The sequence below is a fragment of the Nycticebus coucang genome, chromosome 10 (assembly GCF_027406575.1).
Source record: "Nycticebus coucang isolate mNycCou1 chromosome 10, mNycCou1.pri, whole genome shotgun sequence".
NCBI lineage: Eukaryota > Metazoa > Chordata > Mammalia > Primates > Lorisidae > Nycticebus > Nycticebus coucang.
This window is the reverse complement of record NC_069789.1, coordinates 101851153-101988380: the sequence shown is the minus strand read 5'-3', so window position 1 is coordinate 101988380 and position 137228 is coordinate 101851153. Positions and strand designations below refer to the sequence as shown.

General features: G+C 39.3%; 2 protein-coding genes across 4 annotated transcripts; both read left to right on the top strand.

Moving 5' to 3' along the window:
- The first annotated feature begins 16728 nt into the window (after nucleotides 1-16728).
- On the top strand, nucleotides 16729-38866 carry LOC128596038 (gamma-interferon-inducible protein 16-like). The gene is made up of 5 exons (XM_053605380.1): nucleotides 16729-16880; nucleotides 19624-19818; nucleotides 27322-27723; nucleotides 32091-32282; nucleotides 34989-38866. Exons 2-5 carry the CDS (start codon nucleotides 19669-19671, stop codon nucleotides 34995-34997), a joined length of 753 nt encoding a protein of 250 aa, XP_053461355.1. The 5' UTR covers nucleotides 16729-16880; nucleotides 19624-19668; the 3' UTR covers nucleotides 34998-38866.
- A 5550-nt stretch (nucleotides 38867-44416) lies between these two features.
- On the top strand, nucleotides 44417-78275 carry LOC128596035 (mucin-3A-like). Of its 3 annotated transcripts, XM_053605378.1 has the most exons (9): nucleotides 44417-45368; nucleotides 51720-51774; nucleotides 52596-52650; nucleotides 68007-68273; nucleotides 69412-69554; nucleotides 70108-70272; nucleotides 72635-73057; nucleotides 74519-74707; nucleotides 75616-78275. In XM_053605378.1, exons 4-9 carry the CDS (start codon nucleotides 68009-68011, stop codon nucleotides 78007-78009), a joined length of 3579 nt encoding a protein of 1192 aa, XP_053461353.1. In that variant the 5' UTR covers nucleotides 44417-45368; nucleotides 51720-51774; nucleotides 52596-52650; nucleotides 68007-68008; the 3' UTR covers nucleotides 78010-78275. The 3 variants fall into 3 exon arrangements, with proteins under 3 accessions (XP_053461353.1, XP_053461351.1, XP_053461352.1); XM_053605376.1 differs by lacking the exon at nucleotides 52596-52650; XM_053605377.1 differs by lacking the exons at nucleotides 51720-51774; nucleotides 52596-52650.
- Nucleotides 78276-137228: the final 58953 nt, after the last annotated feature.

The window sequence follows — 137228 nt, the reverse complement described above, 5'->3', positions numbered from 1 at the left end:
ACAGGAGATTCCCCTTTCATAAAGATAATTTTTCTAGATCTATGCAAATAAATAAACAGTGGTATCTTAATATTGGGATCTTCAGAACTTCACTGACAGGGCTGGACAGATCACTGAAGTAAAAAATTAAAAAAAAAAATAAAGAGAGAGAGAGAGCACTCTGGAACAAATGCACCTAACTTATACAGAACGTTCTACCAAAAAGTGACTTAGTATAAATTTTTTTTCATCAGCACATGAAATGTTTTGCAAGACTGGTCCTGCAATAGGTGACAATACAAGTTTCAGCAAATTAAAAAAAATTCAAATCATACCATGTGTCTTCATAGACCACATGGACTAAAACTAGAAATGAATTTCAAGAGAAATATTCAAATGCACACACAATCATGGAATTTCAACCACCTGGAATGATTCATAGGTCAAAGATGAAGTTAAGATGGAAATCAAAAGATTCCTTTAAGCGGATGTCAAGGGAAACATAAGCTTTGAAAACATATAGGACTCAGGAACGCAACTCCAAGAGGAAAGTTCATAGCCTTAAATGCCTACCTTTAAAAGTTAAAAAAGAAGTTACAAATTAATGACTTCATGTGCCTCAAATGCCACAGGAACCATATGGGAAGACTGGGCAACTGTCATAGTGGGTTCTAGGTCTGTGGGGAGAACCTTGGCTGACCAGAAACTATGGCCCACCGAGGTATACCCTGCTGAGACAAATCTCTGGCTGTGTGACTGAGCATCAGCATTCAGCACAGTGGTACAGCAGCCTTCCTGCCCCAATATGGGTAGCTCTGCCTCTGATATCCCCAGAGTCAGCTCTGAAGCTCTTCCTATGCCAAAGTCTGAGTCCAAAACCCCTTCTGGGCCTGTGATTCCATGCCTACAACTCTTGAGTTGTGCCTGGACATCAAGACCCTACAGGTGAGGCCCAGCAGAAATGGGCCAGCCAGCAGAAATTCCCAAAGGTCCAACAGTTCACTCAGAACAACCCTAGCCTGAGAAACCATCACTTCTAAACCTAGTTTGAAAGACTCCCCAGGAAAGGAGAATAGGTACCTTGCAATTCTATTAGCCTAGAGCCAAGAGAAGAGGAGACAAATAAGAAGAATCAGAATCAGGAGCCAAATAAGAACTGGGGAAACATGAGAAAAAAAAATAGTTTGATACTCATAAGAGAACATGATGAGCTGTAGCAATTTACTCCACCCAGAAGAAACTTGGTGAAATAACAGAAATGGAGTTCAGAATATGGATGGCAAATAAAATGAATGGGATTGAAAAGAAAGTTGAGGAGTAGCTGCGGCAGCCGCGCCAGCATCCAGCGGCGGAGCCAGCACTTACAGCACGTTGCTTTACTTTTTGCTGCACCAACACAGTCATTATCCAAAGAGAAAGTCCACAGGCACAAGAACTTAAAGAGCAAGAGGAAGTGAAAGGAAAATTAGGGCAAGCAAACAGATAAAAGAAATCACTCATGAGGAAGAATCAGCAGAAAACTCCAGGCAACATGAAGAACCAGTCAAGAACAACCCCACCAAGGGACCATGAGGTAGCTACTGCAGATGATTCCACCAGTATAGAAATGTTAGGAATGACAGAAAGGGAATTTAGAATACACATGTTGAAAACAATGAAAGAAATGATGGAAACAATGAAGGAAATTGCTAATAAAGTGGAAAATAACCAAAAGGAAATCCAAAAACAGAATCAAATAAGAGATGAACGATATGAAGAATATAAAAAGGATATAGCAGACCTGAAGGAACTGAAACAGTCAATTAGGGAACTTAAAGATGCAATGGAAAGTATCAGCAACAGGTTAGACCATGCAGAAGAAAGAATTTCAGAGGTAGAAGACAAAGTTCTTGAGATAACTCAGACAGTAAAAGAGGCAGAAAAGAAGAGAGAGAAAGCAGAACGTTCACTGTCAGAATTATGGGACTTTACGAAGCGTTCCAACATACGAGTTATAGGAATTCCAGAAGGGGAAGAAGAATGCCCCAGAGGAATGGAAGCCATACTAGAGAATATTATAAAAGAAAATTTCCCAAACATCACCAAAGATTCTGACACACTGCTTTCAGAGGGATATCGGACCCCGGGTCGCCTCAATTCTAACCGAACATCTCCAAGACACATTGTGATGAACCTGTCCAAAGTCAAGACAAAAGAAAAGATTCTGCAAGCTGCCAGGAGTAAGCGCCAGTTGACATACAGGGGCAAATCCATCAGAGTTACCACAGACTTCTCTAATGAAACTTTCCAAGCAAGAAGACAATGGTCATCTACCTTTAATCTACTTAAACAGAACAATTTTCAGCCCAGAATTCTGTACCCTGCTAAGCTAAGCTTCAAAATTGACGGAGAAATCAAATCATTTACGGATATACAAACATTGAGGAAATTCGCCACAACAAGACCAGCTCAACAGGAAATACTTCAACCTGTTCTGCACACTTACCACCACAATGGATCAGCAGCAAAGTAAGAACTCAGAAATCAAAGGACAGAACCTAACCTCCACACTGATGCAAAAGATAAAACTAAGCAATGGACTCTCACCAAATAAGACGAATAGAATACTACCACACTTATCCATTATCTCAATAAATGTTAATGGCTTGAATTCCCCACTGAAGAGACATAGATTGGCTGACTGGATTAAAAAACACAAGCCATCCATTTGCTGTCTGCAAGAAACACACCTGGCTTCAAAAGACAAATTAAAGCTCCGAGTCAAGGGTTGGAAGACAATTTTTCAGGCAAATGGAATTCAGAAGAAAAGAGGAGTTGCAATCTTATTTTCAGATATATGTGGATTTAAAGCAACTAAAGTCAAAAAAGACAAAGATGGTCACTTTATATTGGTCAAGGGAAAACTACAACAAGAAGACATTTCAATTCTAAATATTTATGCACCCAATTTAAATGCTCCCAGATTCTTGAAGCAGACCTTACTCAGTCTGAGCAATATGATATCTGATAATACCATCATAACAGGGGACTTTAACACACCTCTTACAGAGCTGGACAGATCCTCTAAACAGAAATTAAACAAAGATGTAAGAGATTTAAATGAGACCCTAGACCAACTATGCTTGATAGACGTATATAGAACACTCCACCCCAAAGATAAAGAATATACATTCTTCTCATCACCCCATGGAACATTCTCCAAAATTGATCATATCCTGGGACACAAAACAAATATCAACAGAATCAAAAGAATTGAAATTTTACCTTGTATCTTTTCAGACCATAAGGCACTAAAGATGGAACTCAACTCTAACAAAAATACTCAACCCCACCCAAAGGCATGGAAATTAAACAATCTTCTGTTGAATAACAGATGGGTGAAGGAAGAAATAAAACAGGAAATCGTTAACTTCCTTGAGCATAACAACAATGAAGACACAAGCTACCAAAACCTGTGGGATACTGCAAAAGCAGTTTTGAGAAGAAAATTCATCGCTTTAGATGCCTACATTCGAAAAACAGAAAGAGAGCACATCAACAATCTCACAAGAGATCTTATGGAATTGGAAAAAGAAGAACAATCTAAGCCTAAACCCAGTAGAAGAAAAGAAATATCCAAAATCAAATCAGAGATCAATGAAATTGAAAACAAAAGAATCATTCAGAAAATTAATGAAACAAGGAGTTGGTTTTTTGAAAAAATAAATAAAATAGATAAACCATTGGCCAGACTAACTAGAAATAGAAAAGTAAAATCTCTAATAACCTCAATCAGAAACGATAAAGGGGAAATAACAACTGATCCCACAGAGATACAAGAGATCATCTCTGAATACTACCAGAAACTCTATGCCCAGAAATTTGACAATGTGAAGGAAATGGATCAATATTTGGAATCACACCCTCTCCCTAGACTTAGCCAGGAAGAAATAGACCTCCTGAACAGACCAATTTCAAGCACTGAGATCAAAGAAACAATAAAAAAGCTTCCAACCATAAAATGCCCTGGTCCAGATGGCTTCACTCCAGAATTCTATCAAACCTTCAAGGAAGAGCTTATTCCTGTACTGCAGAAATTATTCCAAAAAATTGAGGAAGAAGGAATCTTCCCCAACACATTCTATGAAGCAAACATCACCCTGATACCAAAACCAGGAAAAGACCCAAGCAAAAAGGAGAATTTCAGACCAATCTCACTCATGAATATAGATGGAAAAATTCTCAACAAAATCCTAGCCAATAGATTACAGCTTATCATCAAAAAAGTCATTCATCATGATCAAGTAGGCTTCATCCCAGGGATGCAAGGCTGGTTTAACATACGCAAGTCCATAAACGTTATCCACCATATTAACAGAGGCAAAAATAAAGATCACATGATCCTCTCAATAGATGCAGAAAAAGCATTTGATAAAATCCAGCATCCTTTTCTAATTAGAACACTGAAGAGTATAGGCATAGGTGGCACATTTCTAAAACTGATGGAAGCTATCTATGACAAACCCACAGCCAATATTTTACTGAATGGAGTAAAACTCAAAGCTTTTCCTCTTAGAACTGGAACCAGACAAGGTTGTCCTCTGTCACCTTTACTATTCAACATAGTGCTGGAAGTTCTAGCCAATACAATTAGGCAAGACAAGGAAATAAAGGGAATCCAAATGGGAGCAGAGGAGGTCAAACTCTCCCTCTTTGCTGACGACATGATCTTATACTTAGAGAACCCCAAAGACTCAACCACAAGACTCCTAGAAGTCATCAGAAAATACAGTAATGTTTCAGGATATAAAATCAATGTCCACAAGTCAGTAGCCTTTGTATACACCAATAACAGTCAAGATGAGAAGCTAATTAAGGACACAACTCCCTTCACCATAGTTTCAAAGAAAATGAAATACCTAGGAATATACCTAACGAAGGAGGTGAAGGACCTCTATAAAGAAAACTATGAAATCCTCAGAAAGGAAATAGCAGAGGATATTAACAAATGGAAGAACATACCATGCTCATGGATGGGAAGAATCAACATTGTTAAAATGACTATACTTCCCAAAGCAATCTACCTATTCAATGCCATTCCTATCAAAGTACCTACATCGTACTTTCAAGATTTGGAAAAAATGATTCTGCGTTTTGTATGGAACCGGAAAAAACCCCGTATAGCTAAGGCAGTTCTTAGTAACAAAAATAAAGCTGGGGGCATCAGCATACCAGATTTTAGTCTGTACTACAAAGCCATAGTGCTCAAGACAGCATGGTACTGGCACAAAAACAGAGACATAGACACTTGGAATCGAATTGAACACCAAGAAATGAAACTAACATCTTACAACCACCTAATCTTTGATAAACCAAACAAGAACTTACCTTGGGGGAAAGACTCCCTATTCAATAAATGGTGTTGGGTGAACTGGATGTCTACATGTAAAAGACTGAAACTGGACCCACACCTTTCCCCACTCACAAAAATTGATTCAAGATGGATAAAGGACTTAAATTTAAGGTATGAAACAATAAAAATCCTCAAAGAAAGCATAGGAAAAACACTGGAAGATATTGGCCTGGGGGAAGACTTCATGAAGAAGACTGCCATGACAATGGCAACAACAACAAAAATAAACAAATGGGACTTCATTAAACTGAAAAGCTTCTGTACAGCTAAGGAGACAATAACCAAAGCAAAGAGACAACCTACACAATGGGAAAGGATATTTGCATATTTTCAATCAGACAAAAGCTTGATAACCAGGATCTATAGAGAACTCAAATTAATCCACATGAAAAAAGCCAACAATCCCTTATATCAATGGGCAAGAGACATGAATAGAACTTTCTCTAAAGACGACAGACGAATGGCTAACAAACACATGAAAAAATGTTCATCATCTCTATATATTAGAGAAATGCAAATCAAAACAACCCTGAGATATCATCTAACCCCAGTGAGAATGGCCCACATCACAAAATCTCAAAACTGCAGATGCTGGCGTGGATGTGGAGAGAAGGGAACACTTTTACACTGCTGGTGGGACTGCAAACTAGTACAACCTTTCTGGAAGGAAGTATGGAGAAACCTCAAAGCACTCAACCTAGACCTCCTATTCGATCCTGCAATCTCATTAATGGGCATCTACCCAGAAGGAAAAAAATCCTTTTATCATAAGGACACTTGTACTAGACTGTTTATTGCAGCTCAATTTACCATTGCCAAAATGTGGAAACAGCCTAAATGCCCACCAACCCAGGAATGGATTAACAAGCTGTGGTATATGTATACCATGGAATACTATTCAGCCATTAAAAAAAATGGAGACTTTACATCCTTTGTATTAACCTGGATGGAAGTGGAAGACATTATTCTTAGTAAAGCATCACAAAAATGGAGAAGCATGAATCCCATGTACTCAATCTTGATATGAGGACAATTAATGACAATTAAGGTTATGGGGGGGAAGCAGAAAGAGGGATGGAAGGAGGAGGGTGGGGCCTTAGTGTGTGTCACATTTTATGGGGGCAAGACATGATTGCAAGAGGGACTTTACCTAACAATTGCAATCAGTGTAACTGGCTTATTGTACCCTCAATGAATCCCCAACAATAAAAAAAAAAAAAAAAAAAAAAAAAGAAAAGAAAGTTGAAAATCAACAAAAAGAAGCCAAAATATATTTCAGGGAATTAAAAAAAAAAAAAAAGGAAAAGTCACTAAAGAGATAGACAACATAAAAAAGGAGATAATAGGACTTAAGTAAATGATGGAGTCATTTAAGGAATTTCAACACACAGCAGAAATCTTTAGCAATGGACTAAGTCAAGGAGAAGAAATAATCTCCCAGCTTGAAGATAAGGCTCTTAAGATAGCCAAATCATTCAAAGAAGCAGAGAAGACTATAAAAATGGCCAAGAAATCAATCAGATAGATACCAGACTTTGTGAAGCAAAATAACATTGTAATTATAGTCATCTCTGAGAGGAAAGAAAAAAATAAAGGCATGGAAAACCATTTTGAGGAAATTCTTGAAGAAAACATCTCCAGCATCGCCAAAATTCGATGGCAATGAATTTTGTAGAGATGAGGTCTTGCTCAGTATGAACTCAAACTTCTGGCCTCAAAGGATCCTCCTTCTCTGCCTCCCAAAGTCCTAGTACTATAGTTGTGAGCCACCATGCCCAGCCCATTTGCGGGTCTTGCTTGCAGTCATCTACTAGACATAATAGTATATAGGCTGTTGCTATTTGTTTATTTTTTAATTGGCAGTCTACTGAAATAGAAGTGCCTTATAGGCACAAACTTTGTCTTCTGTTCATTGCTACATTCCTACCACTTAGAATGGTATCGGGGACACAGCAGGTATTTAATAAACACTTGTTTAAATAAACACTTGTTGAATCAACTGTCCAGGCTCCCCACTCTAAAGATTCTGCGCTGGGCATCTGCATTTACTAGATCCCTTTGATTTACTTGGTTTGATTAATCAAGGGCTAGAGTTACTTGGAGATGGATTGAGTAAAAGTTCTTACTGTATAATTTCAAAGAGAGATTTTGCAAGCCAGAAATAGCATAGATGAAACACAGAACAAGTCACTGTAATCAAATTGCAGTTCTACTGGTGGAATAATTTCAAAATGCAGAAAGGTTAAGAGGGCTTTTCAAAGTTTAAGATGCCATATATGTAACACCATGATATCTGGGAAGTGGGAGGATTGATAGAGCTCAGAAGTTTGGAGACCAGCAGAGGTAAGAGCAAACCCTGTCTGTACAAAAATTAGAAAACTTAGCTAAGCACGCTAGTATGTTCCAGCTACTTCAGAGACTGAGGTAAGAGGATTGCTTGAGCTCAGGAATTTCAGGTTGCTGTGAGCTATGATGCCACTGCACTCCAGCCAGTGTGACAGAGTGAGACTCTGTCTCAACAAAAAATAAACAAAAAAGGATTTGCTCTGTTAAAATTGGATTCAGTCAAAAGGCCACACTCAGGGATCCAGAAGACTGCATGTGGCCCCAAGGCCACAGGTTCCCCAACCTCAGATGAATGAATCAGGTTTTGGTTGTGTTAGCCTGAGAAGCTTTGGCCGTTTGTCATTGGCTAGGGAATAAGAAAGACCACAGTAGTGGGCATTTGTCCATCAACTTCCTATAATTTTTATGTCCATAATTCTATATATATTTTTTATTTTCTTTCTTACTCTCACACACTGATATCTTAAACATCCAAGAATACAGAAAAATTTATTTGGTTTCCTAGGAGTTTCTTTCCTTGGAGCAAAGGTTCTCAAGCCCTGATCTAAAATATCAAAGGGAATAAAATTAAAACACCGTTTCTCCATCACTTGCAAATTATTTTTCTTTTCTAAATATATTGACACCCCATATCAAGAAAAAATATTAAGAAATATAAGTCCCAATTCTTTTTGTTCTTTTTACTAAGTGAATCTGAATAAATTATAAATTTTAATAATGTGAGGTAAAAATTCCCAAAAGTAGATATTTAAGGTATAGATTTTTACTACTGTCAACAGTAGAGATTCTCAAATCCTATTTTAGGGTGAAATGATATCTGCAGAAAACTTAAGAGCCAAAAAGGAAATATGGAAATAAAGCACAGTAAAGGAATTATCAATCTAGTAAAGAGTCTCAATGAATGCTTCCTAGAGAATGGTCTCTCTTAGATGAAATAAGCAAATAGAACATGGAGATAGCAGAGATAAAGCCAGAGTAGATTCTATGGTTTGAAAGCTCTCTGTTCCCTCAAAAATTGCCATTGAAAGTTAATTCCCGATGCAACTGTTGGGGGAGATGCCTAGATCCTGAGGGCCCTAAACTCACAAATGGACTAATGCTACTTTCACAAGAGCTAAAGGGACTGAATTAGCTTTTGTGTTGTTATTGTTCCATCATGTGAAGGTACGGAAAGAAGACCTTACCAGATAATAGTGCCTTGATCTTGAATGTTCCAGCTTCCAGAACTGTGACAAATAAATTTGCATTCTGTATAAATGGCCCAGTCTGCTATTCTATTACAGCAGCACAAAACAGACTGAAATGGTAGGAAAGTAGGCATAGTCCAGTACATGAAGGGTCAGAGAACAGCAGCTTGGATGTTCCAGAAGTGTCACTCAGTTGTATACTCTCTACTTGCCATGTGATGAAGATGCTATCAATGGTACCAACTCCATTCTATCTTAGGCCAGAATTGATCCACACCACCCCTGATGTTTACATGCAAATTCACCCTTCTCTCCCTCCCAACATTGAGTCTTTCACCTCACTCCAAAGTGCAGAGCTCATCCCCAGAACTACAGAAACCATTGCTACTACTAAAATTGTCTGGAGTTTATATTATTATTTATGCAAAAGTAAAAGTGAAAGAAGACAAAACTTCAATACAGGCTTCAAAATTACAAAAAAAAACGTCCAGTTGGGAGAAGCATTCAAGTTGAAAAGGAAGAAAGGTCCCACATCGTGAAAATGTGTTCTGGGAACTGACCTCATTAGGAGCTGTAGGAGGCTGCAGTCCATCCTGAAAAATGCTTACTGATGCCAAGTTAACCATGATGTCTCTAAACACTTTTCTTCCCCTTAAGATTGTGGGAAATTCAAACAATCCCCTTAAGCAGGAAGTAAGCAGATTAAGAGAGCACCAGGTGGTTGAACACATCAGTGACTCAGGCACTGCCAGCCCTCACACCCGGCTTTCCCCATTCTTCTCACAGTATAAAAGATGAGACAGGCGTGCATTACAAACAGGGAAATCCACCTTCTCTTTCTCCCATTTAAGACTACCAAATATGGAAGTTTCTCCAGAATAAATCATTGACTAACTTACCAAACTGGAGTGGTCTGCCTGTTTCTTTGGCCTGAGCTTTCCTTGTGCTTGTGTAGGGTGGGTCTTGGCCCTATGGAAAGGCTTCCCATCAGCCAACTTACTACTTACATACACTCACACTTGGTATGGGTGCTCCACCTTCCTTATATTTTATCTGTAGAATGGAATCATACTATAACTCTATCATATAATAAGATAATTTAATCTCAAAATACATATGTTAGAAAGAATATAATCTATAAAATACAAGAAAATATAGAAGCCATAATTCAGTGGTGAAAATAGCACAGCATCAAGAGTGAGCAAGGGGGCAGCGCCTGTGTTTCAAAGGAGTAGGGTGCTGGCCCCGTATGCCGGAGGTGGCAGGTTCAAACCCAGCCCCCGCCAAAAACTGCAAAAAAAAAAAAAATAGAGTGAGGAAGGAGATAAGTTTTGACACCGGCTTTCAACTGAGATCAATGATCCAAAGATTGAAGCTGATATCTGAAATTCATACTTTCAGTAAGATGGGAATTAGATAAGGGCTAATTGTCCAAAAGATGAAACATGGTTTAGGCTTGGTAAATACTCTGATTCTTGTGGTTGAACCCCAAAAGTCTAGCCCCAACAGGAAGCATGAGAATCCAAGCAATGCCCTTGTGCTAATAATCTAAGTCAGTGGTTCTCAGCCTTCCTAATGCCTCCTAATGCCGTGACCCTTTAATACAGTTCTTCCTGTTGTGGTGACCCCCCAACCATAAAGTTATTTTTGTTGTTACTTCATAACTGTAATTTTGCTACTGTTATGAATCGTAATGTAAATATCTGATATGCAGGATGTATTTTCATTGTCACACAGGGGTCAAGACCCACAGGTTGAGAACAGCTGATCTAAGTAGAAAATTTTGTTAAGAGACAATGAGGGGGGGTGGCGCCTGTGGCTCAGTGGGTAGGGCTCCAGCCACCTATACTGAGGGTAGAGGGTTGAAAACCAGCCCCGGCCAAACTGCAACAATAAAATAGCCGGGCGTTGTGGCAGGCATGTGTGGTCCCAGCTACTTGGGAGACTGAAGCAAGAGAACCACGTAAGCCCAAGAGCTGGAGGTTGCTGTGAGCTGTGACACCATGGCACTCTACTGAGGGGGACAAAGTGAGACTCTGTCTCTAAAAAAAAAAGAGAGAGAGAGAGACAATGAGGGAACTGGCATTCATGTAAGCTTAAAAGGGTATGAATGCTGTGCTAAATGGTAAAAGTAAAGCAGGGAAGTAATTTTGGTTAGTAGTCAAGAGTGTGGACTTTGGAATAAGGTAGACCTGGTTTGAATCTGGCTCCAATGTTCACTAGTCAGATACTATTGGAAAAACAGCTTAAATGAACAGGATTCTGTCCCCCAAATACATATGGTAAAGCCCTAACACCAAAAGTGGTGATATTTAAAAATACAGAGGCTGGGGTGAATTAGCTTAGGAGGGTGGGCTTATTATAATGAAATTAGTGCCCGTATAAGAAGCAGTATCAAGTTCTCTCTCTCATTCCTTTCCCTCTTTTTTCCTACAAGGTAAGGACCCAGAGAAAATATGGTTATCTGCAAGGCTGGAAGAGAGCCTACACCAGAAAACAACCAATGAACTGGCTGTCACCTTGGCTTTAGAGCCCCCAGCATCAAAACCAGGAGAAATGCCTGTCATTTAAGCCACATAATCTGTGATATTTTTTATATCAGTCCAAATGGAGTAAGACAATAATTGTCTTCTCATGATGGGAAAACTTTGCCTTATAGGGTTGATTTGAAAATCAAATGACTTAATGTGTGTACTTTTAATACACTCCTCATACATCACAAGAGGTCAATATTCAGTAGATGCTACCGCTCTTAGTGAGGTGAAGACACTGAAGCTACTGATAGAGGGAATGTCACCTACAAATACTCAGAAGTTTGAAACAACATAAACAGCTCTACAAAACGGATGATGTATGTGCAACAGTATGGAAAATGAGGCCAGAAGGTAAAGTAGCTGCCTTTTGTCATAAAAAGAGACATGGAAGATTATTGTAAAAAAAGCATATAATTAAAAGTTACTCTGCAGAAGAATGCCTGATCAATTTAACATTTTACTTATATATTCTGACAATTATCCTGAAGACTGCATCAGAAAGAGAGACAGACAGACAGACAGACAGACGCTATGTTTGGGGAAAGAAAGAATTGAAGGCAGTGGTGTTCTGGAGCCTAATCATTCCCAAGCTGGAAGGTAGAAAGAACTGATTGGTAAATATTGAGGACATACTGAGCTGACTGTAAAACATTTGGCATAATTAAATCAGCAGAGGTGATGCTACTAATCTAATGGAAATTTGCAAATGCTACAAATCAGGGCTCTTCTGCAGTAACTGCTGCAGTTAGATTACTATCTATAACGTTCTTAACTGAATTCTACTTGTTGCATTTGTTCTTTGTTTCTTTGTACCCTCTTTTTCTGCCTTTCATGGTTTCAATGGAGCATTTTATGATTCCTTTTTATTTCGCCTCATAGTATGTGAATTATGCTTCTTTTTAAAATTCTTTTATAGTTGCCTGAGAGTTTCCAAAATATATTTTTAAGTAACCTAACTCTAACTTCAAATAACGCTGTGATTATTTCAGATATAATACAGGTAACTAACTTATAACAGAGAATTTCCAATTCCTCCATCTCTTCCCCTATGACAATTGTGTCATTTATTTCATTTATCTGTATGCTAATAATTACTAAATATGTTTTTATTATTATCACTTTAAAGAAACAGTTATCTGTTAAGTTGACTAAGAAAGAAAATTTAAATTATATTTTGTCTCAGAAAATCAAATACTGCATGTGATCACTTATGAGTGGGACCTAAATAATGCAGGCACATGGACGTAGAAGGTGAAATAATAGATACTGGGACCTGGAAGTGTGGAAGGGATGTGAGGGAAGAGAAACTGCTTCATCGGTATTACACATAGGATGGGGATGATGCTACACTAAAAGCCTGGAGTTCACAGCTATGCAATATATCCACATAACAAAACTACATTTGTACCCCCTAAATCTATAAAAAGTAAAAAAAAAAAAAAGCAAAAAATAAAAAAAGAACTGAAATGATATCTAGAACTTCAGTATGAAATTGTTAATCTGGTGAGGTGTTAGAACATCGTTTAAAAATTGTTCCAGCTATAGGTGCCAAAGGCTTCAAATTTCATCAATGTTCTCCTATCTTTCCTCTTGACTCTGGCTTTCCCTAAGCATCCTCCTGGGAGAGAGCCTACCTGCTCACATTAGTCGAAAAAAATAAAATAAAATAAAATAAGGAGCAAGAATAAAAATGACCAATACCAGAAATATAAAGAAATGACACTACAGGTAATACACATATTAAAAAGATAATAAAAGAATATTACAAATAAGATTATGCCAACTAGTTTGGTTACTTAGATCTACGAAACAAAATTCCTCTAAAGCACAACTTACCAAAAGTGTTTCATAAAAAAATGAAACACACAAATGTTCCTAGGTTGATTACAGAAAAAGGAAGCCAAACCAAAAGTCTTTCTATGAAGAAAGTTTTTGGAATAGACGTTTGGTAATTTCTATCAAATATTTGAGGAGAAAATATTAATAATCCTAAACACATTCTTTTAGAAATACCAGTGCTACCATCATACCAAGATGAAATAAATACAGCAGAACCTCCGTAAATGGACCAGCCAACGGACGGTGACAAACTGGCCAGCATGCGGATGAGGTGGACAAATAAGGAGATGCACTGTACTGGTAAGTACATGTGGTGCATTTATGGTCTACGAAAATTAGGTCAACTTAAGGAAGTAGTCAATGTAGGAAGGTGGTCAGCTCTGGAGGTTCTACTATATATTATCCAAAAGGAAAAAGGACTATTTCCCTCACCGAAATAAATAAATATTAAAAATTAAAACTATCAGGTTGGGCACTGTGGTTCACACCTGTAATCCTAACACTATGGCTGGCTGAGGCAGGTGGATTGCCTGAGCTCAGCAGTTGAAGACCAGCCTGAGCAAGAGTGAATCCCTGTCCTTAAAAAAATAGCTGGGCGTTGTGGCAGGCGCCTGTAGTCCCAGCTACTTGGGAGGCTGAGGCAAGAGGATCACTTGAGCCCAAGAGTTTAAGGTTGCTGTGAGCTATGACACCATGGCCCTCTACCCAGGCCACAGAGTGAGACTCTGTCTCAAGAAACAAAAATCCTATCAATATTAAATAAATCATAATGGGTTATGAAAGTGTTCTAAGGAGTTTAAGGATGTTGCAACATTTATCACTCTATCACTGTTTCCTGAGAAGGAAACGCCTATTTCCTTGTGAAGGCAACTTAGTCAGCTGGCTGATGACCTCCGAATATGTCAATCAGTTTTGCTGAGCTCCTATTTTAATAGGTTTCAGTCTGCCCTTTATAGATAATCAGTTGAAGAAGGGCTTTGACACTCTTCATTTTCATTTTCTGCTTGGAGACCTCAAGCCATATCATAAGCTTTGGCCCATGGGCCTACAATGGACCTTAAAAGCTCTGACCATGGTTTCCTGATATGATTGCTCATCTATTAAAACTACTCTCACTTTTCTCCTTAGAGTCTTTCTGCTATTTCCTAGAATGATGCCTGAGTACAGGTTGACAAACATTTTCTAGGAAATGTAAAATCTTTAGGCTCTGCAGCCAGATGAACTCTCCTGAAGGTTCCACAGCTGCACCATGGCACAGACACTGACAATGCATAAATGAGTAAGCTTTGTTTACATAAAACTTTATTTACAAAAGCATCTGGTGTGTTGGTATTGTGCCACAGACAAAATATACAACACCTTGGTAGGGCATCAACCTGGAGGGAAATACCCCTGAGGTCTGAATGACCTAGGATTTAGTACTTCAGATGAGAAGTCATTCAAGTTCATGCAGACATTTTTCTGCATATCAGGTATTCTTTTATGTTCTATTAGTGAACTTCCTCTGTGATGACACAAATGACTAACTGTTCAGCTACTGTCTCAGAGGCAGAAAAACTGCACACTTTTTAGCATTTGTTTCTCTCATCTATCAAAATTTCCTCTGCACAATATGGATTATGGAGCATTTTTCTGAGTTCTCTTTATTGGTGGCAGTAACTTCTGTGTTATATCCCAGAGTCTCAAATGAAGACATTGCCCCAAATGAAATAATGACAGGGAAAGAGACATAAAAATGTCCTGAAACATGGTTATTCCTACCAGGTGTCCTCTGTCCCCTAAGCCCTGGATTAGGTCCTCTCTGACATCTTTACTATCCCTTTCTAGGACACACCAAGAACAGCTCAATGCATCCACCTGACGGCAACCTGAAGCCTGTGAAAGACAGTCAGGAACCTCAAAAGGTGTTTGTGTCTCTCTCTCCTGCTTTAGAAAAGGTACAGATGTGCTTTCACATCTAAACCTCACCTATCCTCCCCATGACCCTAGTTGACATTAGGACAATCAGCTTCTTTCTCAGGCGTAGACAGCCTGACATCATTTGTCTGTGTGAGCTGTCTTTGAGGTTCCTTGTGCCACACCTAGCCACATCCTGCTTGCAGATCAGATGGAGGGTTAACATGACACCATCAGCTAGATGGTGTATTTCGGTGACATGTGGGGTTACAGTAGTTCCAAGGGTACCCACTGTCCTTAGCTGAAGAAACAGTGGTGAACAGACAGTTTAACAGGTCCCTTACTGTACCAGAAGGTCACTGCACTACTACAATGTTTAAGACTTCACCATCAGCCGGTCATGGTGACTCACGCCTATAATCCCAGCACTCTGGGAGGCTGAGGCAGGTGTATTTCCTGAGCAGGAGTCTGAGACCAGCCTGAGCAAGAGCAGCACCCCATCTCTACTAAAAATAGAAAAATTATCCAGGTACCTGCAGCCTCAGCTACTTGGGAGGCTATGGCTAGCATATCTCTTGAACCCAAGACTTTGAGGCTGCTGTGAGCTATGGCACTGTAGCCTGGGCAATAGAGACTCTTGTCTGAAAACAAACAAAACAAAAAGAAGACTTCACTGCTGTCCCCATATGCCCCCACCATCCACTTATTTTTCTAGGAATAATGAGAAATAAGTAACCATGAATCATTGAGGAGAAGGAGCCTAGTCACAATCAGGAGGACAGCTCATGATAAACTCTTTCATATATATAAGTAGAGGAAGAGTTCTGAATAGTCATCAAGATTTTCTGATCTGGCAAGACCCAGCGTTGTTAACTGCTAATAACGGGGTGGGATTGGGGGCAGGGTGGTGGTTGTGTCAGGCCAGTAGTGATTCCATAGCAGACACGCCCCATTCAGATGTTCCATAGCAGACATGCCCCATTCAGGAGATGCAGGAAGTACTGATGATGGCACTTGATGCTTCTACCAAGATCTCCTCCTGCCACTGCCACTCAGTGTGCAGGAAGAAGGGACACCTGTCTGGGTGGCTCACTTTGTTTCTCCACCCTTGAGCATCATTCAAGAGAATTTAGGTCTCTAATGACTCCCAGATGAGACTGCTAGATATGAAGGTTACAATGTAGAAATGCTTTCAGATATTAACATTTGTGATAAAGAATATTTAAATAAATATATTTTATTTATTTTAATAAGTATTTAGTCGACAGGTGTAATTTTCTCACGTGGCTATATTATGTCAGTGGTAAAGTCAGGGGTTTTACAAATAATGTACATTGTGTCCACTAAGTAATTTCTTCTCATCCACTTCCCTCTCTGCCCTATCCCTTTTTATTTGGGCAAAGATATTTATAGGAAGGAAACTGTTTTCTCTGACTCACAGAATGGAAGACTAAGACTCTGATGGGAGGAGTCTCTGCCTGGGGCGATTGCACAACACCAGACAGTTATAAAGGGATCTCACTGAGCCTTTTCTGCTTGCAGTCTTTGGAAATACTTCATTGGGTTAGCATTTGAGGAGATTATAACACCATCTGGTTCCATTCCTGAGAACTTTTCTGACTTATCTCTCTACTCAAAACAAGTATTGATTTGTGTATTTCTAAATATCTCAAGTTCTGGACTACTGTCAAAGAAGTTTCCAGTGAGGTAAGCTGGGGGGGTATTACTGGTAGAGAAGTTCTGGCTACCTTCAAATGCATAAGGTCACAAGGAGAAAATCAGTATTTGATTTTTCAGGTTGGGGGGTGGGTGAGGAGAGCAGGGCTGATGTCAACCACCCCCAGGAAAGTGATAATTGAAGTTGCTACCTTCTAATCTTTCACTTATTTAAAAAGATAATAGACATTTTTTTTTTCTATCACAACTGAGACCTGAAAAGGGGAAATATGCATTTTGGCCATTGCAGCCTCTAAAAGATAATTTTCCAAGTGTCTAATAACATAAGTTGTAACCTGGAAAATGGCTTTGGTACTCTCGGCTGGGTGTGGTCAGGAACTCAGGGGCTGTGGGAGGGACTGGGGAAAAGAGGAGTGGTGACTCATACCATGAAATAATATTAAGTAAAAATCACATCTGGACTTGAGGCTGTACCTTGTGTTAGTCCAAGTTCACAAACAAGAACAAATGCGCACAGAATAGAAAACTTCTGTTTCATACAGACTTTCCGATAAGTGGTGCCTTACTATTTTCATAAGTGTGTGCAACTTTTACTCTTGCTTCAACTGTGCCAGGTATTCAGGCAGTTTCAGTCATTTGGGGATTACTTTACGCTCTCCTGAAAGTGAACGTGATTTTTGTCTGCAGGCAAAGTGACGTAGTCAATAGAAAAAGGATGCTCTTGGCAGGTTTTACAATTTTTTTATTTTTTATTTTTTTACTGTTTTTGACACAGAGTCCCACTCTGTGCCCTGGGTAGGGTGCTATGGTGTTGTAGCTCACAGCAATGTCAAACTCCTGGGCTCAAGAGATTCTCCTGCCTTATCCTGATGAGTACCTGGGAGCACAGGTGCCAGCCACAGGCCCAGCTAGTTTTTCTATTTTCAGTAGAGGCAGGGTCTTGCTCTTGTTCAGGCTGGTCTCAAACTGCTGAGCTCAGGCAACCCACTGGCCTCAGCCTCCCAGAGTGCTGGGATTACAGGTGTGAGCCACTGTGTCCCGCTTAGAAAAATTGAGAGTTTTTACATAGCCTGGTACAATATTTATTTCATGTGTGCTTGAATAAATGTAAGATTTTAAATGTTGATTTTTGTCTTTTATAACTGTTAGATAAACCTTGTTATTTTATCAATTGTGCTGCTCAAATGTTTTTATATCTTTATAATTTTTACCTTGTTCATTTAGTAATTGAGAGAGATACCTAATATTGTGTTATTCTTTGTAGTTCTGTCAAATTCGTATATAGTGTACAGATCTACTCACACATACAGAATGTATCTTATGTATATACGTAACATGTACATGTGTGCAAGCCTGTATACACATATATATGTGTGTGTAATAGTAACTGCATATGTCTGTGCGTATGTCAAAGGAAATATATAAGAGTAATTATAATATAATGGAATGTAAATCAATAACAAATAATATATTTATTACCATTAGATAAGTTCATAACCAAAAGTTATATTTTCTTAAGAATCTAACCTTTTATCATTATTTGGTATCTGAAATTATTCTTTGTCTTAAAGTCTATATAGAGTTATGCTGACATAGATAAACTGGCTTTTCTTCAGTTATTATTTGAAAAATAATCTTTTTTATTAAGTCATATACACATAGATCATGTATACATTAATGCATTTATGGGGTACAATGTGCTGATTTTATATACAATTTGGAATGCTTAGATCGAATTAGTTAATATAGGGTTTCACCTCAGTTCCTTAATTATTGTGTTAAGACATTTATACTCTATACTTAGTAGATTTGACATGTACCCTTGCAATATGCCCCATAGGTGTGGTCCCACCATAATTTTTCAAATATTTTCACCTTTAAGTGATTGTTTTTAAACAACACGTATGTCAGTTTCTTAAATTAAATTCTACAAAAGTTGTCACTTAACTGGTTAGGCCTTTTAATATATGTTCAAGTTAGCCATCTGGTCTCATCAATTTATGACACTTCTATATCTCTGAAACTATTTCACCCTCTAAGAAATTAACTAGTACATCGTCATAACTTTTTTCCTTCCTCCTTCCACCATATCAGTATACTCTGTGTTTCTCTTCTCTTCAATCAGGGTTTTCTTTCTAAGACACAGGCACACATAATCAAGTTGATTTTTTCCACTTACATATCTTTTGGTCTGTAGTGTGTGTTAATCTTATTGATTTTTTTTCTTGTTGGATGTTACTTCCAATGTGTTCCTGTAGGTCTTTGTCTCACAATGATGCTGAGGTGTTCAGGGTCAGAGAAGTGTTACTGAGCTTCTTCTGTTTAAATGTCATTTTCTCTAGATGACAATTTGAGTTTCAGTGTTACTTTCTCCTCAAACCAGTGGAGAACACCTTTCCCATGCCTGTGGGATTAGACATGCTTTGAAACACAGAATTTGGAGTCTTCAGAAACACTATTTAATATGTATATTCTAAATACTGTAAAGTCGGGGTTTTTATCTCTGTCTATCCCCCAAATAATATACATTGACTCACTCTGCAATTTCTTCCCGTCCACTTCCCTCTCTGCCCTTCCCCTTTTCATTTTGACAAAGATATGCACTCTGACTCACAGAATGGAAAACTAAGAATGTTGATGGGAGGAGCCTCAACATTGCTTCACAACTCCTCTCTCCCTTCCCTGTGGCAATTGCATGGCTTGGGACAGTTATAAAGAGACTCTAACTGGGACTGTTTCTCATTTTTGTCTTTGAAATATTTCATTTTCCTAGCGTTCCTGACGTTCTTAGTGGCCAATAAGCTAAACCTCACTGAAAATGCAAGAAGGAAGCACCAGAGATCAGCTCGCCACCTTTTTCTCAAGGATGTCCCTAAATGAAGCTGAATCAAACCAACTTAGAGAATTCTGTCAGAATTTACCAAGACTTCGACCCCTTGCAGAGATTCTACAAAGAAACAGAAGACAGGTAAAGGGAACAGGGAACAGCCTTCTCCCACCTCGCGCCACCGTCCTTTCTCAAGCTGGATTTGGACATAGGTGACATATCCCTGTTACAATCTGTGAGTAAGCAGCCTTCATTATTATTGCTGCAAACACCAACAAGTTAACAGCTAAGAGCATTCCAGTTCGAATGCAGAGGGTATGTTTGGGATGTAATGAAAGAACTAAAGTGAGAGGGAGTTGATGAGAGACTTATGAGAGACAGTGGCTTCCTGTACTTTTGAAAGGTGAGATAATTACAAAGTGAAATATTAAAATTTGCTGTTTGGCTTGGTGCCCATAGGTAAGTGGTTAGGACCCCAGCCACTTTACCAGGGCTGGTTGGTTCGAACCCAGCCAGGGACTGCTAAAACAACAATCACAGTAACAACCTAAGAATGAATAGCCAGGTGTTATGGTGGGCACCTGTAGTCCCAGCTACTTGGGAGGCTGAGGCAAGAGAATAACTTAAGCCCAAGAGTTTGAGGTTGCTGTGAGCTGTAATGCCACAGCACTCTACCAAAGTGTGACATGTGAGACTCTGTGTCAAAAAATAAATAAATAAATAAATAAAAATAAAAATAAAAATTGCTGTTAATAGTAACCAATTTTCATTTCATGTCTCTGTCCCACTGAGATTATTTAAACCATCATTACCCCTTATAATAAAATATATATATCGTAGTTAAATATAAGGCTACCTTTAAGAAGGGTGAAGGTTATCCAGTCATAAAATCAATGAGTTATTATTATATGGATATATGTCAATATATAATTAAAAGTCAAGGTCTCAAATGACCATACTTTACCTCAGAAACCAACATCACATTTCTATGCACTGGTTTCTGTAACTAAATAGATTATCTGCAGAACATGACCAGGCAATCAGTATCATGAGAATCTTTGATTTTAGAAAGGAAATGACCCCATCTCTACTAAAAATAGAAGAGTTACCTGGGCGTAGTGGTGGGCACCTATATGGCCAGCTACTTGGGAGGATGAGGCAAGAGTTTGCTCAAGCCCAAGAGTTTGAGGTTGTTGTGATTTATGATGATGTCACAGCACTCTGCCAGGGTGACAGAATGAGACTCTGTCTCAAAGAAAAAAAGAAAAGAAAAGAAAGAGGAACCAAAAGAAGATAGAACTGGGAAAACATTTGACTGATCACTTGCAATTCATAGGATGGGAAGGATAGCCTCCCACAATTTTTCTTATTGACCAAACAACTTTCCCTTCTTTTAAAGTGGTCTGCAATTTAAGAAGATCAGAATGTTATAGAGAAAGGATATGAAAGGCAAATCCACCTGATCTCAGGTTCTTGACAGTGAGTTGGAGTCATGACATTGGGAAATGCTGTGGTGGTGGAAATGGCAGTCCCCAGAGTGTGTCTCTACCCTGCACCTGCTGGCGCTGGGGTGTTAGAAGGTTTCAGGCCTCATGCGTTCCCACCTGCTATGACACTACCAAATGTTACGTTGAGGAACCATGAGTTATACACTCAAAATTGCCCAGTCCACACTGGTGTTAACTGAAAATCCCTCATGTCTGTGGTTCCCAGTTGGCACCATTTTCCATTTTCAGGGTTATTTAATTTTGTTTGTTGATTCTTATGCACTTGTACTGTCAATTGGAGAGTGAAAGAATACAAAGTATTGTTGTGTCTGAAAATTTCCCTAAAACTCCTTCACGCCAATGCTCCCAGAATACACTACTCTTACGTTGTCTTATTGTTTACTTTTTTTTTTTTTTTACACTAATGATCTTTTTAATACTCCAGAGCAAAACTAACTCTCCACCACCCTCTCAGATAAAACCAGCTTCCAGCTGATGCGGATTTTTCTTTTTTTTTTTTTTTTTTTATTGTTGGGGATTCATTGAGGGTACAATAAGCCAGGTGACACTGATTGCAACTGTTCAGCAAAGTCCCTCTTGCAATCATGTCTTGCCCCCATAAAGTGTGACACACACCAAGGTCCTACCCCCTTCCCTCCATCCCTCTTTCTGCTTTTCCTCTCTCCCTGTAACCTTAATTGTCATTAATTGTCCTCATATCAAAATTGAGTACATAGGATTCATGCTTCTCCATTCTTGTGATGCTTTACTAAGAATAATGTCTTCCACTTCCATCCAGGTTAATACAAAGGATGTAAAGTCTCCATTTTTTTTTTAATAGCTGAATAGTATTCCATGGTATACATATACCACAGCTTGTTAATCCATTCCTGGGTTGGTGGGCATTTAGGCTGTTTCCACATTTTGGCGATTGTAAATTGAGCTGCAATAAACAGTCTAGTACAAGTGTCCTTATGATAAAAGGATTTTTTTCCTTCTGGATAGATGAACAGTAATGGGATTGCAGGATCAAATGGGAGGTCTAGCTTGAGTACTTTGAGGTTTCTCCATACTTCCTTCCAGAAAGGTTGTACTAGTTGGCAGTCCCACCAGCAGTGTAAAAGTGTTCCCTTCTCTCCACATCCATGCCAGCATCTGCAGTTTTGAGATTTTGTGATGTGGGCCATTCTCACTGGGGTTAGATGATATCTCAGGTTGTTTTGATTTGCGTTTCTCTAATATATAGAGATGATGAACATTTTTTCATATGTTTGTTAGCCATTCGTCTGTCATCTTTAGAGAAGGTTCTATTCATGTCTCTTGCCCATTGATATATGAGATTGTTGGCTTTTTTCATGTGGATTAATTTGAGTTCTCTATAGATCCTAGTTATCAAACTTTTGTCTGATTGAAAATATGCAGATATCCTTTCCCATTGTGTAGGTTGTCTCTTTGCTTTGGTTGTTGTCTCCTTAGTTGTACAGAAGCTTTTCAGTTTAAAGAAGTCCCATTTATTTATTTTTGTTGTTGCAATTGCCATGGCAGTCTTCTTCATGAAGTCTTTCCCCAGGCCAATATCTTCTAGTGTTTTTCCTATGCTTTCTTTGAGGACTTTTATTGTTTCATGCCTTAAATTTAAGTCCTTTATCCATCTTGAATCAATTTTTGTGAGTGGGGAAAGGTGTGGGTCCAGTTTCAGTCTTTTACATGTAGACATCCAGTTCTCCCAACACCATTTATTGAATAGAGAGTCTTTCCCCCAAGGTATGTTCTTGTTTGGTTTATCAAAGATTAGGTGGTTGTAAGATGTTAGTTTCATTTCTTGGTTTTCATTTCGATTCCAAATGTCTATGTCTCTGTTTTTGTGCCAGTACCATGCTGTCTTGAGCACTATGGCTTTGTAGTACAGACTAAAATCTGGTATGCTGATGCCCCCAGCTTTATTTTTGTTACAGAGAACTGCCTTAGCTATACGGGGTTTTTTCCGTTTCCATACAAAACGCAGAATCATTTTTTCCAAATCTTGAAAGTACGATGTTGGTATTTTGATAGAAATGGCATTGAATAGGTAGATTGCTTTGGGAAGTATAGACATTTTAACAATGTTGATTCTTCCCATCCATGAGCATGGTATGTTCTTCCATTTGTTAATATCCTCTGCTATTTCCTTTCTGAGGATTTCATAGTTTTCTTTATAGAGGTCCTTCACCTCCTTCGTTAGGTATATGCCTAGGTATTTCATTTTCTTTGAGACTATGGTGAAGGGAGTTGTGTCCTTAATTAGCTTCTCATCTTGACTGTTATTGGTGTACACAAAGGCTACTGAGTTGTGGACATTGATTTTATATCCTGAAACATTACTGTATTTTTTGATGACTTCTAGGAGTCTTGTGGTTGAGTCTTTGGGGTTCTCTAATTATAAGATCATGTCGTCAGCAAAGAGGGAGAGTTTGACCTCCTCTGCTCCCATTTGGATTCCCTTTACTTCCTCATCTTGCCTAATTGTATTGGCTAGAACTTCCAGCACTATGTTGAACAGTAAAGGTGACAGAGGGCAACCTTGTCTGGTTCTAGTTCTAAGAGGAAAAGCTTTCAGTTTTACTCCATTCAGTAAAATATTGGCTGTGTGTTTGTCATAGATAGCTTCACTCAGTTTTAGAAATGTGCCACCTATGCCTATACTCTTCAGTGTTCTAATTAGAAAAGGATGCTGGATTTCTCAAATGCTTTTTGTGCATCTATTGAGAGGACCATATGATCTTTATTTTTGCCTCTGTTAATGTGGTAGATAACATCTATGGACTTGCATATGTTAAACCAGCCTTGCATCCCTGGGATGAAGCCTACTTGATCATGATAAATGATTTTTTTGATGATAAGCTGTAATCTATTGGCTAAGATTTTGTTGAGAATTTTTGCATCTATATTCATGAGTGAGATTGGTCTGAAATTCTCCTTTTTGTTTGGGTGTTTTCCTGGTTTAGGTATCAGGGTGATGTTTGCTTCATAGAATATGTTGGGGAAGATTCCTTCTTCCTCAATTTTTTGGAATAATTTCTGCAGTACAGGAATAAGCTCTTCCTTGAAGGTTTGATAGAATTCTGGTGTGAAGCCATCTGGACCAGGGCATTTTTTGGTTGGAAGATTTTTTATTGTTTCTTTAATCTCAGTGCTTGAAATTGGTCTGTTCAGGAGCTCTTTTACTTCCTGGCTAAGTCTAGGGAGAGGGTGTGATTCCAAATATTGATCCATTTCCTTCACATTGTCAAATTTCTGGGCATAGAGTTTCCGGTAGTATTCAGAGATGATCACTTGTATCTCTGTGGGATCAGTTGTAATCATTTATCATTTCTGATTGAGGTTACTAGAGATTTTACTTTTCTATTTCTAGTTAGTCTTGCCAATGGTTTATCTATTTTATTTATTTTTTCAAAAAACCAACTCCTGGATTCATTAATTTTCTGAATGATTCTCTTGTTTTCAATTTCATTGATCTCTGATTTGATTTTGGATATTTCTTTTCTTCTACTGAGTTTAGGCTTAGATTGTTCTTCTTTTTCCAATTCCATAAGATGGCTTGTGAGATTGTTGATGTGCTCGCTTTCTGTTTTTCAAATGTAGGCATCTAAAGCTATGAATTTTCCTCTCAAAACTGCTTTTGCAGTATCCCACAGGTTTTGGTAGCTTGTGTCTTCATTGTTGTTATGCTCAAGGAAGTTGGTGATTTCCTGTTTTATTTCTTCCTGCACTCATCTGTTATTCAAAAGAGGATTGTTTAGTTTCCATGCCTTTGTTTTGGGTCGAGGGTTTTTGTTAGAGTTGAGTTCCACCTTTATTGCCTTATGGTCTAAGATACAAGGTAAAATTTCAATTCTTTTGATTCTGTTGATATTTGTTATGTGCCCCAGGATATGATCAATTTTGGAGAATGTTCCATGGGGTGATGAGAAGAATTTACATTCTTTATCTTTGGGGTGGAGTGTTCTATATGCGTCTATCAAGCACAGTTGTTCTAGGGTCTCATTTAAATCTCTTATATCCTTGTTTAATTTCTGTTTAGAGGATCTGTCCAGCTCTGTAAGAGAAGTGTTAAAGTCCCCTGTTATGATGGTATTATCAGATATCATATTGCTCAGACTGAGTAAGGTCTGTTTCAAGAATCTGGGAGCATTTAAATTGGGTGCATAAATATTTAGAATTGAAATGTCTTCTGTTGTATTTTTCCCTTGACCAATATAAAGTGACCATCTTTGTCTTTTTTGACTTTAGTTGCTTTAAATCCACATGTATCTGAAAATAAGATTGCAACTCTTCTTTTTTTCTAAATTCCATTTGCCTGAAAAATTGTCTTCCAACCCTTGACTTGGAGTTTTAATTTGTCTTTTGAAGCCAGTTATGTTTCTTGCAGATAGCAGATGGATGGCTTGTGTTTTTTAATCCAGTCAGCCAATCTATGTCTCTTCAGTGGGGAATTCAAGCCATTAACATTTATTGAGATAATTGATAAGTGTGGTAGTATTCTATTCGTCTTATTTGGTGAGAGTCCATTGCTTAGTTTTATCTTTTGCATCAGTGTGAAGGTTAGGTTCTGTCCTTTAATATCTGAGTTCTTACTTTGCTGCTGATCCATTGTGGTGGTCAGTGTGTAGAACAGGTTGAAGTATTTCCTGTAGAGCTGGTCTTGTTGTGGCAAATTTCCTCAATGTTTGTATATCTGTAAATGATTTGATTTCTCCGTCAATTTTAAAGCTTAGCTTAGCAAGCTACAGAATTCTGGGCTAGAAATTGTTCTGTTTAAGTAGATTAAAGGTAGATGACCATTGTGTTCTTGCTTGGAAAGTTTCATTAGATAAGTCTGCCGTCACTCTGATGGATTTGCCCCTGTAGGTCAACTGGCGCTTACTCCTGGCAGCTTGCAGAATCTTTTCTTTTGTCTTGACTTTGGACAGGTTCATCACAATGTGTCTTGGAGATGTTCGGTTAGAGTTGAGGCGACCTGGGGTCCGATATCTCTCTGAAAGCAATGTGTCAGAATCTTGGTGATATTTGGGAAATTTTCTTTTATAATATTCTCTAGTATGGCTTCCATTCCTCTGGGGCATTCTTCTTCCCCTTCTGGGATTCCTATAACTCGTATGTTGGAACGCTTCATAAAGTCCCATAATTCTGACAGTGAACGTTCTGCTTTCTCTCTCTTCTTTTCTGCCTCTTTTACTATCTGAGTTATCTCAAGAACTTTGTCTTCTACCTCTGAAATTCTTTCTTCTGCATGGTCTAACCTGTTGCTGATATTTTCCATTGCATCTTTAAGTTCCATAATTGACTGTTTCAGTACCTTCAGCTCTGCTATATCCTTTCTATATACTTCATATCATTCATCACTTGTTTGATTCTGTTTTTGCATTTCCTTTTGGTTATTTTCCACTTTATTAGCAGTTTCCTTTACCGTTTCCATCATTTCTTTCAGTGTTTTCATCATGTGTATTCTAAATTCCCTTTCTGTCATTCCTAACATTTCTTTATAGGTGGAATCCTCTGTAGTAGCTACCTCATGGTCTCTTGGCGGGGTTGTTCTGGACTGGTTCTTCATGTTGCCTGGAGTTTTCTGCTGATTCTTCCTCATGAGTGATTTCTTTTATCTGTTTCCTTTCCCTAATTTTCCTTTCACTTCCTCTTGCTGTTTAAGTTCTCGTGCAATTGCTGGCGGGTTTAGAACGGATCAACACACACAACCACTTGCCCGTTTTCCACTGTTTTAGTCCTCCACTTGGGGTTCAGAAGTCTCTTGCTGACTCCCTGTATCCTCACAAAGATGGTTATAGGCAGATCCCACTAGCCAGAGATGCCCGGAGTCCTATCTCCCCAGACTCATGGTGCCCAGATGCAAGGAAGCTGCTACTCTGCCACCATCTTTCTCCAAAAGCCCTATTGTTTACTTCTTAAGGATCATTCTCTCACAAAACATTTTCCTGCTTTTCACACATGTGGACTCCTCTGTGTCTCGCCCTGGCTGGGAACTGGTTCAGGACTTGCTTTCCTGCTCTGCTTAGTGACCCTCCATCCTGGCCACAGCTCTATCCATCTGTAAATGTTGGGCTCCATGTTGCTGAAAAATGCTTCAGTATTTCCCACTCAACAATTTCCCTTTTTTCTCCAGTCTCAAGTAAACACCAGAGCAAATTATCTCCAAATGGACCCACTGACAGTGAAGGTACTGAGTGCATCAGAGCCATTTGAATATGAGTCCTCAGAAAATGAGTCCAAAAAAGTGTTTCATGCTACAGTGGCTACAGAGAATAAGTTCTTTCATGTGAAAGTCTTGGACATCAACTTGAGAAGAAATTTCACCAGAAACAGAATCATTACTATATCAGATTATGTGCAACGAGATGGTATCCTAGAAGTAAATGAAACCTCTACTGTATCTAATGCTCGTTCTAACCAAACGGTTGTGGTTCCAAACATAATCATAAATATAGCAGTGGAACCCTTGAGGATTTATATTATTGAAATGCTAGCTTCTGGAACGATTATCAATGGATCATATACGCTACATAGGGTAAGTTCTCAAAACTGTTTTATTTCATTTCTCCACCAACATGTGAAACCAGAAGCCTTTTTTGGCACTAACGATAGTTTTGCCCATTTACTCGACATTAAAACCTAGACTCTCTCAAGAGTAATAAGTAGGAAAAATCTTTTCTCAGGATTATACTGGGAGTTACCCAGAACCTATTAACATCCTCACTGTCATGTTTTCCTTTCCAAAATATTACCCTGAACTTATTAGGAAAATGTTCACTGAGAAATCTTCAGCCTTCATCAGCTATGATTATGTGGTCTGAGGAATGATTAGGAACAAGATAGGGTCTGGATTTATATACACATTCTACTAAGTTTATTTTTTAAAATTTTTTCTCGGTTTCAGGTTAATATGAGGGTACACATGATTAGGTGACATTATTTTCATTTGTATGATAAAGTCCTAATCAGAAAATAATAAATCAACAACTACAGGCCTACATTAGAGAAAAATACCATTAAATTCAAGAAGCGGGGAGATAAGTTCCCACCTTTTGGATATAATGTTGGGGTACTAAATTTATTTTTATTACCTCCACTTAGCAATAATCAGAATATTTTTATTTGGGATGAAGTATCTCCCTTTGAGGTTTGAGTCCCAATGTGTATAGCCAAAGAGCAAGAAATGAATAGACTGATCATTCCTGGAAAATGAAGGCAGTCAACCATTAAGGTCACATTCTAACCAAAGGAGACTCAATTATCAGAAAGGTATTGAACACCTCAGAAGGAGGAATTTAGGTAATACTTAGAAAGTCATGTAATCAAACTCGTCATATAGATACGTCAGCAAAACAATGAGCAGAGAGTGGTTTTACTGATATGGCAAGATCCGAATTCATGAAGCTGGTTGTCACAGGACATGTAAACCCAAGGAACCATCTAGAGCCTGCTATTTATTCAAATAGATCTAATATAATCAACAGCTCACAACACAGTATTTTTATTTTCCCAATTAACCCCTTATTTTACCTGCATTATTCTGGGTACACACTCTTTTTTTTTTTTTTTCCAGGATTCTGGCTTTTATTAACTAGTGAAACATTTGTATTTACAAGTTGACTGTCCTATACCCAAAATGCTTGAGACCAGAAGTATTTCATATTTTGTTATGTTTTTCAGATTTTGGAATATTTGCATTATACATGCTGGTTGAACATTGATGTGCATAATTCCCCAATGGGCTTTTCCTTTAAGCATCATCATATGGGTGCTCAAAATGTTTTAGACTTTGTAGCATTTCATATTTCAAATTTGGAATGCTCAATCTGTATTAACTTATGTTTTTTGTTTGGTTCTCAGTAAGGAGAGATAAATGAGTTAAACATTCTGATTATAAAAGAAAGTTTTCAGAGTAGGATGCATTATAATAAAGAGAAATTTTAATCAATTAAGAAATCCCTCCTTGGGCGGTGCCTATGGCTCAGTTGGTAGAGCGCCGGCCCCATATACCGAGGGTGGTGGGTTCATAACCCGGCCCCATCTGAACTGCAAACCAAAAAATGGCTGGGCGTTGTGGCGGGTACCTGTAGTCCCAGCTACTCGGGAGGCTGAGGCAAGAGAATCGCTTCAGCCCAGGAGTTGGAGGTTGCTGTGAGCTATGTGATGCCATGGCACTCTACCGAGGGCGATAAAGTGAGACTCTGTCTTTAAAAAAAAAAAAAAAAAAAAAGAAAGAAAGAAATCCCTCCTTACAAGTTTTCTTTTTTTTTTTTTTTTTCCTTACAAGTTTTCAAGGAGGAAATATTAATACCCTTTTCTTTTTCATACTGTTTTTTCCTTTTGGACGCAAGGTCTCACTGTGTCACCCCAGGCTGGAGTGCAGAGGCATGATAATAGCTAACTGTAACCTCAAACTCCTGGGCCCAAGAAACCTGCCCAGCTTAGCCTCCCCAGTAGCTAACATTACAGGTGTGCACCATTACAGCTGGATGATTTTTCTTAATTATTTTTATAGAGATTGGGGGAGGGGGGTGGTGTCTCACTATGTTGCCCAGGCTTATCTTGAACCCATGGGCTCAAGTGATCCTCCTGCCTTGGCCTACCAAAGTATTAGGATTAGAGACATAAGCCACCACACCCTGCCTCTTTTTTCTTTATGCATCGTTCACTGAGTGACTCCCAACTCAGCCGCCTGTATAGTTTGGACTATAGGTGTATGCCAACATACCCCACTAATTTTTAAATTTTTTGTAGTGACAGGGTCTCATGATGTTGCCCAGGCTGGTCTCGAACTCCTGGCCTGAAGTGATTCTTCCATCTCAGCCCCTCAAAGTGCTGGGATTATAGGGATGAACCACGATGCCTGGCCTATGTGATATTTTTATACACACAGACACACACACACACAGATATACACACACAGGGTATCCATAAAGTTCATGTGCAATTTAAAATTCCACACTACTTTAAAATGCACAAGAATGTGTATACACACACACATACATATATATTATATATATAAATTCCTTTCTGTAACACCCAAATTACCTTTATGAATCTCATTCCTAGAGTAATTCTAGGCTGTTGTGATATTTAAATAAACTACCTCCTGAAAACAATGTTTACAGGCTTCGTTCTCCCAGAAAAGATTCTCAGTAACAAATCCATGAATCTCCAAAGTCCTACATCATAGTAGTAACTACATTTTGGATAATAGAAATAAAAAATGTTAAGTTTCCTGAGTTTGATTATTGTGGTTAAGTGGGAGACATGCATTGAATATTTTAGACTGAAGGATTATCACTGTCTTTGCAACTAGTTCATCATCATCATCATCACAATGGTGAAAGAGAAGTTCTTGTAAATACGGAAAGATAAAGCAAATGTCACAAAATATTTATTACTCATAAAATGGGGCAATGGACGTATAGGTGTTCAGTCTACCAATTTAGTAACTATTAGTTAGGTTTGTAACTGGTTTTAACAGTGGCATACCAATGGTGGGGGAGCCAGGACACGTGGAAACAGATGGTCTCTGACTCCCGCCCCGCCCCCCACTGGTATACAACTGTTAATAAATGTTCTTGGATACACACTTTTAAAGTGATCATTATTATGAGCACAATTCTAGCATTAATGAGTAAAACGTGTAGCTGTGGTGAGCAAAGAACTGAAAGTTTGAACTTAAGGTCCTGAGCTCAGAAGGAGGACGAAGTTCCCTTAAATAGTTCTTATTGCACATCCACATAACATACTGATAAATACTTGTAGCAAATGATCATCCATTTTGCACAGGGGCAAAGGCCAAAAGAGCCTAGCAAGTGTGGCAGTGGAAAGCTCAGGAGGTGCTCATGGTATGCAGTGGAGGTACAATTTCTGCAGACAAAAATTACTATATGAGTAAAGAATTTATGTTGTATTCTTAGAAAGAGAGAGGGAATGAGACAGAAAGATAGAAAGATAATGGGGACGTGGGAGAAAAGAAAGAAGAGAGATGGCAGCATGGCAACCCAAGGAATGAAAAGGGAAAAGCCAGCAGCTGAGGCCCTGGGCTAGCTGATATTAAGGGGGCTGTAAACTGGGGGTTGTAAAATCTGCTGCATCTGCTCCTTTCCTCCTTTCTTTTTTGCTGGGGCTGGGTTTGAACACACCACCTACGGCATATGGGACCGGAACCCTACACCTTTGAGCCACAGGCACTGCCCTCCTTTCCTCCTTTTTGCAGCAGGCAGATAATAATTGAAGCTGGGTAAGGTGTCAAAGGGCAAAAGCTTGCCTCTCACCTTTCTTTGGAGGCAGGATTCATGTGGGACATAGAACTCAGCCCTGGAGATAACGCTGAAGCTGTTCTGCTGATGTTTACTCAGGATCTCTGTAAAGCAGATTCTCAAAAAAATGATTTTGAAGAGAAAGATTTACCTCACTGTTCTGTCTGTTCAGCTCTTTCCAGAAGTTATTCAAAGCAGGATTCAAGCCAACTTATGGAACTGATCATTAATTTTTAGTAGGAAACTATAGGATTAGGAGGATTAGGTGTTTTCCTGTTACTTTTGCAAATTTTAGCAATTTTTGAATCCCTTTGACCAAGGATTTCAGATTGCCCTGTATAAAGGTGCTTTGAGATTCATAGCTTGCCTGGAGGTGGAATGCAGTTGAAATTAAGAAGATGTATAACCCACTGTTCTATACACATAACTATTGGAGAAATACATAGGACTGGAAAGACTTAAAAAGGATACTAAGGAAGCGCTCACTGAGAAAACCTGGCCTAAGGCCCATGTGTGTCTACACAGTTCTAGCACTTGTCCCGAGACTTGTTTTAACTCTTCACAGGGACTTTCTCATCTGTGAGGTAGTTATTAAATATGTTCTCAGGAATCGGATATTAATTTTCTGTTGCAGAAATCACTAACAGGTCCGAGAACAATCTATGAAGTTCAAGATGATACAGGAAGCATCATTGAAGTGGTGGGGAATAAAAAATGTCATGATTTCCCCTGCGAAGAAGGAGATACACTTCAATTCTTCTTCTTTCGACTGCAAAAGAGAAGAGGCACAATCAAACTATATAGTAACACACATAGTTTTATCCAGGTGAGACTTGAATACACAAGTATTTGTTTTTCAAAAGGAAAATTATTTGGTTTATGCTTTGCAAGGACCAGATTTCACCTTCCATAGCACACAGAGTCAAGTTAAGCATGAGAGAATAGATAATGCCCTTGCACTCATATTTCAATAGAGAAACTTCTTAAAGTGTACTGAGACAAGGGTAGTCATTGTTGGCTTCAACAGGATTTGAAACCGGTGGAAAATGCTAAAACAGTTGAAATTAGGCCAGTGTGGTACTAATCTCACATAGTGGTCAAAAGCAAGGGATTTGGAGTGGGATGGACTTGGTCTGCATGGGGCCCTTTTGTTGCGTGATGTTGGGGAAGTATCTTTCGTATTCCTTATCAACTGATCTAACAAGGGGCTAGTAGACTTGTATTTTGTCTTAGAATGTACAAGACAATAAAGAGGTACTATTTATTGGTCTAAGCAAAATAAAGACAGACATAAGAAAGTCTTCTATGCAGACAAAATAGTACAAACACAAAATCAAAATTGTAAAACAGCACGTGATTTCAGTTCAGCTGTAATATGTGTTAAACGGTACGGGAAACTATTGGTAGAGAGATAAAAAACTTCCTCTATGAGGTATGTTTTGGCTTAAAGTGAGAAATTAAGTCTTCATTGTAAAAAAAAAAATAGTAAGTAAATATAAAACATTTTGTGCACAAGAATTCCTAATTATTTTATAAATTAACAAAAATATTTTGACCGTTGTCTGCAGCAATGCATTAGAGACGCTGACCCAGGCTGCAGCGTTCACCACTATCCCACACATGCTAGTTGAAGACAAGCTACCTATACATAGGGCGTTTACAGTTAATGTTTATTGCTGTTAATAGGTCCAAAAAATCCTATTTCCTCAAAAAAATCCACATATGGGTCAGAAATCCACATTGAGGGTCAAGTAGCAGCCTCTGCTTTTTAGCCATCTTGGTTTAGGTGACCCTGGATGCAATTCATCCCTCATCATTACCAGCTCAGACCCAACTTTCTCTGGTACTTCAGAAACATAAGTGGACATCCCAAGACAACATCCTGGGAAGGAACCTATTTCACCTACATTCTGGCTTAGAAGGGACTATATGGAGTTTTCGTAAGTCCCATCTTTCTATGTAGGCAACACAAATATTTCTACAGCCATAAGAGTTATTTGGCTGCACATAAACTCTGCTTGGCTTAGGAATCACATAGCTCTGAAAGAAGTCCTTGCTCATATACATCCTGGATGATCCCAAAGATTGTAATATGATTTCCATAAGTCTTCTCTTTGAAAACCAAAAGAAGGCTATTTCTCTCTCTCTCTCTCTCTCTCTCTCAATCTTTCGTCCCAACTCTCCTAAAGCAAAGAGCACAGAATGGTCAGGAAACCAGACATATTGCTAGTTTAAAATTACTATACAGGGGAAAAAGAGAGACATTATTTTTATTCCTATTCACCATTTCTTACCGGGGGACCCCACAGATAGTCAACATGAATTATGATACATCTGTAGACTTGTACAAGCCTTGCGTAGACTGTGAAATAATAACGCTAACAATGACATTTCTGCTACTTAAATATCTCGGTCTGGTAAAAGTAAAAGTCGTGTTTTCATGTACATTATTGCATTTATTCTTGAATATACCCCTATGAACACAATAGAAAGATCATGTTCCAGGAAACAAAAAATGTCTTCCTTTTTAGACAGATTAAGTTGGAGGGGTTTCCATAGGAAATTATGAATATCCATGTGATATATAGATATTGAACTTGAAAGATAATTTAGAGCAGGTCTTTGACTGAATTACATCACTATAGACATAGTTGTTAAAGTAGTGGCTGTGGCTAGTACTATCTGAACAAAATAGTTATATTAATGATATTGATGTCACTTATTTATCGAGTACTCAGGATGACTCAGCTTCTTCTAAGGGGTTTTCAATTATAATCTTAAATTAGCCTTATAAAACTCCATTGTTTTACGTATTAACTAATTTAATTATTTATGACACACAGTGTTCAGGAAAGGAAATTTAATTTGAGAGCTATCAGCAGAGCTCCTATCACACCTAAGTAATCAAGGATGCCCCTGAGCAAATCAGAACCTGCCTTAGTGAGAGACATACACTGCAGCAGACAGGGGTGGTTGGGGCTCCATGACAGAGGCCACACTGTCACAAAGACAGGGATTACAGGATTACAGGAACACTAACAAAGCCTTCTACTGGAATAAAAACAGCTCAGAGCCAAGGCTGACACATCCTAGCCCACAGTCATAGATGGGCTCTCAGATGGCTTCAGTGCAGAGGCCATAAGTCAAACATCACAAATATTTCTTGATCAGAAATACCTTTTGTACTCTCCTCTCAACTTTTTACACAAGGAGAACCTTCCCCTCAACTCCTTGCATTGGGTACCCCAGCTCCTTCCTCTTTGCTATGTTTCTCCAGCTTCTCCTACTTTTCCCCTGTCCTCATCCGTGTAGTACTGCGAACCCCATTTCATGGTCCCAACCAAGGGGAGGGGAGACATGGCTCAAAGGGCAGGAACTCATCCAAAGAGGTAGGTGGGAGTGAGAAGAGAGTCCTTTAGAGAGGAATCGAGGAGGAGCTCTGGCTGATTGGGAGGAGACAGTGTGAGTGAGGGAGAAACGAATGACCATCTGCCTTTTAACTGATTTATCCTTTATCTTTTTCTTCTTGAAGCACATCTAGGACAAGAAAAGAAAGAAAGAAACACTCAATCCAGATGAAGATATGGAAACTTCATTAGAGACTTCCTTCTAGAACCTTTTTAAAAATTTATTAGCATTAATTTATAAATTATATTTGTTAATCCATTCGATGGGCACTTGGGCTGCTTCCATGACTTGGCAATTATGAATTGGGTTGCAAAAAACATTCTTGTGTAAATGTCTTTGTTGTAAAGTGATTTTGGGTCATCTGTATATATACCTAGTAGAGAAATTACAGAATCCAATGGCAAGTCTACTTTTAGTTCCTTAAGTGTTCTCCAAACTTCTTTCCCGAAGGGACGTATTAGTTTGCATTCTTACCAACACTGCAGAAGTGTTCCCTTCTCTCCACATCCATGCCAACATCTGAAGTTTGGGGATTTTGTTATGTGGGCTAATCTTACTGGAGTTAGATGATATCTCAAAGTGGTTTTGATTTGCATTTCTCTCATGATTAAAGATTATGAGCATTTTTTCATGTGCCTGCAGGCGATGTGCCTGTCTTCTGCAGAGAAGCTTGTGTTCAAGTCTCTTGCCCACAATGAAATGGGATCACTTGTTCTTTTTTTATTAATAAGTTTGAGTTCTCTATGAATTCTGGTTATCAAACCTGTGTCAGAAACATAACCGGCAAATATCTTCTCCCATTCTGAGTGCTGTCTGCTTGCTTTACCTACTGTGTTCTTGGCTGTGCAGAAGCTTTTTAGTTTGATCAGATCCCAGAAAAGTAACATAATTCATTAATGTAATTTTGGTATTGCTTTGATTGCTCGGGGGGTTCTCCTCTTACAGTATTCTCCCAGGCCAATTTCTTCAAGTGTTTCCCCTACACTCTCTCCAAGAATCTTTATAGTCCCATGTCTTAAGTTTAAATCTTTTATCCAGCCGCAGTCAATTTTTGTTAATGGTGAAATGTGTGGGTCCAGTTTCATTCTTCTACAAATTGCTAGCCAATTCACCCAGCACCATTTGTTAAATAGGGGATCTTTCCCCTAATTCATGTTTTTGATACCATGGAATATTACGCAGCCATAAAAAAGATGAAAACTTTGCCTCTTTTACGTTTACATGTATGGAGCTTGATCATATTCTTTTTGGTAAAGTATCTCAAGAATGGGGGAAAAAATGCCCGGGTGGCACCTGTGACTTAAATGGGTAGGACGCTGGCCCCATATGCCAGAGGTGGCAGGTGCAAACCCAGCCCCAGATAAAAACTACAAAAAAAAAAAAAGGAAAAAATGCCCAATGTACTCAATAGTATTATGAAATCAATACATAATCACCCACACTTTCATATGAAAGATAAGACACAATTATAGCCCAAAAAGAAGGAGAGAAGAGGAGTACAGGTGTGGGGGGGACAGGCAGAGGAAGGGTAATCAGAAGGAGGGTAATTGGTGGACCTTACCTACTGTGCATGATGTACATGTCAAATATACGAATAATACAGTGTATGTGTCTAAACACAACAATTAAATCAGTGAGGTGAATGATATGTTAACCGGTTTGGTATAAACATTCCAAATTGTATATAAAATCAGAACATTGTACTCCATAAATGCAGTAATGTACACAATTATGATCTAATAAAAAATTAAAAATATAATATATAATGCAAAAATAAATTAATTAATTTACATTAATTTTTATAAATTTGATGGAAAAAACTACTTTTTTATTTTATTTTATTTTATTTTTTGTAGAGACAGTGTCTCACTTAATGGCCCTTGATAGAGTGCCATGTCATCACACAGCTCACAGCAACCTCCAGCTCCTGGGCTTAAGCGACTCTCTTGCCTCAGCCTCCTGAGTAGCTGGGACTAACAGGCGCCTGCCACAAGGCCCGGCTATTTTTTGGTTGCAATTTAGCCAGGGCCAGGTTTGAACCCACCACCCTTGGTATATGGGGCCGGCACCCTACTCACTGAGCCACAGGTGCCGCCCACAAACTACTTTTTCTAAAAGAGTGCTTCCGCAGCAGTCTCTTCAACCCATTTGTTGAGTTGCTCAAAAGCAAAGTGTGTGGCTTGCAAATCAAAGTGGAGCAGAAGGACCTCATATCTGGACTTCATTTTTTGGGTGTGATTTCACCAGATGAGGCCCAGGTCAAGCGTGAATAAACTGCGTCCTGCACACAGAAGCCAGGCTTGGCAGCCTGAGTGAAATATAGCCTGTAGGTCAATTGTCAAGCTCTGTGTTCTGCAGAGACATTGCTCTAGCCCAAAGCTGTGGATGTCTTTTCAGAATTGGTTTCCTATCAAGGGCACAACCAGGATTTCCTCTGCTGAGTAGGACACATTCTGTGATTCACATGAAGGTACTTGTATTTTAGAAGAATTTCTCACCCTGTCTGATGTGAAATACCTGGCTTCATTCATTTCTTCCATACCAACAGCTTCTCAACAGGTCTCAAATCTTATTTCCTGGTTCTCACATTCCACATGTAAGGAAAGACTTAGACAATAATTAATTAATTTCTTTAGAGTGGAAAAAAGAAGATATCAAAACTTAAGCTTACAACATATTTACTGATCACATATTTGATACTTGGTATTTTGCAGTTATTGTGTGTTGTTTAATCTTTGAAATAGCATCAGAGAGTTGGTCATTTTCTCCTTTTTATTTGCCTTATCTAAGGTATAAAAAGGTGAACAGAAAGATAAATTCACTCTCCTAGTGACACTTAGGTCTAGGCAAATTATAGTCTCAAATTGGAATCTAAGCCTGTTATTCTGGTTTGGAGTAGATGTCCTAATTTTGGGGACCAGGGATGAGATGAAAATGAAACAATGAATAAGACATGATTCTACCCCAGATGGAGAAAGCTGAAAAGACCCTCACTCTCACTCCCATAATAATAAAGTGAAATAATATGCCAAGTCACAACCTTATAAACCCAGATTCTATAGTGGCCTGAAGCTATTTATGACCAATTATTCTAAGGAAAAAAGGCATTTGAGTTCTACTGTTACTGTTTGGGGCCAACTATACAAAGAATAAAAGTAGTTGTTTCCCCTACACTGCTCTTTTCTGATATGTTTTTCTTGTTGTTGTTTTTTTGGCCGAAGCTGGGTTTCAACCCGCCAACTCTGGCATTTGGGGCCAGCGCCCTACTCCATTGAGCCACAGGCGCTGCCCTCTGATAGGTCTTTTATGAGAAGCCATGGTAGATATATACACCAGGGCTGAGATCTTGTAGACTTTTTCTGTTTGTTGTCAATGAAAGAAGTTTAAAAGCTACAAATCCAGTTTCCTCCTCTATTGTGGGAGGTAGATAGGTTGACTTCTCAGCAGTGTGCCCCACCTCAACCATGGGATAACCAAGGAAAATGCCTGCAGATGGCAATTCCTGGGGGTTCTTCAGAATCACAAGAGAGGAAAAGAATCCAGAGGTGCCCCACCCCTGGTCAGGACCAACTAGGCCCAGGCATTTGAGAGTCAACAGGGGAGATTAAACTCTTCTAATATGTAGTTAAAATAGAAAACCTGGTTTACTTTCCCTACCTGAACAGAACTGGCTTCTCCCTCCCCATCTATTTACGTACACTCCAGGTTGTTTACCATCCCCCTGCCCCTCACCCTGGCTTTGTCTCTGTCCAGTCATCCCAGGAACTTGGGATTCTTTCAACCCTCTCTTTTGCAAACGCACCTTTGTTAAAAACTAATAAAAACCTTCTGAAGAAGCCAGGAAGGGGCTTCTGTTATCCTGGTCTACCCAGTCTGAGTTATTGCTTCCATTTCTGTAAAAGCCTGCGGTTCTGTAAAAGCTGGAGCCTGCTTCTGCAGCTTGATTCAAACTGACCAGTGAGAAAGGTCCCTATGGGCTGGAAGTTTTTGACCGGAGATAAAAAGGAGAAGACTGAACAAGTCCTGGAGCATGGCTTTTTTGTATTTTTTTATTGTTGGGGATTCATTGAGGGTACAATAAGCCAGGTTACACTGATTGCATTTGTTAGGTAAAGTCCCTCTTGCAATCATGTCTTGCCCCCAGAAAGTGTGGCACACACCAAGGCCCCACCCGGCTCCCTCCTTCCCTCTTCCTGCTTTTCCTCCCCCCCACCCACACAACCTTAATTGTCCTTATATCAAAATTGAGTACATAGGATTCATGCTTCTCCATTCTTGTGATGCTTTACTAAGAATAATGTCTTCCACTTCCATCCAAGTTAATATGAAGGATGTAACGTCTTCATTTTTTTTAATAGCTGAATAATATTCCATGGTATACATATACCACAGCTTATTAATCCATTTCTGGGTTGGTGGGCATTTAGGATGTTTCAACATTTTGGTGATTATAAATTGAGCTGCAGTAAACAGTCTAGTACAAGTGTCCTTATGATGAAAGGATTTTTTTTTTCTTCTGGGTAGATGCCCAGTAATGGGATTGCAGGATCAAATGGGAGGTCTAGCTTGAGTGCTTTGAGGTATCTCCATATTTCCTTCCTGAAAGGTTGTACTAGTTTGCAGTCCCACCAGCAGTGTAAAAGTGTTCCTTTCTCTCAACATGCACGCCAGCATCTGCAGTTTTGAGATTTTGTAATGTGGGCCATTCTCACTGGGGTTAGATGGTATCTCAGGGTTGTTTTGATTTGCATTTCTCTAATATATAGGGATGATGAACATTTTTTCATATGTTTGTTAGCCATTTGTCTGTCTTCTTTAGAGAAGGTTTTATTCATGTCTCTTGCCCATTGATATATGGGATTGTTAGCTTTTTTCATGTGGATTAATTTGAGTTCTCTATAGATTCTAGTTATCAAGCTTTTGTCTGATTCAAAATATGCAACTATCCTTTTCTATTGTGTAGGTTGTCTCTTTGCTTTGGTTGTTGTCTCCTTAGCTGTACAGAAGCTTTTCAGTTTAATGAAGTCCCATTTGCTTACTTTTGTTGTTGTTGCAATTGCCATGGCAGTCTTCTTCATGAAGTCTTTCCCCAGGCCAATATCTTCCAGTGTTTTTCCTATACTTTTTTTGAGGATTTTTAGTGTTTCATGCCTTAAATTTAAGTCCTTTATCCATCTTGAATCAATTTTTGTGAGTGGGGAAAGGTGTGGGTCCAGTTTCAGTCTTTTACATGTAGACATCCAGTTCTCCCAACACCATTTATTGAATAGGGAGTCTTTCCCCGAAGGTATATTCTTGTTTGCTTTATTGAAGATTAGGTGGTTTTAAGATGTTAATTTCATTTCTTGGTTTCTATTCAATTCCAAGTGTCTATGTCTGTGTTATTGTGCCAGTACCATGCTGTCTTGACCACTATGGCTTTGTAGTACAGACTAAAATCTGGTATGCTGATGCCCCCAGCTTTATTTTTATTACTAAGAACTGCCTTAGCCTTATGGGTTTTTTTCTGGTTCCATACAAAACGCAGAAACATTTTTTCCAAGTCTTGAAAGTACGATGTTGGTTTTTTGATAGGAATGGCATTGAAAAGGTAAATTACTTTGGGAAGTATAGACATTTTACAATGTTGATTCTTCCCAACCATGAGCATGGTGTGTTCTTCGATTTGTTAATAACCTCTGCTATTTCCTTTCTTAGGATTTCATAATTTTCTTTATAGAGGTCCTTCACCTCCTTTGTTAGGTATATTCCTAAGTATTTCATTTTCTTTGAAACTATGGTGAAGGGAGTTGTGTCTTTAATTAGCTTCTCATCTTCACTGTTATTGGTGTATGCAAAGGCTACTGACTTGTGGACATTGATTTTATATCCTGAAACATTACAGTATTTTTTGATAACTACTAGGAGTCTTGTGGTTGAGTCTTTGGGATACTCTAAATATAAGATCATGTCATCAGCAAAGAGGGAGAGTTTGAGCTCCTCTGCTCCCACTTGGATTCCCTTTATTTCCTTGTCTTGCCTAGTTGTATTGGCACTATGTTGAATAGTAAAGGTGACAGAGGACAACCTTGTCTGGTTCCAGTTTTAAGATGAAAAGCTTTCAGTTTTACTCCATTCAGTAAAATATTAGCTGTGGGTTTGTCATAGATAGTTTCAATCAGTTTCAGAAATGTGTCACCTATGCCTATACTCTTCAGTGTTTTAATTAGAAAAGGATGCTGGATTTTATCAAATGCTTTTGCTGCATCTATTGAGAGGATCATATGATCTTTATTTTTGCCTCTGTTAATATGGTGGATAATGTTTATGGACTTATGTATGTTAAACCAGCCTTGCATCCCTGGCATGAAACCTACTTAATCATGATGTATGACTTTGTTTTTTGTTTATTTTAATGTTGTTGTTTGGTTTTTTAATTTCAACCTTTTCCATACAGATTTTTTCTTTCTCAATTTTTCTAGTTTAATTACAATTTCCCATTGCTGCTTTTTTCAATAACGAGAACTTCATTTTTGCTAGTGTTTCTTCCCCTATTATTTGGTTTTTCACCCAATTTTATCCTGTAAAGTTTTCTTTTTACTTGTTTTGATTTGATTTATAGTATTTTTGTCTTTCCTCTCTACTTGGTGGAGTTGGGGTACTGTATCTGATCAGGTTAGCAAAGAGCTGCTAACCTCAAGGGAACCACCCAACAGGGCACCCCAGAGGTTGGGGTTTTTTTAAGGTTGTGTCAAAGTACCCTACTGTATACCTATATTGCTCTGTCTCCCGCTTTCTGTGTCTCTCTTCCTTTTCTCAATATTCGTTTTACCCACCCCCTCTCCTTTCTCTATTTTTTTTTCTTTTCACTCATTTCTCCTTTATTTCATACCTTTCTTGCTCTTCAACCTTCTCATCCTTCTGGTCCTGTACCAAAAGAACTCATCAAACCCTTAGTCGATAGGCACAAGAACTTAAAGAGCAAGAGGAAGTGAAAGGAAAATTAGGGCAAGGAAACAGAAAAAAGAAATCACTCATGAGGAAGAATCAGCAGAAAACTCCAGGCAACATGAAGAACCAGTCAAGAACAACCCCTCCAAGGGACCATGAGGTAGCTACTGCAGAGGATTCCACCTATAAAGAAATGTTAGAAATGACAGAAAGGGAATTTACAATACACATGATGAAAACAATGAAAGAAATGATGGAAACAATGAAGGAAACTGCTAATAAAGTGGAAAATAACCAAAAGGAAATCCAAAAACAGAATCAAATAAGAGATGAACGATATGAAGAATATAGAAAGGTTATAGCAAGCTGAAGGAACTGAAACAGTCAATTGGGAACTTAAAGATACAATGGAAAGTATCAGCAACAGGTCAGACCATGCAGAAGAAAGAATTTCAGAGGTAGAAGACAAAGTTCTTGAGATAACTCAGATAGTAAAAGAGGCAGAAGAGAAGAGAGAGAAAGCAGAACATTCACTGTCAGACTTATGGGACTTTATGAAGCGTTCCAACATACGAGTTATAGGAATCCCAGAAGGGGAAGAAGAATGCCCTAGAGGAATGGAAGCCATACTAGGGAATATTATAAAGGAAAATTTCCCAAATATCACCAAAGATTCTGACACACTGCTTTCAGAGGGATATTGGACCCCAGGTCACCTCAACTCTAACCGAGCTTCTCCAAGACACATTGTGATGAACCTGTCCAAAGTCAAGACAAAAGAAAAGATTCTGCAAGCTGCCAGGAGTAAGCGCCAGTTGACCTACAGGGGCAAATCCATCAGAGTGACCACAGACTTCTCTAAGGAAACTTTCCAAGCAAGAAGACAATGGTCATCTACCTTTAATCTACTTAAACAGAATAATTTCCAGCCCAGAATTCTGTACCCTGCTAAGCTAACCTTTAAAATTGATGGAGAAATCAAATCATTTAGAGATATACAAACATTGAGGAAATTTGCCAAGAAAAAGACCAGCTGTACAGGATATACTTCAACCTGTTCTACACACTGACCATCACAATGGATCAGCAGCAAAGTAAGAACTCAGAAGTTGAAGGACAGAACCTAACCTCCACACTGATGCAAAAGATAAAACTAAGCAATGAACTCTCACAAAATAAGATGAGTAGAAAACTACCACACTTATCAATTATCTCAATAAATGTTAATGGCTTGAATTCCCCACTGAAGAGACACAGATTGGCTGACTGGATTAAAAAACACAAGCCATCCATTTGCTGTCTGCAAGAAATATACCTGGCTTCAATAGACAAATTAAAACTCCAAGTCAAGGGTTGGAAGACAATTTTTCAGGCAAATGGAATTTAGAAGAAAAAAGGAGTTGCAATCTTATTTTCAGGCACATGAAGATTTAAAGTGACTAAAGTCAAAAAAGACAAAGATGATCACATTATATTGGTCAAGGGAAAAATACAAGAAGAAGACATTTTAATTCTAAATATTTATGCATCCAATTTAAATGCTTCCAGATTCTTGAAACAGACCTTACTCAGTCTGAGCAATATGATATCCGATAATACCATCATAACAGGGGACTTTAACACTCCTCTTACAGAGCTGGACAGATCCTCTAAACAGAAATTAAACAAAGATATTAGAGATTTAAATGAGACCCTAAAACAACTGTGCTTGATAGACGCATATAGAACACTCCATCCCAAAGATAAAGAATATACATTCTTCTCATCATCCCATGGAACATTCTCCAAAATTGATCATATCCTGGGACACAAAACAAATATCAACAGAATCAAAAGAATTGAAATTTTACCTTGTATCTTCTCAGACCATAAGGCACGAAAGATGGAACTCAACTCCAACAAAAACATTCGACCCCACACAAAGGCATGGAAATTAAGCAATCTTCTGTTGAATAACAGATGGGTGCAGGAAGCAATAAAACAGGATATCATTAACTTCCTTGAGCATAACAACAATGAAGACACAAGCTACCAAAACCTGTGGGAGACTGCAAAAGCAGTTTTGAGAGGAAAATTTATCGCCTTAGGTGCCTATATTCAAAAAACAGAAAGAGAGTGCATCAACAAACTCACAAGCCATCTTATGAAATTAGAAAAAGAAGAACAATCTAAGCCTAAACTCAGTAGAAGAAAAGAAATATCCAAAATCAAACCAGAGATCAATGAAATTGAAAACAAAAGAATCATTCAGAAAATTAATGAAACAAGGAGTTGGTTTTTTGAAAAAATGAATAAAATAGATAAACCATTGGCAAGACTAACAAGAAACAGAAAAGTAAAATCTCTAGTAACCTCAATCAGAAATGATAAAGGGGAAATAACAACTGATCCCACAGAGATACAAGAGATCATCTCTGAATACTACCAGAAACTCTATGCCCAGAAATTTGACAATGTGAAGGAAATGGATCAATATTTGGAATCACACCCTCTCCCTAGACTTAGCCAGAAAGAAATAGTGCTCCTAAACAGACCAATTTCAAGCACTGAAATTAAAGAAACAATAAAAAATCTTCCAACCAAAAAATGCCCTGGTCCAGATGGCTTCACACCAGAATTCTATCAAACCTTCAAGGAAGAACTTATTACTGTACTGCAGAAATTATTCCAAAAAATTGAGGAAGAAGGAATCTTCCCCAACATATTCTATGAAGCAAACATCACCCTGATACCAAAACCAGGAAAAGACCCAAACAAAAAGGAGAATTTCAGACCAATTTCACTCATGAATTTAGATGCAAAATTTTTCAACAAAATTCTAGCTAATAGATTACAGCATGGCCATTTTGAGACTCTGTGTCTACTTGTCACAGGACGGATAATATAAAACCAGTCCTTCCTCTGTTAAACGTGGTGCTTGGGTGCTCTTTCTCCCCATTGGGCCTCGTCTTCCCGCATCACCACTTGTGAGACTGCTAGATGAGAAGTTTCTAATATTGGAATTCTTTTCAGCTATTGAAATTGTAAGGAAAAAAAAACACGTTATTTATTTATGTGTACAAATCTATAGGATGCAATGAAAGCTTTGTCATGTGGACATTGTGCATAGCAGCGAAGTCAGGGCTTTTATTATATCTGTCACTCAAATAATACATATTTTACACAGTGAGTAATTCTCATCCTCCACTGCTCACTCTACCCCTCCCCCTGTTATTCTGATAAAGATCCTTACTGGAAGGAAGCTGTTCATTTTCTCTGACTTACTGAGCAGAAATGAAAGCTAAGCCAGTTGACGGGAGGAGTCTCTGCACTGTTTTACAAGTGCTCTCTCCCTGGGGCAATAGCACTCTGTGAGACAGCTAGCACTCCTCCCTTATTAAGTGACTTTATCTGGGGTCTTTTCTCCTTGTTATGTTTGGAAAAAACTTCTTTTTGGAAGGACTTTAGAAGATAACATCCTGCAGCTCAGCTTCTGAGAGCTTGCCTGATTTCCCTTTCTACTCAAAACACATATTGCTTCCTGCATTTCTGAAGATCTCAAGATCTGGACTACATTGGAGAAATTTTCAGGGAGGTGAGTGCAGTGGTTTCATTTAGGTAACTAGGAAGGAATCAGTATTGGTGCTTCCTGGTGGAGGGAGGGGAGCAGGGGAGTAGGGCTGACAGGAGCTGTACTCTCGAAAGTGAAACCTGCCATTTCTTGATTCTGCTCTTTCACTTCCTCAGAAGGATGATAAACATTTTTTTTTTAATTTCATCACAACTGAGGTCTGAAAAAGTGGAAATGCATTTGAAACACAGAAACAAGAAAGGGTCCCCGCAAGCTTTAATGGCCAAAAAGACAGTAAATTTGGAGATCAGGGAGAGTAAATCTCCCAAATCTACTCTGCTTTGGTTACAAACACAGCAGTTTTTTATAGAAAGTTACAAAGAAAAAGGCATCTAGAGAATTATAACTTAATCCAAAACTTTTTCTACAGCAACATCAGAGTAACATTTACTCTAACAAGGAACACTATCTTTTCCGTCCTGGTGTTGATACTCTCTAGGACTGTTTCCTCAGTTCCTTAACATATACATCTTTATGGTCTGGGTCTGGTAGTTGGCGGGACCATGGAAAAGGAATGTTGCATATTTTTGCATCTATATTCATTAGTGATATTGGTCTATAATTTTCTTTTCTTGTTGGGTCTTTTCAAGGTTTGGGGATCAGGGTGATGTTTGCTTCATAGAATGTGTTGAATAGTCTTCCTTCTTTTTCTACATTTTGGAACAGGTTGAGTAATATAGGTACTAATTCCTCTTTAAAGGTTTGGTAGAATTCTGACGTGAAACCATCTGGTCTTGGGCTTTTCTTTTTAGGGAGGTTTTGTATTGTTGATGCTATTTCAAAACTTGATATGGGCCTGTTCAACATTTCCACTTGATTCTGACTAAGTCTTGGAAGGTGACATGCTTACAAGTATTGGTCAATTTCCTTCAAATTTTCATATTCCTGAGAATAAAGTTTCTTGTAATATTCATTAAGGATTTTTTGAATTTCTGAGGAGTCTGTTGTTATTTTGTCTTTGTTGTTTCTGATTGAGAGATTAGAGATTTTACTCTTTTTTTCCCAATTAGGTTGGACAAAGTTTTATCTATTTTATTGACCTTTTCAAAAAACCAGCTTTTTGATTTATTGATTTGTTGTATAATTCTTTTGTTTTCAATTTCATTTAATTCTGCTCTAATTTTGCTTATTTCTTTTCTTCTACTGGGTTTTGGGTTAAAATGTTCTTCCTTTTCCAGTTGCTTGAGATGTCCCATTAAGGTGTTAACCTCCTCGCTTTCCGTTCTCTTGATGAAGGCTTGCAGTGCTATAAATTTCCCTCTTAGGACTGCCTTTGCAGTATTCCAGAGGTTCTGATAATTCATGTTTTCATTGTCATTTTGTTCCAAAAATTTGGCAATTTCCTTCTTAATCTCATCTCTGACCAACCTATTATTCAGCATAAAGTTATTTAACTTCCATGTTTTTATATGACTATGCAGATTCCTGTTGCTACTGAGCTCAACTTTTATTCCTTGGTGGTCCGAGAAGATGCAAGGAATAATTTCTATTTCTTTAAATTTACTGAGGTTAGATTTGTGACCTAAGATGTGATCGATTTTGGAGTATTTTCCATGGGCTGATGAGAATTATGTGTATTCAGTTTTGTTGGGAAGAAATGTTCTGTAGATGTCTGCTAAATCCAAATGTTGGATAGTTAGGTTTAAATCTAAAATTTCTTTGCTCAGCTTCTTATTGGAGGATCAATCCAACACTGCCAAAGGAGTGTTGAAATCTCCAACTATTATGGAGCTGGAGGAAGTCAAGTTCCTCATGTCTGTTAGAGTTTCTCCAATAAATTGAGGTGCATTCTGGTTGGGTGCATAGATATTAATAATTGAAATCTCATCATATTGAGTATTACCCTTACCATTATTTGATCTTTGACAAGCCAATTAAAAACACTCAGTGGGGAAAAGATGACCTATTTAACAAATGGTGCTGGGTGAACTGGCTGGCAACCTGTAGAAGACTGAAACTCGACCCACACCTTTTACCACTAACTAAGATTGACTCTCACTAGATTAAAGATTTAAACTTAAGACATGAAACTGTAAAAATACTAGAGGAGAGTTCAGGGAAAACCCTTGAAGAAATCAGTCTGGGCGAGTATTTTATGAGGAGGACTCCCAGGGCAATTGAAGCAGCATCAAAAATACACTACTGGGACCTGATCAAACTAAAAAGCTTCTGCACAGCCAAGAACATAGTGATTAAAGCAAGCAAACAGCCCTCAGAATGGGAGAAGATATTTGCAGGTTATGTCTCCGACAAAGGTTTAATAACCAGAATCCACAGAGAACTCAAACGTATAAGCAAAAAGAGAACAAGTGATCCCATTGCAGGCTGTGCAAGGTAGTTGAAAAGAAACTTATCTGAAGAGGACAGGCACACGGCCTATAGACATATGAAAAAATGCTCATCATTCTTAATCATCAGAGAAATGCAAATCAAAACTGCTTTGAGATATCATCTAACTCCAGTAAGATTAGCCTATATCACAAAATGCAAGACCAGAGATGTTGGCGTGGTTTTGGAGAAAAGGGAACACTTCTACACAGCTGGTGAGAATCCAAATTAGTACATTTCTTTTGGAAAGATGTTTGGAGAACACATAGAGATCTAAAAATAGATCTGTCATTCAATCCTATAATTCCTCTACTAGGCATATACCCAGAAGACCAAAAATCACATCCTAACAAAGATATTTGTACCAGAATGTTTATTGCAGCACAATTCATAATTGCTAAGTCATGGAAAAAGCCCAAGTGCCCATCGATCCATGAATAGATTAATAAATTGTGGTATATGTACACCATGGAATATTATGCAGCCTTAAAGAAAGATGGAGACTTTACCTCCTTCACGTTTACATGGATGGAGCTAGAACACATTCTTCTTATTAAGTTATCTCAAGAATGGAAGAAAAAGTATCCAATGTACTCATCCCTACTATGAAACTAATTTATGGCTTTTAAATGAAAGCTCTAACCCATTTATAACCTAAGAATAGGGGGAAGATAAAAAGGGACGGGGGGGAAGGTGGGCAGAGGGAGGGTGAATGGTGGGATTACACCTGCAGTGCATCTCAAAAGGGTATATGTGAAACTTAGTAAATGTAGAATGTAAATGTCTTAACACAATAACTAAGAAAATGCCAAGAAGTCTATGCCAACCAGTCCGATGAAAATGTGTCAAACGGTCTATAAAACCAGTGTATGGTGTCTCATAATCACATTAATGTACACATCTATGATTTAATAAAAAACAGATGCTTGGGGGTGGGGAACAAAAACAAAGCAAGCACATCATCTTATCTTTAGCAGAAACAAGACCATACTGCAATTCTCAATTCTCATGAAGAAGTCTGTTTTCTTCCTTCAGTGTTCCCTTGGTCTTCTTTCCATGGTGGGCTGTGAAGCAGTCAGAATAAAAAAATACTACTGAGCCATGCAACAATTCACGAATTCTACTTCAAACAGAAACATAGCTCACTGTTGTCAAAGCTGATATGTAGGAACAGACTAGTGCCTTGGAAATTCTTCAAATAGCCTTGTGAGGTAGAAGCCCCAGTGAGGTGGGGGAAGTTAGAACTAAATCATGAGCGTAGCAGTCATTAATTTAGCCCTTGTGTCTTACGAATTGTGCTAGTCAATCTTGAAGGATTGTTTTGTTGACACTTATTTATTATTTGGTATTTGAAATACATTCATTTAAAAAATAAAAGTATAAAAGATGAACGAAGAAAAGAAAAGGAATGTTACTTAAGCAAGCTGAGGGTGGGGATCACAAGTAGTCTTCTAATTTTAAATACTCCTACTTTGTAAATAATCTAGAAATAACGATAAAAATAAAAAACAGTAAAAGTGTACTTTGGAGAATCACTTTCGTTTCCTGAGACATTTCTCTTTGATTTAGGAAATCAGTATGTTTACTTTCTTTATCCTCAAGTATCTAAAAGAGAAACTTAATATGTTTTTTACCATGATTTTATGGTTAGAATGATTTTATGTTCACTATGATCAAAATATGAAAAAGGACAAAATAAATAAATACTCCTTGCAGGAGGCTAACAAAAACTTTAGCATCAAACCTGAAAGGGGAGGCACTCCACCGGCAAAGATCTCACAGACCACCAAGGCTTGTAGAAAGTTTTTTTTTTTTAATTTTTAAAAAAATTAAAAGTTTTTTTTTTCTTTCTTTTTTATTGTTGGGGATTCATTGAGGGTACAATAAGCCAGGTTACACTGATTGCAATTGTTAGGTAAAGTCCCTCTTGCAATCATGTCTTGACCCCATAAAGTGTGACACACACCAAGGCCCCACCCCCCTCCCTCCTTCCCTCTTTCTGCTCCCCCCCCATAACCATAATTGTCATTATTGGCGAGGGAGGGATGCTGCAGAGCAGCACCAAGGAGGAGAGAAAAGAAGAGAGAGGGGGGAGAAAAGAGAGAGAGAGGAAAGGGGGGGAGAGACAGAGACTGAGAGAGACAGTGAGAGAGGAGGGGAGAGAGAGAGAGTTGTTATATAGGTTCAGTTAGGGGCAGTCTTAGAATGGTGATGGGAGGGCAGAATAGCCAATAAGGAGTTACTACCCTGGCCAGAAGAGGCGTTAGGGGCAGGCCATAGTTAATCTTGGTCTGTAGAAAGTAGGAGTGGCTTTTCTGGGGGCAATTACTTAATATTCCTCCCTTCTTGATTTATTAAAAAATAGGGGGTTGGCCTTGGGATAGGGGAGGTAGAGTTCTCTCTTCTGTAGTTTCTTCCTGCTGAGAGAAGCTCCTAGTTTCAATTGGTGAATTAAGAATTTTTCTGTTGGTAGGATGTAAGTGGTGTTTAGGAAAGTCTTGTGGTTCAGAGTAGCTTATTTCATTCATGAAAAACAGTTTCTCTTGTTGTAGGTTTGGAGTATCAACTGAGTACCTGTGGGGATAACTTTGAGAGTCGAGTTTGAATAAAACAAGTTATTGAGTAGGAAATGTTAGCTGTTTCTGTGTCTATGTTAGCTGTGATTTTCACCCTTGTTAGTAAGGGAAGTTATGGCAACTTGGGAGGTTCATGTTTCATAGGTTGTTGGATAGAGAGAAAGAGGAGGCAATAGAATGGATTTATTTTCTGTAATAATTTTAAAATTAGGTAGTAACATAACTATGGAACAGAGACTCTGAATGTGGATGGGGGAATTGGGTATAATTTTTTCCCACAGAGAAACTGGAAGGAAGGATGGCACTTTCTGTGTAACTTCTTTTTTTGGTTTGAAAGGGAAAGTTACTATATTAGAGCACTTTGATGGATTTAGGCCCGACAGGGGAGTGGTGCCAATAGGGGAGTGCTGCCGGTGAAGTTAAAGTAAAGAGGGTATGACTGGATGACTTGATTGAGGTATCAAAAGGTTTAGTTTCATGTGTGCAAGTTGTTAAATTAAGAGATGTGGGGTCTGAAAAGTTGAGAGATAAAATGTTAGGAATTATGATTGGGGCAATTTGAAGTTTAGTGTGTAAGAGACCTTGAAGATTTAATCTAACTCAGTATCCCAGTTTATATTTAGGGTGATGTTTTAAAAGCGAGTCTGTTTGTAAGATGGAATTATAGGTTAGATTAAGATTTAGTTCGATAGAGAGAAAGAGGGTGGAGAGATTGAAATTTCGGATTTTGGCTAATTTCTTCTTTTAAAATTTGACAACGAGTTTTAATGATTTTGAAAATATCTGTTAAAGGAGGGGTGATAAATTTTGGTTTTAATACTGTGACCTTCCAGGGGGCTATGGATTTTCAGCCCCAATAGGCATATCCTTTTCTACATTTTGAGTTAGGATTTTGAGTACTGCAAGCGTATATTTGGAGGGTGTAGTTTAGATAATAATGTTTGCCTAAAGAGACAAAGGTATATGAATTACCTTTAAATAATTTACATATGGTGACATTAAATAATATATTAGAGTGATTTGATTTTCTAGTTAATGTTTTGTTAATAGAGGTGTGATATGATTTCCAGGTGTTAGACCATGAGTCGATGTGTAATTTTCATGTTTCTTCCCAGTGGTTAGAGAGTGAGAGAAGTTGAGGGTTTTGTAATTGAGACCCGTAAGTATTAGGAGAGGTTATTAGGAATAAGAAAATTATGAGAGACATTTTAGGAAGGTAAAGAGAATACTTTATGAATACGCAGTAAAGTGATAGAAAGTATTTTGTTTTTGTGATTATTATGGTGGAGTAATTGTGATTGGATTAATCTTAAAGAGTAATATTAGGAGTATAGTTATTACCATGAAAATGTCTATTGGTGAGTATTAAGGGAGGTAAGGATTAAAATTTTATGAGATGTATCTTTTACAGCATTGGGACCTCAGGTGGAGGATGAATTTCAGTTTCCTGGACCTCTGGAATCCAAGTGAGTTTAAGCTTTAGGGGGCCTGTTTATTGAGTCGAGTATGAGGAAAGATTTTTTAGGTATCGTCTGTTGACCTGCAGTAATAGCTGGATTAAGGAAAGGTTTTAGTGTGAAATATGTGAAATTACCAGGAAATGAGGCTAATTTTACTGCAGTGGGTATTGATAAAATTACTCTATGAGGTCCTTGCATTTTGGCTCAAGTGGGTTTTTGGGATGATTAGGAGGAGCTACTAGAACTTGATCTCCTGGGTGAAAGGAGGTGGGTAATGAAGGTGTTGGGATAGGAAGAAGTGTGTCTGCTTGTTTCCATAAAAGGGATGGGATATACTGAAGAAGAGAGGATAAGATGGAGGGAGATAATGGGCTATCTGATGGTGTAAGTCCTGGAGGAAGAATGGGCCTACCAAACATTAATTCAAAAGGAGAGATGTTGGAGCGTTTCTTTGGAAGGGAATGTAGGTATAGAAGTGCCAGGGGGAGAACAGTGATCCCGTCTAAGTGAAGTTTAAGGGGAAGTTTGGTTAATATAGATTTTAGGGATCTGTTAGACCTTTCAATCTTCTGAAGATTGAGGATTGAAAGGAATATGGCAATGTTAGGGGATACCTAAGGCTTTGGTTAAGGTTTGAGAATTGTTGGAGGTGAATTCAGGTTCATGGTTGGACTGTAAAGAACAGGGGATTCCAAAGTAAGGAGTAATGTCTTGGAGTATGATGGAGGCAATAGTGGTAGTTCTTTTGCTTGTAGTAGGAAAGGTTTTAATTCAACCTGAGAAGGTATCAACTAATATTAAGAGGTATTTATAACGTTTTATTTTAGGTATGTGTGTGAAATCAAGTTGCCAGTCTGTTTCAGGAAGAAGTCCCCTAGCCTGGTGAGTTGGAAAGTGTGGGAGACAAGACTTTGTGGGTTGGAGTGCTGGCAGATTTTACAGGATGATGTAAGTTGATTTAGAAACTCTGAATCTATTTGTGAGAGAGGAAAGAAAGCTCTAAGAAATTGTAGTAAAGTTTGAGAGTTGGGGTGAAATAACATGTGGAGATATATGAGGAGGTCATAAATGGTAGGGTGATTTGTTTCTTCTACTGTAGCAGTGATAGAAGTAGAAATAAGTAGGAGGTGAGAGGAGGTGTCAGGAGATGATTGTTGGAGCGTAGCCGTATGTGCTGCATGGTCTGCTCGGTCATTACCCTCTGATATAGGTGAGTGGTTAGATTGATGTGAATGGCAATGGACAATGCTTATAGTCTTAGGTAATTTAGAAACTTTTAGCAGTTTGATAATAAAGTGAGACGTTTGAGGTCCTATTTGTATATTGGAGAGGCAAGGAAGAAGAGTGTCTAGTGTTTGAAGGTAACCATGAGTGGGGAACGAGTCAGAGGGAGTAGGTAAGAGGGATGTAGGATTTAATGTGGATATGTGTTAAAAGATAATGATGGGTCAGATAAGAGAGGTTTTAAGGTTAAGAATGTGGTATGGTGGGAGGGTTTGAAGATTTTTGTATGTTAAAAGATCAGATAGAGAATGAGGGGATAGGACAGTACTAGGGGAATTAAAAGTGAGTTTCTTTGATTCTTGTATTAGAGTAATTGTGCCTGCCAATGTCTTGAGATAAGGGTTTTAACTTTGAACAGTGTGATCTGTTTTGAGAGATAAGTAATTGGAGTAAAGGTGGGCTTAGTTGATGTTTAAGTACGTCGAGGGAAAATATATATATATATATTTTGTAATATATAGGAGGAAGTGGTGAGAAAGATTAGGAAGGTGGAGGGCTGGAGCTTTTAATAAAGTACACTGTAGACATTTTAAAGAAGCGGAAATGGAGGTTAGGAGAGGCTTATGAGGGTTATTTTGAGTAGTATTATATAAAGGAGTAGTTAGGAGAGAAAAGTTGAGAATTCATGCTCTGAGGTATTCAGCTAATCCTAAAAAGGGGAGGAGTTCTTATTTTGTGGTGGGTAGAGAAAAGTTGCGAAGAAAGCTTTTTGTCTATGGTAATAGTTTTGAAGTTTGGGGATAAAAGGATATTAAGATATGTGACTTTCTGTTGGAATAATTGAACTTTTGAGGGAGAGTTCTGATATCTCCTATTTGCAAGGAAATTAAGGAGGGAACAGGTGTTTTGCTTAGAGTCATGTAGGTCGGATTATAGAGTAGGAGGTTATCGACATACTGAATTAAAGTTGAAGGAGAGGGATTATAGGATTGGAGGTCTTCTGCTAAGGTTTGGCCAAATAAGTGCGGGTTGTCATGAAATCCCTGGGGGAGTATAGTTTAAGTAAGTTGGGAGGGAGTCTGAGAAGTAGGGTCAGTCTATGTGAAGGCAAATAGGTTCTGGCAATTAGGGTGTAAGGTAATGAGCGTAGAGTTAATGAGTTTTAGATTTTGTATTAAGTGATAGGTGTCATTAGGTTTTTTAATTGCTAGTATGGGAGTATTATATGGTGAGTGGGCAGGTTGTAAAAATCCTTTTTTTTTTAGGAGATCTTGTATAATAGGTTGGAGTTCCAGGAGATTAGATTGGGAAGTAGATATTGACGTTGAGAAGGAAAAATAGAGGTTTTTTTTTTTTTTTTAGTTTAGTAAGAATTGGAGAGCAGGAAGCAATTGAAGGGGTTTTAGTATCCTAAATTTTAGGAATTACTTGCTCTGGTTGAATGGGCTAGGGCAACGAGTTTTTTATAGCTTGGGAAAGGATGAGGCAGAGTGAGGCAGAGTGAGGCAGAGGGAAATGGGTCAGCATTTATCAACTTAAGATTAAAAGTTAGGATGGTACTTAATTTGGAAAGTATGTCATGTTCCAGAAGGGGAACTGGACAGGAAGGTAACATTAAAAAGGAATGGATAAATGAGAAATTGCCAATTATGCAGTATAAAAAAGGAGTTTGATGTAGATGGTGGGAAAAAACCTTTACTCCCAATAATAGAGGTGTGCAACGGAAAAGTAGGACCACTTTAAGAACTGAGATGCTAGTCTGAACTCTTTAAGAACTGAGATGCTAGTTTCTGTGTTTAATAGAAAGGCAATCATCGCACCTACCACCATCAGGGTTACTCTTAACTCCGTAGAGGTAATCTTCATCCGGTGAGAGAAGTCAGGGTCCCATTAGTCTTCAGAAGAGGTAACTTCCAGTAAGTCTGCTTGTAGGTGCTGTAGGTTGGATGGCCCCATGTCCTCTCTGAGCCAAGGGGCAGTCAGCCTTCCAGTGACCCTTTTTATTTGCAGAGAGGAAATGGCCGTGGTGGAGGTTTGCGATTGGTGCAACATATTACCCAGTGGCCTTCTCCATCACATTTGTAGTATGATTCTGTTGGTTGAATCATGAAGCTGTCTTTTGTCCCTGATTACTTAGGTAGGTTAGGAATGATGGCCTTAGAGATACTGTAATGTTTTGAGTTAGCATTTGATAATTTTGGATTTTAGATTTTTTTTTCCCCCTTTGGAAAGTATCATCCCGTCCCATGTAAACTTTAAAGGCCGTGTTTATAATTACAGCCTGGGTTGTCAGGGGTCCGTGCTCCAAGAGCTTTAGCTTAAGTTTGATGTCGGGGTAACTTTGGTTAAAGAAATAAGAAATGAGAACATTTTTCCCATTTACTATTTTAGGATTTAAGTTAGTATATTTAATAAAAGCCTCGGTAAGGCATTGGAGGAAAATTGAAGGATTTTTAGACTTACCTTGTATGATTTCCTGTAATTTATTATAATTGATAGGTTTTTGGCAGAAGCTCCAAGTCCGCAAAGAATGTAGGTAATAAAAATCATTCTATGTTTTCTTAGTATTATTATTATAATTTAAATTTGGCTGGGAATTAGGGACTGTAGTGTCACCTGTAGGATGCTTATGATATATGAAATTGATTTACTGCCTCTTTCTCCCTCTCCCACACTCGTTTGCACTTGTTAGAGGTTAGGGTATTGGTTAAAATAATAAAAACATTATGCTAGGTAAGTTGATAGGATATAGTAATACATTGTTATGTGGTGCCACTGTAGGGTTATTATATGGAGGAGCTGGAGGAAGAAAGGAGTAAAGAAGTCCGGAAGAGTTTCTTGGAGTAGTCGGAAGTGGACTGAGAGACCATACGGAAGAACTGAGTGCTAGTTGGAGGGGAGGAGTTAGGAGATGAGCTCAGATTGGTTGACAGGAAAGTAGGAGGGACAGAGGGTGGAAATAACTGTGTGGTTGAGGGAGGAGTGGAATATGGTGGGCCAGAACAAAAATGACTCCCGTTTAGGAACTGGTGGCCGCTCGTTTGCATGGTGGAGTTTTATTTGCTGGGTAGAATAGGTTTGGTTTAGGGAGATAGAGAGTAGGAGAGCCCTTTTTTATGGGAATTTTGGAACTATCTGTACATAAATTAGGCTTGGTTTTAAGATATGAGAAGCCCTGAACATAGGGGACCTCGCTCCATTTGCCAAGGTGCTTACAATAGTTATATAAGTTTTGAATTAAAGAAAAATTAAATAAAGTGGTTAAACCTGGGTAGAGAGTTTCTTAATTCCACCAGGTGGAGTAAGGAGTACCCCAGGAAGAGTTAGGTGGGCTAGAATGGCTTGGACCCATGGCGATTCGTCACAGAAATAAATCGCATGTAGAATCATGCAAGGACCAAGACAAAGAACAAACATCTTTGTTACTTTGTTACTGGCCGAGAAAATGAGTAGTCTAGGACGGTCATCACAGTACACTAGAGCAGTGTCAGGCCCTTGAGGCTATGGAGAGCTTGAGACCGAGCACCAGGAATTTTGATGCAAAGGCATGGAAGCTCTGCGCTAAGCCACACAAGGTCAAGGGGAATAGGGAACTCAAGCCTTGAGAAACGGGTGAATCACCAGGAATGTAAGCAACCCAGCTCATGATTAGGGAAAATTTACTTCCATAGGGGTACTCACCAAGTCTATATGGGGCCAGTGGTGGGTGCTGGTTAGAGTGGTTTGGTGAATGGACACAAGCTGATGCGATGGTGAGTGCCAGAGTGGGAGAGGAAGATAGGGAGCTTCCAGGAGCTAAAATCCTGTGGAAGAGGTGGGAGTTACCCTTAGGAGTGTTCTCTAATTACATCCTACTTCTGACACCAGATGAAAGGGGGAGCACTCGAATAGCAGAGATCCCACAGACCACCAAGGCTTGTACGAAAGGTTTTTATTGGTGAGTGAGGGATGCTGCAGAGAAGCACCAAGGAGGAAAGAAAAGAAGAGAGATAGGGGGGATAAAAGAGAGAGGGATGAAATGGGGGGGAGAGATGGAGACTGAGAGAGACAGAGAGAGAGAGGAGGGGAGAGAGAGAGAGCACACGTGGGAGAGAGAGAGAGTGTGTTATATAGATTTGGTTAGGGGAAGTCTTAGAATGGTGATGGGAGGGCATAATAGCCAATAAGGAGTTACTGCCCTGGCTGGAAGAGGCGTTAGGGGCAGGCCATAGTTAATCTTGGTCTGTAGAAAGTAGGAGTGGCTTTTCTGGGGCAATTACCTAAAAAAACCAACCCCATTTTCCTATTTCTCTTCACCAACATTCCCCACTTTTACTACTAATTTCATATCTATGAAATGGACTTTAAATGGAAATTATGGCTATTATTCATTGCATTAACTTTAGGATTAAATCTCCTAAAATTAAAGCAAGCAGCACAATTAGTGATCCAATCTGGGACACATTGAATGCAGCAGCAAACAATCCAGAAGAATAAGGGAACTGGCCGCAGCGATTAAGGCTCAAAGCCACCCTGTATTGGGAAGTCAAGAAAACAGTTCAAGATCTGCTGTGAAGAATCCTTCTCTCTGTTTGATACCACGAATACCTCTTTTAAAAAACTCTTTAACATATTTTCAATTAATTGGGAGTTATTAGATAGGCTAAAGTAACACATTCCTTTGAAATCGTCACAGGTATGGTTGTGTCTGAGGAAAAATTAATCTATAACAGCCCAGTCCTCTAGACCCCCTCCCTGATTTGCCCCTACTCCATACCCAGGGAACCTAGGGCCTCAGGGGTGGCATTTAATGCCTTGACCTTAGAGCAAGCCAAATGACCGATTGCACTGTTGAGGCCAACGACCCTGGCTGGCATGACAAACTCAGATGGGACAGTGTATTCAGCAGGACTGAGGAGTTGCAGGTCCCTGCTGCAGTCACCTGACAACTGAGTTCTCTGGCAACTTGAGTAAGGGTAGGCAGGAAGTCCTATACACAGGCAAAAATACAGTTAATTTTCCCAGAGCACAGGGTCCTCTTGTGGCATTTTCTGGCCACATAAGAGAAAGCCTATCTCCCACATAACAAAACCATCCCCTGGGCAGCTTGATATGCCTATTGGCATAAGAGATTGTTGTGCTTTTACTGCAATTAAGAAAAGTGAGTCATCCTGAGCAAGAGCAAGACCCTGTCTCTCCTATAAATAGAAAAGCAGCCAGACTTTGTGGCCGATGCTGTATTCTCAGCTACTGGGGAGGCTGAAGCCAGAGGATCTCTTGAACCCAAGAGTTTGAGGTGGCTTGTGAACTATAATGATGCCATAGCACTCTACTCAGGGCAACAGTGTGAGACTCTGTCTCAACAAAAAAAAAAAAAAAAAAGGAAGTTGATAAGGTTCAAACAAGAAGACAGGCATCCTGAAAACTTAACATACTCTTCACTGGGGTGACTGTTTTTTTTTTTTTTTTACAGTTGTTTTGCCCACATTTCTTTCTTTCTTTTTTTTGTTTTTTTATTGCTGGAGATTCATTGAGGGTACAATTACCCAGGTTACACTGGTTGCAATTGTTAGGTAAAGTCCTTCTTGCAATCATGTCTTGCCCCCATTAACTGTGACACACACCAAGGCCCCACCCCCCTCCCATAACCTTAATTGTCATTAATTGTCCTCATATCAAAATTGAGTCCATAGGATTCATGCTTCTCCATTCTTGTGATGCTTTACTAAGAATAATGTCTTCTACTTCCATCCAGGTTAATACGAAGGATGTAAAGTCTCCATTTTTTTTTAATAGCTGAATAGTATTCCATTGTATACATATACCACAGCTTGTTAATCCATTCCTGGGTTGGTAGGCATTTTGGCTGTTTCCACATTTTGGCGATTGTAAATTGAGCTGCAATAAACAGTCTAGTACAAGTGTCCTTATGATAAAAGGATTTTTTTCCTTCTGGGTAGATGCCCAGTAATGGGATTGCAGGATCAAATGGGAGGTCTAGCTTGAGTGCTTTGAGGTTTCTCCATACTTCCTTCCAGAAAGGTTGTACTAGTTTGCAGTCCCACCAGCAGTGTAAAAGTGTTCCCTTCTCTCCACATCCACGCCAGCATCTGCAGTTTTGAGATTTTGTGATGTGGGCCATTATCACTGGGGTTAGATGGTATCTCAGGGTTGTTTTAATTTGCATTTCTCTAATATATAGAAATAACGAACATTTTTTCATATGTTTGTTAGCCATTCATCTGTCATCTTTAGAGAAGGTTCTATTCATATCTCTTACCCATTGATATATGGAATTGTTGGCTTTTTTCCTGTGGATTAATTTGAGTTCTCTATAGATCCTAGTTATCAAGCTTTTGTCTGATTCAAAATATGCAAATATCCTTTCCCATTGTGTAGGTTCTCTCTTTGCTTTGGTTATTGTCTTCTTAGTTGTAAAGAAGCTTTTCAGTTTAATGAAGTCCCATTTGTTTATTTTTGTTGTTGCAATTGCCATGGCAGTCTTCTTCATGAAGTCTTTCCCCAGGCCAATATCTTCCAGTGTTTTTCTTATGCTTTCTTTGAGGATTTTTAGTGTTTCGTGCCTTAAATTTCAGTCCTTTATCCATCTTGAATCAATTTTTGTGAGTGGGGAAAGGTGTGGGTCCAGTTTCAGTCTTTTACATGTAGACACCCAGTTCTCCCGACACCATTTATTGAATAGGGAGTCTTTCCCCCAAGGTATGTTCTTGTTTGGTTTATCAAAGATTAGGTGGTTGTAAGATGTTAGTTTCATTTCTTGGTTTTCAATTCAATTCCAAGGGTCTATGTCTCTGTTTTTGTGCCAGTACCATGCTATCTTGACCACTATGGCTTTGTAGTACAGACTAAAATCTGGTATGCTTATGCCCCCAGCTTTATTTTTATTACTGAGAACTGCCTTGGCTATATGGGTTTTTTTCCGGTTCCATACAAAACGCAGAATCATTTTTTTCAAGTCTTGAAAGTACGATGTTGGTTTTTTGATAGGAATGGCATTGAATAGGCAGATTGCTTTGGGAAGTATAGACATTTTAACAATGTTGATTCTTCCCAGCCATGAGCATGGTATGTTCTTCCATTTGTTAATAACCTCTGCTATTTCCTTTCTTAGGATTTTATAATTTTCTTTATAGAGGTCCTTCACCTCCTTTGTTAGGTATATTCCTAGGTATTTCATTTTCTTTGAAACTATGCTGAAGGGAATTATGTCCTTAATTAGCTTCTCATCTTGACTGTTATTGGTGTATACAAAGGCTATTGACTTGTGGACATTGATTTTATATCCTGAAACATTGCTGTATTTTTTGATGACTTCTAGGACTCTTGTGGTTGAGTCTTTGGGGTTCTCTAAGTATAAGCTCATACCATCCTCAAAGAGGGAGAGTTTGACCTCCTCTGCTCCCATTTGGATTCCCTTTATTTCCTTGTCTTGCCTAATTGTATTGGCTAGAACTTCCAGCGCTATGTTGAATAGTAAAGGTGACAAAGGACAACCTTGTCTGGTTCCAGTTCTAAGAGGAAAAGCTTTCAGTTTTTCACCATTCAGTAAAATATTAGCTGAGCTGTGGGTTTGTCATAGATAGCTTCAATCCGTTTCAGAAATGTGCCACTATGCCTATACTCTTCAGTGTTCTAATTAGAAAAGGATGCTGGATTTTATCCAATTCCTTTTCTGCATCTATTGAGAGGATCATATGATCTTTATTTTTGCCTCTGTTAAAAAGGTGGATAACGTTTATGGACTTGTGTATGTTAAACCAGCCTTGCATCCCTGGAATGAAGCCTACTTGATCATGATGAATGACTTTTTTGATGATAAGCTGTAATCTATTGGCTAGGATTTTGTTGAGAATTTTTGCATCTATATTCATCAATGAAATTGGTTTGAAATTCTCTTTTTTGTTTGGGTCTTTTCCTAGTTTTGGTATTGGGGTGATGTTTGCTTCATAGAATATGTTGGGGAAGATTCCTTCTTCCTCAATTTTTTGGAATAATTTCTGCAGTACGGGAATAAGCTCTTCCTTGAAGGTTTGATAGAAGTCTGGTGTGAAGCCATCTGGACCAGGGCATTTGGGGGTTGGAAAATTTTTCATTGTTTCTTTAATCTCAGTGCTTGAAATTGGTCTGTTTAGGAGCTCTATTTCTTCCTGGCTAAGTCTAGGGAGAGGGTGTGATTCCAAATATTGATCCATTTCCTTCACATTGTCAAATTTCTGAGCATAGAGTTTCTGGTAGTATTCAGATATGACCTCTTGTATCTCTGTGGGATCAGTTGTTATTTCTCCTTTATCATTTCTGATTGAGGTCACTAGAGATTTTACTTTTCTATTTCTAGTTAGTCTGGCCAATGGTTTATCTATTTTATTTATTTTTTCGAAAAACCAACTCCTTGTTTCATTAATTTTCGGAATGATTCTTTTGTTTTCAATTTCATTGATCTCTCATTTGATATTGGATATTTCTTTTCTTGTACTGAGTTTAGGCTTAGATTGTTCTTCTTTTTCCAATTCCATAAGATGGGTTGTAAGATTGTTGATGCGCTCTCTTTCTGTTTTTCTAATGTAGGTATCAAAAGTGATAAATTTTCCTCTCAAAACTGCTTTTGCAGTATCCCACAGGTTTTGGTAGCTTGTGTGTTCATTGTTGTTATGCTCAAGGAAGTTCATAATTTCCTGTTTTATTTCTTCCTGTACCCATCTGTTTTTCAACAGAAGGTTGTTTAATTTCCATGCCTTTGTGTGGGGTCGAGCATTTTTGTTAGAGTTGAGTTCCACCTTTAGTGCCTTATGGTCTGAAAAGATACAAGGTAAAATTTCAATTCTTTTGATTCTGTTGATATTTGTTTTGTGTCCCAGGATATGATCAATTTTGGAGAATGTTCCATGGGGTGATGAGAAGAATGTATATTCTTTATCTTTGGGATGGAGTGTTCTATATGTGTCTATCAAGCATAGTTGTTCTAGGGTCTCATTTAAATCTCTTATATCTTTGTTTAATTTCTGTTTAGAGGATCTGTCCAGCTCTGTAAGAGGAGTGTTAAAGTCCTCTGTTATGATGGTATTATTAGATATCATATTGCTCAGACTGAGTAAGGTCTATTTCAAGAATCTGGGAGCATTTACATTGGGTGCATAAATATTTAGAATTGAAACGTCTTCTTGTTGTATTTTTCCCTTGACCAATATAAAGTGACCATCTTTGTCTTTTTTTACTTTAGTTACTTTAAATCCATATGTACCTGAAAATAAGATTGCAACTCCTCTTTTCTTCTGAATTCCATTTACCTGAAAAGTTGTCTTCCAACCCTTGACTCGGAGCTTTAATTTGTCTTTTGGAGCCAGGTGTGTTTCTTGCAGACAGCAAATGGATGGCTTGTGTTTTTTAATCCAGTCAGCCAATCCGTGTCTCTTCAGTGGGGAATTCAAGCCATTAACATTTATTGAGATAATTGATAAGTATGGTAGTATTCTATTCATCTTATTTTGTGAGAGTCCATTGCTTAGTTTTATCTTTTGCATCAGTGTGGAGGTTAGGTTCTGTCTTTTATTTTCTGAGTTCTTACTTTGCTGCTGATCCATTGTGATGGTCAGTGTGTAGAACAGGTTGAAGTATTTCCTGTAGAGCTGGTCTTGTGGTGGCGAATTTCCTCAATGTTTGTATATCTGTAAATGATTTGATTTCTCCGTCAATTTTTCAGGTTAGCTTAGCAGGGTACAGAATTCTAGGCTATAAATTGTTCTGTTTAAGTAGATTAAAGGTAGATGACCATTGTCTTCTTGCTTGGAAAGTTTCATTAGAGAAGTCTGCTTTCACTCTGATGGATTTGCCCCTGTAGGTCAACTGACGCTTACTCCTGGCAGCTTGCAGAATCTTTTCTTTTTTCTTGACTTTGGACAGGTTCATCACAATGTGTCTTGGAGAAGCTCGGTTAGAGTTGAGGCGACCTCAGGTCCGATAGCCCTCTGAAAGCAGTGTGTCAGAATCTTTGGTGATATATGGGAAATTTTCTTTACAATATTCCCTAGTATGGCTTCCATTCCTCTGGGGCATTCTGCTTCCCCTTCTGGAATTCCCAGAACTCGTATGTTGGAACGCTTCATAAAGTCCCATCATTCTGACAGTGAACATTCTGCTTTCTCTCTCTTCTTTTCTGCCTCTTTTACTATCTGAGTTATCTTAAGAACTTTGTCTTCTACCTCTGAAATTCTTTCTTCTGCATGGTCTAACCTGTTGCTGATACTTTCCATTGCATCTTTAAGTTCCATAATTAACTGTTTCAGTTCCTTCAGCTCTGCTATATCCTTTCTATATTCTTCATATCATTCATCTCTTATTTGATTCTGTTTTTGGATTTCCTTTTGGTTATTTTCCACTTTATTAGCAGTTTTATTCATTGTTTCCATGATTTTTTTCATTGTTTTCAACATGTGTATTCTAAATTCCCTTTCTGTCATTCCTAACAATTCTTTTTTTTTTGTTGTTGTTGGGGATTCATTAAGGGTACAATAAGCCAGGTTACACTGATTCCTAACAATTCTTTATAGGTGGAATCCTCTGCAGTAGCTACCTCATAGTCCCTTGGAGGGGTTGTTCTGGACTGGTTCTTCATGTTGCCTGGAGTTTTCTGCTGATTCTTCCTCATGAGTGATTTCTTTTATCTGTTTCCTTGCCCTAATTTTCCTTTCACTTCCTCTTGCTCTTTAAGTTCTTGTGCCTGTGGACTAAGGGTTTGATGAGTCCTTTTGGTACAGGACCAGAAGGATGAGAACGTTGAAGAGCAAGAAAGGTATTAAAGAAAGGAGAAATGAGTGAAAAGAAAAAAAAATAGAGAAAGGAGAGGGGGTGGGTAAAAGGAGTATTGCAAAAAGAAGAGAGGCACAGAAAGATGGAGACAGAGCAATATAGGTGTACAGTAGGGTACTTTGACACAACCTTAAAAAAAAAAACACCTTCTGGGGGTGCCCAGTTGGGTTGTGCCCTTGAGGTCAGCAGCTCTTTGCTAACCTGATCAGACACAGTACCCCAGCTCCACCAAGTAGAGAGGAAAGACAAAAATGCTATAAATCAAACAGAAAACTTCACAGGATAAAATTGGGTGAAAAACTAAATAATAGTGGTAGAAACACTAGCAAAAATGAAGTTCTAGTTATTGAAAAAGGCAGCAATGGGAAATTATAATTAAACTAGAATAATTGAGAAAGAAAAAAGATCTGTACAAAAAAGATCGTAATTAAAAAACAAAACATCATCAACAACATCAAAATAAACAACAACAACAACAAAAAACACAACCAAAAACAAAGAAGTATGTATATGTTGTTGAATATTGTCTGGGCAGCACATGTCTGGGGTATGAGATGTTTATCACAGTTCTGATACTACCGGAGGCTGCTGATTTCTCAAATCCCAGCAGGTAGACACCCTAAATCTCTCTTCAGCCCTCTTAAAAGGCACTTTGAACTTATAAACTTGCTGAGCAGAAGCTTTCCCAGGAAAGTGCTTGTCGCTGGAATCACTGCTGAAGTGGCTATCCACTTACCCAATGTGCCAAAACCAGTCTCATTCTGCCCCAAGTGTTAGGGCTGCAAGAAGGCTCAGACCCCACCCTTATGCTACTCAGTCGCTAGGTTACCAGCTCTCACCCGAGTCTTGCTCTGCGACCCTGAGGGCGGAGCTTGCCGGGGCAGATCACTCACAATGCCTCCCTGTGGCCCACAGCAAAACACTATTAGCTCCGTCTGGCTCAGCCGCTCAGACTGGGGCCCTAGACAATGGCCAAAGTTCTCCACATTCCCGCTCAGCCTCTCCCCAAGGCAGTTCAACTGAGTGCCAAGTCCAAAGACACCAAAACAGTTCACAGGTAAGGCCTTTCCAGTTTGCAGTCTCTCTGCTACTGAACTTAAAGTTGCAGGCGGGTTTAGACCGATTGAACACATGCGACCACTTGCTGGTTTTCCACTGTTTTAGTCCTCCTCTTGGGGTCCAGAAGTCTCTTGCTGACTCCTTGTATCCTCACAAGGATGTTGATAGGCAGATCCCACCAACCAGAGATGCCTGGAGTCCTATCTCCGCAGACTCACGGTGCCCAGATGCAAGGAAGCTGTTACTTGGCCGCCATCTTGTTCTCTCCTGGGGGTGACTGTTTTGATCTAAATGAAAAATATTTTCCTCTCTTTCTCTCTCTGCTGATGGGTCCCCAACCAGTAGATGGGTATCCAATAGACCATGGTCTTTTGGGTGTTGGCAAAAGAGTGAAATTGCTAGTCAATTCTATAGACGTACAGACTCCAGTTGAACATAAGGTAAACTCCTGTTCAACATAAGTTCCTCTGCAAGGCAGATGTCAGACACATTACATTTTGAAAAAGATTAAGTCCACATGTTTTCATTTCTCTTAAAAGGAATGATATCTTGGGAAAGTTCAAAAGTTAAACCGAGTACAAAGAAGAAGTCACTGCCAAACATCTTCTTATCTTTGATCTTAGTTTCTCTGTCACCTGAGGCTGGCCAGGTGTCTGGTCTCTCTGAAGTGTAAACTGTGGTCCTGGTGTGCTGAGTCCATGCCTTCAGTCCAGCCACTTGTCCTGCAGTGGGAGTGGTGAGCAGAATGTCTCTGGGCCTGCTTTTCTTCCAGTTGTTCCTCAGGTCCATCCCTCCAGGTTTCAGGAGGACTTTATCTCCAGGCTGGACAGGGTATATATTGCCTAAGGGAGAAGGTGAAGATCTGGGGAGGAAAAACTGATAAATTGGAGGCAAAACTTGTTGGATATACTGTACACATTTTTGAACCTTGAAATCATGTTCAACCCGTGGGGCTACCCAGACTGAGGCAGTATGGAAGGGTCTTCCATAGCCTGTTTCGTAGGAACTTAGCTCAAGCTGGCTTCTGGGGGCTACCGATCTGCAAAACCTGGTCCCAGTGTAGATGGGTCTCCTGGCATAGTTTGGCAACATGTTTCTTTAAAGTTTGGCTCATCTTTTCAAATTTACCTGACAATTGAGGTCTCCAGGCTATGTGCAATTTCCACTGGGTTCCCCCAAATTTGCTTACTCTTTGTGTTACTTCAGCCACAAATGACAGACCATTATTACTCTGTAGGCTCTTTGGAAGCCCATAATGGGGAAGGAGTGGATCATTTCTTTTAGCAGAACTTTTGCTATGTCTGGGGCCTTTTCAGTTTGGATGTGGAAAGCCTCTACCCACCCTGAAAGCGTCCACAAGTATGAGAAGTAAATACAGCCCATGGGTCAAGGCCATCTGGGTAACATCCACTTGCCAGTCCTCAAATGGTCCCATTTCTTGATGTTGTCATATGAGTTCCTTATTCTTGTTTTCAGGCCTGGGGTTGTTCTGTAGGCAGATTAAATGTTGAGAAGTCACTTCTTTAATTATTTGGGTCAGGTTCCTTCCCTTTAGCCAGGATCAGACAAACTCAGTTAAAGCCTCTTTTCCATAATAAGTCATTTCATATCATTGCCTGATGAGCTCGGAGGCCAAAGCCTCAGGCAGTAGAATCTTCCTTAGTTATCTAATAGCCAACCAGCATCTTCCTTTTATAACTTTTCCTCCTTAGCCCACTCCATTTCTGCCTTGTCATATGTTGGTTGAAAGTCTTGGCAAGTCCACTGGTGGCTTTTGTCAGTTGTAACCTTGCGGCTCGTCATGCTTAAGCATCTGCCGGCCAGGTCCCTCTGGCAGTCAAGTCCATGCCCTTTCGATGTCCCTGGCAGTGCATAACTTCTACCTTACAAGGGAACAAGACTGCTTCTAAAAGGCGGATCCTGGTTCATTTCTTTCCTTCCTATTGTCAACTGACCTCATTCCCGCCAGATGGCCCCAGGTGCATGTAAAAGTAAATAGGAAAACCTTGGGTCTGTTTAAGTATTAGCAACCTTACCATCTGAAAGTTCCAAGGTTCTGGTGAGCGCAATCAACTCAGCCATTTGTGCTGAGGTTCCAGGAGGGAGAGCCCTTCCATAGTGACCACTGCATGTCCTGCCCTCCAGGTTCCATTTTCAACATAACTACTTCCATCCACAACAAGGCCCAAAGAGGTCAGGCTGTCTGGAAAACACTTGCTCAGTAATTTCAAGACATAGATGTTATAAGGGTTCCTGACCGGGAACTTGACAGCTTTTCAGGAAGTGAGAAAGGAATTAGTAAGGTCATGAAGCACACAAATACAAGGTCTGCTATTTCCACAGCATCAGTTATAATGAATACAAAAGTACAAGAAGTAAAGAAAATGGGGATATTCAAGGTCTTCTGAGTCATTTTAGGAGTAAGAATTTTTTTGAAATGAAAATGGGGAATCACAAAGAATGTCAGTGAAATAAAAATGTGGCTTAATGAAAGAAAACTTACATAAATCCTAAAAAAATCAAGCAGCTAATGAGATCATTTCATCTAATAAATTCTGTAACCATGCACCATAGATTGCAGAGATGTTCATCAAAGTGGTGGTATTAAGGACACAGAGGACATGGTCAGCACCACAGCAGAGAGTATGTGAATGAGAGCCGCCTAGGAAAGAGATAAGGGAATTGGGTTGGTACTCCAGCTCAGAACTCAGAATGGTATTTGTTTAAGGTGGGAAGCTGCAGACCATTTACTCTTAAACCAGTTTAATGACAGTGGGAGTAGGAAGAAATAGGAACCAATAAGCAGGCATTGGGTGATGGCTCTAGCCCCAATACAGGATGAGATGAGGAACAGAAACTCTTGTGCTGTATAGCCCATGCTCAGAACTCCATAATGATTGCCCATTTCCATACCTCCTTCCACCACACACAACTCAGCTATCCTCATAAAACAGGATGAATTTCATAGATGTTCCTAATACAGCAGCTCTCAACCCTATCTTCACAGTGACCTATCTGGTCATTAAGTCCCCTTTTGTCACACACATCCATGGAGAAAACCTTGGCTCCTCAGGTCGGCACAGTCATTTAAATTGTGTACGTGTGTAATATTGTATGCCATTTTTCTCTTGTATGCTCACCTGTGTCTTCAGAGATGGCCAATGAATGCTGGAAGATTATTCTGATTAAAGGATTAGAAGAAATCAATGATGACCAGTTTAAAATGGCCAAGTTCTTACTGACAGATCCATTAAAACTGACTTCAAAAATGCAAGATGAATATGGCAAAGTTCAATTTGCTAACCTGATCGTAAAGAAGTTCCCGGAAGATGCTGGTGTGGACATACTGATAAGACTCTGCAAAGAAATAGCATCACTTCAAGCCTTTGTTGAAATTCTTAAAAGAGAAAAGGCAAAAGGTAACAGAGAACACTCCCTCCCTGCCACTGTCCCCAGCCCTTCTCAACCTCGAGTAGAGCCCCTCCTTGCACATAGGTGGCACATCCCTGTCATAATTTATGTCTCAGTGGCCTTGATAGTGTTGTTGCTTTCTGATTGCAATACATTAACAACATAGAGATTTCTAATTCTAAAGCAGTTTGCTGTGTTTTGGAGGGTGTGTTTGGAATGCAGTGAGAGGGAGTTGAAGAGAGACTGAGATTTCCCATACCTTAGAAAGATGAGACCATGCAAAATAAAAATTTAAAATTTGCTGTTTATATTTGAAATATAAAATTTTAACCAATTAATGTATTTGTCCCATTGACAAATGGGACATTTGTAATGTCCCATTACAATGCATGTTAATGATGCATTTTACTTAAAGCATCATTAACCCTCATGATAAAAGAGGCAGTAAAATTTAAGCCTACTGCTAAGAAGCATGCTCTTCCCTGTCATAAAAATCATTGAGTTACTATATGTGTATAGAATGTGTGTGTGTGTACACACAACAGAACCTCAGTCGTTGACCACCTCCCTACCATTGACCACCTCCTTAACTTGACCTAATTTTCATACTCAGAAAGGAAAGTACATGTACCTATCACTACAGTTCCTATGCTGACCAGCTTGTTATAGTCAATTCGATGATAACTTATAGAGGTATTACTGTGTATATATATTCTTTAAGTCAGGAGTCCCAAACTGCCCTATCTCACCTTGAAAATCTGTCTCGCATCTGCACTCACTGTTCTGCCATGTGAACAGGTTATCTGGAGAACAGCACTAAGCAGCACCAGGACAGTCTTTGATTTTCAAAAGGAAATGATGGAGACAGGACTGGGGAGGGGTTGCCTGATGTCTTGCAGTTCAGAGGACAGGAAGGAGGTGCTCAGGGCACAGGGGAGGGGTACAGGAAGCACCGAGCACCACGAGAAGGTGTCTGTGCCCTGTGCTGTGACTGTGGCCTCGGTTCACCTTGAGTCCAGGCTGGGCTGGTGCAGTGGAGGCACCTGAAGCACCCCTGAGCCCTCAGCAGGAGCTGAGAGGAATTAGTGGGGCTCTCTGAGACCAGCAGTGCTGGGCTTATACATGTCCTCTTGTTTTCTGCATTAGTTATGAAAAGGAGATCCACACCAGCAAAAGGAAAACCCCCCTCCAAAAAGAACAAGCAGGACGAAGACAGTCCTGCTGTACCTGCACCCAGCACAAGCAACACTGTCACGTCTGAGGGAGCAGAGGTGACTCCTGGACCTCAGGTGAGACTGAGGAAGAGCAACAGGTGTCAAGTTACACAGAGGTAACTCTGTGCTGAGCCCTTTCATTCAATCTCTCCATCAGGCAGTGATGTCTTCATGAATTTCCCATCAAGTTCAGATTAGACAAATTGCTTAATAACTGATCTTCCTCTTTGTGCAAGATAATAGGCCAAAAACTTTAGTAAGCATAATTTAAATATACATAACCTAAGTATAACTTCATCTCCAGGAAAGAGAAGTGTTAACGTGCGAATCAGATAGCAAAATGGTTGAGACGTGTTTATAAAACCCTAGTTTTTTACTTCCAAATCAGCACGTTTCTCAACAGTGGTAATTAGAGAAATGAAATTATTTCTTGATTTCCTCTTTCTTTGTTGAAAGAAACCATATACATGTATTTCCACCTCTTGAAACTGGCCAGACATGGGCAGCACCCCTTACATTTCCATGAAACACATTGATAGGTACAATAAGCCTACTAGCCAAGAAGGAAAACATGAGCTCCTTTGTGTGACACATCGAAGAAATAACACAAAAACCAAACTACTTCCAGAAAAGAAAAAAGACAGCCCCCGAAAATGATGGGTCCAAAAGGAAGAAGATGTCCAAGGAGCAGACTCAGCCTCCCTGTCTTGCAGGAGTGGACATGCCCTCAGCCATCAGCCATCCCTCACCTCCCCAGACCTCATCAGCTCCAGCCGACATGCCTTCAATTGAGGTACCCTCTTTCTGGTCTCCTTTGGTTCAATTTTTGCTACTATAATACAAAATATAGAAATTTTTTTCATCCTCTTAAAAATAACATCAATAATTAGCCAATTAATCACATGTATATATATTGAGAATTTACTACCTTTTAAGCTTTTGCTTTCACAGAGATATTGATGAACTTGGCAGTGCAGAATGTTTTCTGTTCTGAGTTGTCTGGAGGAGGGAGAGAGAGCTGGAGGGTCTGTAGCAGCAGTCCTCAATCTTTTGGCACCAGTCACCGGTTTAGTGGAGGACAATTTTTCCAAGGATTGGGCAGGAGAGTGGAGCTAGATTTAGATTCTCATGAGGAGTACAGAACCTAGATCCCTCACAAAGGAAGTTCACAGTAGGAAGCTATAAATGGTGGGAAGCTGATGCCACCACTGACGTGCCAGAAGGTGGCGCTCGGGCAGTGATGCAAAGATGAGGAGCAGCTGTAAATGCAGGCGGATCTTTGCTCTCCCACTGCTCACCCGCGGCTGCGTGGCCTGGATCCTGACAGGCCAGGAAACTGTACATGTCCACGGCCCGAGGGTTGGGGACTTCAGCACAACAGTACAGAAGGATACAGGGGTTGGTTCACTGTCCACTGCTCCCATCTCATTTACACCTTTCCCTTTGCTTCTAATCTGTTCAGGTTTTTTTCACCAACATTGTTACCGTTTACTACAGGATTTTCACGTACCATGTTACCTTCACCTAGAGAACTCTTACCTAGCCAGCCCCGCTCACTGTCTACATCCCAACATGGAAATCTGGTCCTGGGGAAATCCTCACTTAGTCCCCAGGAAGCGTGGTGAAAACTTCATGGTTTCTCCTATCGTAGAAACTTATTTTTTTTCCTTTTCCAATATTTATGACAACTGAAATTAAGCACGTTTTCTACACTCCATCAGATTTTTTTCTATGTAAGTACATCTAATTTTTCTTGAACTGGTATCACACAATGTTTTCTCTTACTCTGTCTCTCACAGTTGCTATACAATTCCCTTCCTGGGTTCTCTGCATTAATGTGACTCCTTATAAGGTTTCATATTTCTGTTACTAATATTCTAACTGGTTAACTTGCATGGGGGGAAGGACTTTACTGAGTTAGGCTACACTGGTCACGTTAATGAGAAGTCACATCCAATAAAGTCCTGTCACCTGCAGGTGATCACTGTGTGTGGCATCCCCGGCCAGAGCACCCCTGAGCCTGCTGGATTGTGTATGAGCCCCACCCAGGCCTCTCACAATTTTTCTTATTGACAAAAACAACTTTCCCTTCATTTAAAGTGTTCTTCTTCAATTTAAGAAGACAGGATGTTGTAGAGAAAGAATATTAAAGACAAATCATGCTGATCCCAGGTTTCTGACAGTGAGCTGGAGCCCTGACATTGGGAAATGCTGTGGTGGTGGAAATGGCAGTCCCCAGAGTGACTCCACCCTGCACCTGCTGACACTGGGGTGTTATAAAGGCTTCAGACCTCGTGTGTTCCCACCTGCTGTGACAGTACTAAGCATTACATTGCGGAACTATACTATGAGGAATTAGGACTTTCAAAATTGCCCAGTCCACTCTGGTGTTAACTGAAAACTTTCATGTCTGTGGTTTTCAGCCAGCACCATTTTCCATTTCAGTGCTATTTCATTTATTTGTTTATTTCTGTGCACTGACACTGCACCCTGATAAGAGTAAGACTACAATTTATGATACTGTAAATTTCTTTAAAATTACTTCATGACAATGCTCTCAAAATCCACTGCTCTTCCACTATTATTATTATTTTTTTTTTTTTTTGAGACAGACTTTCACTCAGTCACCTTGGCATTGAATGCCGTGGCATCATAACTCACAGCAACCTCAAACTCTTGGGCTCAAATGACTCACTTGCCTCAGTTTCCCGAGAAGCTAGGACTACAGACGCTGACCACAACACCCAGTTATTTTTAGAGACAGGGTCTCACTTTTGCTTTCACTGGTCTAGAACTCCTGAGCTCAAGTAGTCCTCCCACCTGGGCCTCCCAGAGTGCTGGGATTACAGCCATGAGCCACCACGCCCAGCCCAAGGTTACAGATCTATGCTTCTCTTAAAGTTTAGTTCTTAAGGATCATTCTGTCACCAAAAGTTCTCCTGCTTTTCACACATGTAGGCTCCTCTGTCTCGTGCCCTGGCTGTGACCCCGTTCAGGACTTGTTCTCCTGCTCTGCTCAGTGATTTTCAGTCCTGGCCACAGCTCTATACATCTGTAAATGTTGGACTTGGTGTTATGACTGGAGGTCAATGAATAGTGATTCAGTGTTTCCTTCTCACAAATTTCCCTTTTTTCTCATATGCTATCATACACAGAAGCCAAAACCACAGGCCAAGCCTCAAGTAAACACCAGAGCAAATCATCTCCAAAAGGGCCCAATGACAGTGATGGTACTGAGTACAACAGAGCCCTTCGAATATGAGTCCTCGGAAAAGGAGAAGAAAACGATGTTTCATGCAACAGTGGCTACAGAGAGAAAATTCTTTCATATGAAGGTTTTAAATATCAACTTAAAGAAATACATCAGCAGAGATAAAATCATTACTATATCAGATTATTTGGATTATGACCATCTCCTAGAGGTAAATGAAGCCTCTTCTGTATCTGAAGCTGGTCCTGAACAAAAGCTTGAGGTTCCAGTAAACCTCATAAACAGAGCACAGGAAACCGTGAAGATTGATGTTCTTCAAACACAAGCTTCAGGAACTGTTGTCTATGGGTTATTCATGCTATGGAAGGTAAATTATTTAGTTTCATTTCTCACTAATGCCTAAAACTAAAAGACCTTTTGGTGCTAAATGGAGTTTGCCTGTTTACTAAACATTAGGACCCAGGACTCTCACAAGACTAATGATAAGCTGTCTCCTATGATCAATAGCTCACAACACAGTATGTTTGTTTCCTAGAACAACCCCTTATTTTGCTTGCACTATCTTTATTCTCAGGATAAGGCTAGAAATTAGGGAACCTACTAATATTCTCCCTCCCATGTTTTCTTTCTCAAAATACTACCCTGTACCTTTTAGGAAAATGTTCACTGAGAAACCTTGAGACTTTCATCAGCTATGCCTGTGTATTCTAAGCCACAATGAATAAGGAAAGTATGGGCCCCAGATTCATATACACACTACTGAATTTATCTTTTATCATTACCCCAACTATGGCAATAATCAGTATATTTTCATTTTGAAGTATTTCCCTTTGAGATTTGAACTCCGGTTTTTACCATCAGAGCAAGAAGTGAATTAACTGATTAAGCCTGGAAAAACAAAGGCAGTCAGGAATTAGGATGATGATCTAACCAGTGAGACTCATTCATGAAAGAGGTATTGAGCAATTGAGAAATATCAGTGCAGGCATTACTTAGAGAATGAGGTAATCTAATCTCAATACTTACATATATAGTAAAAAAAAAAAAAAAAAAAAAAAGGAGCACAAAGTGGACTTCCAGGTATAACAGGGTCCAAAATCATGAACTTGGCTGTCATAGAACATGTAAATCCAAGAAACCATCTCTACCCTGTTATTGAGTCATATAATATCTCCTATGATCAGTAGCTCACAACACAGTATATTTGTTTTCTATAACAACCGCTTATCTTACTTGCATTACTTTCTGTCCCTACTCTTAAAGTGATCACTGTTATAAGTGAAATTCTGGAATTGATGAGCACCTTCCTTGGTGGCTATGAAACTAGAAAGTTTGAGCTCAAGGACCTGAGTTCAGGAGGGGAACGAAGACTCAATAAATGAAGAAGGTAGAAAAAGTAATTCGGAAGTTTGTAGAAGCTTGCTTTTTATTCCATATCACCCAAATCATACTGAATAAATAGTTACAGCAGATGGCCATCTAATTTTGCATAGGGGAAAAGGATTTAAAAAGCCTAACTCAGATTTCACATTTCTCTGCATAAAGGTGCTTTGGGAATCACAGCTGTCCTGGAGATGAAAATTGTAGAAATTAGGAAGATAACTTTTCATTTCATAACAGTCAGAGAAATACATAAGACATGAAAGACTTAAAAAGGATAATAAGGAAGATCTCACTGAGAAAACCTGGCAGAAGGCACCTGTGTGTCTACACATTTCTAGCACGTGCTGTCCTAAGACTTGTCTTATCCCATCGCAGGGGACTTTTCCATCTGTGTGGTCGTTATTAACTATGTTCTCTGGAATTGAATATTAATTTTCTGTTGCAGAAAACAGTGAATAAGAACAACACAGTCTATGAAATTAAAGATGATACAGGAAACATAGAAGTAGTGGGGAAAGGAAAATGTCACAATATCCCTTGTGAGAAAGGAGATAAACTGGAACTCATCTGCTTTCGACTGAGAAAAAAGAACCAGCTGTCACAACTGATTTCTGAAATACATAGTTTCATTCAGGTGAGAATTAGATAAAGAAATATTAGTTCCCAAAGAACATATTCATATGGATTAAGTTTATCAAAAACCAGATTTCTTCTTTCTTATACATAGAGTCATGTAGGAGGCATAAGAAAATAGGTGATGCCCTTACTTGTATTTCAATACAGAAATATATCAAAACATATGAAGAAAGTGGCACTACTATAGGCTTTATTGGGTTTTGAATTTAGTGCTAAATCCTGAATTTTGAAGAATTTAGGAGGATGTGATATGAATCTCACATAGGGGTGAAAAGCTAGGGATTTGGAGTAGGATGGACTTGGTCTGCATATAGCTCATTTGTTGTATGATAGTGGGAAGTATCTTAAATGTTCCTAGTCAGCTGATTTTAGAATTAATGAAATTATGGATGTGTATTTCTTATCTCAGTGCCTTGTAAATTATGAGAAACATAATTCCTCATAAACATGTAGTAGTTACTGTTAGTGTTAGCAAAGTAAAGATAAACTTTGCCAAGACATCTAGGCAGAGAAAATGTCAAATACAAAAAAAATCAAAATTGTAAAACAGCATGTGATTTCTGTACAACTCCAGTATGTGTCAAAAGGTATGGGAAATTGATGGTAGAGAGATAAAAAGCAGTCTCTGCTGAGGTGTCCTTTGTCATAAACACAGAAAAGGATTCTTTACCGTTAAAAAAAAAAAAGTAAATGTTGAAATATTTTATTCGGAAGAATGCCTAATGATTTTACATGTTAGCAAAAAATATGTTGGCAATTGCCTGCACCATCTATTAGAGACAGACTATGTTTGGAGGTAACCGACATTTATTAAAACCTAATAAAAGATGATATTCTCAGAAATGAAAAGATATTGTGCTGCTTCTGATGTTGAAAAACATTCAACAGAAAAATAAATACTTTCAGGTAAAGCCAAAAGCAAAGCAGAGGAAATATGACTCCAAGACTGTGAATCTACCCACGGTGCAGAGCACGGTTGCAAACTCTTCAGTGGCCAGCACAACCCCAGATGTCACTCAGAGTCATTCCATGACTCCTCAGATGCAGAGTGTGGTTCCCAGCCGTTCAGTGGCCAGCTCAACCCCAGCTCTCACTCACAGGAATCCCGTGACTCCTCAGATGCAGAGTGTTGTTCCCAGCCATTCATTGGCCAGCACAGCCCCAACTCTCTCTCAGAGGAATCCTGTGACTCCTCAGATGCAGAGCGTGGTTCCCAGCCATTCAGTGGCCAGCACAACCCCAACTCTCACTCAAAGAAATCCCATGAATCCTCAGATGCAGAGTGTGGTTCCCAGCCGTTCAGTGGCCAGCACAACCCCAGCTCTCACTCATAGGATTATCATGACTCCTCAGATGCAGAGTGTGGTTCCCAGCCATTCAGTGGCCAGCACAACCCCAGCTCTCACTCATAGGATTATCATGACTCCTCAGATGCAGAGTGTGGTTCCCAGCCATTCAGTGGCCAGCACAACCCCAGCTCTCACTCATAGGATTATCATGACTCCTCAGATGCAGAGTGTGGTTCCCAGAAATTCAGTGGCCAGCACAACCCCAACTCTCACTCAAAGGAATCCCGTGATTCCTCAGATGCAGAGTGTGGTTCCCAGCTGTTCAGTGGCCAGCACAACCCCATCTCTCACTCAAAGGCATCCTGTGACTCCCCAGATGCAGAGTGTGGTTCCCAGCCATTCAGTGGCAAGCACAACCCCAACTCTCACTCAAAGGAATCCTGTGACTCCTCAGATGCAGAGTGTGGTTCCCAGCTGTTCAGTGGCCAGCACAACCCCAGCTCTCACTCAAAGGAATCTCGTAACTCCTCAGATGCAGAGTATGGTTCCCAGCTGTTCAGTGGCCAGCACAACCCCATCTCTCACTCAAAGGCATCCTGTGACTCCTCAGATGCAGAGCGTGGTTCCCAGCCATTCAGTGGCCAGCACAACCCCAACTCTCACTCAAAGAAATCCCATGAATCCTCAGATGCAGAGTGTGGTTCCCAGCCGTTCAGTGGCCAGCACAACCCCAGCTCTCACTCATAGGATTATCATGACTCCTCAGATGCAGAGTGTGGTTCCCAGCCATTCAGTGGCCAGCACAACCCCAGCTCTCACTCATAGGATTATCATGACTCCTCAGATGCAGAGTGTGGTTCCCAGCCATTCAGTGGCCAGCACAACCCCAGCTCTCACTCATAGGATTATCATGACTCCTCAGATGCAGAGTGTGGTTCCCAGCTGTTCAGTGGCCAGCACAACCCCAACTCTCACTCCAAGGAATCCCATGACTCCTCAGATGCAGAGTGTGGTTCCCAGCCATTCAGTGGCCAGCACAACCCCAACTCTCACTCCAAGGAATCCCATGACTCCTCAGATGCAGAGTGTGGTTCCCAGCCGTTCAGTGGCCAGCACAACCCCAGCTCTCACTCATAGCATTATCATGACTCCTCAGATGCAGAGTGTGGTCCCCAGCCATTCAGTAGCAAGCACAACCCCAACTCTCACTCAAAGGAATCCTGTGACTCCTCAGATGCAGAATGTGGTTCCCAGCCATTTAGCGGCAAGCACAACCCCAACTCTCACTAAAAGGAATCCCGTTACTCCTCAGATGCAGAGTGTGGTTCCTAGCCGTTCAGTGGCCAGCACAACCCCAACTCTCACTCAAAAGAATCCCGTGACTCCTCAGATGCAGAGTGTGGTTCCTAGCCATTCAGTGGCCAGCACAACCCCAACTCTCACTCAGAGGCATCCTGTGACTCCTCAGATGCAGAGTGTGGTTCCCAGCCATTCAGTGGCCAGCACAACCCCAGCTCGCACTCATAGGATTCTCATGACTCCTCAGATGCAGAGTGTAGTTCCCAGCCATTCAGTAGCCAGTACAACCCCAACTCTCATTCCAAGGAATCCCATGACTCCTCAGATGCAGAGTGTGGTTCCCAGCCATTCAGTGGCCAGCACAACCCCAACTCTCACTCAGAGGCTTCCCGTGACTCCTCAGATGCAGAGTGTGGTTCCCAGCCATTCAGTGGCCCGCACAACCGCAGCTCGCACTCAGATGCACATTACAACTCTTCAGATGCCTCCAACAACCACATCCAGCATTTCCTTAACTAAGGTACAATTTCCTCAATCCCATTCCTCTTGTCTCCCAACCATAAATTACAGGGATTATCAGAATGTTGAGAAAGATCCTCTCATCTCTAGCTGTGTACAGTCTCTTTATGAATTTAGATCACTAATACATTTATTTATTTTTTTATTTTTTTATTTTATTTTTTTTGCTATTTTTTTTAATTTGTTGGCGTAACACATTTTCTTCCCAGAAAAACTTTAAACAGGTTTGTGTGCATACACTGTGTGAAGCCCGTGTTCATTTCTCACTCTCCCATTTTTCTCTCCATGCTCTGGAACATGGTGTCAGGCCATTGTTGGTGACTGTATATCCCCCTGAAATGGTTTTGATTGGAAAATCAAGCATCTATTTTTCATAATAAATCTGTATTTTATCAAGATTCTAATATTTTCTAAGTTTTAAAATTAGTTAAATCACATTGTAATTTAATAACTTGTTGATTAAAGTAAATAAGAAAAATACAAAAGCAAAACAAAAGACAGTTCCTGTGATGAATCCGCATTTAAATTCTTTGCAAAAAATTTAAACTGTGTTTAATATTCAATTTTTGGTATAAATTTAAAGGATATAAGTGTGATTTTGTTACATTGAAATGTGGCATAGTAACGAAACATACTGAGGGGGGTTAGTGTATCCATCACCCAAATACTGTACATTGTACCCAATAAGTAATTACTAATCATCTACCCTCCTGTCACCTCCCACAACTTTTTTTTTTATTAAATCATAGCTGTGTACATTAATGTGATCATGGAGCACCATACACTAGTTTCATAGATCATTTGACACATTTTCATCACACTGGTTAACATAGTCTTCCTGGCTTTTTCTTAGTTATTGTGCTAAGACATTTACACTCCACATTTACTAAGTTTCACATATACCCTTGTAAGATGCACCGCAGGTGTAATCCCACCAATCACCCTCCCTCTGCTCACCTCCCCCCTCCACCCCCTCCCTTTCCCTCTTTCCCCTATTCTTAGGTTGTAACTGGGTCATAGCTTTCATATGAAAGCCATAAATAGGTTTCATAGTAGGGCTGAGTACATTGGGTACTTTTTCTTCCATTCTTGAGATACTTTACTAAGAAGAATATGTTCCAGCTCCATCCATATAAACATGAAAGAGGTAAAGTCTCCATCTTTCTTTAAGGCTGCATAATATTCCATGGTGTACATATACCACAATTTATTAATCCATTCGTGAATTGATGGACACTTGGGCTTTTTCCATGATTTAGCAATTATGAATAGGGCAGCAGTAAATATTCTGGGACAAATATCTTTGTTATGATGTGCTTTTTGGTCTTCTGGGTATATGCCTAGTAGAGGAATTATAGGATTCAATGGCAAATCTATTTTTACATCTCTAAGTGTTCTCCATATATCTTTCCAAAAGGAATGTGTTAATTTGCATTCCCACCAGCGTGTAGAAGTGTTCCCTTTTCTCCACATTCATGCCAACATCTCTGGTCTTGGGATTTTGTGATATAGGCTAATCTTACTGGAGTTAGATGATATCTCAAAGTAGTTTTGATTTGCATTTCTCTGATGATTAAAGATGATGAGCATTTTTTCATATGTGTGTAGGCCACATGCCTGTCTTCTTCAGAGACATTTCTCTTCAAATCCCTTGCCCAGCCTGCAATGGGATCACTTGTTCTTTTCTTGCTTATATGTTTGAGTTCTCTGTGGATTCTGGTTATTAATCCAGAATGTCTCTTTGTTGGAGACATAACCTACAAATATCTTCTCCCATTCTGAGGGCTGTTTCCTTGCTTTACTCACTGTGTTCTTGGCTGTGCAGAAGCTTTTTAGTTTGATCAGGTCCCAGTAGCGTATTTTTTGAAGCTGTTTCAATTGCCCAGGGGGGTCCTCCTCATAAAATACTCGCCCAGACTGATTACTTCAAGGTTTTTCCCTACACTCTTTTCTACTATTTTTATAGTTTCATGTCTTCAGTGTAAATCTTTAATCCAGTGAGAGACTATCTTAGTTAATGGTGTAAGGTGTGGGTCCAGTTTCAGTCTTCTACAGGTTGACAGCCAGTTCACCCAGCACCATTTATTAAATAGGGAATCTTTTCCCCACTGACTGTTTTAATTGGCTTGTCAAAGATTAAATAACGGTAATTAGCTGGATTCATCTCTTTGTTCTCTATTCTGTTCCAGAAATCTACTTCTCTGTTTTTGTGCCATTACCATGCTGTTTTGATCACTATGGATTTGTAGTATAGTCAGAGGTCTGGTAGCATGATTCCTCCTGCTTTGTTTTTATTTCTGAATAATGTTTTGGTTATTCAACGTTTTTTCTGATTTCATTTAAAACGAAGTATTGTTTTTTCAAGATCTTTAAAGTGTGACAGTGGAGCTTTAATAGGGAATGCGTTAAAATTATATATTGCTTTGGGTAGTATGGACATTTTAACAATGTTGATTCTTCCAAGCCATGAGCATGGTATGTTTTTCCATTAGTTAACATTTTCAGCTATTTCTTTTCTTAGAGTTTCATAGTTCTCTTTAAAGAGATCTTTCACGTCCTTTGTTAGATAAACTCCCAAATATTTCATCTTCTTTGGCACTACTGTGAATGGAATAGAGTCCTTAACTTTTTTTTCAACTTGACTATTGTTGGTATATATAAAGGCTACCGATTTATGAATGTTGATTTTGTAACCTGAGATGCTGCTATTTTCCTTGATCACTTCTAAGAGTTTTGTAGTAGAATCTCTAGTGTTTTCCAGATATACAATCATATCATCTGTGAAGAGTGAAACTTTGATCTCTTCTGACCCTATATGGATACCCTTGATCACCTTTTCTTCCCTAATTGCAGTGCCTAAAACTTCCATTACAATGTTAAAAAGCAATAAAGACAATGGGCAGCCTTGTCTGCTTCCTGATCTGAGTGGAAATGACTTCAATTTAACACCATTCAATATGATATTGGCTGTGGGTTTGCTGTAGATGGCCTCTATCAGTTTAAGAAATTTCCCTTCTATAATAATTTTCTTAAGTGTTCTGATCATGAAGGGATAATGGATATTATCAAAATCTTTTTCTGCATCAATTGAGAGAATCATATGGTCTTTGTTTTTTAATTTCTTAATGTGCTCAATTATGCATATAGATTTACGAATATTGAACCAGCCTTGAGACCCTGGGATAAAACCGACTTGGTCATGATGTATAATTTGTTTGATGTGTTGCTGGATTCTGTTTGTTAGGATCTTGTTGAATATTTTTGCATCTATATTCATTAGTGATACTGGTCTATAATTTTCTTTTCTTGATGGGTCTTTTCCTGGTTTGGGGATCAGGGTAATGTTTGCTTCATAGAACATGTTGGGTAGTCTTCCTTCTTTTTCTACATTTTGGAATAAAGTGAGTAATATAAGTATTAGTTCCACTTTAAAGGTTTGGTATAATTCTGACATGAAACCATCTGGTCCCGGGCTTTTCTTCTTAGGGAGGTTTTGTGCTATTTCCGAACTTGATATGGGCCTGTTCAACATTTCCACTTGATTCTGGCTAAGTCTTGCAAGGTGACGTGCTTCCAAGTATTGGTCAATTTCCTTAAGATTTTCATATTTCTGAGAGTACAGTTTCTTGTAATATTCATAAAGGATTTTTTGAATTTCTGAGGAGTCTGTTGTTATTTTGTCTTTGTCATTTCTGATTGATGAGATTAGAGATTTTACACTTTTTTTCCTAATTACGTTGGCCAAAGGTTTATCTATTTTATTGACTTTTGAAAAAAAACAGCATTTTGATTTATTGATTTGTTGTATAATTCTTTTGTTTTCAATTTCATTTAACTCTGCTATAATGTTGGTCATTTTTTTCTTCTACTGGGTTTGGGGTTGGAATGTTCTTCCTTTTCAAGTTGCTTGAGATGCCCCATTAAGTTGCTAACTTCCTGTCTTTCCATTCTCTTGAGGAAGGCTTGCAGTGCTATAAATTTCCCTCTTAGGACTGCCTTTGCGTTATCCCAGAGGTTCTGATAATTCATGTCTTCATTGTCATTTTGTTTCAAAATATTGGCAGTTTCCTTCTTAATCTCATCTCTGACCAGCTATCATTCAGCACAAGGTTATTTAACTTCCATATTTTTGTATGAGTATGTAGATTCCTGTTGTTACTGAGCTCAACTTTTATTCTATGGTGGTCCAAGAAGATGCAAGGAATAATTTCTATTCCTTTAAATTTATTGAGGTTAGACTTGTGACCTAAGATATGATCGATTTTGGAGTAAGTTGCATGGGCTGATGAGAAGTATGTTTATTCACTTTTGTTGGCATGAAATGTTCTGTAGATGTCTGCTAAATCCAAATGTTGGATGGTTAGGTTTAAATCTAAAATTTCTTTGCTCACCTTCTTATTGGAGGATCGATCCAACACTGCCAAAGGAGTGTTGAAATCTCTGACTATTATGGAGCTGGAGGAAATCAAGTTGCTCATGTCTGTTAGAGTTTCTCTTATAAATTGACATCATTCTGGTTGGGGGAATAGATACTAATAATTGAAATCACTTCATATTGAGTATTACCCTTAACAAATATGAAGTGGCCATTCTTATCCTTCCTTACTTTTGTTGGTTTAAAACCTATTGTATCTGCAAATAAGATTGCAATGCCTGCTTTTTTCTGATTACCATTTGCATGATATATCGATGACCATCCTTTCACCCTGGGTCTATATTTGTCTTTAAAGCTAACATGTGATTTCTTGTATGCAACAAATATCTGGCCTGAGTTTTTGTATCCAGTCAGCTAACCTATGCCTCTTTAGAGAATAGTTTAAGCCATTCACATTAATGGAGAATATTGATAACTCTGGCGAAGTTTTGGGTATCGAGTTTTTCAAAACTCCAGCGGGCATTTTTAATCCTTTTGCCTGTGTGGAAGTTGGATTTTGATCAAAAGTTTCTGAGTGAGTTTACTTTAGTGGTAGAGGATTGGGTTGGTCATTATGGAGGATAGGTCTGAGAATATCCTGAAGAGCTGGTTTGGTTATGGCAAATTTCTTCAACATATGAATGTCATTAAAGTATTTAATTTCTCCATCATAAATGAAACTCAGTTTAGCTGGATACAAGATCTGGGGTTGAAAGTTATTTTGCTTTAGGAGATTAAAAGTCAGTGACCACCCTCTTCTGGCTTGAAAAGTTTCAGCAGAGAAATCTGCAGTCATTCTAATATTCTTCCCTTTGTAGGTAATGGCTTTCTTTCGTCTGGCTGCTTTGAGGATTTTTTCCTTCATATTAACTTTAGTGAAGTTAATTATGATATGCCTGGGGGATGTCTTATTGGGGTTGAGTCCTGTTGGGCTTCTGAAACTGTCTGCTATCTGAATTTCAGAATCTCTGAACATGTCTGGAAAATTCTCTTTCATAATTTCATGGAGAAGGGCCTCTGTGCCTAGCGAGGCCACTTCATCGGTTTCAGTGATTCCGATGAGTCGGATATTAGCCTTCTTCAAAGTATCCCAGAGCTGTCTGAGAGAATGATCCATTTTTGCTCTCCATTTCTCTTCGTCTCTGAGAGTTTGGGAGCGTTCAAAGGCTTTATCTTCAATGTCAGAAATCCTTTCTTCTGCTTGCTCCACTCTGTTACTGAGGGATTCTACTGTATTTTTCAGATCTTTGAGGGCTGCAAATTCTTGCTTCAGTGTGTCTAAGTCTTTGGTGGTTTTGTCTGTAAATTCGTTAAATTCTTGAGACAACTTTTGAATTTCTCCTCGAATTCCTAATTCCATTTTATTAATCTTGTTTGCAATTCAAATTCTGAATTTGATTTCTGACATCTCAGCCAGTTGTTTATAAATGGGATCTTCAATTACATCTGCCATATCTTTCCTTTGGGGGGGTTGATCTATTCTGGTTATTCATGTTACCAGAGTTTTTCCTCTGATTTCACCCCATGATTGTTTTACTCCCTTTGATTTTTCCCCTGGAACTTTGTCAAGGACCCATACAGTGCTAAGACTTGAGAAACTGGGGCCCTGTTTGGTGTGGTGGGGCTAAGTTGTTCTGTCTTGTTTTCAGCTGGTTTCTGTTTGACTCTAGTGAAACAGTTACTCTGGGTTAAAGTCTCAGCTGTGGATAAATACCAGCAATTAAGTCACCCCACCCACCACAGGCAACAATTGGAAAATGAAAATCAAACCTTCCTATAACCACACACCCAGGGCACCACCTGAATAGTCCTCAGGCTATTGGCTCAGTTTCAAAGGTCCAAATCAATTGTCTCAGTCAGCACCTGTCTCGGGTTGGCGAGTTTAAGAGGTCTCTGGGAACTGGATCACAGGGGTCTGGTGACTACTCTGATATGGCTTGCTCCAATGCTGCGTGGAGTCAGGAGGAGCCACCCAGCAAATAGATTAGTCTAGGAAGGTTGATGTCCCCTTCCCTACCTTGCAGCTCTGTCACACCTGGTTGCTGCTAGCCCCACAGGGCTGTGACCCAGTCATTTGTCTGCTTTGAGTAGATACTCCAGAGGTTTGCACCTGACTAAATCACAGGGAAGTCTATATCTGTTCGTCCAGACTGCTGCTCTCTGCCTCTATTCAGCAAGGGTTGGTGAGGCCTGTCAACCTCGTGCACTTGATGGAGGCTGGGGGTGTTCACTCAGTTCCAGCCCCACCCTTGGTTTATGTTACTGGCAGAACAGAACAACCCTGTGGGAGTTTGTTTCTGACCCTGCTAAATTCCACTGCAGAGGAGAGGCTGATTTGAGGTCCCAGAACTTGTGCCTCAGGCCCTGTCTTTACTCCTGCAGATTTGTATTCGCAGCACGATTAGTTGGCAGCTGTAGCCTCCTGGCCTCCTTTGTCTATAGGCCAATGATCCCCTGAGGGCTGGGTGCATCTTAGGCTCAGTAAAGCGGTCTTCTGGATCAACCCCACCCTGGGAGTTTCCCAGCTCTGCGCATGCATTTTCTAGTCCCCGTGTTCCACCCAGGCCAGTACCACCTCAGGCAGTTTACTCACAGGGCCTGTGTTTCAGTCCCAGGTCTGTTCCATGGTGGTTGCCATCTGAGAAGATGCCCAGCCTCATCTGGTTGCCCTGGGAGACAGTAGGAGGGGCTACAGATATCTGGGGGTGGGACTTGTTATTACAGAAGACGGCTGCTGGTCTGCACCTCGGGGCACCACCACTCTGGCGTGATTCCTTCTCAGCTGACCACCATCTCTTCACTCCTGTGCTGCAGAATCAGCACTGTCCAGCTGCAGTCCAGGTCCTGTCTGCACCTCTCAAGAAATCACCCAAGAATCTGGACTCCTGTGGGGCAGGCCTCCAGACCTCAGAGTGAGAGTGGAGGGGAGTACTGGGAGCTCAGATTTGCAGGTCATAACACCAAGCTCATTGAGAGCAAATGAGCAAGTAAACAGATACAAAGGCTACCAGACACACGAGCCCATAGATACAGAAACAGACGGAGACACATAGACATACAGACAACACCTACGACTACAGCAACTAAAAAACAACTGCAATAAAAATAGTGATAATCATAAAATAATTGAAAAAAGAAAAAAAGTGGTGTTCATAGAAAAGTTAAAAGAGAAGAAAGGAGAAATTAAAAATAGAAAAAATAGAAATAAAAAATATATCTATATAAAAAGTAATAATCAAAATTAACAAAAGCTCCTCCAAGAAAATGGTGAGGAAAAAACAGAACAACAACAAAAAGGCACCAACCACAAAAATATTATTGTTGTATGTAGAAATATACATCTATATGTATGATGTAGGGATCAACTTTCATAGGAATATATTCATATTGCAATATACTTTCTGGACACCTGGTGTCGCTGTGAGTGGTTCCCAGGCTTATATCTGATTCACAGTTTATGCTGTTATGATGATAACCACCCTCCATGGCCAATCACCATTTTGGAGTTTCTGCAAAAGTTTGTCGCCTAAGTATTGTGTAACCTCGGCTGTTCTCCTCCAGACAACACTCTCATCCGACCTTCCCACTCAGTGCAGGAGTCCACACTTCACAAATCTTTCCACTCTGCTCTCAGGTTCTCCTGCAAACTGGCGATTGCATTCGGCTGTGGGAGAGGGTGCTGCTGGGCTGGCACATTTGCTGGCGGGTCCTGTAGCTGAAGAGTCTCGGGGCTGCAGCCAGTTCCTGTGGCTGGAGCGCTCAGGGACCTTATTCTGAGTTTTATGGCTCAGTGTTTCCCTTTTGGATCGGGGCCCGCCAGTTTGCCGTGCAGCCTGAACCGCCAACCCCTTCCAACATTCTCCACCAGGAATGCTGTGGTCTATTCGATCACTGCTGCTCTGGGGGAAGGTGCCCACTATTTTGGGTATTAAAAATGTCTGTTTCCTGGGCAGGATCCCTTCCCGTCAATTTTCCACCAGGTTGCACAGCTCCCCATGGTTTTAAGTGGCTCTCCGTGGTTTTGAGTGGCTCTCCTTTTGGATGCCACCCTCAGATCAGGAATAAATATTTGTCAATTGGGTTTTTTCAGCATTTGCAAGCTGCTGTCCTCTGTAAGGAAGAGGCCTGCTGGCCAGCACAGCCAAGCAAGGAAGAATCTCTACGACAGAGTCTGTGGTTTTAAATTACCCCTCATATATAGCAATTCGCCAATTCGCTGAGCATCTCCAGCTGCCCATCCACACCAATAATCCACACACGGAAAAGGTCCAGACCCCCTTTCCTCTCACCTGATGGCTTGAGAGAGGTGGGCTACACGTCTGTCCTGTCCGCCATCATGCTCCACCTCCACTAATACATTTATTGAATGCATACATTGAAATTTTACCAGAGCATAGTCATTTGCTGTTTGTAAAGTGCTATTTTTTAGGTGCGCATTTATGAAATGATGCACCTTGTTGACCAGGTGTTGACCTCACGAAGGTGAGTATCTCATGTTGCTGCATCTGTAAACATAGAGAAGGGATGTGCTCAAACAGGTGAAGGCTAAGAGGAGCGTGTATGCAGACTCTGCACCCACTCTCCTTTTCTTCACAGGTAATACTTCTGAATGTATTTCCAACCTTCCAAATTCCTTCCATCATTACTTGTCTTCCAATATGTTGATTCCTTGTTGTAAATCCATTTCTGTCACAAACTCATTGGCACAAATCTTCTCAAATTTCAGATTTGTTAAGATTTGTTTCCTCTGGCAAGCTTCCAGTGACATAGGACTACAGAACTGATGAGTCTTCCCAGACTTTCCCTTCATAGGTCCTCTCATCAATAAGTTTAAACCTACTCATTTCACAGAAGTGAATAGAGAAACTCGCTTTAAAATGTCTCTCTCACACTGCCTTGATCTGGGGTTTCCCTTAACAGAGTCAGCACAGCACAGGAAGTACATGTGTGTGAGAGCACATCTCAGCACAGAGCATAGAGCAACAATCACAGTAATTGTATTTCTACTGTTTTGTTTTTTTTTTTTTTTTAGCATTGACTTGGTGCTTGTTCTAAAATATGTGTTCCTTATTTACTTTCTCTCATTGCTCTTTTATTTTTAATTTATTTTTTAATTTCAGGTCAATGTGTGGGTATAGACAACCAGGTCACAATATTTGAATTTGTTAGGTAGAGTCCCTCTTGTAGTTGGGTCTTGCACCCAAAAGGTGTGCCATACATCTCTAACTTGTGCCCTTAAGTGGATCACTCCAACTTCTTCCTTTTCTCTCCCCCTCCCCTTATCCCCCTTTGTGCAACTTGAATTTAAATGAGTTTTTCTCCTATGTGGGTGTGAATTAGATTGTCTGCTGCCTTCATATTAGTATTGAGTACATTGGCATTTTGTATTCCTTTCTTGTGATAATTTAAAGATAAGAATGTGTTTCAACTCTGTCCAGGTTAATGCAAAAGATGTAAAGTCACCATCATTTTTTATTGCTGAATAGTATTCCATGGTATGCATATACCATAGCTGGTTACTCCATTCCTGGTTTGGTGGGCATTTAAGTTGTTTCCACATCTTGGCAATAGTAAATTTAGCTGTAGTAAACAATCTAGTACAAATGTCTTTATGAGAAAATGATTCTTTTTCTTCTGGATAGATGTCTAGTAGTGGGATTATGTGGTCAAATGGGAGGTCCACTTTGTGTACTTTGAAGATTCACCATACTTCTTTCCAAAGAGGCTGTATTAGTTTGCAGTATCACCAACAATGTAAGTGTTCTTCTCTCTGCACATCTGCACCAGCATCTGGAACTTTGGGACTCTGTGCTGTGGGCTATTCTGACTAAGGTTAAGTGATATCTCCAGGTGATTTTGGTTTGCATTTCTCTCATGACAAGGGATGATGAGACTTTTTGTCATATGTTTGTTGACCATTTTTCTTCCTGAGAGAAGGTTCTATTCATGTCTTTTGCCCAGTGATAGATGGGATAATTAGATCTTTTTTGTTGATTAATTTGGGGTTCTGTGTATATGTAGTTATCAAGCCTTTGACAGATTTGTATATGCCAATATCTTTTCCCATTCTGAAGGTTGTCTATTTGCTTTGATTGTTGTTTCCTAAACTGTGTGGAAGCTTTTCAGTTTAATTTAGTCCCATTTGTTTATTTTTGTTCTTACTGCAATTGCCATGGGAGGCTTCTTCAAAAACATTCTCTCCGCAGGCTGACATTCTCGAGAGTTTTTCCCACAATTTCTTTTAGTATTTTTACCATTTCAAGCCTTAGATTTAAATCTTTTATCCATCTTGAATCAATTTTGGTAAGTGGTGAAAGGTGCGGGTCCAAATCCACTCTTTCACATGTGGTTATCCAGTTCTTCCATTTATTAAATAGGGATTCTTTTCCCTAGTGTATGCTTTTGTTGAGTTTACCAAAGATAATATAGCTATAAGAGATTGGTTTCATCTCTTGGTTTTCTATTTCATTCCAAATGTCTATGCCTCTATTTTTGTGCCAGTATTATGCTGTTTTTTATCACCATGGACTTGTAATAGGCCTCAAGACTGGTAGGGTGATGCCTCTGGCTTTGTTTTTATTACTAAATATTGTCGTGGCTATATGGGTTTTTTTCTGTTTCCTTAAAAAATGAAGTATCATTTTTTTTCAAATCTTCAAAGTATGATGTTGGTATTTTAATGAGATTGCATTGAATCTGTAGATTGCTTTGGGTAGTATATACATCTTAACAATTTTGATTCTTCCCAGCCAAGAGCATGGTACGTTCTACCCATTGTTAATGTCTTCTGGTATTTCTTTTCTTAGGAGTTCATAATTTTCTTTATAGAGGTTCTTCACCTCTTTTGTTATATATATTCCTAGGTATTTAATTTTTTGTGAAGCTACTGTGAAAGGAATTGTGCTCTTGATGAGCTTCTCATCTGGGCTGTTATTGGCATCTACAAAGGCTGATTTGTGGATATTGATTTTATATCCTGAGACATTGCTGTTTTTTTCATATTATCAGCAAAGAGGGAGAGTTTAACTTCCTCTGCCCTGCTTTGGATTCCCTTTTTAACCTTCTCTTCCTGATTATATTGGCTAGAACTTCCTAGCACTATGTTGAATAGTAATGGCAATAGGGCATATCCTTGTCTGGTTCCAGTTCTAAGTGAAAAAGCTTTCAGTTTTACTCTACTCACTATGATATTGTGGGTTTGTCATAAATGGCTTCAATTAGTTTAAGAAATGTGCCAACTGTGCCAATATTCTTAAATGTTCTTGTTAAAAAAGGACGCTGAATTTTATTGAATGCTTTTTCTGCATATTTTGAGAGGATCATATGGTCTTTGGTTTTGCTTCTATTGATACAGTGAATTACATTTATGGATTTGTGTGTGTTAAACCAGCCTTGCATCCCTGGGATAAAGCCTACTTGATTATGTATACAATTTTTTTTAATGCATAGCTAGCTATATGGGATCAGATTTTATTGAGTATTTTTGCATCAATTTTCATTAGTGGAATTGGTCTGTAGTTATCCTTTTTTAGTTGGGTCATTTCCTGGTTTTGGTGTCAGGGTGATGTTTGCTTCACAGAAAGTGATGGGAAGATTCTTTCTTTCTCAATGTTTTGGAATACTGTGTGCAATGTGAGTATAAATTGTTGTTTGAAAGTTTGACAGAATTCTGGTGTGAAACTATCTGGTCTAGGGCTTTTTTTGTTGTTGTTGGGAGATTTTTTTTATTGTTTCCACAATCTCAGTGCTTGACATTGGTCTGCTCAAGAGATCTATTTCTTCTTGGTTAAGTCTGGGGAGATGGTGTGATTTCAGGTATTGATCCATTTCTTCCACATTGTCCAATTTCTAGGCATAGAATTTCTTGAATTAGTTAGAGATAATCTCTTGTATTCTTATGATAGCTGTTGTTATTTCTCCTTTTTCATTTCTGATTCAGGTAATTAGAGATTTTACTTTTCAGGTTCTAGTTAAACTGACCAAAGGTTTATCAATTTTATTTATTTTTCCAAAGAACCAACATTTTGTTTCATCAATTTTTGAATGATTCTTTTGTTTGCAATTTTGTTTATTTGTAATTTAATATTGGTTATTTATTTTTTTATTCTGGGTTTGGAATTGGATTGCTTTTCCTTTTCCATTCCCTAAGAATGACTCATTATAGTGTTTATGTGCTCTATTTCCAGTGTTTGTATGTCAGTATCTAATGTGATAAATGTCCCTTTTTAAGACTGCTTTTGCAGTATCCCACAGGTTTTACTAACTTATACCTTCATTGTTGTTATATTTGAGAAATTTAACAATTTCTTGCTTTATCACTTCTTTCATCCAACTGTAATTCAACATAAAGTTGTTTCATTTCCATGCCTGTGTGTGGAGATAAAAGTTTTTGTTAGAGGTAAGTTCTACTTTTAATGCCTTGTGGTCTGAGACGATACAACGTATAATTTCCATTTTTTAATTTTGTTGAGGTTTGATTCATATCCTGGAATATAATCTCTTTGGAGTATATTCCATGGGCTGAAGAGAAGAACATATATTCCTTAGGCTTTGGATGGTGTGTTCTGTGTATGTCTATTAAGCCCAATTGTTCCAGGGTCACTTTTAAATCACCTGTATATTTGTTCAGTTTCTGTTTAGAGGATCTGTCCAGTTCTGTCCAGAGGATTATTAAATTCTCCAGAAATTATGGTGTTATGGGATACCAGATTGCTTAAACCAGAGGTCCTCAAACTTTTTAAACAGGAGGCCAGTTCACTGTCCCTCTCACTGTTGGAGGGCCGTAGTATAATTAAGGTTATGGGGGGGGAGGAAAAGCAGAAAGAGGGATGGAGGGAGGGGGGTGGGACTTTGGTGTGTGTCACACTTTATGGGGGCAAGACATGATTGCAAGAGGGACATTGCCTAACAATTGCAATCAATGTAACCTGGCTTATTGTACCCTCAATAAAAAAAAAAAATCTATAAACAAATTCCTATGCACACTGCACATATCTTATTTTGAAGTAAAAAAACAAAACAGGAACAAATACACACCACCTCATATGGCCTGCGTGCTGCAGTTTGAGGACCCCTGGCTTAAACCAATGAGGGTCTGTTTCATAAATCTGGGAGCATTTCAGTTGGGTGCATAAATATTTAGAATTGTATCGTTGTATTGTATTGTTCCCTTGACCAGTATGAAATGATCATCTTTGTCTTTCTTAACTTTAGTTGCTTTAAATCCATTTGTATCTGAAAATAAGATTGTGACCCCCTCCTTTCTTCTGATTTACATTTGTGTGAAATATTGTCTTCTCTAAAAAAGAGGGCATTTTATATATTAGATAACTGAATGCTATCTAATTCATAGAATTAATCTAATATGATTAATGGTAGAAATGGTATAGTAGAAATGATGAAAAGTATTAACAATAAAAGTATTGCATTATATGATTGAAGATCCACTCCCTTAACTTTGGCAAAAGTACAATGAAGCCACTCACAAGAAATGTCTTGATGGGTTCTTGAATATTTCTGAATTTTATTAATAACCCTAACTGATGGTGCTAGGCATGCTACAAAACAGCAGAATTCTGCATTTAGAATTGTGGATTTGAAAGGACCCTTCTAGCAATGATCAAAACATCCAAAGCACCACAAAGAAATGATCAATTTTGGAGAATGATCCATGGGCTGACCAGAAGAATGTATACTCATTATTATTGGGGTGGACTGTTCTGTGTATTTCTGTTAAGCTCATTAATCCTAAAGTCATTTTTAAGTCCATTGCTTCTTTGTTTAATTTCTGCTTGGAGGATCTCTCCAGTTCTGTTAGTGGGTGGGGGTTGATAGGATATCTTACTGTTCAGATGGGTAAGTGTTCATTTTATATACCTGGGAGCATTTTATTTGGGTATATGAATATGTAGGATTGAAATGTCTTTGTGTTATATTGTTCCCTTGAGCAGTATATAATACACATCTGTATATTTCTTTATTTTGTTGGTTTAATCCCAAGGAATCTACAAATAAGATAGCAATTTCTGCTTTTTTCTGATTTCCATTTTCCTGAAATATTGTTTTCCAACTCTTCACCCTGAGCTGTGTTTTGTCCTTGGAGGTTAGATGTATTTCCTAAAGGCAGTGTATACTTGGCTTGTGCCTTTTTATATAGTCAGCCACTCTATGCCTCTTCAGTGGGGAATTCAAGCCATTCACATTTATTGAGGGAATTGGTAAGTATAGTGGAGTTCTGCTCATCTTGTGTCATGGAAATCTTTTTTTTAGTTTTATCACTTGTACCATTGTGGAAGCTAGTTTAGTTTCTGGGTATTTTTACTTTGCTGGTGGTTCATTGTGATGATCAGTGTGTAGGATGGGTCTGAGTACTTTCTGCAGAGCTGGTCCTCTTGTGGCAAATGTCTTCAATGTTTCTCACGTAATGGGTGCAACGCAGTGGTATAAGGCACACCTACTGCTTCAAGGCTCAACTACAACTTGGAATTTCTCCTAACAAATTAAAAAAAAGAAATGTAACTTAATCATTTGTACCCAGATATTAATCTGAAATTAAAACAAACAAACAAACAAACAAACAAAACCTATAGCAACATGGTACTGGGTTTCTTGGAACCTAAAAAGCATATGATAGGAACAAATTTATGTGTTTTCCTGATGATCAAGTCTTAATTAACAAACCCCTATTAGTGTGACCAATTTGGGGGGAGATTTGCTCCCTTGTAATTGAAAAGGGTTACCTACCAAAAGATGACCCACAGAATTGTGCTTCACTAAGTTAGCTTAAACCAGCTTTCAGCACAGGTAGAGCCAGTGTTCCATGCCAAACCAATGAAATTTTAAGCCTCTGAGCTTTGGCATTTTTCAGAGTGAATATGGTTATTCTGGTTTCTCTGTATGCAGAAATGGGGATTAATGAATCTACATGTTTATTATTCTTAAAGAGAAAATTGACAAAGTAAGGATACTGTTATAAAGGGTAAGACAAACAAAAGAAAAAATATATATATCATGCCTCATCTCATACTAAAAAACATTACCAAGATAAAATAATGTTTGTTTTCCATTTGTTTTCCTTCAGACAATTGAAACCAAAGTAACTAGAGCTTGTGATTCAAAGGAAATGACACCTCCAGAGCAGAGTTAGCCACTGAAAACTGTAGCAGTCTGTACACTTTCATTTCTGATTTCTAAGGAACTTCCACAAATCTCACCCAGCAGTATTGTTAGCAAGGAAACATCTTTATTTCTTCATCTTTGTGCTTCCCAACAACATAATAACAATGCTCATCAGATCTTGAAAGTCAATTTCATTGAATCACTGCTATATACAGTATCTTTGTTTGATTAAATTTTTTATAATTAATCAAGATTGTGCATTGAGATCCTAATGTAGCACATATCCTTTCCTACTCACAAAGTGTAGGTTCATGAAATTATTCCTGACTCATGAAGATTTTTGAATTGTACTGGTCCAGTTATGGAGAGAGATTGTTGGGAAGTAGCCAGAGGAGAAAGATGAATATAATAATGTGTTCGAAATCTATATTCAAGTTAACTCTCACCCTGTAATTTTGTTCACGAATTTACTGCAGGTTTTATTTTAAACCATCCATGCTTTCTCCCAAATCAGGAATTTTGACATAGTTTTAATTTCCTTTGCTGGGATCACTTTCTCTAGTCTCTTCTCTAACCCAGCTCTCCACAGGTGTGTACACCAACATCTCTTCCTGTAGCAAGTCTTCACTGGTACCCCATTTCAGAATAGACTAGTTCCTCTCATTTTTGGTTCTCGCAGGTACTCCTTACATGTTTCTCAGGTCCCTTTACTGTACCATGAAGCATGTAAAGCATTCCAACAACTGGAATAAAGGAGTAATTTTCTACCTTTCTAGACTGTAAGCTTAGATTCTGTAGGTTCTCTCTACTGCAGGGAAAAGAGCTCAAGAGACAAAGTCGGTTCATGACGTTCTCATCAATCCCTATCCCAGCTGGTCTTGCCCTCTGTCCTAAAAGGTGCTGCATTCAGGACTCTTTATCATTTATGTATATTATATAACTTATTCTTCATGACAACCCCATAAGTATGACATTGTTCAGCTCATTTCACATATGACAATACTGATGTTTATAGTTTTGGAAAATGCCTGTTAGAGAAAACACAAGGGAGGGGGAGGAGACAAGATGGCTGACTAAAGCCAGCTTTTCACAGAGGCTCCCATCCAGTAGGAGAGTTAAAGGACAAAAATTCAGCAAGTAACCTGGTGGATTTGAGCTGTACTAAGAGAGAAGGTTGAAGAACGCACGTCAACCCTGCTAAGGCAAGCTGTGACCACAAGGATACAAACAAAAGGTACAAAATTCATCACCAAGCAGACAGGAGTCCCCTCCCCAATGAGAACGGCTCAGAGTTCCCCACAAACAATCGGGCAGAGTTCAAAGGTCCTCCCACTACACTCCATGGGAGAGACCCTCTAAAAACTGGACCTACCTCCCCTACTAGGGTGCCACGGTGTCCTGCCAGGCATAAAACTGCATAAACTGTATATAGTCTCTACCTGGAATTATGACCTCCCAGCACTCCCCTTCACTCACACTGAGGTCTGCAGGCCAGTCCTGGTTGGCGGAGAGGGGACCACACCGGAGTGGCAGTTCCCTGAGGCACAGTTTAACAGCCATCATTTGGTGACTATATGGCCAGGCATAAAACTGTGTAAAGCTGTGTGTGTTCTCTGTCCACAACCCCAGGCTCCCAGCATTCCCTGCGCTCCCCTCTGCTCTCACTCCAAGGTCTGGAGGCCTGTCCCCCAGGGGTCCAGATTCTTGGGCAATTGCTCGAGTGGTGTAGACAGTGCCAGGCTGCAGCCGGTTGGTGCAGACTCTGGGGTACAGGAGCAGAGAGAGGACGGTTGGCCAGAAGGGAGCTACACCGGAGCAGCAGTTGCCTGAGCCATAAAACAGCAACCCTCTTTTGCTAGCAATACAGCTCACTACCGAATATTCTGAAGCCACACCCCCTGCCTCCCTGAGCAACCAGAGACTCTGAGTATAGGATTTGCCTTAGGCAACTCCAATTTGCAAACCCGGGAAACTCCCAGGGCAGGGCTGACCCAGAGGTCCACTTTACTAAACCTAAGACACAAGTGGTCCTCAAGGGATCGTCAGCCTATAGACAATACAAGAGCAAAGACAAGCTGATTTGGAACTCAATTCAGCTTCTCTTTTGCAGGGGAACCGAGAAGTTGTTCTGTTCTTTTCTGTCAGTAACATTAATCAGGGGTGAGACTGGACCTGAGTGAAAACCCCCCAACCTTCATCAAGCACCCGAGGTTGTCAGGCCTCACCTCCACCTGCTAGAGAGAGGCAAAGCACAGTGGCCTGGCAGACTTCCTTGTGATTCAGGCAGGTGCAAACTCCTTGAGTACCAATTCACTACAGGCAACTGGGTCAGCCAACTGCAGGGCTATCAGTGACTGGTTGTGACAGTGGTGCAAGGTGGGGAAGGAGGCAGCAACCTTCCCAGACTGATCTATTGGCTGGGTGGCTCCTCCTGACTCCACGCAGCACTGGAGCAAGCCACACCAGAGTAGTCACCAGACCCCTGTGATCCAGTTCCCAGAGACCTCTTAACTCTCTCTCAAGACAGGTGCAGACTGAGACAATTGATTTGGACTTTTTGAACTGAACCAATCTCCTGAGGACAAATCAGGTGGTGCCCTGGGTGCACGGTGGTAGGAAGGTTTGATTTTGCTTTTCTAATTGTTTGCCGATGGGGCGTGGGGTGACTTAATTGCTGATATTTCTCCACAGCTGAGACTTCAATCCAGGGTATGTGTTTCACTAGGGTGGAACAGAAACCAGCTGAATACAAGACAGAACCAGTTAGCCCCACCACACCAAACAGGGCCCCAGTATCTCAGGTGAAATCACTGTACAGGCCCTCAACAAAGCCCCAGGGGAAAAAATCACAGGGAGTAAAACAACCATGGGGCAGAATCAGCGGAAAAACTCTGGTAACATGAATAACCAGAATAGATCAAACCCCTGAAGGAAAGATATGGCAGATGAAATTGAAGATCCCATTCATAAACAACTGGCTGAGATGTCAGAAATCTAATTCAGAATTTGGATTGCAGACAAAATTAACAAAGTGGAATTAGGAATTCGAGGAGAAATTCAAAAGTTGTCTCAAGAATTTAACGAATTTACAGACAAAACCACCAAAGACTTAGACACACTGAAGCAAGAATTTGCAGCCCTCAAAGATATGAAAAATACAGTAGAATCCCTCAGCAACAGAATGGAGCAAGCAGAAGAAAGGATTTCTGACATTGAAGATAAAGCCTTTGAATGCTCCCAAACTCTCAAAGAGGAAGAGAAATGGAGAGGAAAATCGGAACATTCTCTCCGAGAGCTCTGGGATAATTCGAAGAAGATGAATATCCGAATCATTGGAGTTCCAGAAACAGATGAAGTGACCTCGCTGGGCAGAGAGGCCCTTCAGCATGAAATTATGAAAGAGAATTTTCCAGACATGCCTAGAGATTCTGAAATTCAGATAGTGGACAGCTTCAGAACTCCAGCACGACTCAACCCCAATAAGACATCCCCAAGGCATATCATAATTAACTTCACTAAAGTTAATATGAAGGAGAAAATCCTCAAAGATGCCAGGAGAAAGAAAACCATTACCTTCAAAGGGAAGAATATTAGAAATACTGCAGATCTTTCTTCTGAAACTTTTCAAGCCAGAAGAGGGTGGTCACTGACTTTTAATCTCCTAAAGCAAAACAACTTTCAACCCCGGATCTTGTATCCAGCTAAATTGAGTTTCATTTATGATGGAGAAATTAAATACTTTAATGACATACATATGTTGAAGAAATTTGCCATAACCAAACCAGCTCTTCAGGATATTCTCAGACCTATCCTCCATAATGACCAACCCAATCCTATACCACAAAAGTAAACTCACTCAGAAACTTCGGATCAAACTCCAATTTCCACACTGTCAAAAGAATTAAAAATGCCCACTGGACTTCTGAAAAACTCGATATCCAAAACTTCACCAGAGTTATCAATATTCTCCATTAATGTGAATGGCTTAAACTATTCTCTGAAGAGGCATAGGTTAGCTGACTGGATACAAAAACTCAGGCCAGATATCTGTTGCATACAAGAGTCACATCTTAACTTAAAAGACAAATACAGACTCAGGATGAACGGATGGTCATCCATATTTTAGGCAAATGGTAATCAGAAAAAAGCAGGTGTTGCAATTTTATTTGCAGATACAATAGGATTTAAACCAACAAAAGTAAGGAAGAACAAGAATGATCACTTCAAATTTGTTAAGGGTAATACTCAATATGATGAGATCTCAATTATTAATATCTATGCACCCAACCAGAATGCACATCAATTTATAAGAGAAACTCTAACAGACATGAGCAACTTGATTTCCTCCAGCTCCATAATAGTCAGAGATTTCAACACTCCTTTGGCAGTGTTGGATCGATCCTCCAATAAGAAGGTGAGCAAAGAAATCTTAGATTTAAACCTGACCATCCAACATTTGGATTTAGCACACATCTACAGAACATTTCATCCCAACAAAAGTGAATAAACATACTTCTCATCAGCCCATGGAACTTACTCCAAAATCGATCACATCATAGGTCACAAGTCTAACCTCAGTAAATTTAAAGGAATAGAAATCATTCCATGCATCTTCTCGGACCACCATGGAATAAAACTTGAGCTGAGTAACAACAGGAATCTGCATACTCATACAAAAACATTAAATAACCTTATGCTGAATGATAGCTGGGTCCGAGATGAGATTAAGAACGAAATTTTTTGGAACAAAACAACAATGAAGACACGAACTATCAGAACCTCTGGGACACCGCAAAGGCAGTTCTAAGAGGGAAATTTATAGCACTGCAAGCCTTCCTCAAGAGAACGGAAAGAGAGGAAGTTAACAACTTAATGGGACATCTCAAGCAACTGGAGTAGGAAGAACATTCCAACACCAAACCCAGCAGAAGAAAAGAAATAACCAAAATTAGAGGAGAATTAAATGAAATTGAAAACAAAAGAATAATACAACAGATCAATAAATCAAAAAGCTGGTTTTTCGAAAAGGTCAATAAAATAGGTAAACCTTTGGCCAACCTAATCAGGAAAAAAGGGGTAAAATCTCTAATCTCATCAATCAGAAACAACAAAGATGAAATAACAACAGACTTGTCAGAAATTCAAAAAATCTTTAATGAATATTACAAGAAACTGTACTCTCAGAAATATGAAAATCTCAAGGAAATTGACCAATACTTGAAAGCATGTCACCTTCCAAGACTTAGCCAGAATCAAGTGGAAATGTTGAACAGGCCCATATCAAGTTCAGAAATAGCATCAACCATACAAAACGTCCCTAAAAAGAAAAGCCCGGACCAGATGGTTTCACGTCAGAATTCTACCAAACTTTTAAAGAGGAATTAGTACCTATATTGCTCAACCTGTTCCAAAGGCAGAAAAAGAAGGAAGACTACCTAACACATTCTATGAAGCAAACATCACTCTGATCCCCAAACCAGGAAAAGACCCAACAAGAAAAGAAAAGTATAGACCAATATCACTAACGAATATAGATGCAAAAATATTCAACAAAATCCTAACAAACAGAATCCAGCAACACATCAAACAAATTATACATCATGACCAAGTCAGTTTTATCCCAGGGTCTCAAAGCTGGTTCAATATACATAAATCTATAAATATAATCCAGCACATAAACAAATTAAAAAACAAAGAGCATACGATTCTCGCAATCGATGCAGAAAAAGCTTTTGATAATATCCAGCATCCCTTCATGATCAGAACACTTAAGAAATTGGTATACAAGGACATTTCTTAAACTGATAGAGACCATCTACAGCAAACCCACAGCCAATATCATATTGAATGGAGTTAAATTGGAATCATGTCCACTCAGATCAGGAACCAGACAAGGCTGCCCATTATCTCCATTGCTTTTTAACATTTAATGGAAGTTTTAGCCACTGCAATTAGGGAAGAAAAGGCGATCAAGGGTATCCATATAGGGTCAGAAGAGATCAAACTTTCGCTCTTTGCACATGATATGATAGTATATCTGGAAAACACTAGGGACTCTACTACAAAACTCTTAGAAGTGATCAAGGAATACAGCAGCATCTCAGGTTACAAAATCAACATTCATCAATTGGTAGCCTTTATATATACCAACAATAGTCAAGTTGAAAAAACAGTTAAGGACTCTATCCCATTCACAGTAGTGCCAAAGAAGATGAAATATTTGGGAATTTATCTAACAAAGGACGTGAAAGATCTCTATAAAGAGAACTATGAAACTCTAAGAAAAGAAATAGCTGAAAATATTAACAAATGGATAAACATACCATGCTCATGGCTGGGAAGAATCAACATTGTTAAAATTTGATTTATTTTCAATGCAATCCCTATTAAAGCTCCACTGTCACACTTTAAAGATCTTGAAAAAACAATACTTCGTTTTATATGGAATCAGAAAAAACCTCGAATAGCCAAAACATTACTCAGAAATAAAAACAAAGCAGGAGGAATTACACTACCAGACCTCAGACTATACTACAAATCCATAGTGATCAAAACAGCATGGTATTGGCACAAAAACAGAGATGTAGATGTCTGGAACAGAATAGAGAACCAAGAGATGAATCCAGCTACTTACCTTTATTTAATCTTTGACAAGCCAATTAAAAACATTCAGTGGGGAAATGATTGCCTATTTAACAAATGGTGCTGGGTGAACTGGCTGGCAACCTGTAGAAGACTGAAACTGGACCCACACCTTTGACCATTAACTAAGATAGACTCTCACTGGATCAAAGATTTAAACTTAAGACATGAAACTATAAAAATAGTAGAGGAGAGTGCAGGGAAAACCCTTGAAGAAATCGGTCTGGGCGAGTATTTTTTGAGGAGGACACCCCAGCCAAATGAAGCAGCTTCAAAAATACACTACTGGGACTTGATCAAACTAAAAAGCTTCTGCATAGCCAAGAACACGGTAAGTAAAGCAAGCAGACAGCCCTCGGAATGGGAGAAGATATTTGAAGGTTATGTCTCCGACAAAGGTTTAATAACCAGAATCCACAGAGAATTCAAACGCATTAGCAAGAATAGAACAAGGGATCCCATCGCAGGCTTGGCAAGGGATTTGAAGAGAAAATTCTCTGAAGAACACAGACGCGCAGCCTTCAGAAGTATGAAAAAATGCTCATCATCTTTAATCATCAGAGAAATGCAAATCAAAACTACTTTGAGATACCATCTAACTCCAGTGAGACTAGCCTATATTACAAAATCCCAAGACCAGAGATGTTGGCGTGGATGTGGAGAAAAGGGAACACTTTTGCACTGCTGGTGGGAATGCAAATTAATACATTCCTTTTGGAAAGATATATGGAGGACACTTAGAGATCTAAAAATAGATCTGCCATTCAATCCTGTAATCCCTCTACTGGGCATATACCCAGAAGACCAAAAAGCACATCATAACAAAGATATTTGTACCAGAATGTTCAGTGCAGCCTAATTCATAATTGCTAAGTTATGGAAGAAGCCCAAGTGCCCATCCATCCATGAATGGACTAGCAAATTGTGGTATATGTACACCATGGAATATTATGCAGCCTTAAAGAAAGATGGAGACTTTACCTCTTTCATGTTTACATGGATGGAGCTGGAACATATTCTTCTTAGTAAAATATCTCAAGAATGGAAGAAAAAGTAGCCAATGTACTCATCCCTACTATGAAACTAATTTAGGGTTTTCACTTGAAAGCTATAACCCAGTTACAACCTAAGAATAGGGGGAAGGGCGAAAGGGAGGGGAGGGAGCGGGGAGGTGGGTGGAGGGAAGGGGATTGGTGGGATTACACCAGTGGTGCATCTTACAAGGGTATATGTGAAACTTGGTAAATGGTCTGTGAAGCTAGTGAGTGATGCCTCATGATTATATCAATGTACACAGCTATGATTTAATTAAAAAAAAAAAGAAAGAAAAAGAAAACACAAGGGAGGGGGTACATGTTGCTTCCTGCACAGAAAGCCAATTACTCAGACAAAACTAGGATTGTCAAGGAAGAAAAGATTTATTACAGGAGATGCATCTGCTGAGAGGGGGAGTTAAGAACTGTCTCAAATAGGTCTCCCCGACCAACAGGGTCAGGGCTTTTTATGAAGGTGAAAATGAATAATGCATAAGGGGAATGAAAATCATTATGTGTATGAGGTGGAGTGTAGGTCACACAAGTACAGGGAGAAATCATGCTAATACATACATCTCATGAACAAAAAATGGCAGATGTGTCCCTCCCAGGGTAGGGAAATTAATATTTTAATGGGCTAGGAGTTAATATTGGTCATTCTTTCAGTCTTGTGGCAGGCTCAGCAGGTGCTTTGGCATAATATGCAGTGAAGTGTCACTTATCTTGTCTTTTCTAGACAAGTGGTGTGTGGCTTTGTAGTTATCTCATCACTGTAAGGAGGTACATTCCTGGGAAAGAAACTCAAAAGAGAATGCTTCAGTGCCACAGAAAGTTACAAAGTTCTGATCAGCAATTCTTACTGGCCTGGGAACTTGAAACATAAGTGAACTATGAGGAAAAAAATCCATTAAAAAATGTTTTCTTGCTTATGGAGCTGGTTACATGTTCATTACAGTAAGAAAGAGCAGATTTTAAGTTGTCTGAAGTATGTTTAGATGTGTGTGTGTATATAAGTATTTCAGAATACACATTGTAAGGGTTGGCTTTTTTTAATAGCTGAACTCTGCAGCCTCCAATGACATAGGAAATGCAGAAGAGAAGTCAGAGAATGCACCAGTCAGGCGCGGCGGTGTGGCAGCAAGCTCCATTAGCCCCTCCACCCATGGCCTTTTAAACAAGTGGTACAAGAGAAGTATATTACTGAAAGCTGGAAAGTGAGAAAAACTGTGGCAAATGGACATCAAATGTAAATTGGAAAAAAATGGGTTTTCAGTATTATAATTAATAGTAGTGAAACTGTAACATTTTGTAGATACCCTCTGATCTCACTTAAATGAAACATAAAGATCCAGATCCTGGAAATTCCCTAAGTGAGACCTAGAATCCTGTAATTGTGACTATGACTATTTAAGAATTATGGTTGCCTCATTTCTACAGCAGCTCACCTGTCGTTATGCTGACACTTGCAACCCTTATTACCAAGAAGGCTTATCTACCCAGAAATAAGCCCAAGGGAAGTGCTTGACCATGCTGGGTCACATGAGTTCCTAACACAGTTTGAGCCAGGAATCTAAGATAAATGAACTTTCAATCATCTGCGTTTCAACCTTTCCAGACCAAAGACTGTAATGCTGGTTCCTGTGTCTGCTGAAATGTGGACAAAGGAAGCTATATTGATGCCAATATCCAGGGGGAAATTAACAGAAGAATGATCTTATCAATAATTAAAAAACATGTATATCACCTTCAAATTATAGAGAAAACCTCTGTTCAGAAATAATGCTACTTTTCTTCATAAAATAATAACAAATCTTCCATATTTATTGCTCCAGAAGGGATAAGCTGCAAATAGCACAGACATCCTCCACAAATTCCAGAGCTGGAGCATTACCTGTCACCAATCCATATGTTTATTGCCCCACTCAACAGTTTCTTAAGCAAGGTACCACATTTCTGTTTCTTCTGCTTTTGTCTCCTTCAAACATAAGGGTTGATCAGAATTTTGAAAGGGATTCTCCTTTACTCTCTGACTAAATGTAATTTCATTATATTACTGGTTAACTTTCATCATTGATCAATGTATAATTGGACATGTCACTGGATTCTACCTTCTTCATTACTCATAAGATATGCATTCATAGTGTCATTTTGGTCTTCTAAAAGATTAGTGTCTGTTGTTGGTCCAAATATAGAGTATGAGGAGAGGTGTCCAGTCAAGGAGAGATGAATACAACTGTATGTTCATTTCTTACATTCCAGTTTCCTTCCATAACTTTCCACTACAATAATGAACATACATTAGGGTGGTTGTCCAAAAGTCCTTCTCCTTCCCATATAAGGTATTTTAACATATGGTGCTTCCTTTTGTTTAGAATCCCTTGCTCTCTTCTCTTCATTGGCCCAGAAATATTTCTGGATGTACCAAAAACCCTTCTTGAGCAAAACCTTGCTGCTACACCCCTTCTGCAATAGAGCATATCATGCCAAGTTTCCTGAACACAAGGAAACTTTATTTCTTTATACCTTTAACAAAATCTAATGATTCAGTGTATTTCAACCCTACTACAAAAAAAGGTCCAGATAATAGATTTTATGTCCAGGGGAAAAGCAGACAACAGTGCACAAATGAGTTGTACCTCTCTGTTCAAATTAAATCCATGCCTGCCTTTGTTTGGCTATGATGTGACCAGTGTGGTCATGTCTTCCTGGGACACAGAACACATTGAGTGTGGAGACAACTGGGGATAAAAGCAAATTGAGCATTTCATAACTATTCTCTTACCTAGACCCTCACTAAGAGCCAAGCTGTACTCTGACCAGGCTACAGACGCCTTCCCCAACCCATGCATACAATTTGAAGACCATATTCAGGGATTTGTGGTTTGTGGTAGCTTTTTGGTTTTTAATGCGTTTGTTGGTGTTGATAGGTCTAAGAGTCCTATTTTCTACTCAGTAAAGTCTACATGTGTTATATGAGGGTCATCTTGATTTAGGTGACCCTGGATGGACTTCATGCCTAGTCATTACCAACTTAGACCCATTTATCTGGGATACTTCAGAAACATAAGTGGACATCCCAGGACAACATCCTGGGAAGGAATTTATTTCAGCTACATCTGGCTTAGAAGGGTCTATATGGAGTTTTCCTAAGTCCCATCTTTCACTATCGGCAATACAACCATTCCTATAGCCATAGGAGATATTTGGCCACATGTAAACCCCACTTGGCTTAGGAATCCCAGGCAGGGTCTCATGTCTCATGCACGTAACCACCCCGTGTATTTGTTTCTTCTTTAACATATTGCACCTCCACAGGAGGCCTAGAAAATATGTCTGATCACTTCCTCTATGATTCACTAGTGCCGCACCCCCGGCATCTAGCCGTGGTGAGGTGGCGCTGTCCGCGTTGTAAAACGCATGGGTAGGTGGTCTGTGCTCCCCGGAGCGATACCCCCAGCCCCCCTGGTTTGCGACAGCAGCGCATAAGTTGCCTAGCATGCCTTTTGATGAACGTAATGACTCACGAGGTGCGGCATAAAAGCCTAAGAAACCTTTACCCTGAAACCTGTTTGTTGAGTTGTATGCCTGATTGTTACCTAATTGTTTTAAGGAACCAAGAATAAACATAATGACTTACTAATCTATAATCACACATAGCCGATGGAGACTCAATGTCTCCAGGGGAACGATGCAGGAGCACGCTCCCACCATAAATGTCAGTGAATTGAGACAATGCATTGAGACAATGCAGGAACAGCAAACAAGATGCTCCATCTAGATATGTACTTACACCACCCACAGCCACCCACGACTTAAAACTTTCCACATACCTTTACATTTCATATATTTCCTAGTACTATAATCACTTACATAATTTACACATATATGAAATCTTTTAATCACATTAGAAGTAAATAATTTGTAAATTATTACTAATACTAGTAGTTATAAAGAAAGAATTTTCACGTTTTAAAACTCTAACCTTTAAAGCATTTACTTAGATAAGGAGAAGTGAAAGACACAACTGATAACCAACAGCCTTTGTTCCCCCTTGCGGGCAGAACCCCTTACGGACAGGATATTGTTCAAGTGAGATGGTCAAATACTCACATCTACAAGGTTAGATATTAACTTGTAAAGCTCAGCAAGTTGTAAAAATACCTTTTGTAATTTGTAATGCTTTGTCAAAAATGTATAAATACCAATCTTAAAATTCAGTAAAGTACAGCTGCTTTCTTCATCACTCGTGGTGTGTGGCAGTTTGTCATTCCATCCTGCGTCGACCTTTCAATCAACCTGTGCCGTTCGCCCTGAGCACCCTCGAACTGAGGCCCATCGACTGGCGGTCCGCGACACACTAGCTCTCAAAGAAGTCCTTGTTCATATACATCATGGGTAATCCCAAAGATATGGTTTGTAATATGATTTCCCTAAGCCTCCTTATTAAAAACCAGAAGCAGGCTATTCTTTTTTTTTTTTTTTTTTTTTTTAATAAATAACTTTTGTCATGACTCCCCTCAAGCAAAGAGAATGGTCAGGAAAACAATTAGAGATATTGCTGGTTTAAAATTACTATACCAGGGAAAGATACTATTTTTATTCCCATTCATCATAACTTAATTAGGGTGTTTCACAAGATAGTCAACATAAATCTTATCTGTGGATCGGACAGACTTACAAACTTTACACACACCATGAAATAACAAAGGCAGTAGTGAAGCTTCTGGTAACTGATCACCCACTGAGTATAGGTGGAAGTAAAAATTGTATTTTATGTACATTATTTCACTTATTCTTCAGTGTATCCCTGTGATCAAAGTAGGAGATAATATTCTAGGTAACACAAAAGTCTTTTGTGGACAGGTTAAGTTTGGGATCCCCATAGGATATATACAAGCTATCCACATGATATGTAGATATTGAACATGGAAGATAATTTGGGCTGGGTCTTTGACTGAGTTATATCATTGTAGACATAGTTGTTAAAGTAGTGGCTGTAACTAATAGTATCTAAGTCAAGTAGTGATGTTGATGTAATTCAAGTATCTAAATAGTGATATCGATATTGATCAATAGTGATATTGATGTAATTCATGTAAAATCCATTGTTTTATGTATTAATTAATTTAACTTATTTAAATCTTTATGACACACAGTGATCAGGAAAGAGAATTTAATTTGAGGGTGATCAGCAGAGCTCCTATCACACTTAAATAATCAACGATGCCCTGAGCGAATCAGAACCTGCCTTAGTGAGAGACATACACTACAGCAGACAGGGGTAGTTGGGGCTCCATGACAGAGGCCACACTGTCACAAAGACAGACACGTTTCTGTGGGTTTCCAGGAACACTAACAAAGCCTACTACTGGAATGCAAACAGCTCAGAACCAAGGCTGACACATCCTGGCACACAGTCATGCACGTGCTCTCAGATGGCTTTAGTGCAGGGGCCATACGTCAAGCATCGCAAATATTTCTTGACCAGGAATACCTTTTGTACTCTCCTCTCAACTTTCTACCCAAGGAGAACCTTCCCCTCAATTCCTTGCATTGGGTATCTCAGCTCCTTCCTCTTTGATGTTTCTCCAGCATCTCCTGTACTTCCCCTGTGTTCATGCTGGGTAGTACTGTGAACCCCATTTCACAGTCCCAACCAAGGGGAGGGGAGACATGACTCAAAGGGCAAGAACTCATCCAAGGAGGTAGGTGGGAGTGCGAAGAGAGTCCTTTACAGGGGAATAGAGGAGAAGAGGTTGATTGGAAGGAGACAGTGTGAGTGAAGGGAGAAATGAATTACCGTCTGCCTTTCAACTGCTTTATCTCTATTTTTTTTTCTTCAAGGTTATCAAGGAGGTGAATGCCAAATAACAACCATTCAATCTAAACTTCACCTGAAGTCTTCCTCCTATAAACATGGATGCCATTGATAATAATGTTTATGGAGTTAAGATATAAATGCAAATAAAAAATGTGTGTGTGTGTGTGTGTGTGTGTGTAGGTGAAATACAACAGTATTACACCAACTACTATTCTAGGGAACAGAGTATGAAGGATGCTTTTTATTTTATACTATTTACCTTTTTGTATTAACATGAGTTTTTGCATTTATGGCTTTCATAATTTGAAAAAAAAACCATATTTTTAACAGAGAGAATGTGGACTTACAACCCCAGTCTTGGCAAGGTAGAACACCTCCATCAAAAGGAAAAAACAGAGAAATAAGTTGACCAAGGCATAATAAATACAGTTTTCTTAGCTTACTTTTAAGCCAGCATCTAAATTACTTATCTGAGCAGTTCCTGCTTTTTCTAGAAGCCTGACTTGTGTGTAAGAGATACAGCTTGCAAACACCCCTGCTGGGTCTGTAAACACTCTGAAAAATAATGGCCATAGAGGAAGCTACATGCAGGTCCCAGGAAGGAACATAACCAGGCCATCCCCTGCCCAGTCAGCAGTCAAAGCAAATGCCCATTGTGGGGATTTGTATTAGGGCCAGGGCAGAGATTAAGGGAACTGCTTGAGCCCTGAAATATGGGCAGGAGGGTTTGTAGCCTAATCACAGAGGGAGATGCTTTCAGGTGGCTATCAGAAGAAAATTCTTCTTTTCCACCAATTCTTCAGAGGAGCCTGATGCCATTGGGTCTGCTCCACAGAGAAATAGAGGGGAATAACCTCCCCCAAGGAATCTGTGTGTGTGTGTATCCACAGACAGGAAGCTGCCCCACACAAGGCTCAGGTTTTGGATTTCTCAAGGCTGCTCAGACCTAAAAGTTAATGATTATAGATAGAATAAGACCTAACATGCTTACTCAGAGAAACTGCTGATGTTTTTGTTCCCTTCCTTGGCTTACCCTCTGGGCTAAAAGAGGAAATCGCCTTCAATAAAAGCTGACTAAAACAAACACTCAGGGCCACTTGCTGGTACCCTACAAGCTAGCAGTGGTCCCCTGTGTTCCCACCTTTGAAAACTCTATTCCATGTGTCCTGTCTCATTATCACTTGCCACTTTTAACTTCATTTTTCTTCAGTCAACCACCACCAATTCCAAAGGTCTTCAAGGACCCTGTCCCTGTGGCAGGACCGTGGCATTTTTATTTTCTTAAATAGTGCTTCACAACAGTGTCTTTATCCATTTATGACTTTCTGGGAAATCCTAGGAGGTGTTTGCAAGCTGCAGATTAGCCTCCTCCAATCACAGGCCATGGCTCTTTCAATTTGTTGCTGGCAAGGCTGACACTTTGGCTGTGACAGCACTGCTCCTGTCTTGAGCTGCCCCTGGCCTTAGAGCATCACCTGGAGGTCTTGCCAACAGCTCCACTCCACCCAGCGTGGAGACAACAAAGCTGGTCCTCAGGTACCCTTCCACAATGTATCCCCAAAAGGAAGCTTTTGGAGCTGTGTGCAAGAAGGACCACAGGAAAAAGCAGTGGCTCGTTTAAACAGTCAGTGGTGATGGGAAGCAGTGAGCTCCACATCCTGGGGTTTCTGGATCTGATTCCAGCCTGTGAATTTTAGTTTCCAAATGGCCTTAAATCCTCATTGAGTGGGTGAGTGGAACAAGCTGCCACATAGCTTTGACAGGCCCTACAGGGGCATGGTGAACTCCATAACCTGAGGCCCTTGAAACTGAATCAGCCGGCCTGTTTTAGTACACGAATAGCCCCAAATCCCTGCTGAGTGGGCTACCTGTGCATCAAGCAGCTGCTTGACTCTGACAGGTTCTAGAAGGGATGGGGTGAATGTGGGGTGAACTCCACATCCTGGGGCCTCTGAACTTGACATCAGCCCCTCAGATTAGGCATCCAAATGGTCTTAATAATGTACTGAGTGGTTATAGAACAAATAGCTGCCTTGCATCTGGAATAAGAGTAAAGAGTCCAGCCCTTACGACACATCAAACTGATACCAGCCCACCAGATCAGGCAGCCACATAGCCCCCATACCCACTGAGCAGCTGGTGGAATGAGGAGCTGTCATTTGGCATTGGCAAATCCTAGAAGGGGTGTGGCGACCTCTGCATTTTGGGGTAGCCCATTCTATCACCATCCCATCTGACTGGACATCTAAATGGTCCCAGAGCTCACTCAACAGCACTATTGCTGACAGAGAGGTATGCTACTTGGTCAGCCCAACCACCACCTTCCAGGCCTCAACTTTCTCTAAGGAGCTACCTAAGTAAGCTCAACTAGAATATTTGTCAACAAAAATTTAGGGACATCTTATCATTTTAGCTTAAAAATTAAAAAATAATTGAAAGCAAACATAGGAAGGGATCAGCAGAGGAACCCTGTCAACATGAAAAATCAGAGCAGATCAACTCCCCCCAAGAGATTACAAGGGGGAGAAAATACTATCCATAAAGAAATCGTCAAAATGACAGAAATAGAATTCAGACTACGACAAATGGAATTGAAGAGATGTTGGAAAAAGAAGTCCAAAAACTGTCTTGAGAAATCAACAAAATGACAAAGTCAGGAAGAATCTGGACATAATTAGGAAGGATACAGAGAGCTTAAGGAACTGAATGCGGCATTCAAGGAGTTTCAAAAGACAATGGAGAGTCTGAGCAACCGAGTAGAATGCGGAGAAGAAAAATCTTAGAATTCAAAGAAGACTTTGTAAGTAACCCAATCATTCAAAGCGGCAGAACACAGTGCTCCGGTTGCGCAATTGGTTAGCACACGATACTAGTATGCTGATGCAAGCAGAGCAAAGAGGCAGAACAGAAGAGAGCAAAAGCACACAATCGCTTAGAGACATGCGGAACTATGCAAAGTGTGCTGATACATGAATTATAGGGATACTTGAAGAGAGTGCCAAAAGCATGGAAGCTCTACTTCATTCGTTATTTAGGACTTGTCTTAGGCACTCTTTGATCTCTCAACTGTATCTTAGTTTCAGAGGTGGTATTTCTATGTTACCCATTTTTCTATATTGTTGAGATTCTCTGTCCACAATTAGTACAAATTTAATGGAGGTAAAGACAGGCAAAGTGAAAAGATGATGAAGTGGTTTAAAGTGTAGCCCTAACGGCTAGACAAAATATGCCCAGGGATATTCCCAAAATGCAAAGGTAAATTAGTTCCATAAAACTGGCTTCAAAGGATATTCAGATAAATTCTGCCTTCTCTGTTATCAGTACAGGAGAAAAAACAGAGTGGAAAAAAAAAAAGCCAAGGGCATCATAACATTCTATCCTATCTCACTAATAGATTTTCATTTCATACATAGTGGTACCAAAGAAATATTTTTAGAAAAGCATCTCTGTCCACTACGTATATCTCATTTTTCTTAATAATTAGATGCAAGTTTTAATATCTTGCTTCATTTATTCTTCTCAACCTTTTATTTTATCTTATAGGCTTTTACAGACTTTGACCATACTCCTTCTCAGCTTAAGAGTTCCAGGCTTAAGTGGCCTCATATTTATCATCTCTCTTTCCATATACTATGTTGCCCATCTAATAATCATCTCTGTTTTCATGCAAGATTTCTCCAGGTCACCGCTACCTTCCATGAGGTGAAGTCATAAGTAGAATGTGTAGAACACGGTACTCTGTGTGCAGACATAACTATGGTTATGCACCAAAAGAATTTTCCATAAAGAATGGAAGATGAAACCTACAGAAAACAAAATGAAAGCTGTTTTTTTCACATAATAGTAAGGGGCAGCAGAAGTATTAAATACATTTACCACATTCAATGTGGCCTAGGAATGACCTACAAGGAATTTTGTAACTATAAGGGAAGTTAATTGATTTTTTTTCTATAGAGCAGTTGGTTGCTTTGGCACATTTTGTAAAGTTACTGCTAAGTAGTAGCTATGCATAAGAACTACATTTTCTAACAACCTGGGAAAATATAGTGCACATCACAGTCCCTTCTGCAAAATGCCTTAGATCCAGCCTACCAGTTTATATCTATATAGCATTATGGTTTATATTACCACCTGCAAAGTCTCATTTAGCTTTCCTAAAAATCTTGTGATGAAAACCATGATTTCATGGTGTTTACACACACACACACACACACACACAGGCAAACATTGTGCAAAAGATGTCATAATTTTTGCTTTTAGAGTTGAACTTAAGTATTTAAAATTGTTGTATTTGGGGGCTCTCATTTTGGGAAGTCCTTGTGTGATATCCTCCTCTTTTGGCCACTTTCGAACCTAAAGACATAAGACAAGGATATAAAAATTGCATTTAGGGAAGAAACTCAGGAATATAAAAAATATATACTTCTGGCAGTGCTTGTGGCTCAAAGGAGTAAGGCACTGGCTCCATATACCAAAGGTGGTGGGTTCAAACCCGGCCCGGGTCAAAAATAAAAAAATATATATATATATACACACACTTCAGATGGAGATATTCAGTGATTTACCAGTTATATGAAAAACAGTTTTTATGTGTAGGTAATTGATATTGTCATCAGTTGAAAGAAGTAAAAGGATAAAGAATATTTGAATTTGAAGGAGAGTATCTGTGAATAGAAGAAGCCGTTTAAGAAAAAATTGTTCTCTGGGCCTTCAGTGGGCTGGAGAAAGGAAGGCAAAGTACAAACTGTGAGGAAGACACAAAGTGCCCAACATCCCAGCTTATGATTGTTCAGTGCTACAATTGCTTTATCTTCAAGCCTTCGATAAAATGTGAGAGCAATAAACACTGTATAAATTCAGGTTTGAGAGGTTAACATTGAAATTTTCTGTCTATGTTCACTGCAAATAAACCTGGGGCAAAGACATACAAGGGAAAAGATGATAAATGGTAAGTGGTAGCCCTAAGGGCTGGAACAAAAGATGGAAAACAAATGCATAAATGGATTTGTGGAATCTGTAACAAAGTCTTCCTAAAAGCAATTCTCCTTAGAAGAGGACAGAGAGGCAGGTGTACTACGTTAGTAAACAAATTCCAATAGATGCACTTTGGGCCTTATCTCGCTGCTGTCAGGAAAGGAAAGGCCCAGACTGGGCAGAGAGAGGACTGGTCCTCCCACATTACCTTTCTCCTTCTCTTCCTGAAGACTTTTTGCCACATGCATGTGATTCAACTTCTGCAAAACACAAACGGTCTTCATCACTGCAGACTTCACACCAGCATTTTGAATCATCAAGTTAGCTACCTCTGTCATGTTTGTAGTTCTAGTTGGCCTGTAGGAATATTAAACTCATCTGGAGCAGAACCCACTCTCAATAGGCAGTCTGTGAATCTCAGATAGCCCATCCCCCACAAGCAGATTTTTCTGGCTTGGTGGGGCCACTTCAGCCCCTCCCTAGTAGCTTGCCCCAGTAGCCTGAGAGCTTCCCCTTGACCCCAGCACAGTGTTAAGAAACAGAGTGAAAGGATGCCTGTGACGGAGCACATCACAGCTCTCTAGCAATGGATTGCAGCCAAAATGAAAATTTTACTGAAGTGACAGATAATGAATTCCAAATATGAATTGTAAGGAAGACCAATAAAATCCAAGAGGAAGTAGAAAACTAACTCAAAGAAACAAGAAAAACATTCAGGAAATGAATGAAAATTTTCCTAAAGAGATAGATGTATTTTTAAAAGAATTTCTGGAAATAAAATTCATGCAGGAAAATAAAGAACAGAGTAGAAATTTTTAAAAATTGACTAGACCAAGCAGAAAAAAGAATTTCAGAGCTTCAAGACAACTCTTTTTCTTCAACCCAGTCAAAAATGAAGAACGAATAATCAAGAGAAATGAAGAAAACCTTCAAGAAATATAGCAATCATAGATATCCTAGAAGGTGAAGGAAAAAAAGCACAAGAGTCATTGCAAAGAAGGAATCACCAAGACTTACAGTCATCATAAAAGTCATCCATGAAAGTGGAACCTGAAAGTAAGCATGAGTCATCCTCATATCAGATAAAACAGACTTTAAATTAACAATGGTTAAAAAAAATACAAAATGTGGCAGCACCTGTGGCTCAAAGGAGTAGGGCGCCGGCCCCATATGCCAGAGGTGGCGGGTTCAAACCCAGCCCCGGCCAAAAAATGCAAAAAAAAAATACAAAAAGGTCATTATATAATGGTAAAGGTAGAAATTCACCAAGACAGAACAATCCTAAATAACATGCACCTAACACAGGAGATTCCCCTTTCATAAAGATAATTTTTCTAGATCTATAATAAACAGTGGTATCTTAATATTGGGAGCTTCAGAACTTCACTGACAGGGCTGGACAGATCACTGAAGTAAAAAATAAAAAAATAAAAAGAAAGAAAAAGAGAGAGAGAGAGCACTCTGGAACAAATGCACGTAACTTTTACAGAACGTTCTCCTGAAAATTGACTCAATATAAACTTTTTTCACATCAGCACATGAAATGCTTTGCAAGACTAGTGATGTAATAGGTGGAAATACAAGTTTCAGCAAATTAAAAAAAATTCAAGTCATACCGTGTGTCTTCGCAGACCACATGGACTAAAACTAGAAATGAATTTCAAGAGAAATATTCAAATACACACACAATCATGGAATTTCAAGCACCTGGTGCTGAATGATTTGTAGGTCTAAGATGAAGTTAAGATGGAAATCAAAAGATTCCTTTAAGCAGATGTCCAGGGAAACATAAGCTTTGAAAACATATGGGACATAGGAAAGCAACTCCAAGAGGAAAGTTCATAGCCTTAAATGCCTATCTTTAAAAGATAAAAAAAAGTTGCAAATTAATGACTTAATGTGCCTCAGATGCCACAGGAACCACATGGGAAGAATGGGCAACTGTCATAGTGGGTTCTAGGTCTGTGGGGAGAACCTTGGCTGACCAGAAACTATGGCCTACCGATGTATACCCTGCTGAGACAAATCTCTGGCTGTGTGACTGAGCATCAGCATTCAGCACAGTGGTACAGCAGCCTTCCTGCCCCAATGTGGGTAGCTCTGCCTCTGATATCCCCAGAGTCAGCTCTGAAGCTCTTCCTATGCCAAAGTCTGAGTCCAAAACCCCTTCTGGGCCTGTGATTCCATGCCTACAACTCTTGAGTTGTACCTGGACATTAAGACCCTACAGGTGAGGCCCAGCAGAAATGGGCCGGCCCGCAGAAATTCCCAAAGGTCCAACAATTCACTCAGAACAACCCTAGCCTGAGAATCCATCACTTCTAAACCTAGTTTGAAAGAGTCCCAGGAAAGGAGAATAGGTACCTTGCAATTCTATTAGCCTAGAGCCAAGAGAAGAGGAGCCAAATAAGAAGAATCAGAATCAGGAGCCAAATAAGAACTGGGGAAACATGAGAAACCAAAATAGTTTGATACTCACAAGAGAACATGATGAGCTGTAGCAATTTACTCCACCCAGAAGAAACTTGGTGAAATAATAGAAATGGAGCTCAGAATAAGGATGGCAAATAACATGAATGGGATTGAAAAGAAAGTTGAAAATCAACAAAAAGAAGCCAAAAAATATTTCAGGAGATTAAAAAAGAAAAAAAAAAAGGAAAAGTCACAAAAGATAAAAAAAAAATAAAAAAGGAGATAATAGGACTTAAGGAAATGAAGGAGTCACTTAAGGAATTTCAACACAGCAGAAATCTTTAGCAATGGACTAAGTCAAGGAGAAGAAACAATCTCCCAGCTTGAAGATAAGGCTATTAAGATAACCAAATCATTCAAAGGAGCAGAGAAGACTATAAAAATGGCCAAGAAATCAATCAGATAGATACCAGACTTTGTGAAGCAAAATAACATTGTAATTATAGGCATCTCTGAGAGGAAAGAAAAAAATAAAGTCGTGGAAAACCTGTTTGATGAAATTATTGAAGAAAGCATCCCCAGCTTTGCCAAAATTCAATGGCAATGAATTTTGTAGAGATGAGGTCTTGCTCAGTATGAACTCAAACTTCTGGCCTCAAGTGATCCTCCTTCTCTGCCTCCCCAAGTCCTAGTACTATAGTTGTGAGCCACCATGCCCAGCCCATTTGCGGGTCTTGCTTGCAGTCATCTACTTGTCATAATAGTATATAGGCTGTTGCTATTTGTTTATTTTTTTATTGGCAGTCTACTGAAATAGAAGTGCCTTGTAGGCACAAACTTTGTCTTCTGTTCATTGCTACATTCCTACCACTTAGAATGGTATCGGGGACACAGCAGGTAGTTAATAAACACTTGTTTAAATAAACACTTGTTGAATCAACTGTCTAGGCTTCTCACTCTAAGAATTCTGCGCTGGGCATCTGCATTTACTAGATAACCTTAATTTATTTGGTTTGATTAATCAAGGACCAGAGTTACTCAGAGATGGATTGAGTAAAGTGTTCTTGCTGCATAATTTCAAAGAGAGATTTTGCAAGCCAGAAATAGCATAGATGAAACACAGAACAAGTCACTATAATCAAATTGCAGTTCTACTGGTGGAATAATTTCAAAATGCAGAAAGGTTAAGAGGGCTTTTCAAAGTTTAAGATATGCCATATATGTAACACCATGATATCTGGGAAGTGGGAGGATTGATAGAGCTCAGAAGTTTGGAGACCAGCAGAGGTAAGAGCAAACCCTGTCTGTACAAAAATTAGAAAACTTAGCTAAGCACGCTGGTATGTTCCAGCTACTTCAGAGACTGAGGTGAGAGGATTGCTTGAGCTTAGGAATTTCAGGTTGCTGTGAGCTATGATGCCACTGCACTCCAGCCAGTGTGACAGAGTGAGACTCTGTCTCAACAAAAAATAAACAAAAAAGGATTTGCTCTGTTAAAATTGGATTCAGTCAAAAGGCCACGCTCCAGAAGACTGCATGTGGCTCCAAGGCCACAGGTTCCCCAACCTCAGATGAATGAATCAGGTTTTGGTTCTGTTAGCCTGAGAAGCTTTGGCTGTTTGTCATTGGCTAGGGAATAAAGACCACAGTAGTGGGCATTTGTCCATCAACTTCCTATAATTTTTACGTCCATAATTCTATATATCTTTTTATTTTCTTTCTTACTCTCACACACTGATATCTTAAACATCCAAGAATACAGAAAAATTTATTTGGTTTCCTAGGAGTTTCTTTCCTTGGAGCAAAGGTTCTCAAGCCCTAATCTAAAATATCAAAGGGAATAAAATTAAAACACCATTTCTTCATCACTTGCAAATTATTTTTCTCTTCTCAATATATCGACACCCTAAATCAAGAAAAAATATTAAGAAATATAAGTCCCAATTCTTTTTGTTCTTTTTACTAAGTGAATCTGAATAAATTATAAATTTTAATAATGTGAGGTAAAAATTCCCAAAAGTAGATATTTAGGGTGTAAATTTTTACTACTGTCAACAGTAGAGATTCTCAAATCCTATTTTAGGGTGAAACGATATCTGCAGAAAACTTAAGAGCCAAAAAAGGAAATGTGGAAATAAAGCACAGTAAAGGAATTATCAATCTAGTAAAGAGTCTCAATGAATGCTTCCTAGAGAATGGTCTCTCTTAGATGAAATAAGCAAATAGAACATGGAGATAGCAGAGATAAAGCCAGAGTAGATTCTATGGTTTGAAAGCTCTCTGTTCCCTCAAAAATTGCCACTGAAAGTTAATTCCTAATGCATCTGTTGGGGGAGATGCCTAGACCCTGAGTGCCCTAATCTCACAAATGGACTAATGCTACTTTCAAAAGAGCTAAAGGGACTGAATTAGCTTTTGTGTTGTTATTGTTCCATCATGTGAAGGTACGGAAAGAAGACCTTACCAGATAATAGTGCCTTGATCTTGAATGTTCCAGCTTCTAGAACTATGCAAAATAAATTTCCATTCTGTCTAAATGGCCCAGTCTGCTATTCTATTACAGCAGCACAAAACAGACTGAAATGGTAGGAAAATAGGCCTAGTCCAGTACATGAAGGGTCAGAGAACAGCAGCTTGGATGATCCAGAAGTGTCACTCAGTTGATACTCTCTACTCGCCATGTGATGAAGATGCGATCAATGGTGCCAACTCCATTCTACCTTAGGCCATAATTGATCCACACCACTCCTGATGTTTACATGCAAATTCACCTTTCTCTCCCTCCCAACACTGAGTCTCTCACCTCACTCCAAAGTGCAGAGCTCATCCCCAGAACTACAGAAACCATTGCTACTACTAAAATTGTCTGGAGTTTATATTATTATTTATGCAAAAGTAAAAATAAAAGAAGACAAAACTTCAATACAGGCTTCAAAATTACAAAATGTCCAGTTGGGAGAAGCATTCAAGTTAAAAAGGAAGAAAGGTCCCACATTGTGAAAATGTGTTCTGGGAACTGACCTCATTATGAGCTGTAGAAGGCTGCAGTCCATCCTGAAAAATGCTTACTGATGCCAAGTTAACCATGAAGTCTCTAAACACTTTTCTTCCCCTTAAGATTGTGGAAAATTCAAACAATCCCCTTAAGCAGGAAGTAAGCAGATTAAGAGAGCAACCAGGTGGTTTAACACATCAGTGACTCAGGCACGGCCAGCCCTCACACCCCCACTTTCCCAATCTTCTCACAGTATAAAAGATGAGACAGGCGTGCATTACAAACAGGGAAATCTACCTTCTCTTGCTCCCATTTAAGACTACCAAATATGGAAGTTTCTACAGAATAAATCATTGACTACCAAACTGGAGTGGTCTGCCTGTTTCTTTGGCCTGAGCTTTCCTTGTGCTTGTGTAGGGTGGTTCTTGGCCCTATGGAAAGGCTTCCCATCAGCCAACTTACTACTTACATACACTCACACTTGGTACAGGTGCTCCACCTTCCTTATATTTTATCTGTAGAATGGAATCATACTATAACTCTATCATATAACAATATAATTTAATCTCAAAATACATATGTTAGAAATAATATAATCTATAAAATACAAGAAAATATAGAAGCCATAATTCAGTGGCGAAAATAGCACAGCATCAAGAGTGAGCAAGGGGGCAGCGCCTGTGTTTCAAAGGAGTAGTGTGCTGGCCCCAAATGCCGGAGGTAGAGGTTCAAACCCAGCCCCTGCCAAATACTGCAAAAAAAAAAGAGTGAGCAAGGAGATAAGCTTTGACACCTGCTTTCAACTGAGATCAATGATCCAAAGATTGAAGCTGATATCTGAAATTCATACTTTCATTAAGGTGGGAATTAGATAGATAAGGGCTAATTTTCCAAAAGATGAAACATGGTTTAGGCTTGGTAAAGACTCTGATTCTTGTGGTTGAACCCCAAAAGTCTAGCCCCAACAGGAAGCATGAGAATCCAAGCAATGTCCTTGTGCTAATAATCTAAGTCAGCGGTTCTCAGTCTTCCAAATGCCTCCTAATGCCGCGACCCTTTAATACAGTTCCTCGTGTTGTGGTGACCCCCCAACCATAAAGTTATTTTTGTTGTTACTTCATAACTGTAATTTTGCTACTGTTATGAATCGTAATGTAAATATCTGATATGCAGGATGTATTTTCATTGTCACACAGGGGTCAAGACCCACAGGTTGAGAACAGCTGATCTAAGTAGAAAATTTTGTTAAGAGACATTACAGGGGTGGGGGGGGGCGGTGCCTGTGCTCAGTGGGTAGGGCGCCAGCCACCTATACTGAGGGTGAGGGTTCAAAACCAGCCCTGGCCAAACTTCAACAATAAAATAGCTGGGCGTTGTGGCGGGTGCCTGTAGTCCCAGCTACTTGGGAGGCTGAGGCAAGAGAATCACCTAAGCCCAAGAGCTGAAGGTTGCTGTGAGCTGTGATGCCATGGCACTCTACTGAGGGCGACAAAGTGAGACTCTGTCTCTAAAAAAAATAGAGAGAGAGAGAGACAATGAGGGAACTGGCATTCATGTGAGCTTAAAAGGGTACGAATGCTGTGCTAAATGGTAAAAGTAAAGCAGGGAAGTAATTTTGCTTAGTAGTCAAGAGTGTGGACTTTGGAATAAGATAGACCTGGCTTGAATCTGGCTCCAATGTTCACTAGTCAGATACTATTGGAAAAACAGCTTAAATGAACAGGATTTTGTCCCCCAAATACATATGGTGAAGCCCTAACACCAAAAGTGATGATATTTAAAAATATAGAGCCTGGGGGTGAATTAGCTTAGGAGGGTGGGCTTATTATAATGAAACTAGTGCCCGTATAAGAAGCAGTATCAAGTTCTCTCTCTCATTCCTTTCCCTCTTTCTTCCTACAAGGTAAGGACCCAGAAAAAATATGGTTATCTGCAAGGCTGGAAGAGAGCCTACACCAGAAAACAACCAATGAACTGGCTGTCACCTTGACTTTAGAGCCCCCAGCATCAAAACTAGGAGAAATGCCTGTCATTTAAGCCACATAATCTGTGATATTTTTTGTATCAGTCCAAATGGAGTAAGACAATAATTGTCTTCTCATAATGGGAAAACTATGCCTTATAGGGTTGATTTGAAAATCAAATGACTTAATGTGTGTACTTTTAATACACTCCTCATACATCACAAGAGGTCAATATTCAGTAGATGCCACTGCTCTTAGTGAGGTGAAGACACTGAAGCTACTGATAGAGGGAATGTCACCTACAAATACTCAGAAGTTTGAAACAACATAAACAGCTCTACAAAACGGATGATGTATGTGCAACAGTATGGAAAATGAGGCCAGAAGGTAAAGTAGCTGCCTTTTGTCATAAAAAGAGACATGGAAGATTATTGTAAAAAAAGCATATAATTAAAAGTTACTCTGCAGAAGAATGCCTGATCAATTTAACATTTTACTTATATATTCTGACAATTATCCTGAAGACTGCATCAGAAAGAGAGACAGACAGACAGACAGGCAGACGCTATGTTTGGGGAAAGAAAGAATTGAAGGCAGTGGTGTTCTGGAGCCAAATATTCCCAAGCTGGAAGTTAGAAAGAACTGATTGGTAAATATTGAGGACATACTGAGCTGATTGTAAAACATTTGGCATAATTAAATCAGCGGAGGTGATGCTACTAATCTAATGGAAATTTGCAAATGCTACAAATCAGGGCTCTTCTGCAGTAACTGCTGGAGTTAGATTACTATCTATAACGTTCTTAACTGAATTCTACTTGTTGCATTTGTTCTTTGTTTCTTTGTACCCTCTTTTTCTGCCTTTCATGGTTTCAATGGAGCATTTTATGATTCCTTTTTATTTCGCCTCATAGTATGTGAATTATGCTTCTTTTTAAAATTCTTTTATAGTTGCCTGAGAGTTTCCAAAATATATTTTTAAGTAACGTAACTCTACCTTCAAATAACGCTGTGATTATTTCAGATCTACTACAGGTAACTAACTTATAACAGAGAATTTCCAATTCCTCCATCTCTTCCCCTATGACAATTGTGTGATTTATTTCATTTATCTGTATGCTAATAATTACTGAATTTGTTTTTATTATTACCACTTTAAAGGAACAGTTATCTGTTAAGTTGACTAAGAAAGAAAATTTAAATTATATTTTGTCTCAGAAAATGAATTACTGCATGTGATCACTTATGAGTGGGACCTAAATAATGCATGCACATGGACGTGCAAGGTGAAATAATAGATACTGGGACCTGGAAGTGTGGAAGGGATGTGAGGGAAGGGAAACTGCTTCATGGGTATTACACATAAGATGGGGATGATGCTACACTAAAAGCCCGGAGTTCACAGCTATGCAATATATCCACACAACAAAACTACACTTGTACCCCCTAAATCTATAAAAAGTAAAAAACAAAAACAAAAAAAACTGAAATGATATCTAGAACTTCAGTATGAAATTGTTAATCTGGTGAGGTGTTAGAACATCGTTTAAAAATTGTTCCAGCTATAGGTGCCAAAGGCTTCAAATTCCTTCAATGTTCTCCTATCTTTCCTCTTGACTCTGGCTTTCCCTAAGCATCCCCCTGGGAGAGAGTCTACCTGCTCACATTAGTCGAAAAAAATAAAATAAAATAAAATAAGGAGCAAGAATAAAAATGAACAGTACCAGAAATATAAAGAAATGACACTACAGGTAATACACATATTAAAAAGATAATAAAAGAATATTACAAATAAGATTATGCCAACTAGTTTGGTTTCTTAGATCTAAGAGACAAAATTCCTCTAAAGCACAACTTACCAAAAGTGTTTCATAAAGAGATGAAACACACAAATATTCCTAGGTTGATAACAGAAAAAGGAAGCCAAACCAAAAGTCTTTCTACAATGAAAGTTTTTGGAATAGACATTTGGTAACTTCTATCAAATATTTGAGGAGAAAATATTAACAATCCTAAACACATTCTTTTAGAAATACCAGTGCTACCACCATACCAAGATGAAATAAATACAGCAGAACCTCCATAAATGGACCAACCAGCGGACGGTGACAAACTGGCCAGCATGCAGATGAGGTGGCCAAATAAGGAGATGCGCTGTACTGTGAGTACATGTGGTGCATTTATGGTCTACAAAAATTAGGTCAACTTAAGGACGTGGTCAATGTAGGAAGGTGGTCAGCTCTGGAGGGTCCAATATATATTATCCGAAAAGGAAAAAGGACCATTTCCCTCATCAAAATAAATAAATATTTAAAACATTTAAGAATTAAAACTATCAGGTTGGGCACCGTGGTTCACACCTGTAATCCTAACACTATGGCTAGCTGAGACAGGTGGATTGCCTGAGCTCAGGAGTTGAAGACCAGCCTGAGCAAGAGTGAATCCTGTCCTTAAAAAAATAGCTGGGCGTTGTGGCAGGCGCCTGTAGTCCCAGCTACTTGGGAGGCTGAGGCAAGAGGATCGCTGGAGCCCAAGAGTTTAAGGTTGCTGTGAGCTATGACACCATGGCCCTCTACCCAGGCCACAGAGTGAGACTCTGTCTCAAGAAACAAAGAAACAAAAATCCTATCAATATTAAATAAATCATAATGGGTTATGAAAGTGTTCTAAGGAGTTTAAGGATGTTGCAACATTTATCACTCTATCACTGTTTCCTGAGAAGGAACAATTTTTAAACGATGTGCCTATTTCCTTGTGAAGGCAACTGAGTCAGGAGGCTGATGACCTCCTGAATATGTCAATCAGTTTTGCTGAGCTCCTATTTTAATAGGTTTCAGTCTGCCCTTTATAGATAATCAGTTGAAGAAGGGCTTTGACACTCTTCATTTTCATTTTCTGCTTGGAGACCTCAAGCCATATCATAAGCTTTGGCCCATGGGCCTACAATGGACCTTAAAAGCTCTGACCATGGTTTCCTGATATGATTGCTCGTCTATTAATACTACTGTCACTTTTCTCCTTAGAGTCTTTCTGCTATTTCCTAGAATGATGGCTGAGTACAGGTTGACAAACATTTTCTAGGAAATGTAAAATCTTTAGGCTCTGCAGCCAGATGAACTCTCCTGAAGGTTGTCAACCCCACAGCTGCACCATGGCACAGACACTGACAATGCATAAATCAGTAAGCTTTGTTTACATAAAACTTTATTTACAAAAGCATCTGGTGTGTTGGTATTGTGCCACAGACAAAATATACAATATTTTGTATTGCCCTTGGTAGGGCATCAACCTGGAGGGAAATACCCCTGAGGTCGGAATGGCCTAGGAATTAGTACTTCAGTTGAGAAGTCATTCAAGTTCATGCAGACATTTTTCTGCATATCAGGTATTCTTTTATGTTCTATTAGTGAACTTCCTCTGTGATGACACAAATGACTAATTGTTCAGCTACTGTCTCAGAGGAAGAAAAACTGCACACTTTTTAGCATTTGTTTCTCTCATCTATCAAAATTTCCTCTGCATAATATGGATTATGGAGCATTTTTCTGAGTTCTCTTTATTGGTGGCAGTAACTTCTGTGTTATATCCCAGAGTCTCAAATGAAGACATTGCCCCAAATGAAATAATGACAGGGAAAGAGACATAAAAGTGTCCTGAAACATGGTTATTCCTGCCAGGTGTCCTCTGTCCCCTAAGCCCTGGATTGGGTCCTCTCTGACTTCTTTACTATCCCTTTCTAGGACACACCAAGGGCAGCTCGAGGCATCCACCTGACAGCAACCTGAAGCCTGGGAAAGACAGTCAGGAACCTCAAAAGGTGTTTGTGTCTATCTCTCCTGCTTTGGAAAAGGTACACATGTGCTTTCACATCTAAACCTCACCTATCCTCCCCATGACCCTAGTTGACATTAGGACAATCAGCTTCTTTCTGAGGCATAGACAGCCTGACATCATTTGTCTGTGTGAGCTGTCTTTGAGGTTCCTTGTGCCACACCTAGATACAACCTGCTTGCAGATCAGATGGGGGGTTAACATAACACCATCAGCTAGATGGTGTATTTCCGTGACATGTGGGGTTACCGCAGTTCCAAGGGTACCCAATGTCCTTAGCTGAAGAAACAGTGATGAACAGACAGTTTAACAGGCCCCTTACTGTACCAGAAAGTCACTGCACTAGTACAATGTTTAAGACTTCACCATTGGCCGGTCATGGTGACTCACGCCTATAATCCCAGCACTCCGAGAGGCTGAGGCAGGTGGATTTCCTGAGCAAGAGTCTGAGACCAGCCTGAGCAAGAGCAGCTCCCCATCTCTACTAAAAATAGAAAAATTATCTAGGTACCTGCAGCCTCAGCTACTTGGGAGGCTATGGCTAGCGTATCTCTTGAACCCAAGACTTTGAGGCTGCTGTGAGCTATGGCACTGTAGCCTGGGCAATAGAGACTCTTGTCTGAAAACAAACAAAACAAAACAAAAAGAAGACTTCACTGCTGTCCCTATATGCCCCCACCGTCCACTTATTTTTCTAGGAATAATGAGAAATAAGTAACCATGAATCATTGAGGAGAAGGAACCTAGTCACAATCAGGAAGACAGCTCATGTCCAACACTTTCATATATACAAGTAGAGGAAGAGATCTGAATTGTCATCAAGATTTTCTAATCTGGCAAGACCCAGCGTTATTAACTACTAATACCGGGGCGGGGTTGGAGGTGGGGGTTCTGTCTGGCCAGTAGTGATTCCATAGCAGACATGCCCTATTCAGACATTCTATAGCAGACATGCCCCATTCAGACATTCTATAGCAGACACGCCCCATGCAGACATTCTATAGCAGACATGCCCCATTCAGACATTCTATAGCAGACACGCCCCATGCAGACATTCTATAGCAGACATGCCCCATTCAGACATTCTATAGCAGACACGCCCCATGCAGACATTCTATAGCAGAAATGCCCCATTCAGACATTCTATAGCAGAAATGCCCCATTCAGGAGATTCAGGAAGTACTGATGATGGCACTTGATACTTCTACCAAGATCTCCTCCTGCCACTGCCACGCAGGGTGCAGGAAGAAGGGACACCTGTCTGGGTGGCTCACTTTGTTTCTCCACCCTTGAGCATCATTCAAGAGAATTTAGGTCTCTAATGACTCCCAGATGAGACTGCTAGATATGAAGGTTACAATGTAGAAATGCTTTCAGCTACTGAAATTTGTGATAAAGAATATTTAAATAAATATATTTTATTTATTTTTATAAGTATATAGTTCACAAGTGTAATTTTGTCACATGGCTATATTATGTCAGTGGTAAAGTCAGGGGTTTTGCAAATAATATATATTGTTTAAACTAAGTAATTTCTTCTCATCCACTTCCCTCTCTGCCCTATCCCTTTTTATTTGGGCAAAGGTATTTATAGGAAGGAAACTGTTTTCTCTGACTCACAGAATGGAAGACTAAGACTCTGATGGGAGGAGTCTCTGCCTGGGGCGATTGCACAACACCGGACAGTTATAGAGGGATTGCACTGGGCCCTTTTTCCTTGCTGTCTTTGGAAATACTTCATTGGGTTAGCATTTGAGGAGATTATAACACTATCCGGTTCCGTTTCTGAGAACTTGTCTGACTTATCTCTCTACTCAAAACAAGTATTGATTTGTGCATTTCTAAATATCTCAAGTTCTGGACTACTGTCAAAGAAGTTTCCAGTGAGGTGAGCTGGGGGGGTATTACTGGTAGAGAAGTTCTGGCTACCTTCAAATGCATAAGGTCACAAGGAGAAAATCAGTATTTGATTTTTCAGGCTGGGGGGTGGGCGAGGAGAGCAGGGCTGATGTCAACCACCCCCAAGAAAGTGATAACTGAAGTTGCTACATTCTAATCTTTCACTTATTTAAAAAGATAATAGACATTTTTTTTTTTCTATCACAACTGAGACCTGAAAAGGGGGAATGTGCATTTTGGCCATTGCAGCCTCTAAAAGATAATTTTCCAAGTGTCTAATAACATAAATTGTAACCTGGAAAATGGCTTTGGTACTCTCGGCTGGGGTGTGGTCAGGAACTCAGGGGCTGTGGGAGGGACTGGGGAAAAGAGGAGTGGTGACTCATAGCATGAAATAATATTAAGTAAAAATCACATCTGGACTTGAGGCTGTACCTTGTGTTAGTCCAAGTTCACAAACAAGAACAAATACACACAGAACAGAAAACTTCTGTTTCATACAGACTTTCCAATAAGTGGTGCCTTACTATTTTCATAAGTGTGTGTAACTTTTAATTTTGCTTCAACTGTGCCAGGTATTCAGGCAGTTTCAGTCATTTGGGGATTACTTTACGCTCTCCTGAAAGTTAACGTGATTTTTGTCTGCAGGCAAAGTGACGTAGTCAATAGAAAAAGGATGCTCTTGGCAGCTTTTACAATTTTTTTGATTTTTATTTTTTTACTGTTTTTGACACAGAGTCTCACTCTGTGCCCTGGGTAGGGTGCTATGGTGTTGTAGCTCATAGCAGTGTCAAAGTCCTGGGCTCAAGAGATTCTCCTGCCTTGTCCTGATGAGTAGCTGGGAGCACAGGTGCCAGCCACAGGCACAGGCCCAGCTAGTTTTTCTATTTTCAGTAGAGGCAGGGTCTTGCTCTTGTTCAGGCTGGTCTCAAACTGCTGAGCTCAGGCAACCCACTGGCCTCAGCCTCCCAGAGTGCTGGGATTACAGGTGTGAGCCACTGTATCCCGCTTAGAAAAATTGAAAGTTTTTACATAGTCTGGTACAATATTTATTTCACATGTGCTTGAATAAATGTAAGATTTTAAATGTTGATTTTTATCTTTTATAAATGTTACATAAACCAGAGGAGGTGGAGCAAGATGGCAGCCGAGTAACAGCTTCCTTGCATCTGGGCACCGTGAGTCTGGGGATATAGGATTCCAGGCATCTCTGGCTGGTGGGATCTGACTATCATCACCCCTATGAGGATACAGGGAGTCAGCAAGAGACTTCTGGACCCCAAGAGGAGAACTAAAACAGTGGAAAAACGGCAAGTGGTCACGTGTGTTCAATCCGTCTAAACCCGCCCGCAACTGTAAGTTCAGTAGCAGTGACACTGCAAACCAGAAAAGCCTTACCTGTGAACTGTTTTGGTGTCTTTGGACTTGGCACACAGTTGAACTGCCTTGGGGAGAGCCTGAGCAGGAGTGCGGAGAACTTTGGCCAGTGTCTAGGGCCCCAGTCTGAGCCGCTGAGCCAGACAGAGCTAATAGTCTTTGGCTGTGGGTCACAGGGAGCCATTGTGAGCGATCTGCCCCAGCAAACTCCGCCGTCAGGGTCGCAGAGCTAGAATCCGGTGGGAGCTGGTAACCCAGCGACCAAGTAGCCTATGGGTGGGGTCTGAGCCACCTTGCAGCCCTAACCCTCAGGGGCAGAGTGAGACCGGTTTTGGCACACTGGGTAAGTGGATAGCCACTTCAGCAGTGATTCTAGTGACAAGCACTTTCCTGGGAAAGCGTCTGCTCAGCAAGTTTACAAGTTCAAAGTGCCTTTTAAGTGGGCTGAAGAGAGATTTAGGGTGTCTACCTGCTGGAGTTTGAGAAATCAGCAGCCTCCAGTCGTATCAGAACTGTGATTAACATCTCATACCCCAGAAGACCACATGTTGCGCAGACGATATTCAATAACATACACATACTGCTTTGTTTTTGGTTGTGTTTTTTTTTTTTTTTTGGTTTGGTTGGGTTTTTTTGTTTATTTTGATGTTGTTGATGTTGTTTTGTTTTTTAATTTCAACCTTTTCATAACAGATCCTTTTTCTTTCTCAATTTTTTTAGTTTAATTATAATTTCCCATGCTGCCGTTTTCAATAACTAGAACTTCATTTTTGCTACTGTTTCTACTGCTATTATTTGGTTTTTCACACAATTTTATCCCGTAAAGTTTTCTCTTTGCTTGTTTTGGTTTGATTTATAGCATTTTTGTCTTTCCTCTCTACTTGGAGGAGGTGGGGTACTGTATCTGATCACATTAGCAAAGAGCTGCTGACCTCAAGGGAACCACCAAACTGGGCACCCCCAGAAGGTGGGTTTTTTTTTAAGGTTGTGTCAAAGTACCCTACTGTACACCTATATTGCTCTGTCTCCCTCTTTCTGTGCCTCTCTTCTTTTTGTCAATATTCCTTTTACCCACCACCTCTCCTTTCTCTATTTTTCTCTTTTTTCTTATCATTCGGTCCTCCTTTCTTTCATCCCTTTTTTGCTCTTCAACCTTCTCACCCTTCTGTTCCTGTAACCCTTAGTCCACAGGCACGAGAACTTAAAGAGCAAGAGGAAGTGAAAGGAAAATGAGGGCAAGGAAACAGATAAAAGAAATCACTCATGAGGAAGAATCAACAGAAAACTCCAGAAAACATGAAGAACCAGTTCAAAACAACCCCGCCAAGGGACCATGAGGTAGCTACTGCAGAGGATTCCACCTATAAAGAAATGTTAGGAATGACAGAAAGGGAATTTAGAATACACATGTTGAAAACAATGAAAGAAATGGTGGAAACAATGAAGGAAACCGCAAATAAAGTGGAAAATAACCAAAAGGAAATCCAAAAACAGAATCAAATCAGAGATGAACGATATGAAGAATATAAAAAGGATATAGCAGACCTGAAGGAACTGAAACAGTCAATTAGGGAACTTAAAGATGCAATGGAAAGTATCAGCAACAGGTTAGACCATGCAGAAGAAAGAATTTCAGAGGTAGAAGATAAAGTTCTTGAGATAACTCAGATAGTAAAAGAGGCAGAAAAGAAGAGAGAGAAAGCAGAACGTTCACTGTCAGAATTATGGGACTTTATGAAGTGTTCCAACATACGAGTTATAGGAATTCCAGAAGGGGAAGAAGAATGCCCCAGAGGAATGGAAGCCATACTAGAGAATATTATAAAAGAAAATTTCCCAAACATCACCAAAAATTCTGACACACTGCTTTCAGAGGGATATCGTACACCAGGTTACCTCACCTCTAACCGAGCTTCTCCAAGACACATTGTGATGAACCTGTCCAATCAAGAAAAAAGAAAAGATTCTGCAAGCTGCCAGGAGTAAGCGCCAGTTGACCTACAGGGGCAAATCCATCAGAGTGACCGCAGACTTCTCTAATGAAACTTTCCAAGCAAGAAGACAATGGTCATCTACCTTTAATCTACTTAAACAGAACAATTTTCAGCCAAGAATTCTGTACCCTGAAAAGCTAAGTTTCAAAATTGACGGAGATATCAAATCATTTACGGATATACAAACATTGAGGAAATTCGCCACAACAAGACCAGCTCTACAGGAAATACTTCAACCTGTTCTGCACACTGACCACCACAGTGGATCAGCAGCAAAGTAAGAACTCAGAAATCAAAGGATAGAACCTAACCTCCACACTGATGCAAAAGATAAAACTAAGCAATGGACTCTCACAAAATAAGACGAATAGAATACTACAACACTTATCCATTATCTCAATAAATGTTAATGGCTTGATTCCCCACTGAAGAGACACAGATTGGCTGACTGGATTAAAAAACAAAAGCCATCCATTTGCTGTCTGCAAGAAACACACCTGGCTTCAAAAGACAAAGCTCTGAGTCAGGGGTTGGAAGACAATTTTTCGGGCAAATGGAATTCAGAAGAAAAGAGGAGTTGCAATCTTATTTTCAGATACATGTGGATTTAAAGCAACTAAAGTCAAAAAAGACAAAGATGGTCACTTTATATTGGTCAAGGGAAAAATACAACAAGAAGACATTTCAATTCTAAATATTTATGCACCCAATTTAAATGCTCCCAGATTCTTGAAGCAGACCTTACTCAGTCTGAGCAATATGATATCTGATAATACCATCATAACAGGGGACTTTAACACACCTCTTACAGAGCTGGACAGATCCTCTAAACAGAAATTAAACAAAGATATAAGAGATTTAAATGAGACCCTAGAACAACTATGCTTGATAGACGCATATAGAACACTCCACCCCAAAGATAAAGAATATACATTCTTCTCATCACCCCATGGAACATTCTCTAAAATTGATCATATCCTGAGACACAAAACAAATATCAACAGAATCAAAAGAATTGAAATTTTACCTTGTATCTTCTCAGACCATAAGGCACTAAAGGTGGAACTCAACTCTAACAAAAATGCTCCACCCCACCCAAAGGCATGGAAATTAAACAATCTTCGGTTGAATAACAGATGGGTGCAGGAAGAAATAAAACAGGAAATCATTAACTTCCTTGAGCATAACAACAATGAAGACACAAGCTATCAAAACCTGTGGGATACTGCAAAAGCAGTTTTGAGAGGAAAATTCATCGCTTTAGATGCCTACATTCGAAAAACAGAAAGAGAGCACATCAACAATCTCACAAGAGATCTTATGGAATTGGAAAAAGAAGAAAAATCTAAGCCTAAACTCAGTACAAGAAAAGAAATATCCAAAATCAAATCAGAGATCAATGAAATTGAAAACAAAAGAATCATTCAGAAAATTAATGAAACAAGGAGATGGTTTTTTTGAAAAAATAAATAAAACAGATAAACCATTGGCCAGACTAACTAGAAATAGAAAAGTAAAATCTCTACTAACCTCAATCAGAAATGATAAAGGGGAAATAACAACTGATCCCACAGAGATACAAGAGATCATCTCTGAATACTACCAGAAACTCTATGCCCAGAAATTTGACAATCCAATTTGACAAATTGGATCAATATTTGGAATGACACCCTCTCCCTAGACTTAGCCAGGAAGAAATAGAGCTCCTGAACAGACTAATTTCAAGCACTGAGATCAAAGAAACAATAAAAAAGCTTCCAACCAAAAAATGCCCTGGTCCAGATGGCTTCACTCCAGAATTCTATCAAACCTTCAAGGAAGATATTATTCCTGTACTGCAGAAATTATTCCAAAAAACTGAGGAAGAAGGAATCTTCCCCAACACATTCTATGAAGCAAACATCACCCTGATACCAAAACCAGGAAAAGACCCAAACAAAAAGGAGAATTTCAGACTAATGTCACTCATGAATATAGATGCAAAAATTCTCAACAAAATCCTAGCCAATAGATTACAGCTTATCATCAGAAAAGTCATTCATCATGATCAAGTAGGCTTCATCCCAGGGATGCAAGTCTGGTTTAACATACACAAGTCCATAAACGTTATCCACCATATTAACAGAGGCAAAAATAAATATCACATGATCCTCTCAATAGATGCAGAAAAAGCATTTGATAAAATCCAGCATCTTTTTCTAATGAGAACACTGAAGAGTATAGGCATAGGTGGCACATTTCTAAAACTGATGGAAGCTATCTATGACAAACCCACAGCCAATATTTTACTGAATGGAGTAAAACTGAAAGCTTTTCCTCTTAGAACTGGAACCAGACAAGGCTGTCCTCTGTCACCTTTACTATTCAACATAGTGCTGGAAGTTCTAGCCAATACAATTAGGCAAGACAAGGAAATAAAGGGAATCCAAATGGGAGCAGAGGAGGTCAAACTCTCCCTCTTTGCTGACAACATGATCTTATACTTAGAGAACCCCAAAGACTCAACCACAAGACTCCTAGAAGTCATCAAAAAATACAGTAATATTTCAGGATATAAAATCAATGTCCACAAGTCAGTAGCCTTTGTATACACCAATAACAGTCAAGATGACAAGCTAATTAAGGACACAACTCCTTTCACCATAGTTTCAAAGAAATTGAAATACCTAGGAATATACCTAATGAAGGAGGTGAAGGACCTCTATAAAGAAAACTATGAAATCCTCAGAAAGGAAATGGCAGAGGATATTAACAAATGGAAGAACATACCATGCTCATGGATGGGAAGAATCAACATTGTTAAAATGTCTATACTTCCCAAAGCAATCTACCTATTCAATGCCATTCCTATCAAAGTAACTACATCGTACTTTCAAGATTTGGAAAAAATGATTCTGCGTTTTGTATGGAACCGGAAAAAAACCCGTATAGCTAAGGCAGTTCTTAGTAATAAGAATAAAGCTGGGGCATCAGCATACCAGATTTTAGTCTGTACTACAAAGCCATAGTGGTCAAGACAGCATGGTACTGGCACAATAACAGAGACATAGGCATTTGGAATCGAATTGAAAAACAGGAAATGAAACTAACATCTTACAACCACCTAATCTTTGATAAACCAAACAAGAATATACCTTGGGGAAAAGACTCCCTATTCAATAAAAGGTGTTGGGAAAACTGGATGTCTACATGTAAAAGACTGAAACTGGACCCACACCTATCCCCACTCACAAAAATTGATTCAAGATGGATAAAGGACTTACATTTAAGGCATGAAACAATAAAAATCCTCAAAGAAAGCATAGGAACAACACTGGAAGATATTGGCCTGGGGAAAGACTTCATGAAGAAGACTGCCATGGCAATTGCAACAAGAACAAAAATAAACAAATGGAACTTCATTAAACTGAAAACCTTCTGTACAGCTAAGGAGACAATAACCAAAGCAAAGAGACAATCTACACAATGGGAAAGGATATTTGCATATTTTGAATCAGACAAAAGCTTGATAACTAGGATCTATAGAGAACTCAAATTAATCCACATGAAAAAAGCCAACAATCCCATATATCAATGGGCAAGAGATATGAATAGAACTTTCTCTAAAGATGACAGACGAATGGCTAACAAACATATGAAAAAATGTTCATCATCTCTATATATTAGAGAAATGCAAATCAAAACAAACCTGAGATATCATCTAACCCCAGTGAGAATGGCCCACATCACAAAATCTCAAAACTGCAGATGCTGGCATGGATGTGGAGAGAAGGGAACACTTTTACACTGCTGGTGGGACTGCAAACTAGTACAACCTTTCTGGAAGGAAGTATGGAGAAACCTCAAAGCACTGAAGCTAGACCTCCCATTTGATCCTGCAATCCCATTACTGGGCATCTACCCAGAAGGAAAAAACCCTTTTATCATAAGGACACTTGTACTAGACTGTTTATTGCAGCTCAATTTACAATCACCAAAATGTGGAAACACCCTAAATACCCAGCAACCAGGAATGGATTAACAAGCTGTGGTATATGTATACCATGGAATACTATTCAGCCATTAAAAAAATGGAGACTTTACATCCTTCGTATTAACCTGGATGGACGTGGAAGACATTATTCTTAGTAAAGCATCACAAGAATGGAGAAGCATGAATCCTATGTACTCAATTTTGATATGAGGACAATTAATGACAATTAAGATTATGGGGGGGGAAGCAGAAAGAGGGACGGAGGGAGGGGGTGGGGCCTTGGTGTGTGTCACACTTTATGGGGGCAAGACATGATTGCAAGAGGGACTTTACCTAACAATTTCAATCAGTGTAAACTGGCTTATTGTACCCTCAATGAATCCCCAACAATCAAAAAAAAAAAAAAGAAAGAAAAAAAAAACTTTGAATTGACCTAGAGAAATAGGCCGGATTTATTTAGAGTACAGAAGCAAATTGCAAAGTAAATGAAATCATAAGTCCTTACTTCTCATGAGTTTTTTTAAAGGAAAGGAAATGTCCTATACATTTGTCCATGTAAGTATTATGACCACTAAGAAAAATATGGAGAAATGCATATCAACAGTTTACCTCTGGGATGTGCATTTGGGAAAGTGGGCATTACTTTTTTCCTTATTGTTTATTGTACTTATTTAAAGAGTGCAACATGATGCTTTGAAATACATATTCATAGTGTACTATGTGTTTACTACAATCAAGGAAATTAAAGTATTAAATTATATTTTATATTTTATTATATTATATTTATATTATAAAATATTAAATATTAAAATATCTTTACAGGCTTCGTTCTCCCAGAAAGTGTTCTCAGTAACAAATCCATGAATCTCCAAAGTCCTACATCATAGTACTAACTACATTTTGAATAATAGTAATAAAAATGTTAAGTTTCCCGAGTTTGATTATTGTGGTTAAGTGGGAGACATGCATTGAATATTTTAGACTGAAGGATTATCACTGTCTTTGCAACTAGTTCATCATCATCATCACAATGGTGAAAGAGAAGTTCTTGTAAATACAGAAAGATAAAGCAAATGTCACAAAATACTTATTACTCATAAAATGGGGCAATGGACATATAGGTGTTCAGTCTACCAATTTAGTAACTATTTGTTATGTTTGTAACTGGTTTTAAAACAGTGGCATACCAGTGATGGGGGAGTCAGGACACGTGGAAACAGATGGTCTCTGACTCCCGCCCTTCCCCACACTGGTATACAACTGTTAATAAATGTTCTTGGATACACACTTTTAAAGTGATCATTATTATGAGCACAATTCTAGAATTAATGAGTAAAACGTGTAGCTGTGGTGAGCAAAGAACTGAAAGTTTGAACTTAAGGTCCTGAGCTCAGAAGGAGGACGAAGTTCCCTTAAATAGTTCTTATTGCACATCCACATAAAATACTGATAAATACTTGTAGTAAATGATCATCCATTTTGCACAGGGGCAAAGGCCAAAAAAGCCTAGCAAGTGTGGCAGTGGAAAGCTCAGGAGGTGCTCATGGTATGCGGTGGAGGTACAATTTCTGCAGACAAAAATTACTATATGAGTATGGAATTTATTGTATATGCTTAGAAAGAGAGAGGGAATGAGACAGAAAGATAGAAAAATAATGGGGACGTGGGAGAAAAGAAAGCAGGGAGATGGCAGCATGGCAACCCAAGGAATGAAAAGGGAGAAGCCAGCAGCTGAGGCCCTGGGCTAGCTGATATTAAGGGGGCTGTAAACTGGGGGCTGTAAAATCTGCTGCATCTGCTCCTTTCCTCCTTTTTTTTTTTTTTTTTTTTGCTGGGGCTGGGTTTGAACCCACCACATCCGGCATATGGGGCCGGCACCCTACCCCTTTGAGCCACAGGCACTGCCGTCCTTTCCTCCTTTTTGCAGCAGGCAGATAACAATTGAAGCTGGGTAAGGTGTCAAAGGGCAAAACTCACCCTTCTTTGGAGACGGGATTCATGTGGGACATAGAACTCAGCCCTGGCGATAACGCTGAAGCTGTTCTGCTGATGTTTACTCAGGATCTCTGTAAAGCAGATTCTCAAACAAATGATTTTGAAGAGAAAGATTTACCTCACTTGTTCTGTCTGTTCAGCTCTTTCCAGAAGTTATTCAAAGCAGGATTCAAGCCAACTTATGGAACTGATCATTAATTTTTAGTAGGAAACTACAGGATTAGGTGTTTTCCTGTTACTTTTGCAAATTTTAGCAATTTTTGAATCCCTTTGACCAAGGATTTCAGATTGCCCTGTGTAAAGGTGCTTTGAGATTCATCGCTTGCCTGGAGGTGGAATGCAGTTGAAAGTAAGAAGATGTATAACCCACTGTTCTGTACACATAACTATTGGAGAAATACATAGGACTGGAAAGACTTAAAAAGGATACTAAGGAAGCGCTCACTGAGAAAACCTGGCCTAAGGCCCATGTGTGTCTACACAGTTCTAGCACTTGTCCTGAGACTTGTTTTAACCCATCACAGGGACTTTCTCATCTGTGAGGTAGTTATTAAATATGTTCTCAGAAACTGGATATTAATTTTCTGTTGCAGAAATCACTAACAGGTCAGAGAACAATCTATGAAGTTCAAAATGATACAGGAAGCATCATTGAAGTGGTGGGGAATAAAAAATGTCATAATTTTCCCTGCAAAGAAAGAGATACACTTCAATTCTTCTTCTTTCGACTGCAAAAGAGAAGAGGCACAATCAAACTATATAGTAATACACATAGTTTTATCCAGGTGAGACTTGAATACACAAGTATTTGTTTTTCAAAAGGAAAATTATTTGGTTTATGCTTTGCAAGGACCAGATTTCACCTTCCATAGCAAATAGAGTCAAGTTAAAACATGAGAGAATAGATAATGCCCTTGCACTCATATTTCAATAGAGAAACTTCTTAAAGTGTACTGAGACAAGGGGAGTCATTATTGGCTTCAGCAGGATTTGAAACCGGTGGGAAATGCTAAAACAGTTGAAATTAGGCCAGTGTGGTACTAATCTCACGTAGTGGTCAAAAGCAAGGGATTTGGAGTGGGATGGACTTGGTCTGCATGTGGCCCATTTGTTGCGTGATGTTGGGGAGGTATCTTTCATGTTCCTCACCAACTGATCTAACAATTAAGGGGCTAGTGCACATGTATTTTGTCTTAGAATGTACAGGACAATAAAGAGGTACTATTTATTGGTCTAAGCAAAATAAAGACAGACATAAGAAAGTCTTCTAGGCAGACAAAATAGTACATACACGAAATCAAAATTGTAAAACAGCACGTGATTTCAGTTCAGCTGTAATATGTGTTAAACGGTACGGGAAACTAATGGTAGAGAGATAAAAAACATCCTCTACTGGGGTGTCTTGGCTTAAAGCGAGAAATTAAGTCATTGTAAAAAAAAATAGTAAGTAAATATAAAACATTTTGTGCACAAGAATTACTAATTATTTTATAAATTAACAAAAAATATTTTGACCGTTGTCTGCAGCAATGCATTAGAGACTCTGACCGAGGCTGCAGCGTTCACCACTACCCCACACAACCTAGTTGAAGACAAGCTACCTATACAGTTAATGTTTATTGCTGTTCATAGGTCCAAAAAATCCTATTTCCTCAAAAAAATCCACATATGGGTCAGAAATCCACATCAAGGGTCAAGTAGCAGCCTCTGCTTTTTAGCCATCTTGGTTTAGGTGACCCTGGATGCAATTCATCCCTCATCATTACCAGCTCAGACCCAACTTTCTCTGGTACTTCAGAAACATAAGTGGACATCCCAAGACAACATCCTAGGAAGGAACTTATTTCACCTACATTCTGGCTTAGAAGGGACTATATGGAGTTTTCGTAAGTCCCATCTTTCTATGTAGGCAACACAAATATTTCTACAGCCATAAGAGTTATTTGGCTGCACATAAACTCTGCTTGGCTTAGGAATCCCAGCTAGGCTCTCAAGGTCTCCCGCACGTAACCACCCCATACATTCATTTCTTCTTTGACAGACTGCACCTCCATAGACAGAAAATATGTCTGATCACTTCCTCTATGATTCACTTGCTCTGAAAGAAGTCCTTGCTCATACACATCCTGGGTGATCCCAAAGATATTGTTTGTAATATGATTTCCATAAGCCTTCTTATTGAAAACAAAAAGAAGGCTATTCTGTCTCTATCTCTCTCTCTCTTTTTTAATCTTTTGTCCCAACTCCCCTTAAAGTAAAGAGCATAGAATGGTCAGGAAACCAGAGATATTGCTAGTTTAAAATTACTATACAGGGGAAAAAGGAAGGCATTATTTTTATTCCTATTCGCCATATTCTTACCGGGGGACCCCACAGATAGTCAACATGAATTATGATACATCTGTAGACTTGTACTAGCCTTGCATAGACTGTGAAATAACAATGCTAACAATGACATTTCTGCCAATTGAATATCTCGGTCTGGTAGAAGTAAAAGTTGTGTTTTCATGTACATTATTCCATTTATTCTTGAATATACCCCCATGAACCCAGGAGAAAGATCATGTTCCAGGAAACAAAAAATGTCTTCTTTTTTAGTCAGGTTAAGTTGGAGGGGTTTCCATAGGAAATTATGAATATCCATGTGATATATAGATATTGAACTTGAAAGATAATTTAGAGCAGGTCTTTGACTGAATTACATCACTATAGACATAGTTGTTAAAGTAGTGGCTGTGACTAGTACTATCTGAACAAAATAGTTATATTAATGATATTGATGTCACTTATTTACTGAGCACTCAGGATGACTCAGCTTCTTCTAAGGGGTTTTCAATTATAATCTTAAGTAAGCCTTATAAAACTCTATTGTTTTACGTATTAACTAATTTAATTCTTTATGACACACAGTGATCAGCAAAGGGAATTTAATTTGAGAGCTATCAGCAGAGCTCCTATCTATCACACCT

Coding starts and splice junctions, on each gene's coding strand:
- LOC128596038 (XM_053605380.1), top strand. CDS start 19,669: ATGCAAGAAGGAAGCACCAGAGATCAGCTCGCCACCTTTTTCTCAAGG. Junction 19,819..27,321: donor TACAAAGAAACAGAAGACAG/GTAAAGGGAACA, acceptor TTTTTTCTCCAG/TCTCAAGTAAACACCAGAGC. Junction 27,724..32,090: donor GATCATATACGCTACATAGG/GTAAGTTCTCAA, acceptor TTTCTGTTGCAG/AAATCACTAACAGGTCCGAG.
- LOC128596035 (XM_053605376.1), top strand. CDS start 51,741: ATGAATTTCAGTTTCCTGGACCTCTGGAATCCAA. Junction 73,058..74,518: donor GGTTATTCATGCTATGGAAG/GTAAATTATTTA, acceptor TTTCTGTTGCAG/AAAACAGTGAATAAGAACAA. Junction 74,708..75,615: donor AAATACATAGTTTCATTCAG/GTGAGAATTAGA, acceptor AAATACTTTCAG/GTAAAGCCAAAAGCAAAGCA.